This window comes from Chelonia mydas, chromosome 13 (assembly GCF_015237465.2).
Source record: "Chelonia mydas isolate rCheMyd1 chromosome 13, rCheMyd1.pri.v2, whole genome shotgun sequence".
Taxonomy (NCBI): Eukaryota; Metazoa; Chordata; order Testudines; family Cheloniidae; genus Chelonia; species Chelonia mydas.
The window spans coordinates 19,316,175-19,458,556 of record NC_051253.2 but is presented as its reverse complement, the minus strand read 5'-3'; the positions used below and the strand labels follow the sequence as shown (position 1 = coordinate 19,458,556).

Sequence of the window (142,382 nt, the reverse complement as noted above, 5' to 3'; positions counted from 1 at the left end):
GCAGGTATTCGACCGGCCTGGATGGGTTTTTTTTATGAATCTGCCAGTTGCCGGTAAGGATTTGCATTATTATCACAATACACTGGGAGAGCGAATGTTCAAAGAGTCTGTGGCCAGCAAAAGATGCTGCCGTGGCCCCACTTCTGCCGTTTAAGAAAATGACCTTATCGGTCTTGTCTCTGGTCTCTCTCCAGATACTCGCCGCGGCTGCTGGGGTTGGGTACAGTGGCCCTGTGGTGGGGCTGGCCGGCTTGCCTTGAGGGGAGGCTGAGGCCTGATGCCCCGGGAGGCGGTTGGCGGTTGCCATAGCAGTTGGTGGGAGGGGGAGAGGAGCCGCCAATGGCCCCGCCCACGGGGTGGAAGATATCGGGGACCTTGAACGGCCTCGGGCCTTTCCTGTCACCTTCCACCCAGCTGACTAAGTGCCCCCATAGGCCGGCTCGAACACGGGTACCACCCACTTGGTCTCTTCAGCCAATGACTGCCTCGCTGCGCAAAACGTCACCGATCACCGCTGTGGAGGCTGCCACCTCAGCCCGCCCTCCAAGGGGCTCTCTGTCTTCTCATTGGCTGATCTGCCTCCTCCCCTCCCCTCTCCTAACGGATCGTTCCATGCGTCCACACTTCAGGACGTGACCAATGACGCTAGGCTGCGGGGCGGGTGCACTGTGATGACGCAGGTGGCGTCGCTGCAGGGGGGGAAGAAGAAGAAATCGGAAGCGGCAAGGGAGCTTGAAGCAGCCGCTGCGTTACCATGGGGGCCGTGCTGGGGGTCTGTTCGCTGGCCAGCTGGGTGAGTGGCGGGGTGGCCTCCCCTGAAGGGCGCTGACGGCGGGGTGCGAGTTCCGCCCATCGCGGGAGCCCGGTGTGATCCGCGCAGAGGCAATGCTGCTCCTCCCTCCGCCCCACCACCGGGGGATGGGGCTGTGAGGCCTGGTCGCCCGGGGGTGGGTGTTGTTACTGCCGTTAACGCTCGTCTCCAGGCCCGGAGGACCCCCCCCCCCCGCCGCCCTGAGCTCTGGGTCCTAGTGTCGCTGGCTGCCAGCGGGCCTCTGCTGTGTCTGGCGCTGAGCCCTGTATCGCGGCTGTTCGGGGGGCGCCTTCAGGCAGTGGCCGAGTTTAGAGACCTTGTGCACGGCGCTGTACGGTCACATAGCGAGAGGCAGGCCCAGCCCCCAGGAGCTGCTAGGCTCGAGCTGGATAGGCAGGCGGTGGGGGGAAGGGTTGACATTGATAAGTGGTACTTGGTAAATGTCCCGAGGGACCCAGGGGATTTCTTGCCGTAGCTCAGGGGTTTCCTGCCTCATTTTGAATACTATAGACATTCTCTTTGTTTATTTGTGGGAAGTCCCTCCTCGTGTTTGTAACTTCGGGAAGCGTAACACAGGAAGTAATCATTGCGTCATCAACAACACACAAATTGCTCTGAGAACATAGCACAGGCTCATTTGGGTTATTGTAGGGCAAAGTCCACAAACCCCGGGGGGGTGAGGCAGCGAAGCTTTTAAAAAATGCTGGTTACTTAGTCTGTTATAACAAAGAATCTTAAACATCTAGTGACACCACTTATGTTGTCTTTTGTTGTTACTACTTTTATTTCATTAACCTTAAAACAATGAAAATGTATTTGCTACCTTCACTTTCTAGTTCTCTTGCATTAGTCCAGTGCTAAGATTGCAAATACTGCAATGGTATGTCTAAGTTTAAACAAGAACTGTTCTCTTATAAATTATTTAATTCAGTTTTTTATGTTGTTTTTGGGTGTAAATTACTGACAATGACCTTTGAAACACTTTTAAGATGTAGCTAAATAGTTGTAAAACTGTTAGTACTGTATGTTCTATGTACTGCCATAAAACACTGGAACCGATTAGGCTGGGTTTTTTCCTAAGCTTGATGCTCTTGAAATCACTTTCTAAATAAGAAATTGAGAAACTTGTTTTAAATACTTGTTTCCATAATTGATAAATGCTGATAGCAGTAGAAAGAAATGAACACACTCAACCTTTCATAAATAACATCTCCTAAAGCTTCTCTGTAATCAAGAACTTCAAATTTGAGCATGCACAATTCATGAGGAATAGAATTCCTGACAACATCAAATCATTCATTGCTGCCCCAGTATAACTTTATGCACATTATGAATTATAGACATTTTTTTTCTAAAAAGGGGAGTGGTGTTGCTTGTGAAATCTGCCCCCTGTGTTTTTTCCTTCCTATTAGTGGGTCCCTACAGCCTGGTAGCCATTTGTAATAAGTAGAAGGCAAAATAAGTCTTGCATGTTCATGCTGAGAAGTGCAGAACTACTTGTCCTAATGTAATTACAGGGCTTGTGACTGTTAAGTGAGAATAATTAAACATGAAGCAGTTATGCCAGCCGAACCAAAGTCAGGCCAATAAAGGTTGCTGGGAAAGTCCCTGAACGAGATAAGTAGAATGAAAAAATACTTGTTTAAGTTGCTCGGAGTGACATAAGGGGAGACCTGCATTTTTGTACCAGATGTTCTGAGAACGGTTTGTTTAGATAAGGAGACACACTGTCTCCACTCCATGTTCCTGTTCTATGTCTGTTCTTAACTCCTCGTCTCCTGTTTGACAACCATAGTGATAAAGTTTGGTGAGGCATTAGGACTTGCTAAAAGCTATATACAATAGGGGTATAGGTATACATGCATAATAGAGAAAGAGAACTTTAACTAAGGGGTGGGGTGGGCTGCTTAATGAATAATCTGTGATGCACGGAACTGTCTATGTAAAAAGAAAAGGAGTACTTGTGGCACCTTAGAGACTAACCAATTTATTTGAGCATAAGCTTTCGTGAGCTACAGCTCACTTCATCGGATGCAGCTGTAGCTCACGAAAGCTTATGCTCAAATAAATTGGTTAGTCTCTAAGGTGCCACAAGTACTCCTTTTCTTTTTGCGAATACAGACTAACACGGCTGCTACTCTGGAACTGTCTATAAAAACCTACTAGTTTTACCTAAGAGGCAGCTGGTTCTCCTTGGAGACGGGCCGCTCTTTATTGTTGTGTGCAGTCCTCAATAAAGAGCTTGTGTTTGGACCTTGCTGGTGTTGTCTGTCTCTCTGCGGTCAGACAACGAACCGTGCCGTCTGGGGTTCGAGTCCTTGACATGACCATGCCATATTTCTTTAATCTTCTGATTTGTAAACTAAACTGTATTGTACATGCATAATTTTATGCCTTGGAGTACTGTTATAAAACTAAAAATATAATCATGTGTAAAAGGGAGTGCCATCACTTGAGACACTTTTTAAATTAAGACGATAGAGCAATAAAGAATTTATTGTGGGGGAAAAATGCCATCAAGGTGAATCTTGATGTCTAAATTGATCCCTTTGGTCTCTAATTTTTGTGATAACTTCTGCAGGAAGTGAGTGACTGGGGCTATTAATTTCCAGGGAAGCAGTATTTGGCTGAGTAGGGGACTGTGGTTAATGATAATGTTTAGCCCTTTTGAAAGTGAGGTCTGTATAGAGAAATACCCTTACTGTTCCCATGTTGGTTCTCCAGATTCCATGTCTGTGCAGTGGTGCCTCATGTTTGCTGTGCCGATGTTGTCCAAACAGCAAGAATTCCACAGTGACACGTCTTATCTATGCCTTCCTCCTTCTTCTCAGTACGCTTGTTGCCTGTATCATGCTAGCACCAGGAATGGAAGAGCAGCTGAAAAAGGTGTGTATATATAAGACATTTGTGATCTTTTTGTAACAAAGCCATGACCTTATTATTCGCTGTGGACTACCTCACACACACGTGCCCAAATAAATTGGAGATGTTGAAAGGGGGGAAATTCTCAGAATAGAAGAAAAATAAACTGTGTTGTAAATCTTTGGATTGCTAGAGCGTCGCCCATGTACATAATTGAAATGTAAACTAAATCAATTATGTTTTTTCTTTTAAATTCACATTGTCTTCAGCACAGCACTGCTCAGAGTGTCTGTCACTGTCCTGCAAATTCTCTCTGTAGAGCAGTTCATTCAGGTTTTACGTTGCTGGGGAAGAGATTTATGTTACACCACTAATTCAGATGCTCCTGCTGTGTTGATTTAAATCCTTGAATAGGAAGAAAGGATCCTGTTAGGGTGGTGGTTGGAAAAGAGGATTCCAAGACCTGGAGCAACAAAAATATTAACTGACCAGTGTGGCCTGAGTTCTGCCAAAAAGTCCAGTTGTCTGTTCAGAAGTGAGGTGCCACTGAGGCTGCCAGGCAGGAGTAGGCAAAGGAATATAATGGAGACTTGCCACAATATATATATGGAATGGTTTTCTGTTTGGCTCCTAGTTTGAAATATTGATTTCATGTTTGACACTTGGACACCTCAAGCCTAGAGAATGAGGATACCAAATTCACATCCTTGCTCTAAGCCTTACACCCTGATACTTTTCCTTTTGGATAAATTAGTTACTCTCTCTGTCTTGGTTATGCAGTGAAATGGGGAGGAAAAGGTGACACTAGGAACAAATCTGATCTCTGCCTGTGGACCAGATGCAAAGCCTTTTCTCACAATGGCTACCAGAGGGAAGCTAGCTGAGACCCTTGTGTTATTTGTGTATTCCACATATTTGTGACTGCAGTCTTAGAACTGCAAGTTACAAGTCCTCTTTTTATCCAGGTGCCTGGATTTTGTGATGAGGGGCTTCATACCAAGCTACCACACATGAATGGCTTTGTCAACTGCGATGTGCTGGTTGGATACAGGGCAGTCTATCGAATCAGCTTTGCCATGGCAGTGTTCTTCTTCATTTTCTCTCTTCTTATGATACAAGTGAAAACGAGTAACGATCCGAGAGCCTCAGTGCACAATGGGTATGTAGGCATGGTATTGACTTGCCTGTTAACTTGCTTCATCTGTCTCTTAACAGTTTCTTTCCCAGATAGTGACAGATTCCTTAGGTATATTTGGATGAACAGCCTGGACTGAGTCCTTTAGTTCCTTTGCTGATTGCTAGAGAGCACTGCTTCTGAAAGTGTGTGGGTAACCAAGATCCCTAGGAAGCCTCCTACTTGCACTGCATTTCTAAAGTACTGATGATCAGATGTTGAAACATTATGCCTTGAAATCAGATAACTCACCTGTTCTGTCATTTTCCCAAACACTTATCATTCTCTGGAGTTTGGCGTTCATTTAAAACTGCCGCCATCTTTTTAAAAAAGGGAGATAAAGATGGAGTGGAAAGGGAGACTCTTGACAAATATATTTTTAGGATACTTTAATTAAAAGAAACCTTTTAAAATAACAGCCTTTGTTAAATGTCTTATTTAACATTCTCTCTCCAGGCTAAAGCACTGAACAGTGTTTTCACACTATTCAGTTGTGAAATGTTATAGGTATTATTTCATCACCAAGAACCCATTTGGGTGTATAACTACCTTGTCTGAGCATGTGCAGGTATCAAAAGACTACTCTTATTTGGCAGTCTCCTGTGTGAAAAGACCATCTCAGAGCATCCCCAAATAGACGTATACAATTCTGTTCTGTCATTATTAGACAATCATGTCTGTTAATCAGCCATATTTTGTTCACTTAAAACGGGGTTCGTTGTACAGATAGAGGACCAACACTGTCAAACATGTTTGTCTTTTTATTTTAAAAAGGTTCTGGTTCTTCAAAATAGCTGCCATAGTTGGTATCATGGTTGGAGCCTTTTACATTCCTGAAGGGCCTTTCACAAGAGGTAAAGTTAATATATAGTCGTGGAATCGCTTTTGAAAATACGAACTTTTTCACAAATTACCAGAGGCTATAGTTGGTGCATTCCAAGTTATGGTTATTGTAGAATACATACAGTGCAACCCTATTGCCCTGGAATGTTCTGGTAATTAGGGAAGTAACGAGGTAAGCAGTACATGTCCTGGGGCATAGCTGCAGTGTTTCAGATAAACGGGGCCGAGCTCCATATTTATAGTTAAATACCTTAATTATTTCAAGTGTTCGTATGACTGACAAAATCTTCATTTCTCTTCTGTCACTGTTGATATTAGCAGATGTCGGGAAAGACTTTGTTTGCCAAGGCATTTTAGGGATCTTCTGCAAAGACCTTTAAGAAGTTCTATTCTCTTCAGTCAGCTATGCTAAGGAAGTGTTTACCTATGACTAGTACTGTTTGCACCCATTTTGTAGGATTGTTGGGGAGTTAAATCACCTTTCATAAACTTCGATGGTCACTTACGTACATGAAAATAGTGTCTTAAATTAAATCTTGAATTCTTCTCTCTGAAAACACTCTGGGCCCAATCTTGCAAATACTTAGCACGTGCTTAATTTGAGTCACATTGAAGTAAGTGAAACTACTTGCATGCTGTAGAGCCAAGTACATGTGTAAGTATTTGCAGGATCGATGCCATAGAGTATTAGGGGACTGAGTTTCCAGGCTATATTTTCACTATTCCTCTTAAAAGCTGATAAGCCAGTTTATAGGTTAATCTGAGGCTAGTTTTTCTACCTAGTAAAATACAAATGATGAGAAATAACTCTAACTTTAAATCCCTTTAATGTCTTTTCTAGCATGGTTTATTATTGGCATTCTTGGAGCCTTTTGCTTTATCCTCATCCAGCTGGTGCTGCTTGTGGACTTTGCTCACTCCTGGAACGAGTCCTGGGTTGAACGAATGGAGGAAGGAAATTCTAGGTGTTGGTATGTGGGTAGGTATCTAAATCGGAGAATGCAGAACCTAACTAGAAGAAACAAACCATGCGTACATAGTGTAAGTACAAAAATAAGATGTAGCCTCTTACAGCCCTGCCACTGTGTACATGCTGTACTCTGATCTGCATCCTACAGCTGAAGCTCCATAGGTATCTGAGGAGGTAGAAGCTGCAGTGTTGCTCCACTATAGCTCTATGTACACGTTGGTTCTAGTCACATTAATTAAAATGGGAAGTAGACCTGTCAGTCACTGTCCAGTTTGATGGTCATAAGAAATAAAATTTAAATGTTGTTGTGCCCAGCTACATAGAGAGGTATGGTCTGAATACAGGGCTACAGCCATTGACTCCCTTAATGTCCTCAGGCAAGTCAGCTCAGCTCTTTTTAGTCACCCTGTCTGTATAATGGTGATAATGTGGCTTGCACCTCATGCTTGTAGGCTGTTGATGTGATTTTTTTTTTTTTTTTTTTTAAATGGCTCCAGCAACAAAACCATAACAATTAGCAATTTAACTTAACTCTTTTAGCTGAGAACACTAACCTCTGTGGCTCCTTAGATTATAAATAACTTGAAAGAAGAGCACTATAAAGGCACCCAGTCTGTGTGGGGTAGAGAAAATCTTGCCTCTAAAATTCAGGGCTGATAAGTGCTCCAGTGGGGAGCCCGCAGAAGTATTTTGTTTCTACCCTGTGTTGAGTTAACTTGTCTTTCTTTTTCAGCTTTATTTTCTTGTACGAGCCTGACCTACATCTTGTCAATAATTTCTGTTGTGCTCTTCTATGTATTCTACACTAAACCTGATGGTTGTACCGAGAACAAGTTCTTCATCAGCTTTAATATGATCTTGTGCATTATTGTTTCCATCATTTCTATCCTTCCAAAAGTTCAGGTACTACATTTTCTATTTTTGGTTAAATCCTTTTGTACACAGATAGCAATAACTTCAAAGGAGATTTAAAGAATACATTTGCTGTTTTTATAATACACATTCAGAAAAAATTGTCACAGGATGAGACCATGCTAATGATTGTGTGGGATAACTAGAAATAAGCAGAAAACTGAGCCTAACGCAATAGTTCCTGAACTGTGGACATTTAGAACATTTTACTGACCATCTGCAGAAAGCTGGCATGTCACATGATGCTGATTTCTAGCTGTCATTGTATTAGACACATCCGAAATACAATGCACCAAATTATTTCTTGGTGCACTTAGTGAAAGCAGTTGCTGTGGTTGCCTCAGAGATACTACAGCTATCCTGGATCAGAGGGGAGGCATCCAAGAGTTGCTGGGTAAAACTTTCAGCATACCTAAATGACATCAATTGGATTTAAGTTCTTAAGTCATTAAGATGCTTTTGAAAACTTTCATGAGATATGGTGCGCTATGAAAATTTCTAAGAACCCTTGGCCTAGTTTGCAAACAGTGAATGATGATAGATTAGTCTTCCTTTGCTCTGATTGTCTGTGTTGCTGTTGTAAGAAACCAAGTTGCCCTTTATGATAACTCTGCAACCCTTCTTATCTAATGCAGGTTTCCACATGGGTAAATTGAGGGTTGACTTTGGATGGTTGTATTTTGGGTGACTGTAACAGGGAGATACTTTGATGACCTGTTTAGATGTCTGTTAAACAAAATAGTTCTGCATCAGGTAGAATACACGTGCTTCACCTGGTTAAACACCCTTTGAAGAATACTGGGCATATCTGCTAAAGATAGGTCTTGGGTTCTAAAGCTGCTTCTCCCCCCGCAAAAATCTCTTTTGAGTCATCACCTCTGCTAATATGCCACAGAGGATTACTAGATGTTGCTCAGAAGTTATATGCTAGACTCGTATTTTGCAAACCTGCTACAGTCAGTCTTGTCAAGCAAGAGCTTCTGATCAAAGATGGTGTGCGCAGTGCATGTATTTGGGTCAAGAGGGATGAATATGTGTCTCTGGCTTCCCACAGCCGCCGTTGGCCTGGCACAGCGAACTTCGGCCAGTGGGAGCTGTGATCAGCTGAATCTTGCAGGTAAACCGGCCTGGCCCACCAGCGGATTTTCCTGGCGGCCCACATGCCAAAGGTTGCCGATCCCTGTACTAGATGTTAGGCAAATCTGCAGCAATTAGGATTAAATGCAGCTGTATCTGAAATGCCATTTTTGACTCTGGAGAGCATTTTGTCTTTAAACAGGAACATCAACCTCACTCTGGCCTCCTCCAGTCCTCTGTTATTAGTCTCTACACAATGTATCTCACTTGGTCAGCTATGTCTAATGAGCCTGGTAAGCATCTATCTGCCTTGGTAGTAAGGTATTCCATTTTTAAAACAAACGTGTCAGTGGAGCTTACTGTTATCAGAAGCCATTGTGCTGGGATTGATGATCAAATGATGCATTTGAGAATCCCTGCAACGTGTGCTTACTCAGGTATAGAATTGCTACATAGTCAGGTGGTCCTATTCAGCTTCTCAGTGGCTTTCTTTTGTGTGGTGCATATTGCAGCAATCTATTCTGGAGGTCCCGAAGACCTGGTTGATAAGGTCTGGACTGAAGTTAATTCTCTAGTCCAGGCTTATCTGTTGCATTTTGTGAAATCCTTCCTAGTGAAACACAGAACTAAATATTTTGAGAATCAGTGTGGGGATGGGCATGTGGGAAGGATGGTATCTGTGCAAAGATCTAAGAAAGGGCTTGATTGGAGTACACTAATCTAGTCAAGTGCATGTGGGAAGACTTCTTGCCACTGATGCTACTAGGGAATCCAAGAACAATTGGAAGTCCAGCAGAAACTCTAGACTACAAACCTGGCTGACAGAAGATGACAGGGATGAGTTTTACTAAACTTTTTTTTTTCTGTAAACCTCTTTCAGATAGAAGCTGCAACCCAAGTTTGTTGAACATCATCACACAGATAACTGCACCCACAATAACTCCAGCTAATGCAACTGTTGTACCTGCTACTCAGGCTCCACCAAAGTCCTTGCAGTGGTGGGATGCACAGAGTATTGTTGGACTTGGTATCTTTGTTCTTTGTCTCCTGTATTCTAGGTAAGATCTGAGTCACTCAAAGCAGAAACAGCACTTGCCTTCCTTTTGTGAAAACTGGGTGCGTTTATGAATGAAATCTACCTGCCTTGCACACAAGGCTCTGTCTAGCTTGATGTGGGCAAATAAAAATATGGAAGACTAGTAAAACTGTGAGGAGGGTAGAGGCTTCACCAGTTGAAGTCTTAAGCTAAAATAGGCCATAATAGCATGAAGTGGGGAGGGGAATGTTACTTAAGTCAGAGGTAAATAGTAGGAGAGGAGTTTCTGAACTGACCTCCAATCACAATAAACACATTGGGGTAAGGTGTTTGCTTGGACTGGAAGTTCAGAAGTAGCACACTGCTTCCACTGATAGCAACTGGAATCATTTAGTCTTGAGTTTCCAGCTCTAGCAGGGGCTAGGAGTTAACTTGCTGGTGTGATGCTGCCACCTGCAGTGATATCCCTCTCCAGAGGCACCTGACGCTGCTCTGGATATGTTCCTATTCCAGAGATTTGGGTCTCCGATATGTAACATGAATGGAAATGGATCTCCTAAGGAGCGTTCCTTGTTTACCCTTTTGGAAAAATGTCAGTCAATCGCAACACATTTTGGGGGATGTAAAAGATTTGACTAGTTATAGTCACTAGTGAAACCCACCCCTGTGTTCTCTAGGGTGGATTTTTAACTTTTGTTTTTTGGGTCACTTTGCAGCATCCGCTCTTCTAGTAATAGCCAGGTGAACAAGCTGACTTTGTCTGGGAGTGACAGTGCCATGCTGGATGACCCTGTGGGAATGGATGGTGGATCTGTGGAAGATGGAGAAGTTCGTCGGGTCATGGACAATGAGAAAGGGGCAGTTCAGTACAGCTACGCTTTCTTTCACTTCATGTTGCTCCTTGCCTCTCTCTACATCATGATGACGCTCACTAACTGGTACAGGTAGGAACAAAATGGGTTTAACTTTTTAAACATCAAATATATTTACGAAGGTAGGTGAAAGATGCACCTGCTACCTCAACTCTGGGTGGCTGATCTGACTATCTGTGCAGCTTTAATTCCTGCTGGGAGAGGAATTCTTATGCCCCATTCCCCTTGATATCCAGTGAGTTCACTGGTAGCTTAGGGATTGGAAGTCTGAAGGCTACTCCTAAATCTGGGATATCTGTGGTTTCAGATCTTTCCTTCATGATAGTTGCATCAAAGTTGTGGTGACTAGCTTTTTTTTATTGAGGCATTGACAGAAGGGGGCGGGGCGGCCTGCATAAAGGATTGTCCAAATTTGCAAGGGCAAAAGATACCAGACTCACTAGATTTTTCTTCAGATTCCTGTGGTTGTGTCTCTTTCCTCCTCTTGGCATAATGAGTTAGTCAGGGACTCTGTCCTTCGAAAAGTTTGGTTTTGCCCAGCTTGAGATTGAGAAGACAAACAGGAGAAGGAATGTTGGCAGCTACAGACATGGAAGCCACTTATGTGCTGAGGGTTCCCCCAGAGCTATTGAGACTATCCATCTTGAGGCTGTGCCCCCACCACCTACTTACTGCCTTTTTCTTGTGATTGGCTGACCTACTACATGGGGTGGTCTTGCATTTTCTCATTTAGTGCTGCTGTGAGTGCTGTCTTAAACAAGGAAAGAGTATATGGAAGAACAGCTGCCTGTAATTAAAGAACGGAAGTTGGTTCATAACTGGCTGTGGGGTCAATTGTAAGAATGGTGATGCATAAACATACATAGACTGGCAGGTGGCAGGACACCTCTAAAGTTCTGAAAGGAGGGATTTTGCAGTTTAGGGTCTTCACTTATAAGACAAGGAGCCTTTTTGGAAATGATGGTGGAATGTTCCAAACATGCTGCACCTTCAGGTCAGTAAAAGTGCAGAGACGGTGGCAAGAGGAGGCTTGTCGTTAACAACTCTTTTCCATTGTTACAGCCCTGATGCAGACTTCAAAACCATGACAAGCAAGTGGCCAGCTGTGTGGGTGAAGATCTCCTCAAGCTGGGTCTGCCTCCTTCTCTATGTCTGGACCCTAGTGGCTCCTCTTGTCATTACCAGTCGGGACTTCACTTAAATGATTGTGCTTGTCTGAGATTATGAAAATGCCTGAAGTTCCTCTGCTGAAAGCCAAAACGTCATGTATTGCTTCAGTTATTTCTTGAAATTAAGGCAAATGCATCTGTTCATGTTCCATGCAGGTGGATAGAAACTGCTGGACTGTGTAATGCTTGATGCCGTATCTCAACTACATTAATTTTGATACTATTTTATTTTGACCTATACGTGAGGTTAGCTGTTAGTGCATTTTTGAAATCTATCACCACAACTGTAGTAGTGTTACAGCACAGAAGAAAAACACAATATTGAAGAGAACAATTAAACACAAAGTAATATAAAAGAAGCTGCGTTTTTAGCATAATGCACTAAATGCTTCAGTATGTGGAAGTGTAAGCCATGCTGCATAAGCTTCTACATTCCATTGCAAAAGGTTGTCTAAAAGAGCACCCTCCTGTTTGTGGGCAGAAACTTACACATTCCCTCCAAGACCAATATCCTGAAGATGTGTAGCTGTTAACTGTAATTCCTGTTCCCAGAATAATACTTTTAGGTTTTATGGAAACTATGCTTTGATTTAGTATATTTGCCAAATATTTTAACTTTGATTTAACTCTAAACTCAGATACTTCTGTTTCAAATTTAAAATTATGCTGGAAATTTTTTTATTAATTCTCAATTTGTGCTTGTCTGAGTTAATACACATTGTCAATGTTTGCACTATAAATGCATTTGATTAAAATATAGATTAACTGTTCAAAGCATCTTTCAAACTCTGTTCCAGGTAGGTGCAGGGACTGGTGCAGCAAGTTCATAATCTCCCATGATATTTTGAATTAACTTCAGCAGCTGTATTAGCCTACCACATGACTTAAAGGAAAGTTATGTGGCTCAAATGGTGTGTCATATGACTTAATCTATGCTCTGATTAAACATGGTCATTACACCTTCATTCCAGTCCTCTGATGCTGAATCATATATTGGATGGTGAGTCTGTGATGAGCACACTTACAAAACACATAGCAAAGTGGACTTATCTTTTTACTGCAGACTATTACAATTAGACGACTAACACTGGTTATTTTACCAGAAGGAGGTAGGTATCCAAGCTTACGTCTTTAATTTTTAGCTTTGTATGTGCACTAGGATGCAGTAAAATGTTGGGTTTGAGAGTAGCAGCCGTGTTAGTCTGTATTCGCAAATACAGACTAACACAGCTGCTACTCTGAAACCTGTCATTATGCAAGGCACTGAAGGAAGTGAGCTGTAGTTCACGAAAGCTTATGCTCAAATAAATTTTAGTCTCTAAGATGCCACAAGTACTCCTTTTTCTTTTTAGTAAAATGTTGGTGACAATTCACGCCTAAGAGCATGTTTAAGTTTCTCAGCCATAGCAGGAAGTGGACATGCTAAGGAGTTGTAATTTGGCCAATAAGTGTGTTTATAACAAAGGACACGATACACAACTGTATGCTGGTAAGGAAGGGTGGAAAGATGGAAAAGCTAGACAAGAGGCAAAGCCTACCCACTATCTTCTATCTTACAGCCAACCCTAAAGTACAATTAGCAGTCAGATAACCTTTTAATTTATAGATATTAGGACTCCCTTTTTATTTAATGTAGTTGTAGATACTAGGCAACAGATGTTCATTTCATATTCTATCCTGGATGCTGACTGCATGGTGTACAGCACACTAGCCTACTTGAGTTTTTACCAGTTACCAAATGCTGTCTACTGCTAGATTTATCTCCCATTACAGGTACTTTAACTATGTTTAGTTAATTAGTTGGAATAGACATGTCTTCTTGCATCTCAGCAGATTCAGGTCACATCTTACTTTCACCTATGAAGATTCTCAGACTGTTTGTTTAAAATGGCCAAATGGCATTTCAGTTGAGCCAACTTTAACATTCAAGTTGATAGCACTTCTTGTTTTTGTTCAAACTTCAACCATCTTGCTGGAAGCATTGGCCTCATGTCTATATATTTGATGAATCAAGAGTTTAGTTTGCCTGAGTAGGAGTGAAGCAGCTCATGCTCAGTTTAGTACAACTTAAATACAAATGCAAGAGGGAAATAAGTTTAAAGTTGCATCTTTAGGAGTGATTCCATGACATCTAACCTAACTTGAAAAAGGGTATTGTACATGTACACTTAAAATGAACTAGATTGTTATGATAGAATTGTTTAATACCCAGTCATGCATAATAAAAGTACATACATTGACCACTCCATTTTATAAAATGCAATATAAAAATAAACATTTTATCAAAATAACAGATGTATATTAAACCTAACAACTTTAGGTCCACTTAAACCAAAAAGCAAAATCATTTGAACAATCATGTATATTACTAAACTTGTGCCAAAACACCCTCATTCCCTGAAAAAGACCTCTGTATGTATAACACCTATTTGCCCTCATATAAATTCAAGTATTTTATTTACAGTATGCAATTAACCTTTGTCCTACTTCCCATGAGACAGTCAAGGTTGCCCAAGGCAGTTTGAGTACCTTTCTCTCAGTTAATGCCTAGCCAGAATTGTTACTTCTAACATTGTCCTCACTCAGCTAGCTTCACATGGAACTGATTTTTAGAAAAGTTTAGTTGAAACAGCCAGATAATTCTAATACTGAAAGGGATTTTTTGAGTTAACTCCATTGCTCTTCCTTCCCTTCTACTTTAAAGATAAGAAGTCACTAGAAGTGTGGGCTTGTTGTCAACTACACTACCTATTTAGCTTCATAATTCCATCCACCTCTGAGACACAAGGGCTGCCTGTCATTAAAGGGCTTGACAGCTCAACTTTTCTACAATTTTTTTTTTAAATATTATTTTGGTACCCAAAGCACTAACAGTGTCTAGATGTTAAGCTTAGTTCCTTTTGTGAGAGTCCACACTTTCTCTGGGAAGACAAGCAAAGCATCTGCTCCCATGAGGGAATTAGGAAAAGTTACAGCTGATAGTAATGGATAATGTACTGGCTTTGTTTACATATGCTGTATTACTGATGACAGAGCTAGCATGAATTTAAAAGCTAGATTCCAAAGAGTCTAACAACTCCAAAACAAAAGTTCTGAGAAGAAAACTTAAGTCTCCATCTACAAGTAAGATGACCAAAGAAGGTCATCCTTATTTTGTTTAAGGATAAAGTACTACAAACTGTCAATTTGTCTTCCAAAGAAGACCTTGGTTTGAGGCTACAAATGAAATCTAGTTTGGTTGCCATAGTTTAAGGCATGCCAGAGTGAAAAAGCACTGAAAAAATCAGGTATTGCCCTGGTTGCTGGAGACTTTCCCCCCTACAAATCCTTTTTAAGGAGGAAGTTAAGTTTTCTAACATGGAGCTTTCCCTCTTCACTAGTTGACAGCAGCTCCTCTTAGGCTATGTCTACACTGCACCCTAGTGGCATGCAGGGCAGAGGTAGCTACATGTCACAGTGAAAAGCAGGCAGCATCCACACTGGTGTGTAGCTACACATGCCAAGGAAAGGCTCTGGGGCAGGAGAGCTCTGGTGGCTCCTCAGTGCCAGAACCTTTCACTGCTTTGGGGAAAGACTCTAGCAGCAGGACACTATGCTGCTAAAAATAGCAGTGAGTGGGGAGGCACTATGGGGGCAAGTAGGATACATATGCACCAGCTTTAGGCATGGCTTTCCTCTACTCACCTAAGGAGTACTTTATCATCTGTGCTGCTTTTTATACTAGTGCTAGGGAGAAATGCAGTGTGTGTATGCTACATGCCACCAAAAGGGGCATGCAGTGTAGATGTAGTCTTAGAGGGGAAACCACCCAACCAGGAAAGAGGAAGAATAAAGCCTGCCATGCACCCACTTCAAAGACAAATGCTGCATCCTGGAGTGTTTTTTTTTTTAATTTTTCATGTTGGACAGAGGGAAATTAATAGTCAGCATTCACTTAAACCATCCAAGACACCCCAACACATTTTTGGCAGTTAATTTAGTTAGATTGCTTAAAACCATAATTGTCAACCTAAGCTATGCCACATTCTGCTTATTTTGCTAGGTGGAAGAAGAGCTGGATTTATCTCCACAATAACGGCAAGCAACGTGAAGGTTAAGCACTGCACAGTAGATCTGAGAGGAAAGTTTTGCTCAAATGAAGGGACACTAGCCAGCCCTGCATTTCTGCCAGGTCTGCACAAAAGTTGGGGGCTGACTGATTGTTAATGACGGGAATGCTATTTCTCACCTGAAATGCTTTCCCCCATGAAAATTAAGACTAGTATAGAAAGGGGCAGGGGCTGTCATGCATTGATGTTAGAGGCAGGCTCCTATTATCTTTCATACCTAAAAAGGGGAAGGAAAGAAGAAAGCTATATTCTCTCTCTCAATAGACGCTTGCCAGCATCCTACACAACAGTAAAAGTGTTCTGTTAAAGTCTTTCTGTTCAAGTGACAGGATATGGACTTCTTGTCCCCACTGGAGCTATGAACTGCTAATTGGAAAAAGCTTTATACTTTTTAGTCCTTTCAAAACCCAATCCCATGCTTCTATTGCTTGAATAAAAGAGCTAGCATTTTACCAAGTCAGGGAGCTGTGATTTCCCTAATCTATTCCTTCCCAAACTCTTTTTGGCAACAAAGTTATGCTATGGTGTAATCTAGGAAGAGACATTCAAACAAGCACAGTTTGGCACTCAGAGAAAAGGATGGTCCAACTCCTTGAGACCATACTTTCATATTTACAGTAAGATAACCGGTCCCTGTTTCCCGCTCGGCACTCAGTAAAAAGATTTACCTTCCCTATCCCCCCAAAGAAATTCCAGCCATTTAAAAAGTGCTATAAAGATGAGGTGTTTGGTTATAATCAGTGTTCTTGTCCACTGACAAACCCTTTTAAATAACGCAGTGTGCTTTCCTGGCTGTAATGAGGTTTCACCTTTGCACTATTTATATAGTGCATGACGTGCAAAGATAATGTGCTCAGAGTTCATTTAAAATTCAATACCATGACACAGAATGAACTTGGGGAATAGCCTACACAGATGCAGAACGTGTTAACCTCATTTGACATTAGAACTAAGGATCTGAAGTACTGGAACACATAACCTAAGCTTAAGCCCTACAGAACTGACCAAAGTCTACACTTTACAAAAGAAGCTACCATCCAAAGACAAGGGGATGACAAATAGCAACAGTGTTACTTAAATCAGGACAAACATGAACAGAGAACAACTGCAATACAACAAATCTGAACATTCTTTAAAAATATCTGTCTGCATTTGGTTTACGAAGACTCAGATTCAAAATTCTATCCAAAGTAATGTAGTTCAAGAACTACCGTGCTTTCTCTTACTTAATATTGCCTTCTATAGATGCTACCTGCTACAAAATCTTTCCACATAGATTCTATTTAAGTTACTTAGGGAAGTTGAAAAGTAAGGCAGGGCATCAAAGTGATCAGCTGAAGGAAAGAGCAACTGATTATATCTGAGTGAATGACCTCACTTCTTCTCAGGTTGTCTATATTGTTGTAAATATTCAAAGTTGCATCTTATTGGAAAAAAGCTATGCAATACATGATCTGAAAGGCTCGATTTTCTGGAAGTGGAATTTGTGTCTGATTTACACTATGCTTTGAAATAACTAGTCACAATGTTTACAAAATTACGGTAACTTTCTCCTTTCAAATCCAAAGGGCAAATCTGTTAGGAATTCTACACACACAGAGTGTGCAAAATATCAGGGAGAAGCTCCAGTACACATTCTGATACTCCTGGAACATACTAGTACACAGACAGGACCAGGTAATTAGGTCCAGGACTGTGACTTGGACATTTTTGACAATCTACACTGACAGAGCTTCACTTTGCAGGGTGCAGTGATGATGCTGTTTTCTGATGATTGCCAAACTAGCAAGTCTTTTCTGCCTTTTACCCTGAGAGACACACTTATGAGATTCACTCTAATGAGATATTTTTTCTCTCACTACTATTAAGAGGAATTTGCTAGACCGCATCTTTCACACTGAGATTAACAATCCTTAACACTTGAGGTGGCTTGGGAATTGTGTGACCTGCCTAGATTCCAAAGAGAACTCTGCCTTGCCCCCCCCATCTCACCCACTTTAACTTGCTTTGGTTCCACAGCGTAAAATGCCTCTACTCACAAACTGGAGGTTTGGGGTAAGGAGAGTTCATAACCCCACTATGTTCTTACTCCTTTCAGAACAGGACAGGGCATCTAGACTGACTGTGCAAGGAAAAACTTCCTTTAACTGACTTGTTAATAACAGTAGTAGAGTTGAGGTTTCATGCCTCGCAGAGGCTCTTCATTCTGCTTCTCCTCAGCATCCCCACTCATTACAGCTTCAGTTGGTGAGTTGTCACGTGGAAGAACCAGCTGAGAGAAGTCATGCAAAAAATCCTCTTCCGAGGCGAGCAGCAACTCATTCCAGGCAGCGACGTCCAGCTTCCCTGATGTGCCACCATATTCTTCAGGAAGGATCCTTTGTGGAAGGTTTTGATGAAGAGAATTCAAATCAGGGCCATGAAGAAAAAACTAAGGAAGAAAATCCCAAAATATATTTTATTAAAGTATCAGACACCTTTTCAGCTTGTAATTAAGCATTTTAAAACTCCAGCGAGACCAGCACATGACAAGTAGGGAGAGTCTATTTTGCTCTTTAAATAATTCTAAGGGGGCATATTTCAACTGGCTCTGCATGCACAATTGCAAGCAACATCATTTTCTTTTTGCAAAGGACAGTGCACAACATTGTGCATGCAAGAGCAGAAGCCAGTTCGATACCTTTTTGAAAGTCTCGCCTTATAGGCGATCCAGCTAGTAAATCTTAATCACAATAACTACGTTTCCAGTTCAGTTTGAGTCTAAACTCATTCACAAGGATTGGGAGTGCAGAGAAGGCAGCGCTCAGCCTTGTGGAGAGAGGCATCCTCTTCTGCATGTGAAAGAGAAGAATCAACGAACTGCAGGGGGAACTGCATCCAACCTGTTTAGCTGATGAGAAAGTTACAACAACACAGGACCTTTGAGAAAGGAAGGGGAAGAATAAAGAGGAGTGAGAGAAAGGACAACTCAGGAGATTTCCTCCAACAAACATAACATTAATGCATAGGATGCTGTTGGCTCAATAATCCCAACTCCAGAGGAAAGTTACTATACTGATTACATAATATAGGTCCTAAAAATGTGCATTTAATCAGGTAAAATGCCAAGTTGTATTTATCAAAGAAAGCCAATCACTTCTGTCATTCTTCTGAGAAATCCTACTGACCAGTCTCCCTAACCCTCGGCATGTTCAAAGTGATACAGTTATGACAGAGCCAGACAAAAGCCAGGAAGCAAAGGATGACATAGTTACAGGCAGACTGAGTAAAGGACACTGCCATTTCCAACTTTTATCTGTTTCAATATTCATTACATTTCATGTCCAGCAAAGAGCCTGTCATTAAGTCCAATATTAAAAGGCACAATCACTTACCCGGTTTGCTATTTTTTCCTTCAGAAAAGGCTTGATGATGGCAAAAATTCCTTTGAATATGCGAGGCTCATTTATAATATTGACGGCTTTGATTCGAATGGGAAAACCATCCTGGGGGAGGAGGAGATTTTTACAGCGGTTTAGAAACACTGGACAGCTTTTTCTATTTAACCTTCCTGACACTGACTGCCCACACAGTCCCAAGATTCTATTTGCTCCCAAGATTCTATTTGCAGTTCAAATGTAAATTGATGCAGTGAAGTAGAGTATATGGGTGCAAGAATTGGACAAAAACCAGAGTGTCTGGCACTCACATAGAGCCTGACAGCACTCTTGGATCAGGAGATGTACCGCCAATAGTACATTTCATTTACTATATCTCTACTTTTGCCCCAGCCTTCTTTTGAAAAAATATGTTTTTAATTAAGGCAGGAGCAGCTCCTATATAAAAATTACGCAAAATGAATGACCCTGGATTCTGAGGGTCGGATTCCCTGTACTACTGGGGAATCAAAAGCACTGACTGGCCAGAAAGAAGCCCATGTTTTAAACAAAGCATTTTAAATGATTAAAGGTCAGAGCCCATGTTATTTGGGAAAACTTTCATGTATTTGCACAGAAGGAGAAAACCTATTGCTACTATTCAACTGGAAATCTGACCAGTTGGTCAAATTGACTGCAAAAGATAAAGGGGCCCTACACTGGTGGACACCACATCAGCACATGGAGCAGAGGGAGGTTAGAAGGCTGTCTCAGCTGCCAGTGGAACACAGGGCTCTGCAGTATAAATTGCAATTAAAAAATAAGGTTAGTCATGGTGCTTTCACTGGGAGGCTTTCAGTAGGAAGAATCACTAAAGGGAAAAGGTGTTTTTAAGGATTATGGTCTCATCATTGAGTTACTGACGCTTCCCTCTTCCAATAACCAACTCTGGCCGTACAGAGAACGCATTCATTGCTTGGACTGAAGAGTGGACACTTGCACTGCACAAATGTTTTCCCTCTGTAAAATGTTTAATGAAGCTGGGGGCTCTTGGGAGCGAGAGATTGATAACTCTTGCAAAAGCAAGGTAGTGTGGTCAGAATCTGGGCAAGCTTCTTTGCATGCGTCAGCCAAGTTACCCCAAATCTAGCTAGCAAAAACTCCGATTATTCAAGCCCTGGGGCCATCTCCTCTCACCACAGGCTTTCAAGTGTGCCAAATAGCATCTGCTATAAAATAAGAACTAGTGCACTCATCTCACATGTGACTTACACCATATTTCAACTGGGGTCTTCAATGGCAAGTTAAATAAGTATTAGTCCCTCACCCAAACTTCTGTGTAATTATTTTATTATATCTGTATTTATCAATTGAAATTTATCACCCATTTTACTTGTGTAAGTTAATTGTGGATTCAGACAATTTGCAAAACAATCATGTTCAGATTGTGGAACTTCTGTAAGAATGGTGAGAAGTATTAGCCAGCGTGCAATTAAGTGTCTATTCTAGTCTCCACAGAACTCTCCCCATTCTCCCTGCAGGGATCCAGCAAAAAAGCATGCACAGCTCAGACTAGACTAAAGCTCACGGGAAGAAGAAAAAGTCATTCAAGAGGAGCTTGCCCACAGTTACATTACCATGCTCCCCTCTAGACCAGAGGGGGGCAAACTACAGCCCGTGGGCCACATCCGGCCTGCGGGCCACATCCGGCCTGCGGGACCATCCTGCCTGGCCTGGGAGGCTAGCCCCCTCCCCCGCAGCCTTAGCTCACCATGCTGCCGGCGCAATGCTCTAGGCGGCGGGGCTGTGAGATCTTGCTGGGCACCGCAGCTGCAGAGCCGCAGCCTGACCTGGTGCTCTGTGCTGCACGGTGGCGTGGATGGCTCCAGCCGGGCGGCATGGCTGCCTGTCCTAGTGCTCTGGACCGTGCGGCTGTAACACTGCCAGCCACCAGTGCTCCAGGCAGCGTGGTAAGGGTGTGTGTGTGTGTGTTGGATAGAGGGCAGGGGAGTTCGGAGCGGGGATCAGGTGGCTGGGGTGTGGATAGGGGTTGGGGCGGTCACAGGGCAGGGAACAGGGGGGTTGAATGGGGGTAGGGGTCCTGGGAGGGGGGCAGTCAGCAAGGAGGGAGGGGTTGGATGAGGCAGCAGGGGGCAGTGAGGGCAGGAGTTCCAGGGGCGGTCAGGGAGAAGGGGTGGTTGGATGGGGCAGGGGTCCTAACTGGCCCTCCATACAATTTCGGAAACCCGATGTGGCCCTCAGGCCAAAAAGTTTGTCCGCCCCTGCTCTAGACCACAGAAAATGCTACAACTAAAATTATGTTCCTCTCCTGCCACTCAGACAAAGTAACCTGTGTCTGCTTTGCACTTCCTTCTATGCTGCCCCCCTAGGCTTGGAGCAGCCTCTCTCTTCTCAACCTCTTTCCTCTTAGAAATCTTTCCTCAAAACACAACTTTCAGGGAAGACTTTCAAAAGTCAACTCTGCAAAATTCCTGCAGCACCACTTGAAATTTGCGCAATCACCCAAGGCTCAGTGTGTGAATGATTCTATGTCCCATCTAGATTGGAAGCTCCTTTAGCAAAGACCATTTGTACAGCAGAGCATATTATCAACACTCAAAGATCAGCAAGGGGGTCTCTTCTTCCTAGTCTTACTTCATGTATCCTCCCCCTACCAGATGGCAAGCGGGCTCAACAACTCAAACTGCAAGTTACCAAAGTAGCAGCAGACTTGGGAGGCTCGGAGTATAAAGTCAGACCCATTAGCAGCCAGCATCAACCAATTAAGAGCTGGCAGAAGGCAGAAACGCATTTTTAAAAGCATTCAGGTAAAAGCCAACATATGAATATCTTTGTTAGCATTAGCAGAACTCTAGACATAGAAGCAGTAGTTTACAGTGTACGAGGCAGGCCTTACCTGAAGAATTCCAATCACTTTTTTGGCTACAAAAGGACCAAAATGAGATGCCTTAGATAAACTGACTCCGTTGTAGTCTGCAAGGATTACAATTCCATTCACTTGGGTCTCTTCAGACTGAATGAGTTTTTCTAATGTTAAGTATATGGCACGAATGTTCTCAGTAATTGGATAATTACTTGGTGTCCATCTGTCTAAGGTTACAAAACGTATGGTTATTTGGAAAGTAAATATAAAATGACTATATATATATGCCAAAAAATCATGATTTATTTTCCAGAACTCCAAAGTTATTCTTTAACACCCACACTCCTAGTTCACAGTAACATTTCTCAAGAAAGATGCCATATTTACTTCAAGGAGCAAAGGCCGTGGTCTTAAGAACCCCCTACATTCCCCAGCACAGATTACTAGAAGAGAAATCATTTCATCTCAGAAAGAAAGCAGGTAGACGGGAAAGCAAAGTATGAAAACAGTTTACAGCAAACCTGGCAGCACTGAAAGCAGATTTGGGATGTCAGAGGCTCTTTGCCCCACCTTGAACCCCCAGCTTGTTGTCGAAGAGGCTTATTATAAACGTGCATCTAGAAGACAGCAGACTTATTGCTATCTCAGGCTGATTGCACATTCATATTTTTCTCAAATCATCAGGCAACCACATTAACCCACTTTGTATTTTTGGTTTTAGTCAACTGCAGCTATTGCTAAAATTGGAAAAAAGTGATCTAAATTGGGCAAACAACAGACATTAATCCTTTCACAAGTAACTTTTCAGATTTCAAAAGGAAGCAATACCATGTAATCTGCAAGAGTCACCAGTGTCTGCAAGGGAGCAAGAAACAGACTTTGGCACAGTCAGAGATACCTCAAAGACACAAAGAATCTTGTTCCAACCAGGGAATTCAGGCATTACAATACCTGGACGAATGCAGACAACGTGGCGTCCCTCAGTGTCCAAGTGAGGCAGCACAGTGACAAAGCCAGATGCTAGGACAGCCTTAATTGCAGATGGTTTCAAGTTATTGAAGACCTCAGGCCAGCTCCTCCTGCAGCTGTGATAGTTCACCAGAAGCTGTAGCGCTCGGTCATAATCAAATTTCCTGGCTCTAAGGAACCTTAGCAAGAAAGCATCGTCCAGACACGTGCCCAGAGTAGGGTAATCCTTACACACCATGTCTCGGAGGGCTTGCACATCACGAAGCCTCCATTCAGGTTTCTCCTGCAGCTCTTCACGAGCCTTGGCAATAAGATCAGGAGACAGTGAGCACACATACCTTGGCCGATCTGGCAGGAACTCATTATCCGATGGAGACCCCACGGATGGGCTTGTTCGGGTACAATCACTGTCTCCTGACATTAGTTAGCAGGAAGTCTGTCCAAAACAACACACACAACAAATAATCCCCATACTATCAGTCATAATGCTTAGTATTTACATAATATGTATTATCCCTAATAAACAGGTGGGAAAATTATGGCACAGAGAGGCTAAGTGGCTCAATCACAGGCACAATGGGAATTGGTATTAGAGCCAGAATTAGCGTTCAGGAGTTCCTGTGTCCCTGTCCTAGAATCAGATTACTAGACCATGTCATTGTTTTATGCCCCAAAACGGTATAAAATAATATTAGAAGAAGCTTTTGCACATAAGTCAGCTGATGACGACAGAGCTATGGAGCTATGCCACCAATAAACTGCGAACAGTAAATCAAAGAGAAATAAGTTTGTATTAGCATTTCATTTACTTTCAGTTTTTATTTGGATATAAATTATCCTGATTGGGATTTTTAGGGTCTCTTACACAAACAGATCTGTATCAATACAGCTGACTGAAGTTTTCTAAGTCTCTGCATAAGGCATTGGTCAAGTCACAATCACTACCCTAAGAAACTCTTCTATCGGCTTGCAGCAGGAAGTTTTCATTGAGATCCCCTACAAAGTGGTGTGTAACTGCCAATGAGCATTTATGACATTTATGTCATTTTGGCAATTAGATACTTTATAGTCAGATGTGTAGCATTCCAGAAGTACCTGTCTTAATTATATTGGAAAGTACTGCAGTGCACAGACTGGAGAAGTGTAGTGGATACAGAAACAAATTCTTATTGCAACAGTTCCTCAAATATATAGTAGATTAAACAGCAGATACCTTCAAACTGGAAATATGAATTATGTTGCAGAGTCCTTTATTGCCTAAACACAAGAACGGCCATACTGGGTCAGACCAAAGGTCCATCTAGCCCAGTATCCTGTCTTCCAACAGTGGCCAATGCCAGGTGCCCCAGAGGGAATGAACAGAACAGGTCATCATCAAGCGATCCATTCCCTGTTGCTCATTCCCAGCTTCTGGCAAACAGGGGTTAGGGACATATGGTGAGTGGACAAGGGAGAGGGGAAGAGAATAAAGGATGAAATACTATATTTGAGTTATTTCTTGGAGCTTGATTTGGGACTGGCACTAGGAAAAAATAGTATTAAATTTGTGGCTACTGTGATTCCCATTCACCTGCACAGAGCCCTTCTGAAAGAGGTGTTGGGCGAGGGGAAGGCTGTGCCTTCCCCTAGAGTACTGAGTAGGGATCATCTGTATAAACATCGCACAGGATCAACTCCCTGATGCAACGGCATAAATTGATCCTTTCATCTTTTACAGCAGATCCTAGGGCCTCGGTGCGAGGGAGCAGGATGGGCGTTTGGGTTATTTCCTGGGACATGTCTCCTCTCGTCACACCCCAGGGAGGCTAGGTAGTAGTCTGGATACCAGCAGCAAGGGCTAAGCATCACCCCCATCTGTTCGCAGCCGGGGCTGTCAGCCCTTTAGGCACCACAGCTGGCGCCCATGCGCGATTGGGAGGGGGCCGATTTCCCTGAACACCTGCCCCCGGGCAGGGGACCCTGCTCAGTCGGGCACAGTGGCCAGGTCCCGGCCACTGCGCCAGGGGCAAGACTGGCAGCCTCCCAGGCCGTGTATCAATGTCACAGACCCTCCCCCCCCGCGGCAGCACCGAGCCCCCCAATCCGGGGGGGGGCGCCCCCGGCCCCTCCACGCGCTCGGTCCCACGGCAAGAGAGGCCGCCCCTCCCCCACTGTCTCTCTCCTCACGCCGGCCCGCCACGCCCCATCGCCCGGGCCCGGGCCTTCCCCAGGCAAATTACCGGAGCGCCGGCTCCGAGCAGAACGAACCGTTCCGGGGGACCAGACACCGTGACCCCGGAACCACAGCGCCCACAGCCCGCCGGAAGTGACGCAAAGGCGGCGGCAGAGCTCACGCGCTGAACGCCAGGGCTGCGGCGGGGGGGAGGGGGCGCATTAGTTCCCCCGCTCCCCGGTACCTTCCGTGGGGGTCAGGGTGTGTGTCCCCCCCCGCCGTTGTGGTACCTTCCGGGGGGGGGTGAGGATCTGCTCCCCCACGTGTTGTAGGGCCTTCTGGGGGTGCGGGGTGGCCGGATGGGTCGTTACCCCTCAACACGTTGTGGTACCTTCCAGGGGAGGGAGGCTGTCCCCCCCACCCCCATACACATTGCTATACTTTCTGGGGTGTGAGGCTGCGCCCCACTGGTATACCTGAATGGGGAGGGGGTCAAGGTGTGCCATGTCTCCCCACCCCACATGTTATGGTACCTTCGGGGGAGGGGAGTGAGGATGTCTCCCCCCCACACACGTAGTGGTACCTTCCAGGTGCGTGTGTTCTTGTGCACTCCACATCTTGGTACCTTCACCCTCGTGGGGCTGGGGAAGCAGCTCCAGGTCCTGCCAGCAGAGCAGGGTCTGCATATCACAGTGCAACCCCCTGCAGAGACCACAGTCCCCAGCCCGCACTGGGGCTGCCTGCAGGATCACTGGTCCCAGCGGGGCCCTGCTTCTTGGTACAACAAACCCATCCGTGTCAGAGCATCCATAGTCAATGATTATTTCCCTATTGACAACTGTTTTTTGAGATCTGCTTGTTAGCTAGGTTTCGAGTAGCAGCCGTGTTAGTCTGTATTCGCAAAAAGAAAAGGAGTACTTGTGGCACCTTAGAGACTAACCAATTTATTTGAGCATAAGCTTTCCTGAGCTACATCCAATGCATCTGATGAAGTGAGCTGTAGCTCACGAAAGCTTGTGTTCAAATAAATGTGTTAGTCTCTAAGGTGCCACAAGTACTCCTTTTCTTTCTGCTTGTTAGCTAGTTTGCAATACATATAGTGTGTGCTTTATGGATATTGCATAGTGCCTTTTTTAAATCAAAAAGTTGTGTGGTACTGAGTCAAACACCATATAAAAGTCTAAGGACATTATATCTACATGGTTACCCTTATCAAACAAATTTATAATCTCATCAAAGAATGAAATTGGATTTATTGACAAGACCTATTTTCTATAATACCATGTTGACTGGCATTAATTATATTCCTATCCTTTAATTCTTTATCAGTTGAATTCCATATCAGCTTGTCATTAGTTTGCCTACATTGACGTCAGTCAAACTGGCACATAGGTACCTGTGTCATCCCACTTGTCCTTCTTTGACTATTGCCCAATATTAGCACCCTTCTGGAATTTTCCTAGTATTCCAAGATTTTATTAAAAATTAACATCAGTGGACCAGAGATCTCCTCAATCAACTCTTTTAGGACTCTTGGGTGCAAGTTATCTCGCACTGCTGATTTAAAAATGTTCATCACTCGATGCAGATGTCTAACATCCTTTTCAGTTATTAGTGGACTAGACAGCACTTTGTCATTCTCCTGTGATATGCGTACTTCATCCTACTTTTTCCATATAGAGAAAAGAACTATTTATTGAACACTTCTACCTTTTCTGTATCATTATTAATAATTTTACCATATTCATCTAACCTATACCATTGCTAGAATTTCTTTTGTTCCTAGTATATTTGAAAAAACTTCTTATCCTTATCCCTGGCAGCTATGGGTTTTTTTCAGGTGTCTTTAGCTTCCCTCATCAATTTTCTGCATTTAATAAATTCTAATATATGCAGATTGCTATCTAGTCCTTATTAATTTGTTATATGTATATTAAATATTTATTTATTTTTACTTGTTGCCTTCATTTCGCTGCTGAACCAGGATGGGCTTTTAGCCAAAGCTGTTCTGTTTTTTTGCTAGTAGAATGATGGCTTTTTAGCCATATAATAAACTATTCTTAAAGAATTCTCAATTTTTATTCACATTTTTCTGTCTAAATTTGTCTTCCCAATCAATTTTGCTCACAGTTTTCCTCAGATTTGGGAAATTAGCCCTTTTGAAGATATTACTAGTTATGACTGTCCTGTTGTTTTCCGATATTGAATGTAGTCAGGTCATGATCACTAGTCCCTAGGCAACCACCAACTTCCAGTCCAGTATTTAATTCATCTTTATCTATCATAATGAGATTCAGAATAAATTTACATTGAGCTAGGGGCAATAACTTTTGCGTTAAAGCAAATCACACTTAAACAAGGAGATTCAGCTAGGAAACACACACCTGAAAGAGCCAAGAAAAAATAATTTAGGCAGCTCAGTGACAGGGAGAAACCTAAGAAGCAGAAATGCTGAAAGAGACCTAGTTGAGAGAGGCATTGTTTTATTTTATTTGATTTATTATGCATATAGCACCCTCTTGGTGCTGTGCACTTTGCAAGCAAGTATGAAGACAAAGTTCCTGAAGTTTACAATCATTTAGTGGACACAGCTGACAACAAATTAAATGCATTTGCAGTGTGAAATGGCCACAGAAAAGGCCCGTGGAATTTTGAGGCTACACTTCTAAGGTGTCCTGGAGCAGAGAGTTTATTATCGCTCTCTATATGGGTCAGATGTGGCTGTGCCTGGAATATTTTGTTCAGTTTTGGGCACCTTAGTTCCAGAAGGGTATTGACACAAATTGGAGTGAGTTGCGTGAAGAGCAACAAAATTGATCAGGGTGCTTGAGAGTCTGGCAGCATCTAAAGGGTGTGAACCCTAAGAAGGGAAAGGAATTATTAGTGGGTGTATATGAAAGTGGGGGCTCCACTGGGAGAAATAGGATGGCATTACAAAAATGTTAGCTCAGTATCAGGAAAATCTAGATGGAGAGGTATCAGGGTATGGGATAGTCTCTAAGGAAAGCAGTGGAAGCCCTCATGCTTGGGGTTTTTAAAACTCATTGGACAAAACACTAGTAAATATATAATAAATTACAACCCTTCTCTGGGTGACATCCAGGAAAACTAATAGGTCTTTCTAATCTCTAGTATCTCTGATTCAGCCACTTAAGGGAATTTGAAATATTAAATCCCATTGTCCTAGGGATGAATGCTTCTTACCCTATTTTGTAGTTATATTCCTCAAAGGTGTTTCCTCCAGCTGCACATTAAAGTTGCTAGACGCATCATATTTTTAGCTAGAAACTGATCTGGAATTGATCTTCAGGGACTTGTAGAGTATCAGATACCAGAAGTGGGGTGTAAGAGCATGGGCTGTCCTCACATGCCCCCCTGTGGCCTAGCATGGCACAGCAGGTGTGACCTCCTTAATTTCTCTCTATTGGATGAAAGTTCAGCTTTAACAGATCTGGGCAAGGAGAAGTGAGCCAACACATACTCACAGAATAGTATGTGCTCTTCAATGGAGTTTCAGGAAAGGAGCAATTACAATGATCAGTTCATAAGGTGCTCACTCAGGACCCTGTCCAGAGCTCCCAAACTTAAAGTCTCTGAGTTAGGACAAGCTAATCACCTGAAGCCTGAGAGAGAAACCACCATCAGCTGCAGCCTGAACAGTTTCTACTCCCCACTTTATAAAGCACAGGTGCCTTACCGTAAGCCCAGTGGGGCCGCAGGTAATCAGTCGCAGGTGTGCTGGAGCCTGCTGACTCTGAAAGGGGCTGGTCACATTATGACCTGGGGTGGAGAGAACACTTTGTTTTAGTCAGATCATGTTTTAGGAGGGGTGCTCCTCATAGAACTAGTGTGACTCAGCTATGACACCTTCCAGAGCAAGCATGGGTATCTAAATAGGCCAGGCCATGTCACATCTTTGGGTCATGAACTCTGATGAAAAAATATCAACAGGCAACTGGAGTGCCAAACTAGGAAACTGGGGTCACAGCTCCACTGCAGGGCCTGAGAGACATTGGCTCTCTCATAAAAGAACTAACCTTAAAGTGCACTGAACCTGGGAGCTGCACCTCAATCATCCAGTCAAAGGCAAAGGATGCCCCAGAGCAACAAAATTATTTCTCTAGGGATTACTGCATGCTCTAGGGAAGCCTATCTAGCCTTTCCTGGCAAGATGTAGAATCCAAGAGACTTAGTTAGCTTGTCCTTTTCTGTTGACTGTCTTCATGTGAGGAACTTCAGGTGCTTAACTAATCCTCCACTGAGGTGGGAAAGGGACAGCCCATTTGTAGAGATCATTTAATCCACTACTGTAATGTAGCTACCTGTGAGGTGGAGCATGGTAGCTGTTTAACAACATGCAGCACAGCTACACAGCAGTTCAAGAGAGGGAGTGAAGAAGTGTGGTTCTAGGTTCATTGTCAGGACAGAAGACTTGGACCTGCGTGAAGTTTCAGGGGGAATATAGGTCAGCAGACTGCGATCATCTGAGCTAGAATTTGGCCAGGCCTCTGGATTGACCAACCTTTAGTTTTACCGGACAATAGCATGGGGTCTTTCATGACCTTATGTATTCAGGAATGTCATTTTCATGGCTCACCTCAAAACGTGGTACCTCCATAGCACAGTGCTTCTTACTACTCTGCTAGGGGTGTTGTTTCTGCCCTGACTCAGGCTATGTCTAGACTTGGAGCTTGGGGTGTGAGTCCCATCTTGCACTGACACACCTGGGCTAGCTCTCATGAGCTCGCGGGCTAACAATAGAAACGTAGCCAGGGTAGCACAGGCAGCAGTGAGTGGCGGCACTAGCTAGCTGCCTTGAGTACAAACCCGCCTGGACCCCGGGGGTACGTCCTCTGGATGGCTTGCCGCCGGAGCTGCTGCAGCCAGGACGCTACCTTTAGTGCACTAGCTCAGCGAGAGCTAGCCCAAGTATACCAACACAAGTTGGGAATCGCACCCCTCGCTCACACAGGAGGTGTAGGCTCAAAGAGAAGAGCACCCTCTACTGAGCCACCATTGCCAATTTCTGCAGCACTTAGGCGTGGTCGTCCATCGAGCAATGACTCATCCAGAGAATTACAGACACTTCAGGGATTATGACTGACACCATGTGAGTCACAGATAGTGGCTAAAACTGAACACAGGCTCCAGTTACAATGAAACAAGCACAGGTGCTTAATAAGCAACAGTCAGCTACTTCCTTATAATACAGACTCGTTTAGGGTTTAACCTGTAAATATGATTTTATGATCTTTTATTTGGAGGGAGGAAACATAGTTTTTTCCCTGAGGGAAGAGAGCCTGTGTCCTTTCCTTATATAAAGAGGCTACAGTATTTTTCAGCAAGATTCCTACACCTCAGAGCCCCCAACAGTGTCATGACGTGGGATGGGGCATTTGGGTGGGTTAGTTTATTCCTGAGGATTATTTTGGATCAGTCAGGAGCTGTCACCTTTAAGACCATCTGATTTCTTCTCGCTCATGGTTCATCGTAGTGTCTGAACATTCCTTCTTACCTAGACTGTGACCTCTTTGGGGCAGGGACTGTTTTTTGTTTTGCGTTTGTCCAGCACCTAGAACAGTTGGGTCCTGGTCCATGATTGGGGCTCTGAGGTGCTATAGGAACACAAATAATAAATAATAATAAGTAACATATGTTCAGTCTCCAGACCTGCCAGAGTTCGAAAGCTACAAATAGGAGCATTTGGGGGAGGAGACATGCCCTTCTGTTGCATTGCAATACAGGGGACAAGGAGAAGTCTCCAAAGGGACAAAGCACAAAAGCATTGAATACTTATCTAAAATACCAGGGATGTCCCTGCTACTGCCAATCAAGATAGCTGGCACGTAAATAAATTAGGGTCATTTCTGCTGGGCTTTGCTGTACTCCTTCAGGGCATTACACACCTGCAGCCAGCAGAGGGAGTCAAAGGCTGTTTGACAAATACTGTAGCAGGAAGCCTTCTATGGAGGAAGGGGTTAGTTTCCCTTAGAATCAGTTTCTCTGGTTCAATTTAATTTTATTTCAGTTCAAGATTTTATCATTCCAAAATACTGTTTACTATTCCATTAAATGACACACTAGGGTTGCCAATTTTGGTTGAACGTATTCCTGGAGGTTTCATCACACGATATAATCTTTAATTAAAAATTAATCTTTAATTCCTGGGGACTCCAGGACAACCCTGGAGAGTTGGCAGCCCAATGACACACTGCCCTGCAAATCACATGCCTGCAAAATGATGCACACATGGTAGGCTGGCTGCAACTTTCAAGTCCCCCAGAAGTTTACCGGCAAAGAGAAGTTCCAAAGCCTGTGTGGCCAGAGCAGCTAATCCCATAGTTCACTAAGCAGAGAGTCTGTTTCTTCAGACTGACAGTCTCTCTGTTTGCCAAGGGTCTTTGTGCTGTGGACTTTTCTGAAGGGTTTGTGTTGTGTGTAGAGCTGGGCAACAATTTTCAGCTGAAACGTCTTTGGAGAAGGATGTAGCTTCAGTGGCTTTTTGAAAATTGATGTAGATTTTGCCAAAATGTTTGTCCCCTCCCACCCCCCCAAAAGCTAAAAGATTTCAGAAAAAGTTGAAATCTTTCATTCTAACATTTTCAGAACAAAGTCTTTTGATATTTTTTGGTCCAAAATAACTTTTTCTTTTTGAAATATCCTTTAATTTATTTTAATAAAATCAAAACCCCTTTAAAATGGTCAAAACTGAAACAAAATATATAATTGGACCCAAAACAATTTTTTGTCAATATTCAGTTCACCCAAGATTCCAAACCATTTTTTTCCGGGTCAACACAAACCAATTTTTTAAAATTGCCAGTGAACCAAAAAATTGGTTATTCACACAGTTCTAATTTTGTGTGGATTTCCATCGTATTTCCCCCCCTCCAGCTGCTACATTGGCTCTTTGCAGGCTTTCCCTATCATACATCCTTATTTGCAAACTCTCAAGGTCTCCCTGATATAAGGATCTTTGGTTGTTAGGGCCTAAATCAACTCCTGTCAATGGAAAGATTCCTCTTCAGTGAGAGCTGGATCAGTCCCTTATGCAGGGCTTTGGAGTGGAGCCTGAGGAGCAGCTCCGGAGCAGTGGAGCTGCAGGGTTTTGCCTGGAGCTGGAGCGGAGCCGGAGCACAGCTCCAAAGCCCTGCCCTTATGTCAATCATATTAACAGCCGATTAAAACTTAGCTTTAATGGGAATTGGGAAATTTTCCCAAGACACATTTCTCCATATATCTGGCACTTACTGCGTGGGGGGAAGCAAACCTCTCAGACATTTCTTACCTCAGTGAGTGCAATTGGCCTAGTAGTCAGCCTAGATTTCAGAACGCTCCATTGGCCTATAAAACTAATATCCCTTGTTTATCCAAGAGCAAAAATAGTCACCAGCCGGCTGACTTGTGGAAATAAGAAAGATATGTCTGGCTTGTGGAGGACTAGCTGGCTTAGTGGGTATGGAAACACTAATCTATAGGCCATTAAGGTCTGACTCTGATGCAGGAACTGAAAGTCCTCCCCACCATGATTAGCAATCTTGATGGCACTCTCAGCCTAGAGGACAAGGATGGGTCATGGAGACTGAGCTCCTATCTAAGTTCCTCCAGGCCAGGGTTTTATGTGTATTGGCGGCTCAGCTGTGGGGGTGTTTGCACTGCTGCTGCCCATGCTGTGTTTGTTCTTGGGCTAAATAATAGAGCACTTCAGTCTACAGGCATGTCAATTCCAGGGTGAAGCGGAGGGGCCAAGCAGAGCTTGCTAAACTGACTACACCATAAAAGAACTATACTGCTCACTGCTGTTTCTTAATGGGGGGAAGGGGTGCTCCTAAAAGCAAGAATGCTGTTATGTTCACCTTTCCCCTCCTTCTTCTCTTGGGCGCATGGCTTGGCTTGACTTGCATCTGCACAGGAGGACCAAAGGTTTAAAGAGGCTCAAGCCAGCCTCCAATTTTTTACTGAGGATTTTATGTGATTAATGGCATCCAGAAGTGATAGCTTCCCACTCAGCTAAATACACCCAAAATTGCTCACCAGAAAAACCGGGGCCAATGTTAAGCCCGGAGTCAAGTTTGGCTTTTTTGGTATTTGGATCCATTTTTATATACTTTTAACCACACAGTTACCCCCATTATAATCCTTGTGCACTTTTGGCATTCTTCCTGTACAGCACCCTGAATCTAAGTTACACCCCCCTAAATCTCTTTGGAATTGGATTATGATCATTTCCCAAGTGTTGGTCTGGGAGGTGTTGTGGCAAAGAGGGTGGATTGTGAGTTCTGGAAGGGCTTCACTGCAGTCCCTTAGCCACATGTGTGAACCACATTGGGACCAGTTAGCAGAATATGGGATGCTGGTGTTCTGGGGGTGGGGATCCTCTGTGCCTGTTCTCCTGATGTTTCCGGGGAGAAATGTACATGACGGTGTTTTTCCAGTCACATATTGTTTTGCTAACCTCCTGAGTCAGAGGCCCGACCCAGTCTGGGGTGACACAAGGTGTCCTTGCACTGCTATGACACTGCCCTGGAAACCAGACAGGATTCCAAATCCTTCCAAAGCATGACAGCAGCACACTGCAGTTCAGACTCATTGACTGACCACAAGGTTAATCAAAAACAGCAAAGATCCAGGATCTGATCTGATAGCAACCCCCCTAAATAGGCCTGAACTGCCTTTTGTTGTTGGTGGTTTTTTTTTTACACTTGTACAGTCGATGTAATTATTAAGACTTTCTCTCAGATTGCAAGAAAATTGTCCCTTGCCCCCTTTCAGAAAGCACGGGTTAGGAACAAAGTCAGCTTTTAAAAAGGACCTCAGAAGCTTTTGTAAACACATTCAAGCTCTTCACTTTTTGCACAGCTCTGTGACCACATGCTGTACTCCAGCAATAATAACCGATAAAAAAAAGAAATATTGCAAGCCAGCAACAAAGAATCCATGGTGCTGAAAACATTACTGAAAATGCTTTTAAAAGAAGAAGAATTTGAATGTCAGCTCCTTCTCTTCTCCTTGGTCAAGCCCTGAGTTCAGGATTCGGTGTCTTCCCAGCAGGGAGTGGTGACACCTTAAGGAATGCGGGGAGGCTACCATGGAGCTATGCTGATTTATGGAAGCTGAGGATCTGGCCCTACTTATCAGCTAGAAGGCAGAGATCTGAATTCAGGACATGGCACGTGTGCGGGAAGCTTGCACTGCTACTACCTGTGCTGTAGCTGCTCTGGATTTCAGTCTCCAGCGCTGTCAAGCCAGCAGCTTTCACCAGCACCGTTCTTGCTGACGATTCTTTTGAAAAGCAACTTTAAAATAATAAAAAGAAAAGGAGGACTTGTGGCACCTTATTATTGCAGACAGAATGCACAGGATACCTTTGTAGGTTGCTACCTATGAAAATAACAACTACTTTAACAGCTGTCATACTAGGAAATCTTACAAACAAATAAAATACAATTCTAGGAATCCCGGCACAGGGACACACACATTTCAGCAACAGAATGGAGGGTGCTGCCATTTGGAGACGTGCAGAGTTAATGCAATTGCAAGACATCACTGTAAAGCAAGAAAGGGAAGACCCAATTCGCTGACCTCCCAGATTTTCTTATGAGGCACTGGGGTGCTAACAGAGATTGTCTGCACTGTCTGTTCTGGGTTGTTTCAGTGAATGGGGCTCTTTTAATGTACTATGTGTCTTGCTCTCTTATACCAAGCATAACAGGCCCTAAAATATCAAATAAATAAATGGATATGGATATTTCCTCCCAAATAGTTTGTGGATTAGGCTTGTTTAATGCAGCTGGCAAAAATAACTTGTTTTAAAGAGATGGACCAAAGCTGGTTCCTTGAATCCAAAACATTTTGAATGCCGTGGGAGGAGTATTTCAAATCCCTTGATCTGAACACACTCTTGTGACTGGTTCTAGGTCACCTCTCAGCCTGGAAAGAGAGTGTACTCTCCACCTCTAGTTCAGATAGGGCCGAAAGCTGTCAAGGACAGCCTCGAGGGCTGAAATACCACAAGGGCTGCATGAGATTTACACCAAGATGGCAGACAGCTGACAAGAGCAGCTCATGAGATTTGGGGGCTGTTGCATAAGAACCCAAATTCTAGCCCTGGTTTTGCCTTTCTCCAGATTCCCAAACCCCAGGCTAAGCCTCAGCTGGATCTGAATACTGTTCTCCAGTTCAGCTCAGAATTTCCCCCCCTAATCTGGATACATACCGGCAGCACTTAATTTTATTCTTCTGTGTCTGTGTCTGTGTCAAAACATCTAACCTTGGGGCTAGCAGTGACTGCTCACTGTTTGCCGTCACAGATTGTGGATAGCGAGGCAGTATATTTGCAAATTAGGGTTTGAAAAGCAGTTTTGTTAGTCCCAAGCATTCAACAATCATGAGGCGAGGCTTGCACAATCATGAAATTGGCTTTAAAATCATGAAATTTAAAAAAGAGGAAGAAGAAGAACCCAACATTTGGTTGCTTTCTGAGCCTTATAGAAGCATTCGGGTCACCTTTCCAAGCATTTCTCTGCAACAGCGAGGCCTAGACTGTGACATTTTATTTTTTCTTTGAAATGAAAGCGGTGTGACTCACACAGAAACAGATGAAATGTCACAAGACAGGATAATACTGTGAGAGATGGCAACGCTGAGAAAGGGCCAGCTTGGATGGTCTCTGCATTTCATACACCGCTCCCCCAAATGTTTCATGATGTATGAAAATGTTTGGTAAATTTCAAAATATGAATTGCCCTGCACCTCAGCACTGCCTGGTTTCTTGTTGTTATTTATTCTTTATGTTGCAGTAGCACTGAGAGAGATCTTAAGCAGGTCGAAGCCCCATTGTGCTAGGAAGCCCCAGGATGCCAAAATTTCTGCTCCCATGATATTTCCAGTTTGAATTTAAATAGTAAGTAGCAGAAATCTCCCAAGGAGATCTGTTTTCCTGAGCTTTCCAGACTGATTTCTAAACCTACGAGGCACAGATGAGCCTAGACTCAGAGGACTAGATTCACGCCAGCTGGGAGATGCAAACTTCATTCTAATTGTTCCTATTCCCATCCTCCCTCTGGGTTTGTGCCAAGAAAGGGCAGCTTTCTACCCTCGCCCTCTCCCCCACTGAGGTCTCCAGGGGAGCCCCATCTGAAGAAGCTGCTGAAGGGATGGACACCCACTTTTCCAACTACGCTGCCCCCTGCAGGTCCCTAAGGGGAGAGAGGTAGCTGCTGCCTTCTGTGGCCACTTTCTCCTTGCAGAATATCCACTGCCAGGTGCCCTGTGCCCAGATGGACAGTGGCATAAGCCACACAGCCCCCAAGTGAAGCTCACCCAGAGTCATGTGAGACAGGGCTACCCAAGCTTCATGATACCATCTGAGAAACACCTTTTGCAACTTGCCTGGAGCTTAAGGACTGTGACTAATTTGCATATAGAATTTGCATGACTGTTTCTCTTGAATATAAGTGTGCCCAATCAGGATTGTCTTCCTGTGCAGACGGACGAGAACTGCCTGCTCTCCTAGCTCCCAAGCAATTAAATCCTGTCGCTAAATGGCTTTGTCCCCGCCTTGTGCTTCTGGGGGTGTGTGAGAGAGAGTGCTCAGGGCTGCATTTTATGACTCCGGAGGCCACACATTGTGTCTGCTTGTGTATCTGACCCATCTCATGGTCCTCTGCCATAACTGTACCTTACAGTTCATGCTTTTCTCAGTTCTGCAGCCCCTGGCTTCTCCCCAGCCCTAGGATATTTGTTGTCGTTGTGTTGTAACTGAATGGCTGTTGGGGCTGGTTTATATTTAATGGGTTCATGTAATGAGCTTCACAAATTGACTTATCCAAGCAATCTGAATGCCCAGCCTGGGAAAGTTATCTTGGCTTCTTTAAGTTTGCCACCATTAGCAATAAACATTTTACAGTCCTGGTGGGATGGGTGATTTGTATGAAGCCAAAAATAGATCACAACTTCAAACAGCAGAGCTAGAGGAGAAAGCTTTAAACTGATGTTTAATCACTAAACTGAGCAAACATAACAGTCCGGTAATAAAGATAACCTACGTGCAGTGCCTAGCACATGAGAGCCTGGCAAAGGTTCCCAGGGTATGTAGGCTGAGCCTTGGGGGCCTACAAATGATACAAGCACCATGAATTTGCTCAGTATTTGAGTAGGGAGTTGCCCATCCTGAAATTCTTGGCTTTGCCTGTCAACCTGCAAAGCCAGGTCGCAAGAAGCAGAGCCCGGAATGTAGTTTGGGTAGGAAACCCCTGTGCGCAACATGGGCCTGATTCTCAGGTATTCCTGGGCGCATTTACACCACTTTGGCAATGTAAAGAGTCCTTAAAGTAGGTGGAAACAGATCCTGATCATTCCCACAACGCAGAGGGCCTCCTCTTGGTGTAAACCTGGCTCTGCTCAGAGCCTATGGCATAGGGGATGGATAAGGGCATGGCTGCAGTGCATCCCACTGCATCTGTTCTCTGCTTACCAGGGTTCATAGGGGGCCCTGGAAAGCGGAGCATAAATCAGTGAGGGCAAGGGAGACCCATGCACTGCCCCAGAATACAGGAAGCACAGAGGGAACTTAGTCATCTTTTCCCCCTAGCCCTTACATCCATGACCCCATATATAGTTTTGGCCTGTAGGATACTTTTATAAAAGTAAGGGGACTGTTGTCCCCTTACTAAGACTCAGTGGGGGTGTTTTGGTTGGCTAGCTCCCAGTACCAAAACAACTGGGAAGGGTCGATGGGAAATCAGGACACTGAGACTGATAGTCCCCAGGAACAATGGGGAGAAGCCAATGCTCCAGATCAGCCTGATTGACAGGGCGGGCAGGCTAATCAGGGAGTCAGGAGGCCAGCGTGGGTCCAGTCCTCCTTGTGAGCTGGAATTGCCTGGGTCAGACAGAGTGGGGCTGAGCTAAGGAGAAAGCAGGGGCGCGAGCTGAGCTGGGGAGCAGAGCCGTGCCAGCCAGCAGGGCCAGAAAAGCAGCCCAGAGAGAGCAGATCCTGTGCCGGGAGCAGGGCTGCAGCCACAGAGCCAGAGGGGCCAGAGAAGCAGCCCAGGGGGCTGGAGGCAAAGTAGCAGCATCAGGGCTGAGGCAGAGTGGAGCTGGGGCTGGGGCTGGAGCTGGAGCCAGGTGTGGTGAGCAACGGGGGCCAGCCAAGGGGGGACCCTGGGCAAAGGGTCCAGCGCAGAAAGACACCCTCAGCCAAGGGTCCTTGCAGGCCAGACTGGGAGGGGGATCTTAACCTGACGGGGGGCTGATGCTGGGAAGAAGGGTCCCACCACCCAAAGCCCAGAGGCATGTGGCCACCACCAGAGCAAGTGTCCAACCTGCAGCACCCCTGCAGCTCAGCCAGGGCCTGAGAAGGAGGCCTGGGACCTACAAGGAGCAGACTGACGTTCCAGAGACACTGTTTGTGATATTCCCTGCCACAGGGCGGGGTGATGTGTTTTCCTTTAACCTTTCCCATTTTTCCTTATTATTTTTTTAATTAATTGTTGATTAAATAACTTGCATTTGCTTTAAATTGTATGAAATGATCAGTGGGTCAGGGAAGTGCCCAGTGCAGAGAGAGTACCCCGGAGCAGGGACACCCTAACCCCTGTCCTTGGTGACTGCAGCAAGGTTGGGGGTTGAGCCCCCCAGGAATCCTGGGCCCAGCCTTGTTGGGGTTACGAGGACTCTGCCAGACAGGAGAGTGGAAGGGGAGTCCTCAAGGGCAGGGAGGCCTTTGGATAAAGGAAGTGGGAGCGAGGACACAGATCCTTTCGCTAGCCCACCCCACTGGGGTAGTGCAGAAGCCAGGAAAGTTCCCCACAATAGTGGGACCATTCCCCCACTTACATAAAGATGACAACTTTAACTCTGAGAAGGCATGTAAACATTCTGCTCACAAACATATAAACCTATGCAAATACGTAGTTCAGTTCACGAACGTGTAAACATGCAAACGGTTACAGTCAGCAACTACACACAGTACAGTGCAAATTCAACACCAACAGCCATTCATTTACAGCACAATGGCAACAAATATACCAACACATACAAATATGCAAACCTACGCAAACACACACAAACACACAAATCTGCTAACTTACACAAGGAGGCAATTGTATGCACACATACACAAACCTGCCCAAACACACCCACTCATGCCAACATGCAAACAGGAAACTGTAAACAAGCACACAGTCAAGTATGTAAGCATACACAAATACAACGTAAGCAAACGTGATACACAACTGCACAACGCAACACAGCCCTGCAAACGTATGCAAAGGGTAGTGTATTACATGAAAAAATTCATCATCCCTCCTTTTCCCCCAGCGTCTAGGTCTGCAAAAATGCCTGCATTTTGCAAGAATTAGGTTGAGAATAGACTATAAGTGGAGTGGGGGTGGGAGAATCCAAAACACCTTAAATATTACAGGATTCCGGTAGTCTTATTTACTCTTCTTTAAGACTTAGTCTTTCCCAACACTCCAGCACCCTGGAATGAAAGCAAAGCTAGCTGCACGGTTTTGTGGATCCTTTGGCAGATTAGTGATCTTGGGGGCAGTGACTAGGCTGTTCAGGAATCTGTGCCTCTTGCCAGTACCTTGATGGCAGCCTCAGCAAAGAGGCCCAGGATATTATAGAAACAGAGTTTGCTCTGTTTTGACTCTTAGAGGAGAGCGTTCCAGTAAGAGGGGCAGAGTAGGGGGAAGCTTGCCCTACTGATGCCCATACAGTAGCTGCGGGTTTGAAAAAGAGAGGCTTGAGGCTGTCAATCTGGCAGCTTTCACCAGCCCAAATTTCACTGGAAAGGAAAGGAGCAGCAGAGCCCTGCGAGAAACTTGCTGGGCTCTTTGTCATCTCAGCTAATTAATATCCCGGCCTGTTGCCTCAGCTCGGCAAACGGTCCGTGTTTCTCAGCGCCAAGAGAGAAGCCAACACTGGAATGAAGATCTCCCCTCTCGCATGGCCTCAGGATTGCGGAATGCTCTGCCTATGGGCTCCGCAGTACTGAGAGCTTTGGGGCAAAGAGCTGCATTTCATACAGGAAATAATCACACTCGAATGCAAACCTGTAGCAGATGCCCAGCCCTCCTCCAGGCCTGGAGCCTCTGGGAATGCAGTGGACTACAATCCCAAGGGACTAAGAGTATCAGACTCACATACATCTGACTCCAGGGGTAATTCCTAAGTGACAGCTGAGGGTGATTTTTGTGGAGTGATGAGAACGGTATGGAACTGAGGGGCTCAAATAGGATGACCAGTTGTCCCAATTTTATAGGGACAGTCCTGATATTTGGGGCTTTTTCTTATATAGGCACCTATTACCCCCAAGCCCCATGCCCCGATTTTTCACACTTGCTCTCTGGTCACCCTAGGCTCAAATGCCCCTATTTATGTCTTGACACTCTCCAGAGAGAGAACATTATCTAATGGTTAGAGCAGGGCATGGTGTCCTGACTCTGCTGCCAACAAGCAGCAGTACCCTTAGGGCACAGCCTCAGATTGTGCATCTGTGATGGCAGCCATTTTAGACAACACCCCAGGGAGTGAACCCAGGAGCTCCAGAAGGAAAAGCAGGAGCTGCGGCAGCTTGAGCTAAAGAGTAACGGAGTGGGCAGGCAAACCCTGGAAGTTCAGTTCCCAACTTGCCTTCATTTCCAAGCTCAGAAGAGGCTTCTTTCAGAGCCAGATCCTCAGCTGGTGTAAACTGACTTCAATGGGCCTGTAGTGCTTTACCCCAGCTGAGGAGCTGGCCTTGCTGAGTTAAAGGAAGTGAATGTGAAGCCTGACAGCACGGTGCTCGTCTGTTTATTCTGTACCTGCCAAGGCTGACAGAGTAATGGTGTTTTATTGGTGATTTGCAGCTCTCTCACTGTGTTTACTACTGACAGGGTCCCACCTTTGCAGGCAGTTTATCATTAGGAACTGGGAGGCGGATTTGGAATGTCCGCGCACTAGCCTCCGGCCACAAGTGCCATCTCTTTGAATGGAAAGGGTCTTCGTGGTGCAGAACAGAGGAGCTCGAAATCGAGCTGCAATTCTTGCCATCAGCCTTGAAGGGACTGTACAGCCTGGCACAGGGAAATGCCTGTCTCAGCAGTGCCACGTTGTCCCTGTAAGCTCCTGCTTTTATGGCTACCAGTGCTGTGTGTATACTTGAGGGTTTAATAGCAGCAATAGTTACTTTTGTCAGGTGTGATCTATGGGCTGTAAAACTCAAGTTACCATTCCTATGTTCCACTGAGAGATGAAAGCATTTGGAAAAGGGAAAAGTTCCGAGGCCCATTAGCTATTTCAGAGCCGGCTGACATAAGGAATGAATGAGATCCCATTTTACAGCACAACTAAAAATCCCACTTTCTCACAACGTGGCTTGGCTGTCAGGGTAAACCCTCACTGCTGGAGATAATGCTGCTACTGTCCAGAAAATGCTTAAAATCCAAGGGCCAGTAAAGGGGAACAAAGCACACTCCTGGTCAGAGATAGTGTAAGAAAATGATCTTAGAGAGAACAAAATGAACCATGGCCATGGGAGCCATTTAGTGGCAAGAGCCTTAGAAAGGGTAAAACATTGTTCTGCTGGGCCTGGGACAGCCTGAAGCTTCCCTGGTTGTGTCTTGTTGAGGGTGAAAGAGGAGGGAGTGTTGTAACAGTGGAGTTGACTTGAGGCCAGAGTTGTTTCTGAGAGAGGTTGTGGTTTTTTTCCAGCACAAACTGAAGGTAGCAAGGTAGGGACTACGCTGATTTAAAATAGATTAACTAGGCAAAGGGTAACCTCAGTGGAGCAATTTGTGGGCAGCAGTCCAGGAGAATTTATTGCTTCACAGATTTGATGTTGTCTATGGATTTACTGAACACATACCAAGGTAAAACAACGGCACCATTACACATTTGCTGGGCCAGATTGAGCGAGGCCTGGGCTTAGCTGCACATTATTAGAGGAAAGAAGCTGACCCCATTTGCTTGGACCAAAGCAGGCTAACCGCACAGGTGCCTGACTGGGAGATGGGAACTTGCCCTGCTACTTCCTTTGCTGAACCTGTTCAGTAACTGAACAGTGGAGTTCAGGTTCCAGGACTGTCTATTTTCCAGCTAAAGAAAAGCTTTGAAGATGTGACATGAACAACCCTAAAGTATGGGGAAGCTAGCTCTGAATTTGGGTCCTGGACTCATTCCTGCTGTCAACTTTCCACCTAAAACAGAATCAGGTTTCCAGGTGGCCTTACAACAGAAGTAGCTCCAGAGGTGAGGTGAGTGCCTGTCCCCATTGGGAAATAGACTGAGAATCTCCCAGCTCATTTCACATAGGCCACTGAGCAGCCCTTTGTTGGGAATGGCTTGTGGTGACTATCTGAGGGAGCCTACAACTGAAAGCCTCAGTCACCCCTCACCAATGCATGATTGTCTTTCCTTTGGCAAAGTCTCAGTTATTACAGAAATCTAGGCCTCAATCTCTCAACCTCTATTATCTTGCCAAACCTCCCAACAGGGGCTTGCCAGACCTCCCGGATTTGGCCTCAATCTCCTGGTTGCTATTGAAAGCAATCTGGGAGATTTTAATAGGCCAAAAGTCTGGTTGAAGAGGGCAGTGCAGCGGGCCTAAGGCAGGCTCCCTACCTGCCCTGGCTCCTCACAGCTCCTGGAAGCGGCAGCATGTCCCTGCGGCTCCTAGGTGCAGGCAGGAACGGCCACCTCTGTGCGCTACCTCCACCTTGAGCGCCGACACTGCAGCTCCCATTGGCTGGGAACTGTGGGGGCGTTGCCTTCTGCACCCTAACCCCCTGTCCTAGTCCTGAGCCCCCTCCTGTACCTAAACTCCCTCACAGAGCCCGCACCCCCACCTCCACTCCAAACCTCTGCCCCAGACTGGTGAAAGTGAGTGAGGGTGGGGGAGAGTGAGCGACGGAGGGAGGGGGATGGAGTGAGTGGGGGCGCGGCCTCAGAGAAGGGGCAGGGCCTCGGGGCAGGGCAAGGGTGTTTGGGTTTGTGCAATTAGACAGATGGCAACCCTAGCCCTGGGTTTCAAAGGACTGCTCCACTTTGCTCCCCCAAACCGCCTGGTCTGGTTGAGTGGCTCCTGTTCTGTGGGGCTGGTTGGGCTCAGCTCCCCACGTCAGGCATTTTGAGCTGGCCCCAGGAGCATGGGGTTGCAGTACCACTCAGGTTTGGCTCAGCCCCTCTGATGTTGCGACTTGGGGCATGCGGTTGCAGTGCCACTCACTCAAATTTGGCCCAGTCACACCCCATCAGAGGGGCCAGGCCAACCTGAGCATTGCTGCAACCCCATGAGTCTGGGCCCAAGTCATAATGCTCGAACCAGGGAGCTGAGCCCAGCCTGCTCTATGGGACTGGAGCTGCAGGAGCTGCTGCTGCAGGGTGAGTGCAGAGGGGGCTCACTCTACAACTTCCCCCACCTCCAAGGGGCAGCATCTGATCCCCCCCAACCCCACGAACTGGGAGCAGGACTCATCCTACTTTAGCCACCGGAAATGTTGGGATGTATGTCTTACGGTGCACACTATGGCTGAGATTAAACTCATCTGATCAGAAGGGCAGGTCATTAACTGCCTTCCCTAATTGTCAGTGTATTTCTTCACCTTCACAACCATAGAATCACAGGACTGGAAGGGACCTCGAGAGGTCATCTAGTCCAGTCCCCTGCATGCATGACAGGACTAAGTATTATCTAGACCATCCCTGACAGGTGTTTGTCCAACCTCCAATGATGGAGATTCCACAACCTCCCTAGGCAATTTATTGCAGTGCTCAACCACCCTGACAGTTAGGAAGTTTTTCCTTATGTCCAGCCTAAACCTCCCTTGCTGCAATTTAAGTCCATTGCTTCTTGTCCTATCCTCAGTGGTTAAGAAGAACAATTTTTCTTCCCCATCCTTGTAACAGCCTTTTATGTACTTGAAAACTGTGATCATGTCCCCTCTCAGTCTTCTCTTCTCCAGACTAAACAAACCCAATTTTTTCAATCTTCCTTCATAGGTCATGTTTTCTAAACATGTGGCAGATTAATTCACTTTGTCGTCCTTTTGGGCATTGTAGGCCCAATTCTGCCTTCATTTACACCCCCCTGGAACTAGTGGGCGTGGGGTATAGAACTAAAGCAGCATTGCCTCCTCGAAACAGTCAAAAATCATGAGTCAACCCCCCCAAGAATCATGTGATTTCCTTTAAAAAATCCTGGGATTTAAGAGAAATAGATTTTGGCTTCTTTTCCTGTACTCTCTGGTTTCTGAGCCTTCACTGCGTAATTTTTAACTTACATGTGTTCAAGCTTTTCTCTACAACCACGATGTCTAGAAAGTTACTTTTTCAAATGAAATTCTCGTGCAATCGTATGCTTCCAGCACCTGGGGCTTTAAGAAAAATACCAAATATTGAGAGACTTGTGATAAAATGAGAGTTGGCAACACTGTTGAAGACCCATTTGGTTTATGGGTCAAATTCAGCCCTGGTGTAATTGGGAAAACAAAGGTATGCACGCTCCCTTTTGCCAGAGTTAACTAGGGCCTGGGGGTTTAGAACTATGCTCCCAGAAGAAGAAAAAAATCCATCCGTCCAGGAAAAGTTAGAAAATATTTTTGCATTTATTTCTTTTCTTATTAATACAAACTCTAGTGAAGAAATATTCCTCTATTTCCATTGGAAGGCAGTAACCAGCAAAAAATTAGTGTACTGTACTGGGGATGTCTGATGCGAATGAAATGTGCACTGAGACATATTCCCCACACACTATCTCTACATACAGTTGGAAAAAGATGGTCTTGTTATTAAGTTGTTTGCATTTAATTTCCTGATCATAAATAATCAATGTGATTTACAAAATAATGTATAGAAAATGATTAGATTCATCATTGCAATAAATTACTCAGCAAAATGCTATCGGGTCTGACAGACAATACAATACTTTGATACCCGCAAACAGGGGCGGGGTGTTGGTTTTTGCATTTGAAATCCAGGGGCCATATCCGCAGCAGGCGTAAATCAGAGGAGCTTTCATTTACACTAGCTGGGGATTTGTCCCAAGAGCTTCTGGCAGTTGTGACTCCACCACTTCTTGATGTTCCCACAAGGCCAAGACCTCGCAGAAATACAGTGTGTGGTCAGGAAAAGCTAGTATTTCCCCAGGAGGTGATTTCAGTTCTTAGGGAGAGAGAAATCGCTAGCTTCATGGCCTTCTTTCCCTGTGGTGGGGGGAGCTGCAGGGAATAGCACCAATAGGCTTCAGTGAGCAAAAGAAAAACACAAGCAAAGTAAAACCCAGGAGCTTCTATGGCGAGGGTACAGGCCATGGGCTAGATGGGACATAATAAAACAGCAGAGTTTGAGGTTCCCTGGTTTTCTAATCGTCTTCATGCTTTGACAGTCTGTATCTTTTGGACTGTCACGACTAATCTCTGTCATGATATAAAACCCTATAAATCTGTGATCAACCAGTTGTACTGTTCTGTAGGAGAAGTCCACATGGCACCAGCCATGGCTCTAATTCATCATTTGGGATTAAAGATGGGCCTGGACCAAGCCGCTGGGTCCAGCTACTCCCAAGCCTTGAGGAACATGAGGTTCTGGTCTAACCTTTGTGTCTTGGGTCCATCTCTCATCTCTCTACCTCTGAATCCTCCCCACTCCCCTTCATGCCTCCTCCCACAATAATCTCCCATAAACAGGCTGCAGATAAGCTTTTGCTTATAGTTAACCTGTGTGAGTACCACTAGGAGGCACAGACATGCACAGGATCCCAGCAATCATCCTAGTGAGATCTGTGCAGTATTTCAGGGTGCTGAGCAAATATCGTCCCACCCCTCCCCCCATCTCTGTACTTCCCAAGCCCATTAGCTGAATCCCACAACTCCACCATCATTCCATTGCAATTAGCAAAGATGCCGTGGTAGCGTAGTAGAAGAATTTGCTGTCTTTGCCTCCTTCAGTTTCTGCCATGGGGAGGGAATAATGGTGCTGGGATAAGGAACCCCAGCAGCACCCCAACATACGGAAAGTCTGAAATGGCAGGGAATCCAGAAGCACCAGTGATTTCCCAGCCCAACTCACTCACCATGTGGACCAGACTTTGCCTAAATATTATCACAAGGGGTTATGATATCCCCGCCCCCGGAATGATGCTTTCCAGAGAATTTCTAGATCCATTAACATTGGCTGAAACTTGGGACTATTCTGAGAAGCGTTAAAGACAGCAGCAGACATCTCCGCCCTTCCTTCAAATGCAACGTCTGTATTGGACAAGTCCTTTCTTTTCAGTAGTGTCTGGTTTGCTTTGAACCCACTCCGAGGCAGTAAAGAAATGGCCAGGCGCAACCTCACAGCCAGTCAATGCAAATCTCAAAAGAGTCACCAGCCGGCATGAGTTTCGGTTCTGGCCCTTCGTATTAGGACTAATGATTTCACTATGTTTAACTCCCAGATATGTAACTCTCAGCTGGACCATGGCATGTGCTCTCCCTAGCTGCACCAAGACAGCCTTTGGTTTTGTTCCAATAAACAAGCTGATGCATTTGTGCCTGTGAATCCACCGATAGCGTCCATCTTCACTGGGACAGTCAGTCTGTTTTCCCCTATATAGTCTTTCTAAAACAGGCTGGTTTCCTTCTGGGAGATGCTAGATGACTTCTTGTTTTGTGATGGTGGGTTGTGGGATTGAGGCTGGCTGTTTTGCTACAGTAGCGATGGCCCCAGGGAGTAGTTTGTATTGCTCAGATCCTGAGCCTGCAGGGGGGGAAGGCTGAGGCGTTTCCGGAGTGGCTGCAGAAAGAAACACTATGTTACAAAGGCAGAAGGAGCAGACGCTACCGGGCTATGAGGATTCAAGATGCAACATTCAGATCTGGATCCCAATTCCATATACCCCAGAGTTTGGGGGAAGGCTAAGGATCTGGGTATGGCTGGATCCTTCTAGTCCTGGCACAAGGGTTACAGATGCAAAAGAGAGGCCAGCTGCTCTTCAATGAAAACATGGTTTCCAGTGGGCTCTACACATGCTGCTGCTTAGGCTGCACTATAGTCTCCAGTGCAGACAGCCGCAAGAAGCACAGGATCAGGGGTTCTGTGCCTGCCTTTTACTCTGTACTGAAGATTCACCTGGTAGGTAGGGTTGCCAACCCTCCTGGTTTCACTGGGAGTCTCCCGGAATAACGCTCTATCTCCTGGAGTCTACTGCAGCCAAACCGGGAGATTTTAGCTGTTAAAGGTCCAGCGCGGCAGTGGGGCTAAGGCAGGTTCCCTGCCTACTGCGGCCCTGGCCCTGTGCCGCTCCCGGAAGTGGTTGGCACTGTCCCTGTGGCTCCTGGGGGAGGCAGGTGGGGCTCCGCACGCTGCCCCCGCCCTGAGCAGTGATTCCACAGCTCCCATTGGCTGGGAACTGTGGCCAATGGGAGCTGTGGGGGCGGTGCCTGTGGGCGGGGCAGCGTGCGGGGACCCCCTGGCCACCCCCCACCTAGAAGCCGCTGTTGGAGGGATGTGCCAGTCGCTTTCGGGAGTCGCCCGAGGTAAGCGCTGAGCCCCTGACCACTTCCTGCACCCCAACCCTCTGCCCCAGCCCAGAGTCCGCACCCAAACTGCCTCCCAGAGCCCGACCCCTCACCCTCTCCTGCACCCAAGCGCCCTCCCAGAGCCCACACCCCCTCCTGCACCCAAACTCTCTTCTAGAGCCCCTGCACCCCAACCCCCTGCCCCAGGCTCAGCCTAGAGTCCCCTCCCGCATCCAAACTCCCTCCCAGAGTCCGCACCCCCTCCTGCACCCCAACCCCCTGCCTGAGGCTCAGCCTGTAGCCACCTCCTACACTCTTAACCCCTTGGCCCCACCCTCCCAGCCCAGAGGCTGCACCCCCTCCTGCATCTCAACCCCCTGCCCCACCCCGGTGAAAGTGAGGGAGGGTGGGGGAGGGATGGGGGATGGAGTGAGTGGGGGCGGGGCCTCAGAGAAGGGGCAGGGCAGGGGTGGGGCCTTGGGGAAGGGGTGGGGAACAGGGCGGGGCAAGGATGTTTGGATTTGTGCCATTCGACAGCTGGCAATCCGACTGGTAGGTTGCGTTTGAATGTCATCTCCGATATCTAGCTTTGTGCTGTGGCCAAGCGTGATACCCTAGTGTTCAACCCCCTCATGCTGGGTTCTTTGGACAGAAAGACAATGGGGAGGCCAAGACAGGGAAAACATTAACAGAAGTTTTACTGGTTTTCCCCCAGACATACCAGGCTAGTCTTTCGGGGCCTGATCTAATCAGCACTCAGGAGTCATGCATTGGATTGGAGCATTTGTCCCCAAATTAGAGCTACTGTAAAAACTACAATCTGCTAGGGAGTGTTCAGTTGAATCAAGCATTCAATCTAATCTACTCTAACCTCCCCGCCCCTCTGTGTGTCTTTCTGCAGAGGAATTTCTAGCACCATAATACCCATCTTGCATCACTGTGGCTTTGCAGTATAGAATATGCTGGGGTGGCCCTTGAGGCTCAGGGATGTCACTGGAATGCCAGCCTGATTCTTACACTTCTTACTCATTTCATTTAGCTTTACTCCAAACAAACAAGGTCTGTTTTGGCAGCTGTCAGTCCTGCTAGGGATACTTACACATCTGCCCATTGTGCATCTGAGCGGGCATCGTGTTCGCTACTATGACATTCGTCCCCAGATTCTCCTGGATCAGATGCGGGTGCAGAGGGTGGTGAGCATGAGGCGTTTCACTTGACGAGCCTAGAACCATTTCAGTGTCAGTCATCATGAGCAGGACGGAAGGGGAAAGCACTCGACAGTCCAAAAGAGTATAGCCCGGGAGGGCCAAATGTTCACAGCCAGGCCAGGAGTTCCAGGTGCACTATTGTGCAAATGATCAGGACACGCTCCCTCCCTGTCTTCCACTGAGACCACACCTCTGCCACAGCAACACTGGCTGCAGTGTCGCTCTCCTCTCCTCTTGGGCTTCAGGGGAAGAGCTAAGTGCAGGAGCAGCACAGGGGCAAACTGCTGCTCCACTGCATACATCACATGAGGTTATCTGAGCTTTCAGCAGCTAGTGGTAAAGCTGGGCCATGCTTTACCAAACCTTTCCATTGCCCTTTAGTGCACGTATTGCTCCCGTGACTCTCTTGGGGGAAACAGGACATGGGTAAGTAGCTGACTCTGTCTTTTGGGAGATGCATCCTCTCAATGTGCATGGGGGTGATGTAAGGACAGAGGGGCAGCTTGTCATCCCTTCAGCAGCTGCTTCAGTTGGGAAGCAGCACCTTCGCACCATGTAGCAACCTGCATGGAACCGGTCCTGGGGCCGGTTTTGTTTAATATCTTCATAAATGATCTGGAGGATGGTGTGGATTGCACTCTCAGCAAATTTGCAGATGATACTAAACTGGGAGGAGTGGTAGATACGCTGGACGGCAGGGATAGGATACAGAGGGACCTAGACAAATTGGAGGATTGGGCCAAAAGAAACCTGATGCGGTTCAATAAGGATAAGTGCAGGGTCCTGCACTTAGGACGGAAGAACCCAATGCACAGCTACAGACTAGGGACCGAATGGCTAGGCAGCAGTTCTGCGGAAAAGGACCTAGGGGTTACAGTGGACGAAAAGCTGGATATGAGTCAGCAGTGTGCCCTTGTTGCCAAGAAGGCCAATGGCATTTTGGGATGTATAAGTAGGGGCATAGCGAGCAGATCGAGGGACGTGATCGTTCCCCTCTATTCGACATTGGTGAGGCCTCATCTGGAGTACTGTGTCCAGTTTTGGGCCCCACACTACAAGAAGGACGTGGATAAATTGGAGAGAGTCCAGCGAAGGGCAACAAAAATGATTAGGCGTCTGGAACACATGACTTATGAGGAGAGGCTGAGGGAACTGGGCTTGTTTAGTCTGCGGAAGAGAAGAATGAGGGGGGATTTGATAGCTGCTTTCAACTACCTGAGAGGTGGTTCCAGAGAGGATGGTTCTAGACTATTCTCAGTGGTAGAAGAGGACAGGACAAGGAGTAATGGTCTCAAGTTGCAGTGGGGGAGGTTTAGGTTGGATATTAGGAAAAACTTTTTCACTAAGAGGGTGGTGAAACACTGGAATGCGTTACCTAGGGAGGTGGTAGAATCTCCTTCCTTGGAAGTTTTTAAGGTCAGGCTTGACAAAGCCTTGGCTGGGATGATTTGATTGGGGATTGGTCCTGCTTTGAGCAGGGGGTTGGACTAGATGACCTCCTGAGGTCCCTTCCAACCCTGATATTCTATGATTCTATGAACCTGGGAGGAGCACAGGTTGCAGGAGGGAAGGGTTTGGAGGAGGCACAAGGAAGTCAGTCTGTGTGCTCATGGCTAGGAATACTAACCTGAAGCTCTGTAAATAGTTGCATAAACCAGAGACGCCAACTTACTGGTTTCCCCGGGGATGCTTGATCCCTGCTCCGCCCCAGGCCCCGCCCCCACTCCACCCTTTCCCCTAAGGCTCCACCCCCTCCCCTGAGCATGCCCCACCCTTGCTCTGCCTCTTCCTGCCCCCCGCTCCTCCTGCACACCACTAAACAGCTGATCACCGGTGGGCGGGAGGCACTGGGGCGAGGGAGAAGAGCTGGTCAGTGGGGCCGCCGGGTGGTGCTCAGCACCCACTACTTTTTTCCCGTGGATTCTCCAGCCCCGGAGTACCCACGGAATCGGCGCCTATGGCAGAAACAGCCAGTTTTGTGTAATTAGAGCACAGTGCTCTCCTGTTATTACCCAGCACATGGTACACGAAACAAAATGCAAGCTGCAGGGGGAGGGAATTAATTACATCTCTCACAAGCTGCAGCTTCTGAATGAAGATAGATGGTCTCCTTGGGTTGATGTGCTCAGCTCCCTGCATCAGGAGGTCTGAGCACAGGACTGGGAATCAAGGACACTCCCCATTCTGATCCCAGCTCTTTCCCACCCAGTGACGAGAGGGTGATGGGGTTGTGCTGAGGATTAGGGTTACAGAGGCTGAGCACAGATACTCACCCCCTAGCAGCATCTCCTGCAGCAGGTTGTCAATCTTGGCCATGCCAAAGAGTTTGACAAACTGAATCTGCTCAATCATCTGCCAGGTGATGCTCTGCAGGGTGGGCAGCAGGAGCAGCAGCTCGCCAAAGCGGCCCCGCGAGTCATACTGCCGGTCATTGATGTAATCCTCCAGGCTGACCTGCACCTGGTACCGCATCCGCTTGATCTTGGTGGGGTCGCTCAGCCCTTTGGCGTCTGAAACAAACCACGGAACATAAAATGGAGGGCTGTTTCCCAAGGGAGAGCCCCTCTCCAGTGCCATGAGCTGTGGGCTCAGCCTGGCCTGGGTTGTCTTTCTGGCTCCCTGCAATCTGGTTTTATAGACATTCGTGGTTCTTTTTCTAGGGCTGAGTTCTCCCCTGCATCCAAACTTGGCTTGGCACAGAGGCGGGAGCCATCCATAAGCCAGTTATGCCTCCGTTGTTCTGCACCAACCTTGCCCCAGCATCCATAGGCGCTGCCTAAGGACTGTGCTAACTAACACCACTGGTGTAAGGTCCCTAATGCACATATCATCAGCAGAGGTTCAGTGTAGCACAGCTCTATTCTGTCACCTCCAGGCCTTCCTTGACATGTCCCCTTCCTTACCTGGCAGGCTCCTGCCATGAATGAGGAGGGGGTGAGCTGGCATAAGAGCCCCATTCTCCAGGTTTAGATGAGAAAGGAGGTCCCTTCCACAAGGGGAATTCTCTGCTGACTATTTAAGGCCAGGATCTAGTCTCTTTGTGCCACCTGAGCAGCACAAAGTGATCATACCATCCTGGAGAATCATAGAATCATAGGCCTGGAAGGGACCTCCAGAGGTCATCTAGTCCAGTCCTCTGCATTCATGGCAGGACTAAGTATTATCTAGACCAGGGGTCTCAAACACGCAGCCCACGGGCTGCATAGGCGCCGACTCCACCATCAGCCAGGAATTCGCTTCACCAGTACACATTGCATTTTGCACCAAGAAGCCCCGTGTAGTAAAAGTCTACAAATGAAGGAAGTTAGGGATGTAGTCTGGCCATTGACCCCACAGGAACACTGTGGAACCAGCACCTTCCCAGAGTTCCAAGCTCTGCTAGTAACAATCCCATTGTCTTGCCCGGCAGGGCTGCTGCCTTTTTAACTGTATTCAGGGGGTCAAATTCCTCTGTCATAATAGGCCCAGCACTATCTCACTGTATCCAAATGCCAGCACCCTGCAAGGAGACACAGGGTCCCAGAAGGGATTTGGGGACCTGAAGGGGCTCTGAAATCACTGAGGAAACCACCTTGAGAAAACCAGCTCCATCCCACCAACACTGTACCAAATTGCTGGGGCACTGGCTAGTGTGAGAGCAGGGCGAAGCTCTTGTGTGGTTGCTACTCTGGGTTTTGTAAGAACAGATCTTTTCCGGTGATTAATTGTTGAAGGTTTGGGCCTACCTGGGTCAAAAAAGATGATGGCTTTCAAGCAGGCATATTCATTGTCATCAATCTGCAGCTCCTGGAATGGCAGGACCAGCTCATCGAGGATTCGGATGGCCACACGGATCACCTCCACCAGCTCAGGGCAGTTCCGGGGGATTATGTGGTCATTTCCTTTAGGAACACAATAGAACTATATCACCAGCTGCTCATGATCAAACCAGGAACAAAGAGGCACCTGAGCGCCTCAGACTTTATTACATTCACCAAGACTTACAATGCTGACCAGGGGTTCACACATTCACTCCTCACCTCACATGACCAAGACTGGAATTAAGTGTGGTATGTGGGTGTGAGTGTAAGCGGAGACACATGACTCTGGCCTCCTGAATCAACAAGCACGCAGGATCGTTTGTAGACTTCAAGGACATCACAAAGCTGCTCCCCACGAGTGGGCCATGCATGGGACAGGTATCATTACTTTGGGACAGGATGCTGCAACATGCTAGTGGTTTCCTAATGAGCACAACAGGCCTGGGCTTTAGCAACTGGGCTTTTTTCTATCTCAGAACAGGAGTAAACCTACCTGGGACAAGTGAAGTTTCCTCTTCCACTCATCCCCGAGCAGCAAATGGGCCTGTCTCTATATACATCCACTGCCTTCCTCTCCTGTAGCAGAAGGGATGTGCTGGCCATAAATGCTGACCTATGTTACTCAAGCAGCCTCTTCTCACTCTATTACTGGGCAAAGGAAGATCATTGCAACAAGGAAAAGCTGAATGAAGATGGAGGCTTTGCTTCTCACTTACACTAAGGCCTCTTTTCACCTCTCTGGCAGCGTGATGGGATCTTAATGGGGGGCGTCAATGACCTGTAGGCCCCTCTACCCTGCTGGAGCACTGTAATGGAGCTTTATGGTGGAAATGTGAACCAAGCCCTTAGATCTGAAACACCAACCAAACCCCAGGGCAATGCTGGGTTCCCTGGATACATGAGAATTCCGACCCAACGCGCCATTCAGCAAAAATGACACAGGACAAAACATAATGCCCATCCCCTTCCAATACACAAATAGGATGCTCCTGTGTGAGTGTATCTGCTTTACTAGAGGAAGCAGCAGCATCCTGGCATAGAGGAGAAGTGGTTTACCTAATAGCAAGATGTCTTTGAACACCATGGACCTCTTAGCAGCTCCCAGGAGCAGGTGTTCTCCTGCGTGTGCCCTCAGCAGTGCCACCTGCAAGGACAGAGACGTATTATCCGGGTGACTGGGAAAAGGGGGGCAAGTGCTTTGATTCCATATAAGTAGAATGTAGAGGAAGTGCCCACTCCTGCATTGAGCATTCTGCATCAGGGCAGAGGAGTGGGATCCTCACTCCTGTATATGTGAGGGTTCAAACACAATGTACTCCTCCATCTCACTGCTCCTCAGGTGTAGCACCTCCAACCCCTTGGCCAGGGAGCCAACAATCTAAACCAAAAGATGCTCAAGATACTAGCCCAGCACCTGAAACACCCAATTACGAGCCACTGGGAAGAACAAATCAAAGCGAGCAGCAAGCTGGACTGGTCCAGATCCCTGCACAGAATTCTCACCCACCTCACTGCACTGGCATGTGCAGCACTAAGGCCGACTCTCACAACTGCTGATCACACCCGAGAGGTGGAAATCGGGAGGCACAAAGCCCAGTCTGAGAAGCAACTGTGCACCCAGCATGGCAGCAGAGACTGAGAGAGACACATACACTTCCTGCTCCAGTGTCCCAAGTATAAGGAAGGGCAAGAAGTGATTAGGAGAAACTGTGACTGACCCTGGGAGAAAAGAGAGAGATGGCATCATCCCACAGAGCAGCCAGCCACTGGCTCAGGAACGGACAGTCGTGACAAGCAGGGATCAAACCCCAACGAGTCTGTGACCCAGCCTGGTGGGGGGCTTCCTGCCTCTGACAGATACCTGAGATGTCTGTCTTTTTCTCACAGAACCTGTCACACCAATAATATCACATTGACTGGAAAAGAATTGGACACTCACACCAGAGAGGCAGAGTGACTCCTGCATGATACGTGCCCTGCTAGAGAGCTGGGGGAGCAGGGGTCACTCCTGCATAATGCATTCATGCCAGGGGAGAGGGCGGTCTCCATCTCACATTCTACATCATGACAATGAGTAGGATCATTTCCATGTCCCCCGTTTGTCCCAGCACTGAGAGGGGTCACAATCTCACACGCTACATCCCACCAGGAGTGGGGTCACCATCTCATGCCTTACATCCCACCAAGAGGGCGGTCACCGTGTCTCGCACTACATCCCACCAGCGGGTGGGGTCACCATGCCATGTGCTATGTCCCACCAGCGGGTGGGGTCATCTTCTGGTCATTTGCTCCCCCAGTGGCAATGGACCGTTTAGACCAATGAAGGCACAGAGATGTTTTTCTGCCCTGACGTTAATAATTGACGTTCTTCATGTTACACCCCTCAGTGGTTCCTGAGAATGTCCCGGATCTTTCGCCCCACTTCTGTTAACAATTTCAAAGCTTTGGTAGAAATAAAGGTTAACTATTGGACAGTGTGGCCAAGCTGCTTCTTAATAGCTAGCCAGGGATGTTGGCCGAAGAAAACAACTATTAAACATTAATGGAGAGACTTGGAAAAGTGTGTCCTAATGAGGATGGTCCAGCCTATGTTCTATGTGTTGAACAAACAGAGGGAGAAAAGGAGAATGAAGCAACGGAGCAGGAACATATCAGTTTTCCAGGGTGTTATCTTTCACTACCAGATGAAGCCAGGGAAAACCTCACTCTACCATAAGTGTCAAGAGAATGCAAATGGGCTAGAACAAAGCTCTGATTAGAAAAGATGCTGACACTTGAGGGGACAAAGGTATTATGCAAATAAATAGAACAGGGACTTCTGCAAAAAGGGTGAATGCTTCAAGGTGTTGTGAAATCCCCATTTGTGCAACACAACGTGAAGTGCATGTGCAGATGGCCAGATGTGTGCAGTCGCCCAGTTTGTTGTGTAACTACAGCTATCTGTGTGTACTGGAGCTGATCAAAACTGGAACCTGTCATTCCTCAGGGAATTCTGAACTTAAAAAATAAATAGTTCTGAATCAGAACGAAAAGCTGAAGTTTCACAGTTTCCTGTGAAATGAAAATGCCAAAATGTTTTGAGTCACAACTGTTGAAACATTTTGTTTCAATAACTTTGAATTATGTTGTTAATGTTGAAATGTTTTGTTTTGATATTGTTGATTCATTGTGACTTTACATTTGATTAAAATATTATATATAACATATACCAATGTACTATTAAGATTAATATTTTAATTGAATATAAAAGTCTAAACAAAATGAATCAAAAATGAGAAAGCTGAAATGAAGTATTTTACCTTATCAGAACAAAGTGTTTCAACATTCATTTGTTTTGACATCTTTCTGTGGCAAGTTTCACTGAAACTGACGTTTTCACAATACATTTTGATTTCCACAAAACTGCATTTTCTGATGGAAAACTTCTCTAGTGTCTCCCATGCAGCCGGCTCAGGGACTCACACACATTTTTGCTGCCATGTTTTTCTAGTTGTGGCTGCCACACTGTCATGTGGTTCATCTTCTTTTGAAAATGTGGGTCTAATTATGGGTTTGTTTTTTAATGTGCATTTCAGAAAAAAAAATCTAATGTTTTCCTCCTGGATTCTTCCCTGCAATATTGGGCCAGACTGTGAGCCCCTTACTCACACTGACGAGCAATTACTCAGACCAGGAGTCACACTGGGGCAGGGGGCATGTGAAAAACCTCTCTTCAGTGTGGCAGGCAATCTGCTCCTTGGTTATTTCCTTTCTAAAAAATTCCCGTGACTGAGCCAAAGACACTTGGTGAGGACGGTCCATGTGCAAACTGCTGTAGATCCTACAAAGCATTAACTGGGTTTTACAACATCCATTCCAAGTGGCAGTGAAAGACTTCATAGAACAATAGCTGCATCTAGTCCTCTATATGCTGCAGCCTGTTTGCTAGGTAAATATAATTTGCCGTTGGACACCATTTTTTTTTGTGATTTCTAAGTGTATTTGCTTTAGGAATTTAGCATGCTGTTTATCACTGTAAATAATTCAAAGCTAGCACCCAAATGGACAGAGATGGGAGCATTCCTAAAGGCTGTAAAATATGCAGACTTCCCAGTGATCTGCATTGTGAGATGACTGTGGGTTTTCTTGACTAGCTGGGCACTCTCACTTTCTAAATATCCTAATCTTCTTATTCGGTAAAAACTACCTCCCGATCCGGAGGTCATTGGACTGGTCCCTGATCCTGGATGAAAATGACCCTTTTTAAGTTTGTGAACAAAAAACAATTAACTTGGAAACATCCTCCTGCCCCATCACAGGCACTGTGAGCCCTCCGCAGAAATGGACTCTCACTAGTTTTCTTACATACCCCCACTTTCATGTGTGTGAATTTTGAGGAAGAGTACCTTTACCCTGCACATACATTTGTGCATTTTCACCACTTCAGCAGTTGCACACAACTTTAAAATGTAGCCCTTAACACTGAGCATTTCCTTGTGCCACTGAGGCTGCTTTAGGGCATGTCTAAAGTATGATTGCAGCTTGTGTAGACATGCCAAAGATAGCTTCAATCTAGCTAGTGGGGGGACCAATAGCAGTATGCAAGCCTTCTTGGAACCCTGCATTCTTACTTGGGTGGCCGGCCTGTGCTGAAGCCCGGGCTGCCATGGACCTGAGCTAGCTAGATTAAAGCTAGCGAGGGTATGTCTGAAATCATACTCTGCCGGCAGGGTAGACATACCCTTAGATCTTATGGTTCAGTTCTTAAAAAGGGAATGCACAGCCCTCTATCCTGGTCTTGGTAAGTAAGCTACTTTAATATCTTGCTTTAAATACAAATATATTTGCAACTTTTCTGTCTGCAGAGATGCTGCTGTTGGTTTGGGAGCTTAGACGCGTTTTTATTATAATTTATAAATCACTATCAATAACAGTTACCACTGACACCATGAAACCACAGGCCCGGTGAATGAATTAAAGATAGATTTTTTTAATCTTAGGCAACAGAAAGGCCTTCAAAAGTTAGGCCAATATACAGTACCTAATCAGTCTAATTATCCTGAGCATTTGTATAGTGCTTTAGGTTTTCAAAGTGCTGCAGTAGCATTAACCAATGATTCATCAACCATCTGCCCATGCAAAATTTTGTTTGCAAAATGTGTGCACGATTATTTGTCTAGCTGAGCACATTGTTACAGCCATTGTGCAAACAGTCTGCTTAAGTGCACATGCAAATGGCCAGTGCTAGTATTGTATGCATGCAGTTATCTGATCTGCTTGTGCAGTCATGATAATTGCATAAACAATGTGCAACTTCTTTGCAGATCGGGCCATTCCTCTTGGCCACAGATTAATTTCCACTGGAAAGAGCCAGGGGAAGTCAAATGGCAGCACTAACCTGATCATCCAAGGGAAGCTCACAGAAGGCCGGGATGTACTTGGCCCACTCCACCAGCACCAGCAACTGCTGCTTCATGGATTCACACACATCTGTTATGTTCGCAATCTTCTTCCCTCGGATGTCTCCGTTGATCACAGAAATTGGGGATGATATCTGCAAGGATGAGAAGGGACCCATGTAGGATCGTCATATTTCAGAGCTGCAAGAGCCAGAGATATGAAAGTCCCAGAAGCTGGGAAGACCCATGAAAGGTGGGGGCAGCATCTTTTCTGCCTTCTCTGATACTCCATGTAGGTTTGTGGCTCTACAGAGATTAATCAAAGAACAGATCAAAAGGCAGGCAGATATCAATGGAGTCAGGAGCTTTTTTCTCCTGTATAGCTGAGACGTCAGGAATGATGCTCCGTACTAGCAACTGATCTATCTCTAAGACAGGCCTGAACGGGGAGCTTGGATCAGTACATATGCCCCCCTGAAACTTAGGAGTTGGATCGAGATTTGCTTTCTTTCTTTATCGCAGGAGGAAGGGAATGACAACCAGAGGCAAAGCCCAGATACCCCCATTATCAAAATGTCGTTCCCTGACCAGACTTGAGTGGCCTGTAAAGCATGTGAGAAACACGTCCAGTGTCAAGAGTTCTTCCTCCCATTGAGTAAGTCAGGTTTCGATGGATTTACACCAGAGCCCAATGTGGCCTATACACGAAGCTGTCATTCCTTCTTTCTCTAGCACGGTCACTGATAAAACCCAGTTTCCCTTCAGCAGAGGCTCATCAAGGCTAGTGCTGGTGCTAGAGAAAAAACTTCTCCCCACCAGCGAGGGTTCAGAGAACTACCCTACCTGCCATGCCAGCCATACCCTGCTCCCAACCAAACAGAGCCATCACTGCCTTTGCCGAGGTTTTTTCATTAATGTATTGAACATAGCACCTGATTCTCCTCTCACTCATGCTGAAATAAATCAGGAGTCTCTCCACTGAGGTCAGTTACCCAGCGGTAAAGCTGGCTTAAGTGAGATCAGAACATTTAAATTTAAAATCCCCATCTGAAATACTGAAGCCCCAGTTTAAAGTCAGAAACATTTTGCCAAACTGTACATGTGCAAATATGCCCACGAAAATACACTGTGTGTTCAATTTGCATGCAGAATTACTGTTAATGCAAAGGCAAATGGTGCCATTTCACTTGCAAGTGTCTGATCTGGCACTTCTTCATGTGCTGGGACCCCATTTGCATGCAAAGGTGCAGCAAACTTCCATGCCAATCAGATGCGCAAGTGCGTGCACATGTTGCATGCACAGTTGCATACTCAGCTTGTTTCAAAATCTGGCTTTAATCACCAGTTTTCCCTTATGACTTTGTGAGTGATTAACCAGACCCACCACTCTCTTCCTTCTGCCCTCTGGAATCCCGGACAGCATCAGCGCTTCCTGTCCTGTGCATTCCAGCACTTTCACCTCAGACCTGGCTCCCTCTTTCACGGCCTCACTGGTTTGAAAGGCACCAGCATTTTCCCCAGGTTGCATTTCTTGGAACCTCTCCAGCTCTAGAGCTGTTATTGAATAAATAAGATTGTAAAAATCTCACCAAGTATTACCCTAATCAGGGAGCTGGGAAGGCTTAGCAAATAAACACAGACCTCTGGGTGAGTGACCTGAGATCCCAGAGAAAGCGGCTCCTCAGCAGTATCTTGTTCTAATTAGCCAGGCATATATAAGTTACCGATTAGCACGCTAGGGTCCCCAGTGTTTAATGAGTCTGCATGTGCTCTGCTGGAATGGAACAGCCTCGATGAGTTTCTTCAGGGCTGCTGGCTTTATCGGCAGACCTGACTCAACAGAGGATCATGCTGCTTCAGAACATCCAGTCTCATTGTAAAATGCTCTTCCCTTGCAAGCCTCGTGGCAAGAGGACCCTTATCTCACCTTGCAGCACAGTGCGATGTTATCTTTACAGGGCCCATAAATGTGCTAGGAGCCTCGCAGAATGAGCTAAGACGTGGGCCAAGATTTTCAGAAATGACTCATGATTTGGGGAGCATTGGTTTTATGCTGAGAAAAATCAATTGGGCACCCGACTCTGAAAATCGTCTCCTGTTGGGCACCCGGAAGCTGAGACAGAGACACCCCAAATCACTAGTGGCTTTAGAAAATCTTCGCCAGACATTCTACCCAATGCACTGCTGAGAGTAGCACCAGACAGGAGGTGGTGGAAGGGGAAAGGAAGGACAAGGGGGACAATTAAAAAGATCACATGGTTACCCACTAGGCCTCGATCCTGTAGGCTACTGAGCACTCGTTTGGGATCCTGAATGCCCTCAACTCCCTTTGAAGACAGGAATGCTCAGCACTTCTCAGGATCAAGCCCTAGAGCTTGGACATGGAGCTGTGTAAATTAATGTGATTTTTCCGGTTTGCTGGCCGTTCCGAAAAGCAAAACAAAACACTGTTTCACACTGTTCTGAAACAAAAAGTTTTCAAAATTTGTGGTAACCCAAAAAGTAAGGAAAAAAATAGTTTCAGGTCAAATTAAACATTTTGTTAATTTTAAAGCTTTTACAAAGTTTTTATATGTGTTTTAAATGAAATTGAAATACATTTCAAAATAAAAAGTCATTTCAAATTTTAAAAATTGAAATAAAATTTCAATTTTTTCAGAATTTTTTTTTTTTGGCAGGATTGGTTTTGTTTGTTGGTTTGACTGAAACCATATGGCAAATTTGACACAAATGTATGAAATATTTCAATACCCCAAATCTGCATTTATCAGCAAAAAAAGCTTTGGACAAAAATTGTCACCCTGCTGTGCTTGGAAATGCCTTAATGCTTCTGTTAACTTCCCTCTTTCTCCTTTCTTACCTATCCTCCCTCCGGCCCTTCTTAGGAGAGATTTGAATGAGGTGAGGGAGGTGGTTTGGCTTGGAGATTTGGGAAGATCATTTCAAGTATAAGCAGCAACATGGCACAAGACGTGGTGATGCCTATCAAAGGAGATAAAGACCCTGGAGGAATTGAGGTTGGCATCATGGGCAGAGCAGAGAGGGCAGGAAGTGGGCTTAAGGCAAACAGGTCTGAAATGGGCTGGGTGATGCATGGTCTTGCAAGATGACCTTTCTTGCATTGTAGTGGTCATGGTTTGAATGACTTTCTTGCATTATGTCACTGGATTTAAGGCTGCACAGCTGGATATTGCCAGTGCTTTAGATTCAGGTTGTCTGATGGCGAGGAGATTGTTTGAAATGCTTTCTGACCTGGAGGCCTGATAAGAACATCCCTAGTGTTTGCCTTTCTTGGAATTCTGGGGCTCAGTTCTTCCCAGACAAAGTCAATTTTTTTAAGCCTGTGGCTATTCATTCAAATTCTTAAACAAATTTGCTTCCTCTTCCTGGGCCCCTTTCTGTGAATATTCTAGCAAATGAGTGTCCTGACAGGAATGTTTACAGAAACAGAGAATTTTAAGCAAACATTGGCAAAAATATTTGCATAAAGTAAACCTTGAATTCATAAATCACAACTATTTGCACCGGAAGCCTGATTCCAAGAGTTATTCTTGTCTAAACAGGGAATAGAAACATACCATATGACCTACAGGCCAGATGGTGTAAGAATATAAGAATGGCCATACTGGGTCAGACCATCTAACCCAGTAGTCTGTGTCTGACAGTGGCCAGATACTTCAGAGGGCATGAACAGAATAGGGCAGTTTTGAATGATCCTTCCCCTTTTGTCCAGTCCTAGCTTCTCGCAGTTGGAGGTATGGACAGTTGAGCATGGGGTTGCATCCCTGACAATCTTGACTAATAGCCACTGATGGAGCTATCTTCCATGAACTTCTCTAATTGTTTTTTGAACTCAGTTATATTTTTGGCTTGCACAACATCCCCTGGCAACGAGTTCCACAGGTTGATGGTGCATTGTGTGAAGTGCTACCTTCTATTTATTTTAAATCTGCTGCCTATGAATCTGATTGAGTGTAAGTCAGCATTGGTTCCATTGACTTCAGTGACGCTACAGCAGCTCACATCAGCTGAAGATGTGGCCTTTTGTGTCCGGTCAAAATAGCTGAAATGTCAAGTAGTTGCAGCAGCCTATTCACAAATCAGCTTCAGACCAACCATTATACCGCGAATGGTTTCAAATAACAACCACATCTGAGAACCATGGTGTTCAGTCTGCAGCTAAGTAACAACCTCCCACCCTGCCCCCGATGGTAACCCTAGAAAGAGTGATGGGTTATTCACCTGGCGCTGCTGAACGTTTGGCACTGATGCTTTAGCAGTAGGCTAACAGGAAGTAAGGGGTACCTGTTGTGCAAGGACTTCTGCCTGCAGTAAGACGTTGATGGAAGGCAAGCTGCTGTCTTCATAACTGGATCGCCGGGTGCTGATTCGATCACGTTCATTTTGTACAGCTGCAAGGAAGTATTTTTGCTCAGCCAAAGCTCAGTCAGGAATGTGTTTACCAAACGCCCTCACACTCTGTTGGTGTTACCTTTACACACTAAATCCTCAGCTTTCTTTAGCCAAGGTTTCACAGCTATTCAGTGTGGGAGGCAGGTCAGTATGAGGCTGAATCAAGTTTTAAACACAGGGAGCCTGATTTTCACACATTGGTGACCAAAATGTAGTGCAAAATTCAACATTTGGGCTCTCCTTGGTGCCTAAAACATCTTGGTACTGAGCTATATCAGAGTGCAAGGGCTTGCTTGAACCAATGCTCATTGAGGTCAATGGAAAGCCCCCCCATGACCTCAGTGGGTAGTGGACCTGCTCCCAAGTGCAGAAATGGGTGTCTTCACTTGGCCCCATGCTATAGTGCCAGTTTTTTAAAGGAACCTCTTAAGCCATGCATGAAAAATGTCCATGTACCTCGTTAACACTCACAGCCCCCGCTCCCAGTGACTTGTGACAACAGGCTGTCATACACACAGCTATTCACTCTGTACACACAAAAGCTGGTGCAAATAGATTTTGTGGACATAATTTTGGAAGCCCTCAAAAATGTGGCCAGTACGGCTTTGCCTTCATGCAGCATAGAGATGTACAATAGTGCTGTGGGGAACCACCTGTATGCGTGAATGATAAAGGAAACAATGACGGTGTTACTGCAAATAGTTACTGTGCAGCTGAGCAGTGTATCTAAGCTCTCGGTTAGGTATGACACAGAATATCTGAGACTAAAGAGAGTCACAGTGACAGGTATGTTTCTCTCTCCTATATTTCCCCGGTTGGTTTGTTCCTCTGAAGGGCTTAGGCTGTGAGTCTAAGGGGTGTCGGCAGGCTGCTGTTGGAGCAATAATGCTGAAGGGGTTAATTCCAGTATCTGTTGAAAGGCACTTGTGCCGATTGTGACCCATGGTAGGCAAACCACGCTGGAAGAGATACAGTCATCCGAGCAATCTGCTGGAAGAGGCTATCGATCTACTGTATCATGAAAATCTCTGCACAATGCTTGTGGCTCCCTGGATTTATATTTTCTGAATGTATAATTCAGCCTGATAAAAAGCAATAACTAGGCTAGGCTGAAATAAAAGCCCTGCAGTCAGCAGCTGTAAATAGGAGCTCTCAAGGTTACGCTGCTCATTATCAGTGGCCGGGCCCTGGGTTCAGTCACACCAAGATGTTTTCTAAATGTTTGCTCAGTATTAGCTGGTCATGGACCTAATGTAACTTCTATTGAATATTAACAGACACAAGCACAGCTTTGAGCACAAGATGAGTAGGCTCTAAAAAGAGAGGATTCCTCTGTCCTTCAGGCAAACTTAAGGCAAGCTCTTAGCAATGCCTAGTCCCTATTAGTGTGGAGAGAAGTGTTCCTCATGGAAGGCAGGGTTAGGGTGTTCTCAAAGGGCCCATGTTTTGGCTGCAGGAGCTTGAGGAGGCTGTTATCTTGGGAGGTCGCTTTATTCTACGGGCTGAGGGCAGAGAGGACACAGCTGGAATCAGGAGAACTCTGGGTTTTAAGTTGTGCATTTGCAGAACCAAATTCATCTCTGATGTTACGCCACTGACCGGCCCATCGTGTCTGTGTTACAGATGCAGGAAACACTGCAGAGGTCCCAAAGGTAGCTGTGCAGGGAGTGTGTGGAGCGAAGCAAAGCCGTGGTGAGTAGCCACACCTGACAGTGGATATTTTGATGACCATTCACACATTTTACTCACGGTGAATTATAGGCACTTTCCACCAGGGTCTTTCTTGAAGGTGGAAATGCACCATTTTGAAGTGGACATTTTGCCATTGCCTGTGTATAGGGCAACACTGATCTCTGTGCAGAAGGCCAGCATGAGGTCTATGCACCACTTGGGATTAAGTGGGAGTTAAGTGGTACATGGGCCTTTTGCTGGGTCCCTCAGAATGCCCCACACTGTGGATAATTCTCTGGATACTAATGAAAATTTTGAGCAAAAATGAATAAAGTTTTGCTTTTTGGTAAACTTGTGAAAAGGCATTTCTTTGTGTGTGTAAAATGTCCCTGGTTATTTGTTCCGTATATAAAAGCCACCAGCAATTCCTCAGGATCAAAAAATATAGCAGGCAATTCATTCAAAAATGCTCTTTATTGAAAATAGCCCTTTGCACCAATCCCTATTCAGGGCAGGAGGATCAAGAATTTTCTAACTTTGCCATGACATAAAAAATTGTTGGCCAGTGTTTTGAAACACAAAAATGTCTGCCTCCTCCAAATGGAGACCCTCACGTTCCCTCATCAGCAGAATAAGTTCAATGCCAAAGAGCAAGGCCTAGTGACTCATCCCAGAAAGAAGCAGATACAAAACACTACTGAGCTCTTGTCTACACGGGAAAGTTTTACTGATTATACAGCTACACAAGTATAACTCCCTTTGTGGATACTTTATTCCACTACAGACGTACTCTTTTTCGGTTTAGCTTCCCAAGTGACATAAGCTAAATCAAAGACGACCCCCTTACACTGGAATAAGAGTGTCCACACAGGGATTTAGAGTAGTATAACTATATTGATTTAAAGTCACACCTTAGGTTTGGTTTAAACTTAAAACTTATATTGGCATAACTGTCAGTCAGGGGTGTGAAAAAAACCATACCCCCAAGAAACAAAACTCCTTCTGTTGGTGTACACTGTGTCTACACTAGGTGGTTATGCCGGTATAGGCTCTGTAGTGTTCTACTGAAACAATTCTCCATTGCAGAGAAGGCCTTAAGTAGTTGGAAATCAACTAGGTAACCTATCCTCTAGTTTAGGGCACAGGCCAAATGAGGAAAGGCCAAAAAGTCTGCTGGGCCCTGTGGGACACACTGGTGGCTACTCAATTCCCAGTGACTAATCACCGGACTCCAGAATGATCAGATACTCCAGAGAACTTGCAGCCAACCCCAACCCCCTCAAAAATAATTAATATAAAGTGAGAGACACCTCATTTCACACTGAACAGACCTGACGTGCTTCATGCACTCAGGGTCTTAATTACGTGACGATCTTCTTGGTATCCAGACTAACTGGGGCTCTGAAGCTTGGTGCTTTTGCCAACATTATGAAGCTTTAAATGGTTCCGCGATGCTGGTCCTATACATATGTAGACAGCTACACTGGGTGTGTAAGTGCAAGGTATGTGTGTGTGTCTGAGGGAGGGAGGGAGGGAGGGAGGGAGTGCCTGCCTGTAAATATTTTATATGTCTGTAAGTGTAAGTAGATGTTGGTGCGCAGGTGGGAGTTTGTAGCATCTTGGCGTTTCTCTGGAAGTGTACATAATTGGGTTGGTATGTATTTGTGTGAAATTGTATGTAGGTGTCTGTGGTTGGCAGGGTAGAGGCAACCAAACCAGCTGTGTAATTAGTGTTACACAGCTGTGTAATTGGTAATTGGCCAGCGGCTGGCATTAGAACAGACAGAGCACACGGTGACCTACCTTCTTTCTTCATCCCTGCTCGAAAGCACTTCTTTAGCCTGCAGTATCGACACTGGTTTCTTTTGTCCTTATCTACAACACACTGCCTGTTAAACCTGGGGAGGAGAAAGGGGGATGAGCAGCAGCAACAGCCTAGAGCCTAAGGAGAGATCCTTGTGGTCTGAGACATAAAACCAGAGCAGAGTCCCCGATCCTGAGGAAAGAACACTGACACTTGGCCTTTCCAGGGCTGCTTTAATATGAGGCTCTCAATTAACCTACAATTCCCCCAGGAATGGAGGAAGAATTATCGCAGGTAAGGCAGCGCAGGGAAATTCAGGAATTTGGACACACAACTCCCATTCATTTCTATGGGAGCCAAGAAACCTGCCTAAGGTTGCAGAGCAAGGTAATGGCAGAGGTGGGAATACGAGCCAGGAGTCCTGACTTCTAGCCTTTTGCTCTAACCACTAGACAAAGGTTGATCAAGATGGGGGTCACAGCCCCCAGCAGGGTCACACACAGGTGAGTCAGAACCAACCTGCCCCCCTGTACTGCTAAATGAGTGGGAGGTCCCCAGCAGAACACAGCTAGATAGGAGAGAGATCCTGGAGGATGGGTGCTCTGGTATGGAATATGTTGAGAATCACTGCACTACACCACAGTCCCTCCCAGAGCTGGGCTTAGAATCCAGGCATCCTGACCCCCAGGTTCCCGCTCTTTATCACCACACAACACTGCACTAAAGCCTGAACAGACCCATTTCCCAGTAAAACAACAAGGAGTCCGGTGGCACCTTAAAGACTAACAGACTTATTTGGGCATAAGCTTTTGTGGGTAAAAATCCACTTTTTCAGATGCCTGGAGTGAAAATTACAGATGCAGGCATTATATACTGAAGCAGCTTTGCCTCTCCTGGAATTGACACCTCCTCATCAATTATTGGGAGTGGACTACATCCACCCTGATCGAATTGGCGCTGTCAGCACTGGTTCTCCACTTGTGAGGTAAATCCCTTCTCTTCATGTGTCAGTATATAATGCCTGCATCTGTAATTTTCACTCCATGCATCTGAAGAAGTGGTGTTTACCCACAAAAGCTTATGCCCAAAGAAATCTGTTAGTCTGTATCCACAAAAACAACAAGGAGTCCAGTGGCACCTTAAAGACTAACACGGCTACCCCCTGATACTTGATACCATCTCCCAGTATAACCCCCAAACTTTACTGATCAGAACCAAAGCAACTTCTTCCTTCCCCACTGCTATATCCAGATCCATGACACTCCCTTGTTTATAGCTCTAGTGTGTAGCACAATGTCAACAGCCGTTTGCAGTACAGATTTTATTGTCACGTCTCATGCTCGCTATATAGTTTTCAGCTGGCTGATCACGTCAGGTTACTAAACCTGTGAGTATGGCGTGTAGGGTGACCCAAGGGACAAAGGGCCCCCGCCATGTCAATTGTTTAGCTTTTGAGAGTGCAGGTTTCGTTGTGCTCTATTAAAGCCCATAGCCAATATTTTCCAGGATAGGTGCCTAGCAGTAGCCTTCTAAGTCCATGTTTAGGCACCTAAATAAGTGGCCTTGTTTTCCAAACTACTGAGTGCGTCACTGTGACCACTGGAGTCAGTCACAGCTGCTGGATGCTCATCCCTTTGGAAAATCAGGCCACTTATTCAGGCGTCTAAGTATGGATGCAGGAGTCTAACATTAGGCACCCAGTTTTGAAAAGCTTAGCCCTAGGCTCCAAGCTACACTTCAGATTACATCTCTGTCACACATCTGGGGCTCCTCTCTGGTCCTCGGGTGCTGCATTCACACCGCCATGCACATTCCCCAGCCAGCTTCCCCGTGGTCTAGGGTACCGTTTTCAAAAGCAGCTCAGTCTCATTTTCAAAAGGGACTTTGAGGCCTCATTGTCTTTCAGTGAAACTTAGGCACCCAATGGCCAGATTTGTAAAAGGATTTAGGTGCCTCCAGTCGCCACGGGGGCACCGCTGACATTTTCAAAGCTGCCAGTCAGGTGGTGCCTAAACCCCCACGGTGTCTACGTTTCTCCCTGTCGGCATTTTCAAGGTAGCCTAGTGCTGCTGTTGCCCCACAGCTAACAAGCTGCTCAGAGCCCCAGCTCAAACGGAAACCCCAGAGGCCCCAAAGCAGGATTCTCAAACTCGGTGCCCCATCCCATAGACATGCTCTGAGCATGCCTAAGACCTGATGCCTGCTACCCCTAAAGCAGGAGGGCTGGCTGCAGATGGTGAGGGAAGCTCAGCACCTGCTCACGAGACAGCCAGGGTCACAGATATACGCTGGGCGAGAGTGAGTGAGGTACTGAACGTGAACAGGAGCCAGAGCGAGGTGGTTCTGGCTGCTAGGCCATGGGCTATCTAGGCTTAGGTGCATAACTCCAGGAGAGGGTTTACAGCTGGGATTCCCAGGCGGAAGGAGGTGTTTATCTCTGGCCCATCAGCCAGGTGCACCAGCTCAGCCACTTAGGCCCCTAAGTCCTGCTCCTCTCTCCAGCATTTCATTTCTGGCTTGGTTAGGCAGCTCCCTGCTCAGCAGGCCAACTTCTGCTTTCTTAGCTGCTCGACTATCCCCTCGTACTCTATAGGGAGCCTAGGCGGCATGGAGCTACCTCACTCCAGGCTGAAAATTCCACCAGGAAGAGGGCTGCCGAGAGTTTAAGCGTAGTTCTGCTCAGCTGACGTCCCTTTAAAAATCTGGACCCCCCCTCCCCAAGTGCCTAAGTCACTTTTGAAAATGGGCTTTAGGCTTCTAAAATTATTTCAGTACTTTTAGAAATTTTACCCCAGACCAGACTGCTGGGATCGATGCAGGAGTAATATCCCAATGGCCTGTTGCACTGCCCCGCACGGAGGGATGGGAGTTCAGCACCACACCTGCCCCTCAGACTAGGAGTGTGGTGGAGGCAAGGTGCTCAGCCCTCAGCAGTAGGAACCATCCTACCTTGCTTTGCCGTCATTCCCTATTATTCTCAAGTGACCCCTGGCTTGAGGCTGGTGAGGAGCTCTGCTGGGAGATGTGTCCAGCCCTCCTCAGCTGGAGGGACAGGCCAGTACTGTGAGATTTGGGGTAAAGGGAGACAACAGGGAATAGTGACCCCAAGTTCTGGGGGATTCTCAGCGCAGTTCCTGGTAGACTCGTTCCCCCTTTTGTCTATGGCACACGCCCTGCTGCAGCTGGAGCCTCGCACAGCACGATGCCCTGGAGCCCTCAGTTCATACCTGCAAGAGTACATGTGGTTCTTCCTGACGCTCCTCCTGAAGAAGCCTTTGCAGCCATCACAGCTGGAGGCCCCATAGTGCTTCCCCGTGGCACGGTCCCCGCAGATGGAGCACAGCGCGCTCACCCCAATGCTATTGGCGGCGTTGAGGTTTGTCGCGTCTGATGGAGACGTGTCTACATCGGGAAGAACAAAGAGAAGGAAACAATGAAGAGTCAGAGAAGCCGCTCTTTACCCAAGGAGGCAGGAGGTAACCAGGGGGACCCTGTTGCATGCACATACACACACGCAGGGATGCTGGAACAATTTGTATCGTGTGGGTGCTGAGAGCCATTGAACCAAACTGTAAACCCTGTATATGATGGAAACCTCTTCAAGCCAGGGGATGCAGCAGCACCCCTAGTTCCAGTACCTATGCACGCACACACATGCATGTACTTCAATATCTTGCTATGGATGTACCTAGCTGGGGGTGCTTGGCTCCTTGGAAAATCTGGCCCCAGGGTCAAAATGTTCCAGCTTGGATTCCTAAAGTTAGGCACCCAAATAAGTGGCCTGAGTTTCTGAGGAGCAGGACACTTACAGCTCCCATGGACTTCAGTTAGGGGGTTGAGTGCTCAGAACCCCTTAAAATCAGGCCACCCAATGGCTCAGTTTAAGGGGGATAGTAAATACTTCATGTGTGCAAAGAGTATCGAGACCCTCTGGTGAGAGTCACTGTACACACACCGTGTGATTAGCATCCAAACAGTCTGGAATCCAGACACAGCCTCAAACTTTGTGGCAGCACAGCTCACAGCTAGCACTGCACAGAGCCGTTATTCATTGGGTATTTTCACATTTCAGTTTCTGTTTTGCGGTGCTGAGCACAACGCCTTGAATTGCCCCTGGAAGCAGACAGCTAGTCAGGGCAGTGCTTCGAGCATAGGTGTCACGTGCTCAGTGTAGGCCACCCAATTTAATAGGGAGGCAGCTGCATTCTGCACTAGTTGTAGCCTTCAAAGAGCCCAGACTAGCCCTAAGTAGAATGTATTAGAGGAGTGTGGTGACAAACACAGGGATAGTTATTGTGAGGTTTGCATGACAGTCTTTTGGCCAACTGCTGATGGAAAAATACCTTATGGGTCACTGTTTCCAACTGGCAATCCAGGAGCAGCAATTAATCCAAAAGGTCTCTGAGGGCATCAACCATCTTGGTGGAAAGTGTGGACAAACTCCCTCAAATGCAGCCTGAGCCCACTGCTCTAAATGCTTCTTCCTGTCAACAGGCACCACACCTGGGTTGTCAGGATAGGCCGCAGACAGTTCATTTTCATGACGATCCCTAGCACAGTCAGATACAGATTGGGCTGTCCTTACTGAGGTGAGGGAGCCCTTCCCCACATGATGAGCCCCATTGACTTGTGTGAGTCAGTGCTCCCCCCATCTGAGCAAGGGTTGCACAATCCAGCCCAGAAAGAGAGGGGTGAGACCGCAGAACTTGGGAGACATAGATCCGGGCATCCTCGAGTCTCTGAGAACATTACACTCCAAGCCACCATCTGGGAATAAGGACAACCCAGGGAATTACAGACCAGTCACCTTAGCTTCTGTACCCAGAAAGATAACAGAGCAAATAATCAAACAATCAATTTGTAAGCACCTAGAAGATAATAAGGTGATAAGTAACAGTCAACATGGGTTTGTCAAACCAACCTGATATCCTTCTTTGACAGGGTAACAAGCCCTGTGCACAGGGGGGAAGCAGTAGATGTGATATATCTCGACTTTCGATACTATCTTACATGACCTTCTCATAAACAAACTAGGAAGATATAACCTAGACAAACCTACTATAAAGTCAGTGCTTAACTGGTTGGAAAACCGTATTCAGAGAGTATCTATCACTGGTTCATAGTCAAGCTGAAAGGGCATATTGAGTGGGGTTATGCTGGGAACTGTCCTGGATCTGGTTCTATTCAATATCATTCTAAATGGTTTGGATGGTAATATAGAGAGTACACTTAAAAAGTTTACAGATGATACCAAGCTGGGAGGGTTTGCAAGTGCTTTGGAGGACAGGATTAGAATTCAAAATGATCTTGACAAATTGGGGAAATTGTCTGAAATAAACAGAATGAAATACAATAAGGACAAATGCAAAGTACTCCACTTAGGAAGGAACAATCAATTGCACACATACAAAATAGGAAATGACTGCCTAGGAAAAGGTATTGCAGAAAAGGATCTGGGGCATTATAATGGATCACATACTAAATATGTGTCAACAATGTAACACTGTTGCAAAAAAATCAAACATCATTCTAGGATGTATTAGCAAGAGTGTTGTAAGCAAGACAAAAGAAGTAATTCTTCCACTCTGTTCAGCACTGATAAGACGTCAACTGGAGCACTGTGTCCATGTGTACATGGCACATGGAAGTGTCAGTCATAGTTACAGAGTTAGCAGCATTCGATGCCATCAGCCGTAAGGTTTGGTTGGCTCCCATCCTTCCCAGTCAATGTTTATGCAAAGCCCCCGAGGGAGATGATATCATAGAAATGTCGGACTGGAAGGGACCTTGATAGGTCATCTAGTCCAGTCCCTTGCATTGAGGCAGGACTCAGCATTCTCTAGACCAGCCCTGACTAACCTGTTCACAAAAACTTCCAGTGAAGGAGATTCCACAACTAGAGCCCTGCGTGGATAAAAGTTATATCTGTTATCTGCGGATATAAATCGGTATCCATGGAACTGCAGGGCTCTCCCGGGAACCTCAGCAGCGAAAGGTGCAGAATGTGGGGCCACCGCTCCCAGGAGCCAGCGCTGACAGCTCCTCCCGTGTGGCTGTACTGCCCCCATCACCGCCCCATCCCTTCTATGCAGCTGTCTGCGTGACTGCATCTCTTGTCTGTGGTCCATACAGTCACGCCGCAGGACAGAGCTGGGGGTGGGGTTGGGGGCAGTACAGCCGTGCTGCACAGACACCTTCGCCTTTCCCAATGGAAATTCCAGATTAAAATTTTTTACTGATTCCGGATGGCCATAGAAACAGAGAAATGAGTCTGCTGGTCTTCTGATTTCTGCTGGTACCATCACTGTCCTGCAACTGACACTGATAGAGGCCAGTAGGAATTAGGAGAGACCATGAGAAAACCCTAGAAAGCTACCTGAAGGATTCTAATGGAGACTGCTGGAATTTCTATCGCGGCTCTAGAAGGCCATCATCAACCATCCATGGTGATGCAGTCTCTGTTCCATACCCAGGTGTGAAACTCAAAGCAAAAACTGAGGGAGCGTAAACTAAAATTGAACTGGAATCCTAAAAAAGGTTTGAATGAACCTCTGCCTTGCACACTGCAGACACTGGATCTCATGGGACTTGGGGGGTCAAACCCATCCTTGGGGTAACTCCACTGGCTTCCTTGGGCTTACACTGTGAATGACTCTCTGCCCTAATCCCCACAAAGAATCTGTCTGCTCTGAGAGGAAGAAATCCATTATTCTACCCACCATCGAGGTCTACCCATAATTTCCTTTCCTGTTGTGAAGGGATGTATAGACCTCCCACAGGCTCTGGCAGGAAGAGGGTTAAGACTCCCTCAGGACAGGCCACAGCTGCCTTGGTGCAGAGATCCCTGGGGAAGCAAGGCTGGGCAAATTAGGCCTTTCACCAGCACATGATAAGAGGGCTGTGCACGGAAGGGCTGGGGCTGGCAGCAGGAGCCAAAACCCTGGGGTGGAGAGGAGGGTACGACAATGCTGCTGGCAAAGCTTTGTTGCTGCAGAGTTCATTTAGAGGCCAGGCTGAAGGAGCCTCGTGAGCCCTTTGTCTAAAGCCCTGCTTGTGGGAAGTTTCTTTTGTTTGCCTGTTTGTTTAACCAGGCTCCTGGGAGGCTAGAGAACTGGACTGCTACAGCCGAGGAAATTGTTCCCCTGCCCCACTGCATAGAGATATATGGCACCAAAACTCCCAGCAAAACATCTCCTTGCTTACCTCTGAGTAAGGGCTTGTCTGTGTGAGGAAGTTATATACTGGTATAAGCTGGGGTGTGAATTTAAAGCACTGGAGTTCTACTTCCCAGATGGCCACTCTTATTCTGCTACCAGAGGGCCTTTTTCTGGTTTGCCTTATGTCACTCAAACTCAGCGGAAGCCTACTTCAGAATAAGAGTGTCTGCATGGGGGAGTTATACTGGTATAACCAGAGTGGTTTAGTTATATCACTAATAATTATACTGATATAACTGGGCAAATCTCCCATGCAGACAAGCCCTAAGGCTTTGGGTCTGCTCGATCCATCCCCTGCAGCAGCAGCAGCTGAGGCTGGGTGAGAGGGAGGGTTCTGTCTGGATGTAAGCTTTCTAAGTGGCTGCTTTTGGGGGCTCTGAAATGTTGTCCAGTCCAGCAGGCTGTCTTTGCATCTTGCCAGGAATGAGAGGACCATACTGAATTTACACGGAACATAATAAATTGCAACCCCCCTCATCTCTAGTAGGGAAAGGTGATCATACGGAGCATGCAATGTCCCCTGTCCCCTGGATCAAGGTATATGCGGGGGGCTGTAGTATCAGCCTGCACTGCCATGTTAAATTTGGAGCTGGTATGATCTCTCCTGTGGTGGGCTAAGGAGGGTTATTTTTTACACTCCCTTCCTGTCCTTCCCTGCAGCCTTTGTCCCCTTTACAGGCTTCCATCTCTGATTCTAATTCCAGATCACCCTCTGGATTTTCGATATCATCCATGAACTTGCTCCTTCTCTGAGCTCATATCTACCTGTCCCCATGCATTCTACCCTTCTGAGGTTTGTTCCCTCTCATTGGTACTCTGGATTTTAGGGGTCACTTTCATAGTTGTGCTGCCCCATCTGGCACCTGCCCCCTGAGTGAGTGAGTCCCATCTCGTTAGCTTTCGGCTAGTAGCCTATGTGATGCTTTGCAGGAAGGCTGCGGCCTATAAACATGCCTCCTCTTGGTGTGACAGTTCACAGGGTGAGAGTCTCAGACAGTCAGAGAGAAAATCATGTCAGAAAAATGAGTGTATGTCAATTTCCTCCAAACACATATAACATAAAACGAAGACATGGCAACAGAGAAGAAAAACATCAGAAAGTGCTGCACACAATCACCTCATTATTTATGACATGAATGACGGTAATCCCCAAAGACTCCAATCAGGGATCAGGGCCCCTTTGTGCTGGGCCTGTACCCGCACATAACAAAAAGAAAAAGAGGACTTGTGGCACCTTAGAGACTAACAAATTTATTTGAGCATAAGCTTTCGTGAGCTACAGCTCACTTCATCGGATGCATTCAGTGGAAAATACAGTGGGGAGATTTATGTACATAGAGAACATGAAACAATGGGTGTTACCATACACACTGTAACCAGAGTGATCACTTAAGGTGAGCTATTACCAGCAGGAGAGCGGGGGGGTGGGTGGGGGAGGAAGGGGGAGAAACACAGGACGGGATGAACTTTTGTAGTGATAATCAAGGTGGGCCATTTCCAGCAGTTGACAAGAACATCTGAGGAACGGGCAGGGGGTGGGGGGGTGGGATAGTTTTACTTTGTGTAATGACCCATCCACTCCCAGTCTCTATTCAAGCCTAAGTTAATTGTATCCAGTTTGCAAATTAATTCCAATTCAGCAGTCTCTGGTTGGAGTCTGTTTTTGAAGTTGGAGAACACTTCAATCTCTCTGGTCACTCGATTGCAGACCTAAAAGTGGCAATACTTCAACAAAAAAACTTCAAAAACAGACTCCAAGGAGAGACTGCTGAATTGGAATTAATTTGCAAACTGGATGCAATTATCTTAGGCTTGAATAGAGACTGGGAGTGGATGGGTCATTACACAAAGTAAAACTATTACCCATGTTTATCCCCCCCCCCCCACCCCCCCACCCCCACACACTGTTCCTCAGACGTTCTTGTCAACTGCTGGAAATGGCCCACCTTGATTGTCACTTTAAAAAAGCTCCTTCCCCCCCTCCCCCCGCTCTCCTGCTGGTAATAGCTCACCTTAAGTGATCACTCTGGTTACAGTGTGTATGGTAACACCCATTGTTTCATGTTCTCTTTGTACATAAATCTCCCCACTGTATTTTCCACTGAATGCATCCGATGAAGTGAGCTGTAGCTCACGAAAGCTTATGCTCAAATAAATTTGTTAGTCTCTAAGGTGCCACAAGTACTCCTTTTCTTTTTGCGAATACAGACTAACACAGCTGCTACTCTGAAACGTAACAAAAAGACAGTCTCTACCCCAAAAAGCTTACAGTCTACCGGTCTCCTATTCTTATTGGCTGGAAACGGAAACAGAATTATTTGCTAATGGATAATTTTCAAACTATTATTATTTGTATAGTGTCAGAAACTTAAATGACTGTCCTCTGTCCCTGGCTGTCCCAACAATGCCTGTTTAATGGGAATTAGTCAGAAGTTAGGACAAACAAGATGAAAAAGCTAATTCCCTTTTAAAGCCAGGGAACTAATCAAACTGAAAGTAATCTAACACTTATATAGCAATTATTACCCTGACCAATCCCAAAGCATTTTCCAAAACTAGAAGCATCAAAACCATAAAAGGAGGTATGAACTGCATCCACCATTGAAATGCAGCCACCTCTGGAATAGAACATAATGTCTGTTTAACACCACACAGCAGCACTTCACAGAGACCCCAGTTGTGGTTGCCTGAGTGGGAATTTTGTCAGAATGTGGAGTTAACCCTCATGTCCCCATCCTTTCTAAAGATGTAGACCAGTGGTTCTCAACCAGGGGTACACGTACTCCTGGGGGTGCACAGAGGTCTGCCAAGAGTACATCAACTCATCTAGATATTTGCCTAGTTTTACAGCAGGCTACATAAAAAGCACTAGTGAAGTCAGTGCAAACTAAAATTTCATACAATGACTTATTTATACTGCTCTATAAACTATACACTGAAATGTAAGTACAGTATTTATATTCCAGGTGATTTATTTAATAATTATATCGTAAAAATGAGAAAGTCAGCAATTTTTCAGTAATAGTGTGCTGTATTTTGTATTTTTATGTCTGATTTCATAAGCAAGTAGTTTTTAAATGAGGTGAAATTTGGGGGTACACAACATAACTCAGACTCCTGAAAGGGGTACAGTAGTCTGGAAAGGTTGAGAGCCACTGATGTAGACTTTTACTAAAATCTTCTCCATTATAGCTCAAAGACCCCGAAGTATCACATATCAAGAAGAGGGAAGCTGTTCAGATGAATTGGCTGGGTTACTAGCAGACTGTTTCTAGGGCATTTTTCCTACTGGGCCTGAACACACAAACTTCTTGGAAGAGAAAAGCTGTAGGAAATGAAGCTGATACCCTCTTCCTCTCCCCACAGGGTCTGTGGCATGGTGATCACCTTTGCTACAGCTTATAAAATCAGGGCTATCCCTGTAGAATTTGTCAGCCGTTTCCGCTAAAATGTATTTAAGCAAACTCGGTACAGATAGTGTCTGCTCTGGCCCTACAAAGCTTCAACAGGCTTTCTAGACCTTAGAGGTTGTGATGACTCCGCACAGATGAGAGGGTTCAATACATTAGATAGATGGTACCAGGGCCACATGGGGGGCCTAAGCTTAGTAGTAAAGCTTAGGTCCAGCTGTAAGAATAAATATTGGCATCTCTGCAAGTCAACTGGTTCCATGCAATTCAAGGTGATGGAGTGTGAAGGCAGCTGCCTCTCTGTGCATCCCGCCACCTTGTATCCCCTGAACTCTCCAAGCCAAATTGCTCAGCCTGCCAAGGTGCAAATGTGGGACCAAGACCCAAAACAAGGGCTGGAGGAGTTACAGCAGATGAGGGATGTTTCAGGGCTGTGGAATTAGTTTCCATAGCATAACCCATTATGTTCTCTCTCTCTCACCCATTCTGCCCCTAACTAGCCCCTTGGCAGAGGCTGGAGATTTAATAAGTCTTTCCCACCTCTAGCTGTCAGATTTTCTGACAGCATTCTTAGCCAAGCTGCATGAGACAGCACTGGAGAGGGGAGCTCTGCCTACTGGGACTTGATGCACTGAACAGCCTTGATGCAGTTAATGGTAGTTACAGTCCATGCCCCACTTCAGGCAGATTATACCCACCGCTCAGGTCTGCTCCCTCTGGATTCACATGCTCTGGAGAAGCTGACCCCATGGAGTACTGAGCAGAGGAACAATATACAGGGGGAGCCCAACTCTATATAGATGGTTTATGGCAGAAGAAGTTCTCTCTTGCAGCCACAGTGAGACGAGATCAGTGACAGGATTCGGTAAGTAAAAGCTGTTTGTGTCTTCAGAGCAGGCTCGTGTTCAGGGAGCTGACCAGGGAGCGGGACGTCATTCTGGTAGCCCTGAGAGCTAGTTAGTTGCTTTCTGCAGCATACTTAGCTTAGCGATTAACCCAGTATTTAGAGAGGACTTGGGGGGGACCGAGAGAGGAATTTTCATTGACTGTGTCTCTGAGTGTCTAATAAAAAGAAATCCTCACAAGTTCCAAAATATAATCAGTGGGACAATGCTGCAAATCCTGATAGAACTGTGATTCTCCCCAGGGTGTGTGGGTGAAAGTGCCCCTTTATCACCACTATAAGATACACTGATACTATTTCCAGTTAAAGGACTGAACCTTCTCCTCAGAGCCCCACATGTTTCAATTCATACCACTTATGCCATGCAAAGGGGTTCAAGCTAGCTGCGGTCAGGCTGTTGTAAAGAGAAATGTCATACCACCTGTGCACACGAGCAGCTTGTCTCTATGTGGAGGTATTACAATCTGTATGGTGCGATGCACTTTGAAACCTTCTGGGGCTTTCATTCTACTTCACTGCTAGAGGGGCTGCTCTCTGTCCAGGTTCACTATCCCAACTTTGGGCTTCACAGTATCTCTGTCAAGCCATGGCAAGCTCCTTACTCAGAAGCCCTGCCTAGCAGGGAGGTAAAGAACCACACTTCACTCTGCAGTCTCCTTTCCTTTGGGTTAGGGACTTGTGAGAGACAGTCGCTGTCATCTCGGGCTCGCAGTCCCTCTGCTGTGTCTGCCGGGGCCAGATGTTGAGCAGGAAAATTCTGTTCTATTCAGGTTCTTGTACTACACCCATTGCCTTGGTATCTGAGTTAATGTCATTCGGTCAGTTCAAGTGGCGTGTTAATTAAACAGAAATACTTCTTTACAGAAGCAGGAAAAGTCCCCCTCCGACTTAGTGCTTCAGCTCCCCCTGTGCCCTCTGCACCAGCTACATGCCTGTTGCCAGATGACCTGTGCTCCCGAAGGCACTGGCTGGCTCTACCACCGATCCCACCTTCGACTGGCGAAAGCAAACCCGGAGGCAGACTTACCGTTGCCCATGGCCAGCACCTGCATGTTCTCAAACTCCAGAGTGGTGTAAGCTGGGTCCAAAGCTGCACTATAATCTGCCATCTCCATGTCTATCAGGGCTTTGGAGAGACGCATTATCATCAGCAAACACGGGCCAGATTGCAGCGATTCCCTCGTTGGAGGTTATTGGCCCTTCAGCCTGCCGCTGCCTTCACTGCGTCCCCTATCTGTTGTCTTTTATTTCAAATATTTCTCTGAAAGGATTTGCTGAGCTTCAAGGCCTATACTCCCCAGAGGGGTGGAGGCAAGAGGCGGGGGGGTTAATCTTTAATCATCTCACCCACTGGTGAACGCTAAGCTGGATGGTTGGTTTTTTTTTTTTTTTGGTGGGGCAGCAGTGATTTTGTTGACTGTTTATTATTGAATCTACATGCACTTTGCTGATTTCAGCTTCTGGGCACATGCCGGGGTGGCAGCACTTAGAAAGAGGAGCATTCTCCATGAGTGAAGTACATTTGCTGGGCTATTGATCTTGATGCTTCATTGTTATTATTGGTCTTAATTTTAGCTGAAGTGTAAGAACTTGGAAAAACCCTTCCTGGAGAAAGAAGTTCTTGCCCTGTTCCCTCCCCTTCAATATCCTCCGGCTTTCTCTCCCTCTCGTCCCCCACACCCTTTTCTCTCTCTCGCTTTCCTTTCACAGAAGGTCACTTTAACCGGAATTGCCATTTACACATGGTAACAATGGGGGACTTTCATTTTACTTCCCTATAAACCGAGTTTTACAGGGCCAGAGCTCACTATAAACACCTCTCACTCCACAGCCTTTCCCAACAACTTTCAGGGACAGATTTTCAGAAGAGCCTGGCATGCAAAGGTACGTGTCAAATGTGAGCACGAGTGTGACTCTGTGTGCATTTTGAGCGCACGGTGGATTAGGCATAAAATTGCACTGACATTTTTTTTGTGTGTCTAACATTTTTGAAAAATCTCACCCTGGAAGAGCAGCTCATTTTCCTGTAATTGATTTTCAAGGGCCAATCTGAAAAATCTGCCCTGTGTGTTTGTATTTTAAAAATTCCACCAGGCATTTTACAATGCAACAGAACTTTATTCTGCAGGGTGTCTTTCTTATATACTATAGCACGCAACACATGCTGTAGAGTTAAGTCCTGATCCAAAGCCCATTGAAATCAATGGGAGATTTTCTATTAACTTCCATGGGCTTTGGATCAGACCTTCGAATAATACAGGACAGTAAGAATGTACGTGACAAATGTCAGAAAACAGAGGTGCTCTTTTTCTGAGCTCCTGGCTTCATCTGGGGGTTTTATGAGATGCCAGTTTATCCAGTGTGTGGCAGTGGTTTGCATTGGGAAGGTTTTGTACAATCCACTGTACACTGGTTTTGTACAATCCATTTCCATTGCACAATAACACAAGATCAACAAGTGAAAATCAATTTATCACTTAACAGCATCAGCTGAAATTGCATAGAAGGGCCAGTAATTAACGATTAGTGTCAGCTCTCTGTGTAATCAAAACATCCCAGTTTATTTCTCAATCAATGCAGGGCGATTTAATCTACACACTGCGAGTTAATGGCCCTGAACTAGTTTTAATCACTCTTCACAGGCACACAGGACAGGCTGGGCCACGTTGAGTCAAAAAGACTTGACTGATAGGAATGGCTTCCCTATGACAGCTCAACACTGAAATCCGGGGGCCTCGGATTCCGAAATGGTACATGCCACTGGGCTGTGACATTCGACACATGAACGGAAAATCATGGTGATGTCCTTCACATGGTGTTTTGCAAAGTCTGTGCCCAAAGACACTGACAGTCTATATCTGAAGGCACAGACACCATCCATACCCTGAGGCTACTGCAGTATGCGCCATAGGGTACCTTGCTTCAACTTGGTTGCTGGAGGTATGGGAAAGCCCCACATTCCTTTCTTGGGATTGATGTCTAGTGTTCTTCCCTGGGGTGGTTGCAGAAGGATCATTAAAGATACAAAGGACCCCCCCTCTGAATTCACATGGCTGGTATATCAATTCCCCTTCAGCAAGGAGGATTCTGAGCCAGGAATTCATTTGTTTGAAACAATGTGTGTGAGGTGGGGGTGGTAGAATACAGCCCCTTAACAGCCTCATTCCTGGGACCTCAGTCCCAATCCAGGCTTGGCCAGAGTGATCCCTTTGATTAGATAAATGGTGCAGACACTAAGTCAAATATGTGCAGGATTTGCCATAGTGTCTAGTAAAATATCATAAAAGCATGGCCCATTTTGCTTAGTTCAGCAAAACAAGTCTTTGTTCAGCTAGGCTGCTGACTAAATAAGACCGAAATACTTGCTTGCTCCCATTAGGTCTGGAGGACATATGGCAGGGAGGGTTCAGAATGCTAGGAATAGAAAACGAAGAGATGTATGTGAAAGGGGAATGGGGGAGCTTGAGGAAAATTAGATGGCACAGGAGGCTGGGAACTGTCAACAGGACATAGGAGCCTTTCACCTCTAGGTTGGTGGTGACTGCAATTCACCATTACTGGTATTTTCAGTTCAGTTCCTAGTGTACAAGGCCCAGATCTTCAAAGACACCTATCTCCCATATCACAAAACCCTTATCTCAGCAGAGAGGTCAAAGACTGACTGGGACAAGGAGACTACACACTTCCTGCATCCTAGAGGATGGTCACACCAAAGCAGGGATGGGGTACATGACTGGCAATGCTTGATTTTGCTCCCATCAACAATAGACTATCCTACTCATTAGTCAAGTTACCCAAGCTCCAGTCTAGTATGAGAGGATTCCCCTCTCCCTGAGAGACTGACAACTTCTCTATTGGGAGTTTAGGAGAGACTCCCTTGATGAATCAGTGGTAAATTGGTCCCTGCGTGATGGCATCTTTGAATGACACACCGACCCATCCTGGGCTAAGCACATAGACCAGGACTGGCGAATGGGTGGCCTGAGAGGGGACTCCTTAAAACATTATTTAATGGACAAATCTTCTCTTCCTTTTTAGGCTGATTTGAATTTTTCTGCCCCACTTAGCAGATGTTTCCCTTTTAGTACCAGTCAGAGGGAGGGACAAATTCTGATCTCACTAGTAACAATCCAGAGCAAATCCACTGACTTCAGAGGAGTAAACCCACACTGGGGCTGACAAAATGGCCTTTGAAGTCACAGGAAATATTCTCATCAACTTCAATGGGTCCAAGATCAGGCCCATTGACACCAGTGCAGCTGAGAGGAGAATTTGGCCCAGTTTCAGCAAGTAGCAGCAGCTGGAGAAAGAAGGCAGAAGCTATGGAGGGTTTAAGGGTGGAATCTGGGCTGGACAATGGGTCTCTCCATGATCTGTCCTGGTGATGAGAGTCCCGGTGGATGGCAGCTCCACATGCGCCGAGCAGAGCCCCAGACAGAATCCAGTTGGTTAGGGAAACTTCCTCCTACCACCCCACCAATCTTTCTCCCCACCTGCCTTCCCAGGACTTCATACTACATGAGACAGCTGTAATAGGAAACTGTTAGAATTCCAGGAACCAGAGTACCCTGCATATGGGGCAATCGTTCAATTTTATCAGAGAGCAGTAAATTCTCCTGTGTTTTTCCTCATACAAGGGTGATATGAGACTAATCCTGGCCCATATACAGACTGACAGGCTTGGCAATTTCAGTAAGAGGAAAGGGGATTCCCAGCAAATAAAATACACGCCTCATTAAATGAGCAGGATACAGGGCAATTAATAAACAGGCATGGGAAGGATATCGTCATCCACAACTCCTGTGTGCATAGAGACAGAGAGAGACGCACTCAGAGAGACACAGGAGCGGTCTGTCTGTACTACCTGCACAGAGCCGCTGAAGTTATAACATGGCTGTCTGCTGATCCAGTTACAGTTTATACTGTGAACACGACAAGATTCCAACATAGATGGTGCCTGTCCACGCTGCTGATTGTAACTGGGTCTCTTGGCCTGCTTATATGTGTGGTGTGGCTGAGCCCAAAATCTATAACAGGCATATACTGATAATTTTAGATTGTTAATTCTATTACAAATAAATGTAACAACCCCCTTCTAAATAGCAAGGAAGAATAAATTTGGAAGAAGGGAAAGGGATGCACAACTAGCTTCACAGAGGGTGGAAGTGGCAACCCATTGAATTCGATGGAGCTATACCAGCAGAGAACATGACCCCGGCTGCATAACCCCCACTGCCCTATGACTAAAGTGGGACCCCTTTCTATGTGCAGATATTTAGGGATGTGACCTTTGGCAGCACTTCCATACCTTGTCCTGTCAATGGAGTTATTGAAAGTGGATTGAAAAATCATTGTTGTTCTTTAGGGAGAAAGGAAAACCCCAGTGACTTCTTAAAACACAACCTGTCATGATTCAGAAGCCATAGCCAGATGGGAGGCATGAGAAGCAGTGTTCCTACTGGTGAGAGCAGCAGACTGGGCGTTAGGATTCCCATTCTGCTAGCTTACTCTGTGACTTTGAGCAAGTCACTTCGCCTCTGTGCTTTGATTTATCATCTGTAAAACAGACAAAGGCTGAAGTAATTAATGTTTGTAAAGTCCTTGAGACCACTGGCTGATTGAAGGTATTAGCTGATAGACACTCAAGGCATTTTATTATCCAGTAAGTGCTAGCTGTGACAGCGAAGGATGCAGGGGAAGCAATTCTTCAGGCCTCTCCTTCCATTCAGCCTGGAGACGGCCTTCCTCACATCCAGGAAGCCTGAGGCCTGTAGTAAGCAGAAGCCATTGGAAGCAGAAAATGATATGGCAGAATAATTTTGTGAGGAGTATTGCCTCAAAAGCACTGCATTGAGGCTCCATAATCTGTTGAAAATAGGATTCCAAAGGTGAGCTTTGATTCCCCCAGAACCAAAGACAGATGCTCTGTCCTGCACTCCCTACGGACCCCAATGGCCATCCCAAGGCCCCCTGTTCACTTGCAAGGTTTCCATGCAGAGTCAGATTAGCAGACCAGAAAAAGTGAAGTTTTGCGCTGCTGCAGGAGAGCTAGCTGAAGAGGCATCAGAAGAGGACTAAGGCAAGAGTTACGGCTCTGGGCTGCTGGAAGGAGTGGGAGATGGCAAGATGAGTAGTGAGTGTTTGCATCCCCAGTCCCACAACTGGAGAGGGAGATCGGTGAGCCATGAAAATCAGAATAGGACCAGGGAGCCCTCAGAAAAGTGTGTCCTCAAGTGGTCAGTTGCACTGTTGTCCCTAAAGCAGACCCTCGATCAGAAAGACCTAGAATAAACATTCTTAAGGTCCCTGGTGAACTTTTGCCAAAGCAGCAGGTAGGGCTGCAGCCACATGATTTGGAGTGAGTAGTACCTGGAGCATGGAATCTCAAACACATACAAGTTTACAGTAACCATCCAGGCTTCACCTTCAAGATCTGTTTTTCAGCTGGGCCTCCCCCTAGCCTCTAGTTTTTCATGCACAATGTTGTACCCACAACAAATTTCAAGCCCAAATGGCAATAACTGGATATCGAAGATCCTGCATTACACCTTCAGGCCTAGAGCTAGATGTCCAGTTGCTACAATTCGCAGGAAGAATTCACAGCTGGTGCAAATGTAGAGGCCATTTCTAAACATTTCGGCCTACATTCTCCAGGCCTCCACTGTGACCAAAGTGGCTTTGCCATGAGTGTATGTAAACCAGAGCTGGGTTCAAACCCAAAATACTGGGTCTGAACCCACCCCAAATTTTGGAAAAGTTTTGTACTGGATTCCCAGCTTCACAGCTGGGACGTGTGTTTATTGCCACATTGAATGTCATCAACAAACATCTCTCTCTCTCTGTCTGATCTTTCAGTCTCTCATTCACCAAATAAGCTGAGGGAGAAGCGCAAACCGCCTGAGTTACAAGCTAAAGAACAAAAGTCCTGGGGAAATGACATCAGCATAGTCATCTCCACACCCGGAAAGGTCTCTTCTGCTTTTCTCCCTTTGAAATTTCAAATTCCAGTTTGTGGACAAAGTCCTGTCTATCTGAGAATATAGATCTCCGACCACTGACCAAACTCCATTCCAAGCAACTACCTAGTTATGCTTTTTCCCTGCCTCGCAGTCTCTTCTGTTCACTCGCTGGATCTGCTGGGATCATACTGAAACTCTCACCAGAACGGTCGCGCACATACAAAGTGGATTTCCACATTTTCGTCTTAATCTAACAGCTTCCTTTCGAAGTTGGGAATGGGGAAGAAGATGCTGATCATCTGTAATAACCCAGGTAGGACCCTTATCACCTGCAATTCCTGTGCACAGCCATTATAAACAGAAAAAGAGAAGAGAAAACAAGGGTTCCCATTGTGCTTATACTAGCCATTTTAGGTCATTACTTAAATTTTAAAAAAGGCAATTTAAAAGGGTACAGAAAGCAACAGGCAGAATTAGCTCTTGGAAGCAGAGGCACTTCATGTGGTTAACTGATAACTCCAGCTAGCCTCCTCACTCTCTCATTTCCCCAATTCGGCTGAACTTGCTTGCATGCTAATCATTTCTTGGCCTGTTTATTTTGCATTAAAAAATTAACAGAGAATAGTTTACTGCATGACTTGCTCACACACAAACCCTGCAAGCTAGCAGGCAGGCTTTAAACCCTTATGCAAGACTTTGGGGTCCAGCACTGCATCTGGGCATCTAGAGAGATTATTTTTTTAAAGAACAGTTTTTCTAAAGTCAATATCAATTTCCCCCCCTTCTGTGCCCTGAGTATATTTGCTCTGTGGCTGTTTCCAAATGGGAAAGATAAAGCCAAGGGCTTGTATTTTGTCATACTTTTTGTAAACAGGGATATTTTGGCCACATTGTCAAATCCCATTTGCCTTTTGCCGGAATTTGTCCCATAAACAATTACAGAGCAGAGTTTTCTGTGTGTTAATAAGCAGCTCTGAGGAATTTGACTGGAGTCAGTCTGGGGCGCAGGGAGCTATGGTTCTCTAGCCAATTGAAACAAGCATCAGGTAAAGAGCTGGTGTCGATCAGCTGACATACAGCAGCTGAAGCTCTGGCCCAGTAACACTTCCTGGAAATATTCTTGACAGGTGGGAGAAGCCTCCAGGGAGCAGAAAGCTTCAGCAGAATTAATTAGGGGTCTATTTTCCCCTTGATCTCCACATATAACTCTCACTAGGACATATATGTGGCATCGCGAGGGTGATGAACTGACCCCTAAGGCATAATCCGAAAGCTATATAGTCTGTGAAGTGGTGAAAGTGACGAGTAAGAAGCACAACAGACTCAGACTCCTAGGGTAGACCCAGTATTTAAATTCCTAGGAATTATCTGTACATCTGGTCTTGGCACCTGGGCCAGTTGTTTCTGGGGGCTGGTGTTTAAAGGAGATGATGATGCCATGCCTGCATCGCCTGGGGCTGGCATATAGCACGTTAAGGCAGCCAAGTCAGACTGGTTGCTGGGCCCCAGGGGGGCCCACACACTGTGACAGATATGCCATTACTTGCACATTTTGTAACATGTTGCCTGCTAACCGGAATTTGGGGCTTGATCAGGGCACAACAAACTAAACACACTGCAAGGTGCTTAAATCAACCTCAGGCTAGTTCACCACTGCAGACAAGAGGAGTTCTCTGAAAATGTCCAAGCCCAGGAAAAATCAGTCACTTGTCCATAAAATGTGCTCTGCTGCCAAGGATCCACTGGGAATGGTTTAGGGTATCGAGTATTCCAAAGCACTTGGAACATGTGGAATAAGGCATGCTTGGGAGTAGGGAAAAGATTCCACTAAATCTCCATCCACGCATTTGAACTGGAAGCTGCAAAGGACATTCTCAGAGAGCCTGAGCTAATTAAAGGAACAATAATAAACAGCTGCCATGCAAAAGGGATAGGTAAAGAGAACTGTCAACACTTAGACACTCAGACCGTTTAAACATATCCCATGGTAAGATTAGCCCACACAGCGCCTTTCATCCCAGGATCTCAAAGGGCTTTATTAATGCTGACAAAACCTCTAAACACCCCTAGGAAGTAATTATGGTTACTGCCATTTTTTTGTTTGTTTGGTTGGTTTGGATTTTTTAATAAGACAGTTAACCCAGAGAGCTAAGGCCCAGGTTTTCAGAATTGCATACAACTGCACTCACAGATATGCCAGTGCAATTGCACATCTAATCTGCATGCACAGTCACTGAGTCTGCATTATAGTCATGGTAACTGCATGTGCAAATGGTCAGTTATATGTGTTGGTGCACACAATTCCATGTGTGCCGCTTTGAATATCTGGGCTGAAATGATTCAATCAAGATCATGCAGTGAGTCACTGGCACAGCTGGGAAGAGAACTGAAAAGTTCCGTGTAGTTACTTTTATACAGCGCTCCCACAGCTTGGCTAAAAATTGCAGACTCCATTTCATGTTTTATTTTAATATTGCAAATGGACCTATTTTTGCCCCCAAATGCACCACATGTTTGTGAATAGTTCATTACAAACTTGATTTCAGTGAAAATTAGCCTGTTCTGGAGCAAAGCAAGAGCCAATCTTGAGGGGAAAGGTGGTTTCAAAGGGAAATGTTCAAAATACAGTGTATACATTTTGGCAGATTTTCAGTTTCAAAATGACCATTTCGTGGAAAAGAAAATTCGAGGAGAACAAAAGGGCAAGAATGAAGTGATGCAAGTCTGGAGCCTGTGGGAGATAAATGCCACCCATTCTGACTCAGGGAATCCCTGCAGCTCTGCAATGCAGGGATCCCTGCTCAGCATACAGCTCAGCAGACACAGCGAGCGCCTTGCCACTAGTCCCTGCAGGCCATTTGCAGTTCATTTAGGTTTCATTTGCTTCTACTTCATGTTCATTATACACACATGAAAAAGCTCCTGGATAATTCCAGCCAGTGGAGCGATACCCAGAATCGCTGCTGTCAGAGGAGGAGAATTGCCAAAATCAACAAAGGTTACAAAGCAATTTTTATTTTTTTTGCAAAACAATTCCTCGGAACGACCTGCCTGCCGGAAAGGGCCCTGATTCACTGTTTGTACCATTTGCATCATCCACTGCCAGGACTGGGAAATGGACAAATGGGGCTAATTGCAAGGGACCATAAGAGATGGTAAACTGCTCCGAAGCCCAAATGGATTAGGAGCTGGGGCTGTGTAGGAAAGTAGGGGATCCACTGACCACTATGTCCTGCTGAGAATCTCAGTCCTAGCATAGATAAGGAAAGAGGAGATAAAGTCACTGCTTAGATAGTAGATTTCCCAAAGGACAAAAAGCATCTTCCTGAAACAAAAGCCTTCCTGATGGATGTCCTGCACAGGATAGCATGGCAGACCTCTTCTGGGCATTGGGCTTTTCACTCTAGACCTGTCAAATGGAGTTAATCCATTAATGGAGTCCCTCATCTGGGGCCCAGAAATGCTCTGGATGCATCCTACATGTTCACACACTGAGACTAAAACATGAGACCTCTGTGGTTCATAGGCAGCGGCCGCAGTAGCAGCTCGCCCAGTTGAACTAAACATTAGCCTCTCTCTGTCTGAGCCAACAAGGAGCTGTAATGAATGGTCTCACCTGGAAGAGCCTCTTTGCTCATGCGAGAGTAAGGTTGGTCTTATGGTGGTGGGGGTGGGAGTTCTGGACAGGGATTCAGGAGAGCTAGATTCAATTCCTGGCACTGCATGGCTTCCCGGTGTAACTATGGGAAAGTCACTTCATCTCTCTGTGCCTCGGTTACCCATCTGTAAGACTTCATTTAAAATGCGTGGGGTACTCAGGTACTGCAGGGGTGGGGCCACTCAAAAGGACAGATCGATCTGACGCATTCCACCACATGACTCCATGGGGACACAACCACAAACATCTTTCTTAAACTACAGTTTCTGCCTTGTACTATAATTTATCCTGGTAGTGTAATGCCATGCCCTGGTGGGTTGTTGGCAATGTGGATCAAACCTGTGACTTCTGGGTCATAAGTATGAACTTCTCTGCCTGAGCTAAAAGACCCAGCTCTAGTCCATTGAAGGCCTCCCAGTACTGGGTAATATCTGCCACGTGTTTTTTTTCACGTTGCTACTTGTTTATGTGAGAGAAGGCAAGGTCAAAGAAATGTGCCTTGCGCTTGGAATGGAAGGTAGGGAGGTGTGGGATGGTCCTTAGTTCCTGTGGGAGTTCATTCCACAGTCTGGGACCAGCTCTGAGAAGTTCTGTCTCCCACATAGACGAATTTTCCACTTTTTGAAGAAAGTTCCATTGTGCCAGAGGAGCAAAGTTGTTGACCATGGGTGTCCATCCCACCGTTTTAGACAATCTTTTAGATATACTGGGCCCAGGCCATGGAGCGCCTTGAAGATAGGCACCAAGACCTGGAACTTGATGTGGTATTCTGTGGGAAGCCAGTGTAAGGAGGAGAGAACAGGGAGGTTTTATATGCTGTGGTAGCCTGTGTCTATGATAAGATGTGTACGGCGTTCTGTACTGCTCTTTCTATTATCCAAGATGGTAGCAGGCTCGTCAAACTCTGGCGGTGGCCCAGCCACCTCTAGAGGGGAACAGAGCCCCACACTGAGTGAGCCTACATTACAGTAGCACCATGATACTGAACAATATTTCATCTCTTGACACCGCATCCATCTTCTCCAACCATTCCCAGCAGAAATGACATTGTGCTATTTGCTGTTCAAAGCCTCTTTGTATTAGTTTGACACCAAAAACACCTGAAGATTTCATGTGCAGTTTGGGGCATCCCAATACAAAAAACAGGGATGGGGAAATTGTAAAGGATCCAGAAAAGAGCAAGAAAGGGTCTGATGGGAACTGAGAACTGTTGAGAGATATTTCAAGGGTATCAGTATCAAGGAGGGAGCAGAACTGTGTAGGTGGAGGAATAGATCAACAGAACTAGAGCAAAAGGAAATATCAAGCTGGACATTAAAAAAAAAAGTCTCAAAAGTGAGATTCTGGGATAATCCTGATTTCTGGAGTTGGTCAAAAATAGGCAATGCCCCAGGCACTCGTCCACACAGGCAGATACACTGGATGACCTCATATTCCTGCCCCTAATATTTCTGATTCACTCATTGAAGAAAGATGTCATCTATGTAATGTTAGGGCACAAGAATCACCAGTAACTCCATAGCAGGAGAGGTTTATAATCCAAACAGTCACTTAACAACACAGACATGGATGCTGTAGCGCCATCTGGCTAACTTCCAAGATAACACACGTCACCGCAAATCATTAGTTCCCCTTTAAGCTGAACCCGGAACTCAAAGGCAGAATAACATTATTATTTATCACAATTGGTTCCCCCAGCACCCTGGGCTAATGGCCTCTTCTGTCATAAAAGCTTTAAAATATATTATGACCATAAACTGCATACATTGAGTCAACTAAATGTTTCAAACACCGAAGCCATGAACTTTTCTAAATCAATCATCAACTGATAAAGAATGCAATGATTAACTGGGTATAACTCCCAGTACAAGTGCCCCCAAAGCAGGTTTAATCAAAACATGCTGGCAGAGGATGACTTTATCTAGAGAGATGGCTGACAGGGCATGGACGGGGCTGCTTCTCGGAAGCAGCAGCATGTGTCAGAAGCAGAAACAAGATGGGAACGTTTTACAAAAACACATCCCTCCATAATTTCTTTCTCTCTTGTTTGATTCAAATGGATTTTAGTGCCAGTGAAAAGGGAGAAACTGCTAGCTCTGCAGACGGGAACCCTTTAGCCAAAGGACAGGCGCAAAACTGAACACGAGCTGCAGTTGCAGTGTGGGCAATGCAGGCAACCCTGACCTGAGAGTCTGCTTCTATGGAGAGTGGGGAGTTCAATCTCCATGCCCCATTCAGTCCTTGGCCTCTCTCCTGAGGGGGGCCAACAAACCAGAAATTGCACTGCAGGCTACCAACCCATCTCACAAAAGGTATCAACAAATTGTTCAATGGCAGTGACTACAGAACCAATATCTTTATCAGGTGTTGTGGAGGTCTATCTGTCTATCCTAATCTAAGAACATATACCATGTGCGTTGGCATAGTGTCAGTCTTGGGTTCATGTGCCTTGCGGTCTACAAAATGTCAGAATTAAATTCAGGGATGTTGCTAGGAAGTGTTGTAGGCAGGAGGAGGGCAGAGCCCCAGTCTGGGATTTCCCTAGCACTGTCTGGGGAAATCTAATTTTTCCCTAGTGAGCTATGAGAGAAAACACAGGGAGTCCCAGGCTAGTTAGTTCAGACTTGGCTAGCTAGGATTTTGCATATATGGCACTCACCAGGCTTCCTGACTGTAGGACTGTCCCTGTGAAGCTTGCATAGGGGGTAAGGGCTAGTAAAAAATAATCCCATCATCATCTACTTTGTCTCTGACTTTCAGAAGGGATTTGGCCAGTTTCAGCCTACGAAGTTTGCATCTGGAGAGTCTGATATTCCCGAGACTAGGAGCGCCCTATTCAGTTCCTAAAAAGTCCGTCTCCGCCCCATATGGACAGAGCTAGAGGGGATTTGAGTGCATGTGGTGGTAAGTGGCAGGGCTCAGCAGAGCAGAGAGACCCTGAGAACGTAGCAGCAATTCATACTGACGTCAGAGTGTAGAGAGAGTTAGACACCACCCAGGGACTTGCAGGCGAAGGGTTGAAGCTTTGTCTCTCAGCACATGATGCCAGGCTTCATTAAAGGTACATCAGCCAGGAGAACAGCGCTGGGCTCTGCTGAGGGAGTTTCCCAGTAGCTTCAGTGGGAGTTTGTTTGGGCCCTAAATGAGGACTGAGCCCTAGAGTTCTCCTCTGTCTCGGCTGGAACTGGGTGCCAGCTGCTTTCCATCCTGGGCCTATAGGGGTACGTCTACGCTGCAGCTCAGAGTGAGCCTCCCAGCCCAGGTAGACAGACTCATGCTAGCGAGGCTCGAGGCATCATGCTAAAATTAGTGGATGTTGCAGCTCAGGCTGCAGCTTGGGCTCTCAACCTCCCCAGCTTCCTAGGCTTGGGGGCCCACGTTCCTGCCCAAGTCACAACAGCCACACAGCTATTTTTAGTGAGCTAGCTCAAGCCCTGCTAGCGCGAGTTTATCCATCCAGTGCACATATCATGGGAGACGGGCTAGAGGTAACCCCTTTGACTGCATTTACTTGACCCTCCCCCATAGTCCTGTGGGTTGTTTGCCTTCCTCTGCCCACCAGCTTCTGGGCCTGGCATTCTGCGTAGGGTTTAGCCCAGAGTGAGTGCGGGACCCTGAACGGCAAGGTTCCTGACCCCGAGTCGTCGGCAGACAGGAAGAATGCTCTGGTGACAAGAGGAGGTGTGTAGGTGAGGAGAGCTGAGCAAACGACCGGGAGGATTGCCAAGTCTCAGTTCAAAAGTGAATTTCAACCACATTCCCTTCCTCTTCCCTTTCAGCGAACATCCCAGCCCATGGGCGTTATAGAGGGAGTGTAATGTCACCTCAGGAGTCTCTCAGGCCTTCTGCACCCCCTGATAGAGATGTTCACACCCTAACAACACTCTGCTCAAGGCAAACCCACTGTCTCAGACTGGGCTACCAATAAGACTTAGTCGTTTCGTGGCCTAGAAGGGCCAGGAGGAGATGCTGACCAATCAGGAGCCAGCAGGCCAGTTAAGAAGGCTTGCCTGCTGCCTCTCAGGACAAGCGTGGGGTGAGACTGGGACAGAGGAGGAGCACCCAGTGCTAACCCAGAATGCCAGGGCCAGGTCAGATCCTTGCTTTCAAGCGCTGCAACCAAGCATATGCCTTTGATGTTTGATTGTTGAACGTACAGGCCGCCAAATTCTGTGTTTGTAACTGCACAGAGCCTGACGCTGAAATTACGGCCCAGGCTGCCCTGCTCCGAGCAGGCAGCCACAACTTGTGGGGTAAGGCAGGGAGAGGCTGCAGTACCAGGCCTGGCCCAATGACGCATGCTGTGGAGCAGCCCCACTGTGACAAGGAGCTAGTCCCAGCTCGCAGGTGCATTTTCCACTCAGTGAGCTGGGGTTGAATTCTGCAGCCTCGGGGTGGTTGAAGAGCGAGCAGCTTCCAGTTTACACTGTGTTCCTGCGACTTGTGTGCCCCTCGGGTTGGTCTGAGGCTGTTTTCCCATGCACCCAGGGGAGAAGAGGCCCCTTGTTACTCAAACACCTTCTCCTAACAAAGCCCCACCTTATGTGAGGAGATGCTGTGACTATACGCATCACGGTATGTCACCTTGAAATGATACATGTTCATCTGAAATGGGAGACCCACTTGGCAGGACTTGTGATGTCCAAGCAGAGTCCCTGATTTCCGCTATGCAGAAATGGAATCCTAAGAAGTCCCTTTTGGCTGACCAGAGTGCCTGGTGGTTTGATACCTTTGTATTGCTATTCTAGCAGTCCCATCGTTCCCGAGGAGCAGAGACATCACGGTCACCACAATTCAGGCCATGATCTCACTACACAGTTCACCCTCAAGAAGGCAAAATGCATCGCAGAGTAATCAGGGATTTCTTTGCCTACACTGCAGCTGCCAGTGAATCGCCAAGCCTGGCCAGACAGACTCGCACTAGTGGGGTTTGAGATAGCAGGCTAAAAATAGCTGTGTGTGCAGAAACTTGGGCTAGAGAGCAGAGCTCGAGCCTAGGGGGTCAGGTGGCTAGTCTTAATCACTGCCAGAGTGGTTACAGCCACACAGCTATTCTTAGCATGCTAGCTCGAACCCTGCTAGCATGAGTCTGTCTACATGGGCTGGCAGGTTCGCGCCCAGCTGCAGTGTAGACATACGCTTGCAGGCCTGAGATAGGGTCAGTAACATGGGGGTGAATCCTTTGAGGGTCCTAAACCTATTTTTCAATCACTGTAAATAAGGGAGAATGCATTAGTCCCAGGTACTCCAGACTAGTAGGAAATGCAGACTACTTCTGGCCAGTGGCAGGGGGACCTCCAGGGGACAGACAATTCAATACAGGTTCCAGGCAGTAGCCTAGTGACTGGGATAACAGGACTGTGGCACTAGATTCAGGCCCTGCCCCAGAGACTTCAGGGTAACAGAGAATTCAGTGCTGGCTGCAGAAATTCTGGTCACCCATAAATAGCTGGCAAAATATAAGGGGCAGATGGGGGCTGAGGAGAAATGTTGGTTTGGGAGATTCTTAAACCAGACGAGTGCCATGATGGTTACACACGAGGTACCTCAGAGGCAGGCAGAACCCCCCTGCCTAACCCTGAAGGATCCCTTAATGCACTGACCCCAAGGGATGTTTTCCCAAAGCCACTGCCCAGGAGCTTTCTCGGTGCTCTCCTGTTCTCTCCGGTGGGGGTTTCAGAGCAGTCCGGCATGTGGACAGCAGATGTGGGGGAGGGTCATTAGCACAGCTCTGCTGAATTCATCTGGATGAACTTTCACAACACTTGCTATGAAAATACCATTCTTTCCCCACTAGGCTGACTGTAAAGTTAAAGACCTACTACCAGTACCTGGCATCTCCTGGAGCAAGTTATAGCTGCTGCCATTCATTTTCCAGAGGATCCGTTGGGCCCCAGGAAGAAGCTAGAGCAGTGTCACCCCCAGACAGGGATTTCTACCCAGCAAGTACCACAAGGGCTGTGAACAAGGAGCCATGTTCAGCGCAAGTAACCGGGAAGCCAGCTGGAGTAAGGGCTGCAGGGATAAGCTAATCTCTTAATGCTGGTCACAATGAGATTTGATTGGAAGCCGGAGTTCATACAATGAAGTTACGGCTTTTAAAGAGTTCTGACAAATGCTTGAACATGAATTATAAGGTGGCCCGAGCTCTGCACCCTGCGACCATGCCCCTAGGGGTGCCCTGTGCCTTCTGGGCCACCTTTTCAAAGGGTCCTAACCCTGGCCTCTAATCTGGCACCCACGTATCTGCACACACACAGCTGCAGCTTTTGGGGGTGCACAACTGCGTGTGCAAATGCAGAGGCTGCTTTTGAAAACATGCCATGCTGAGTTTAGCAAAACGACTCGGTGTGAGTCCGTCTCTGCAAGGTAAGGGGGAAGTAAAAGGCCTTTATTTGAAAATGTTTCTGTACAAACATCCGTAATAAAATACCTTGGTACAACAGCCTGCGCTTGAGTCTCCTGTGCTACACAGAGGGGCACATGTTCCACAGTCCCCATTACGAAAGGATAGGGAGTGATGTAATAATCGAATGCACTGGGCTGTTCTCTATATGGGCAGTGTTACTAGCACTATTACTGTCAGTGCATTGGAGCATGCTTGATATGTAGCTTTCCATCTTTGGATGTACCCGTGGGAATAAGCTCACCTTTGGGACCTCCAAAGGTGTGGGCTATACAGCTATCACACCTGGGCTATCCCTGTGGGCTATACAGTCCTGGTCTCGTTATCATGGCAGTGCACTCTATATGGGGCTATTACTGAAAGCTACACAAGCTGCAGCTCAGTGCTGCTAGCCAGATGGGGAATGTTTCGCTGAACGGGTTTCCTCTTGTTCACTCCCAAGTGTCATACGAGGCGCTGATATTGACCTACAAAGCCATACGTGGCTGTGGCTACCTACACTATTGTAACAGGTGAAATCAGCAGGGGCACCTCGGCTAAGAATCCCTGCATCCAAACATCGTGGGGAGGGGGCGGTGTCAGGGAGCTCTTGAGGGGGGTCGCCTTTTGTTCTGGAATTAGCCCTTTGTTTCAGCAGAACCTGCCAGGTGCACAGAATAAGGCTCCTTTATTTACCCAGGCTGCTGGCTGACGGGGTGTATTTATTGTGGGCTAGGACTCTTATCAGGTTGACATTTGTCAGCAAGTTCCGTGCATTGGTTTAACCGCCAGTCCCTTCCCTAGTGAATCTATCAGAGGTGACGGTAGAGCTGAAATCCAGGTCCTTCAACATGCAACACAATCAAGAGCTTTCAGCTGGAGTGATCTCAGGCTGTTCCTGCCCCGGGGGCCCTTTGTGGTGTGGCGTGCAGGAGGGACAGGCATGGTCAGGCCTGGTAGCAAATAAAGGGATTTTTTGGCTGGCAAAGTAGAACGAGACCTTGAGAGAGCCATTGCCAGCCTTATCCCAGGAACTGGGATGCTATGGCCTCTATTGATCTTTCTGTTCCTGTTTGGCGGCAGCGCTGCTACGACCTTTCCATGCTGGCGGCCTGGCGCAGCAGTACAGGGCAGAAAATGCTGAGATCTGACACTTCACCGCCTAAGCTGTTTGTGTGGTGGGGGGATCCTGACCCACTCCTGGAGGAAGGAAAGATGATGCAAGAGAGACAGGCAGCAGGGCAGCTCTTCAGTGAAGTCACCCAGACCCCTGGAGGGCGGGCGAAGGTGTTTCAGGGCAATGGATTTAATGCTCATACCCAAAAGCTGTTGTAATGTCCCTGTATTCAGCATGATCCCGGGGCTGGGGCTGCTGGAAATCTCCCACTCTGGGACAAGCCTAGACCATGCTTCCTTCTCAGGAGGTCTCCAGGGATGCTCCCTTCTACACTTGCTGAACCTGCTAATCTCCTCCTAGTGGTCAGTCACTGAATCTGAGAAGTCACGTTCTTGTGCACGGGGATTTCAGAGCCCAGGTAAAGAGGCTTCCCTGTTACTAGAAACCACTGAAACTCAGTCTGCAGGCTCAGGAGCTCCAAACCTCTCTCTTCTCCACTCAGCCCCCACCCCACGGGAATCTCGCCTGCTCCCCTGGATTTCATCACAAACGCCAAACTAAGAGCAGCTTCCCAGAGAGGATCCCTGAGATTCACAGACCTGGGGCTGTTTGACAGTTCTGTGCCCTGATCAGACAGAATCCACAGTATCAGTGTGAAACCAGATCGATTTTGAGTTGGGCTCTGAGATCTGAAAGGTACAAGAAACACAGGGCAAGGAGGGGCCAACTGTACCCCTCGGGACAGAAGTCAAAGGAAACGCTCGTCGCACCAACCTCTGGGGAGTGACAGACCTACTCTGCTCCTGACACCTGTATTAGGACCAGAAAAGGACCCGGAGTGACCTCACCCCCATGACTATAATATTCCATTATATACAGTCAGAGCAGCAGTAAAGATTCTCTACTTTAAAGCAGCTGGAACAGTCCCCTTGGAGCCAGTCTGTCCCCCAGGATCCCTGGAGCAGTTTGCACTCTTGCTTTACTCCCCTCCTCACCCCAGATCATGACCTGCGCAAAGGAGAGGAGAAGCAGCTGGCATAGAGCTGTCCTGGAGCACCCTTGGGTTTGTCTACCATCTCCCCTATCTCCTGCCTCTGCTTTGTGTTTCCTCATCTTGTCTCTCTGGTTGGACCGAAAGCTGTTTGAGGCAGGGTCCATGGCTTTGTCCAGCTCTGCAATGTCTAGCAGCACTTTGGGATAAATAACAAGGAGCCATGATAAATCCCAGCCCAGCCCTGTGGTCGGTCCCCAGAACTGTTCTCTCCCGCAGCCCCCTACCCCCACCTGAGCCTCTGAGCCCATCCTCTGTGCTGTGTACCCTGAGGGGGCATGGATATGCAGGAGCCCTGCTCGGCTCAGGGACTGATCATGTCACACCCCACTCTGTTACACTCCCTTGTCCTGGTGGGGTGGGATGGACGAATGCATCAGCATTCCTGTATGGCATGGAGGAGGGGCCCAGATGTGAACTCCACTTGACTTTGTGAAAGCGCCCTCCCCCTTGTGTTCTGCACTGAAATGTAGTGCTTTGCCACCTAGATCAAAAGAGAGTTCTCCAGACAGGCTTGAATGCTGCACACCCACAGGCCGATCTCGAGCCAGTGGAACTGCTCCCAGGCGCACAGACAGCGCAGAGCAGGCAGCTGGGAATTATGGGGCTCCACCGAGAGCTTACAGTGACCTCAGAAACGATGAGAGTGGAGCCTGAGGCACCATCTGGAGATGAATTAGAGCCCCATCATTCAGTGTGTGTTGCGGGGTATCTGTGCCCGGGGTTCATGCTGTCACTTCCTCTCCCAGCTTCATCTTCCACTCCTGCCCTGACATTGCCTCTGTCTCCAGCACCCACCGCTCCCCTCCTTGCTCTCACTATGCCACTGATCTTTTCAGGCTGCTCGCTGTTGTTCCTGGGGGGAGGGATAGCTCAGTGGTTTCAGCATTGGCCTGCTAAACTTAGGGTTCAGAGTTCAATCCTTGAGGGGGCCAGTTAGGGATCTGGGCTAAAAATTGGTGATTGGTCCTGCTTTGAGCAGGGGTTGGACTAGATGACCTCTTGAGGTCCCTTCCAACCCTGATATTTTATGATTCTACCCAACCATCACAGAAAGCTCCAGCTGAGGCCTCCTCCACAATCTCTTGCCTGCTGTGGACAGACTTGGATCATCCCCTTGGGGTGGCCTTTCTACTGCTCTGGTGGCTTCTTCTTTACAGCAGACCCAGCTGCACAGAACCCCGAGATCCAGGGCCCCGCTGGTGGGTTTGCTCCTGTTCCCCATCAGCACTGTGGGCCCAGCATCAAGCTGGGTGATTTTACTCTGGGCAGCTGCTTTTTCAGTGTCCACAGCCTATCTGAGAGGTGACTGTTGCCAGCAGCCGACCCAGATCTCCAGTATTAACACTCCTTGCCCCCACTAGCTGAGTGTGGGTAAGTGAAGTTAACCTGAATGGAATCCACTTTCTGGGCTGGGGCATTTATTTCAGGAGGTGGCTGGGATGCATCCCCAGTGATGTTACTGATTTGGGGGCAGAACTCACTCAGCGAGCCGGAAAGCAGGGGCATGACGCTTGCTGTTGGTAACAAGCACTGGCACACCCAATTTCACATGCTATGCTCTGACCACACCTCCCATGACTGGGGGTGGGAGTGGGGGGCAGCACAGGCTGCTTATCAGTGTACTCGGGTTGCAGTGGAACAAACACCCTTTAAAAAAGCTTTAAAGAGCATATGGTGGAGAGGCTGCAGGCTGGTGATTTGAGAGCCACAGTAAAGCAAGATGTAGAGGTAGGTACCTGAGCTCTACAAACTCCACTGAAGACTCCAGGCCTTGAGTCATAAACCTCGGGAAACCCCGGGCGGTAGATGTAGTTTATGTGTCGGCAAATACTCTTAGTGGGCCCAACTATTGATTCTGAACATATAAAACGCTGTCGTGCCACTTGTTCAGGTTTGCACAGGTTTTACAGCTCTTGTTCTGAGAAGTGCCCGTGTGTTTGGTTTTTGCCTTCTTCCTCCAGGCCTTCTGTTGACACTGGCTCTGCTGAGCAGCGTGTCAATGCCATCCCAGGAAGCTGAATGTATGGCTCTCCCAACACCTCCCCCTTGCCTCGAGGCTATAAAATCTGTGACACGCCCATTTTCAGCCACAGGAGGTTTTCTGTGCAGAAGGCAGGTGAAAGGTACCTGCCACCTGCAAGCATGCAGTGTCAGAGAGTTAAGGCTAGAAGGGACCAGCAGATCTGTCTCGTCTAGTCTAGTCTCCTGAATATCACAAGCCAGCACCAACACCCAGCACCCTCACACTTACCCCAACAACGGAAATGAGACCAAAGCATTACAGCCCTCAGGAACTTCAACTGTTATGTGCCATAGGCAGAGAATAGGTGGAGCTGAGCGGTGCCCCAGTGTCCGAGGCCCCCACAATGGCAGGGAAATGAAAAGATCCACCCAGATAATCCTGGCAAGTGACCTGCACCCGCACACTGCAGAGGAAGGTGAAAACCCCTAAGGTCACTGCCCATCTGACCGGGGGGAAAATTCCTTTCATTATACAGCGATCAGTTAGACCCTCAGCATGTAAGCACGAACCAGCCAGCCAAGCACTGCAGGCAGGAACTGCTTGGTGCCACCTCAGAGCCCTGGCCCACCTGGCCAATGTCCCATCTCCAGCTGTGGCCATCCCTGATCAGAGGTGCTGGAACTAGGGGAGCTGGGGGTGCTGTCACACCCCCTGGCTTAAAGTGGTTTCCATTATATACAGGGTCGTACCCCCTGGCTTAAAGTGGTTTCCATTATATACAGGGTTTACAGTTTGGTTCAATGGCTTTCAGCACCCCCCTACTATCAAAATTGTTCCAGGACCTCTGTCCTTGATGCTTCAGAGGAAGGAGATTTTTTTAAAAAAATCTTCCCAGAATACACTTGGGGGGTGGGGAGGGGAATCCCTTCCTGACCCTTGTAGGTAGCCAGCTGAAACGCTGAAGCATGAGCTTTTAGGAACATAAGACATAAACTGGAAGTGAGCCCCAGGGCTGCCGAGCCCTGCCCTTTCCTTTCCTTTTCCCATCCCAAGCAACCTCGTCATGCAATCGCACTTGTAGATTTGTCCAGCTGTCTCTGAAATCTAATTAAGTTGTTTGCCCCCACAACTTTTGGCAAACCTCACCCTCTGATAGTTAGGGTACATCTACACTTCAACCGCTACGGTGGCACAGCTGCGCTGCTGTAGCTCTTCAGTGTAGACGCTACCCAAACTGGTGGGCTGGGTAGCTAGCCTTTGGGGTGAGGATTTACTGTAGCTGCTGAAGCCGTCAGGGTATTTTTACAGACGTGTCAGGTGCGCCCCGGCACGTGCATGATTCTGAACATTTGGGCCTCACGGGCCTCTTGGTTATTTTCCTCCTCCCCCCCACCCCCCACCAGAAGAGAGTCACCTCCTGCTCCTTTGCACTGCTGTTGACACTGTGTTAAAATCACTGGATTACCAAGTGCTATAAAGTGTAAGTCCTTCCTGTGCCATTTGTGTATGTATTTATGGATTAACCTGAAGCAGGTACTATGTAACATTATTTACAGCTGCCACAGGAAAACATCACTTACACAATGCTCAGGTGGGAGGGGAGAAGGACATTTCTAATCCCCATCCCTTTGTGATGTTGGGAGGAGATGCTGTTCAAAACTGCCCCAAGAGCACAGTGGGTCCTTCTGGGAGGTCTGGCTGCTGTGGCTGTGGGGGTGTTGTGTATCAGAATGGAGCCTCTCTCCTCCCTGTCTCTCTGGGATTGTTTTCTACTTCTAGATGTAACCTGACCCACCGTAGCACAGCATGGCTCTTTGTACCCCTCGAATGGCTACACCAATCATAGAAGTTTACTAATCCATCAGAGGCTCATGATTTTAGATACAGAGCTGCTGGGGCCATTCCCTGCAGATGGCCCTTTACATAGCAACTAGCACTAAAAGAAAAGGAGGACTTGTGGCACCTTAGAGACTAACCAATTTATTTGAGCATAAGCTTTCGTGAGCTACAGCTCACTTCATTGGATGCATACTGTGGAAAGTATAGAAGATCTTTTATACACACAAAGCATGAAAAAATGGGTGTTTACCACTACAAAAGGTTTTCTCTCCCCCCACCCCACTCTCCTGTTGGTAATAGCTTATCTAAAGTGATCACTCTCCTTACAATGTGCATGATAATCAAGGTGGGCCATTTCCAGCACAAATCCAGGGTTTAACAAGAACGTCTGGGGGGGGGGGGGGTAGGAAAAAACAAGGGGAAATAGGTTACCTTGCATAATGACTTAGCCATTCCCAGTCTCTATTCAAGCCTAAGTTAATTGTATCCAATTTGCAAATGAATTCCAATTCAACAGTCTCTCACTGGAGTCTGGTTTTGAAGTTTTTTTGTTGTAATATCGCAACTTTCATGTCTGTAATCGCGTGACCAGAGAGATTGGAGTGTTCTCCGACTGGTTTATGAATGTTATAATTCTTGACATCTGATTTGTGTCCATTTATTCTTTTACGTAGAGACTGTCCAGTTTGACCAATGTACATGGTAGAGGGGCATTGCTGGCACATGATGGGGGTGGGGGGAGAGAAAACCTTTTGTAGTGGTAAACACCCATTTTTTCATGCTTTGTGTGTGTAAAAGATCTTCTATACTTTCCACAGTATGCATCTGATGAAGTGAGCTGTAGCTCACGAAAGCTTATGCTCAAACAAATTGGTTAGTCTCTAAGGTGCCACAAGTACTCCCTTTCTTTTTGCGAATACAGACTAACACGGCTGTTACTCTGAAACCTGTCAACTAGCACTAAGTCAGTCATTTTGCATGGAGTCACTTCTCTTAATCTTTGCAAATTATCTAAAAGTAGATCACAGGTTTTTAAAATTTCTTTATTACTGAAGTGGTTTGCTGAATACTTTCTATGGCTAATTCTTGAGCTGAAGCTTGTGCATAAGCAGTTCCCTGAGAAGAGTTGATACTCAAAATTTCAGCTGGTTTGGTTGGACGTGTAGGTGACAGGGTATTGTTCCGAATCAAGTTTCTGGTGCAATCATAAATGTGAAATTTGCCTTCCGTGAATATTCTGCAACATTCACTGTTTCCACAGACATTCCTGCCAGGAAACTTGTTTGCTAGAATATCTAAGGAAAGCAAACACAAAAGGAGCCTGAACAAAAATATTCAGTATTTTTTCCCTAGTATTCGCCCAGTTCTGAGTGTGGCAGCAGTTGACAGAGACATACACTGAGAGGTGCCTATCGGGGTATTCATGGCACCAACACAAAGACAGCGGAGATGTGGCACCAAGGGCACCAAGCAGCACATCCTGGTCCAGCTGGTAAGCTTTATTTACAGACCTGAGACCACAGCTGGGCTGCCAGTAATGCAGCCTGAAGTCCTCTGTCTAGCCACAAAATAAGCAGGGCTAAGCAGCAGCAATGTGAGCTTCCTTTGTGCCACCCTGAGAATGTGCCCCCTTCCAGGACCCACTGGGACCACCAGAGGAGAGTTTTGTCTCCCTGATCATTCAGTCCTTGGCCTTGCAGCAGACTAGCTGCCAGCTAGTGTGACAAATAGGGCCACAAGTGCCGTCACTGGCATTGTTGGTTTTTTTCAGCCGCATGCCCACTAGAGGCAGGACTTGAGCTCCAGGTGACAGCTGATCTCAAACACGCTATTGAATTGACTTTCAATCACTGTCAGCCTTGGCTGGATCAGGACTGATATTGGTGACCTATGGGGGAGAGCTTTGTACCCAATTCCCAATATCCCGAACCACCCAAACTCCCTAATAACTTAGGGGTAACCTTTGCTTACAGAGTGTGATTCTGTTCCCCATTAGTGCCTGGACACATGGAGGCTGAAGGAACTTTCCTGCGTACTGGATACGAGTGCAGACTAGTGACCCATCATTTAAAGGCAGAGGGAAACAGGATAGATGGGTTCCATCCACCCACCCACCAGTGCCAGCAATGATGAGAGTCCCAGAATAGATGAGCTGCTGGCTACTGCCAGCATTTAGCACCATGTTGATAAGCCTGCTCTGAACAGGGTTACATGAAACTGGCAACTGGGGATCCAGCTGTACTAGAGGTCCCAGCATTGCTAACATGAATGGTGCTGAGCCAGTGTCCCCAATGGTGGGGCATTTGTAGAGAAATTCCCTAGTGTAGACAGGGCCTTACAGTCCAATCAAGGCCTATCAGCGGGAGCCAGACAGTCACCAAGGGGATAGAGAAATGCTATTGTTAGGAGGCAAAAATATTTGCAATACAAATTTCTGCTCTGCTGTTGTGCCTTATGCTGTCTTGTGTCCCGGAGGTGGGCTGCATTTCTGTGTATAGATTGTAAAGTGCACCGAGGGACCACCATTCGGGAAGACGCTGAGTGCTATTAAGTTTATATTTAAAGAGCTATTTGACTAGGACTTCCATCAGCATGCCACGTTGTCCACCCACTTAGTGCTGTTGCTTCCAAATGAAACTCACTGAGACTTAGGGCTTGTCTACACTTACCGTGGATCGCTGCGGCGATCAATCTAACAAGGGTTACTTTAGTGGGTCTAGTGAAGACCTGCTAAATCGACTGCAGATCACTCTCCCGTCAACTCCAGTACTCCACCGGAATGAGAAGCACAAGGGTAAGTCGACGGGAGAGTTTCTCCCGTCGACCTAGCATGGTATAGACACAGCAATAAGTCGACCTAAGCTACGTCAACTCCAGCGACATTATTCACATAGCTGGAGTTGTGTAACTTAGGTCGATTTAACCCTGTAGTGCAGCCCTGCCCTTAAAAACAGACACTGCTGGAGTAAAAGATATTTCTTCTGATTCAGGGTGAAATCCTCTTTTGTCTACACTACGTGGGAAAGTTGATCTAAGCGACGCAATTTGAGTTACGTTAGTAGCATAACTTAAGTCAACGTAGCTTAGATCTACTTACTGCGGGGTCAACACTACGTGATGTCAATGGGAGACGCTCTCCTGTCAACTCCCCTTACTCTTCTCCTTCTGGTGGAGTACCGGAGTCGACGGGAGAGTGATTTGCGGTTGATTTAGTGGGTCTTCACTCGACTTGCTAAATCGACCACCGCTGCATTGATCGCCGCAAGTCGAACCCCCAGTAAGTATAGACAAGAAGACCTCAAAGTAGGCCTGAAATGGGACTTTAAATGCTGCACAGGCCTCAGGCTGGCCCTCAGCACAGGGGTAAATGTCATAGTCTATGACTCAGGATACTTTGCTCTCTCACGCCCTTATAAAAATGGCATGGAGTTGTGTAGAACTAGCTCAGAACATGGCAGTATCACTATTGTCAACTGCATTGCTACAAAACTGCACACAACCCACCTTTCATCTCAAGGTCTCCGCGCACCCTACAAATGCAGTTAATGAGTTCTCCTTGTGTCCCTGTACAGAGGCGCTGCATGTTCTCAGCTCCATCGCCCAGGCATTTCCTTATACGGTGTGGATGTTTTCATGAATAAAGAGCCTCTGAGCTCCAAGGGACAGCCCGGTAGCTATGTCCAGGGCAGCTAAAGTGAAGGACTATCCTTTGTTTAGTGTTTAAGTAGCTTTGCTTATTCCTTGACGTAGCAAGACACCTTGCTCAGCTGTTTTCTGGCAGGTAAATCCTGCCCCAGACAGTCACAGATGTAAACCCTGGGGTGCTCATTCCCAGTTTGACAGCTGACTCTTTGGAATGAAAAAAGAAACGGATCGTAAGCAATCTGGGGCAGGAAGCATATCCACCCCTATATTTGTATAGCACCTGATGGTCCACATCTTCATCATGACCTCAGGGCACTACCATAATGTTGCTCATGCACTCAACAATCAATCATAATCAGAGTAGCCATATTTTTTAAAATTTAGATGTTCAACTTCATGTGCAATTGTTTGCCTAATCTGTGTGCACAGTTATTGAGCCAGCACCTGCAAATGGGGTAATTGCCAACATCATTAGCACTTTGTTCTTCCTCTCTCCCCCGTGATACAAGAAAAAGAAAACCCTTGACACAACTATCAATCCTAATAATACTTAGCACGTCTCTAGCACCTCTCACATAAGGGTCTCCCAGCCTTTCACTTAGCATTACACCCAGATTACAGATGGATGTGGCCAAGTTCAGCAGTGGCGATATCAGTAACAGACTCCAGGCCTCCTGACTTCTGTTGCAGATCCCTACTCTAACCACTAGCCCACACTGACTCCCAGGACAGAGAGATGCTGTGATAACAGTTACTGCCATGTGAGGAAAAATGCAAAGAAATGGCCTTGGCTGGACTAGTCTGGCTCCTCCCTCGTCTCCTAGCAATGGAGCACCAGTAAGGACCCCGGCTCCTTTTCGTTGTTCAGAGAATGATGGGCCTTCTGCCCTATCCCTGACCTATACGTTGTCTATAAGGGTAGCCAGCACTCTTCTTAGTCTATCTCTCCATTGCTTACCCTCTCAACAGCCTCCAATTCCTCCTTGTTACCACAAACCTCCAGCAGCGCCAGCAGGATGACACCATGCTGGAGAGGTATTTTCAACACATACCCCTTTCCCCTGAGTTACAGTTAGGAAGGTGCAGGCAGGCCCATCGAGAGAAATATGGGGCCCTGGTACATCATGTTCCCTGGGGCCCAATCCCCTGCCATGTCTCTTTATTTACACAGACAATACAGATATTCTGGGGGGGCCCATTGAGCTCAGGTCCCTGGTACAATTGTTCTGCCCTCCCCTCTCTCATCAGCCCTGCTGGACAAATCCTTCCAACTCTGCATCACCCATTTCTGAGGAATGGCCTATAAAATGGAAGAGTTGGAATGTGGAAAACTAGTGTGCCCTACTCTGTGAAAGATCAGGGGATGCCTTGCCAGCCGCCCACCAAACAGCCCCCAAATAGACGTGCCAAGGCATCATTGGGGTCTTTTAAATAGAGCTGGGCAGAAACTAGATTTTCCATTTTGCGGGAAATTTTCTGATTTCGAATTTTTTGCCATTGCAAAATGGAAAGGAAACAAACAAACAAACCTTCGAATTCTCCTACGAAATGAAATTCTGGGGGGAAAAATAATTTGGGGTTGATTGAAACATTTAGTTTACGTAAAACAAAAACATTTTGTTCCAGTTTTGGCCTTTTAAAACATTTTAAAAAAATGTTTATATAAAAAACTGAATTTTGGTCTGACAGGTGGTTTTGAAATGAAAAATCAAAACGCTCCATTTCGAGAAGATTGAACCAGATGTTTTGATGTTATCGGAACACTTTGCTTTGGGATTTTTCCTCAATTCCATTGCAATTGACAAAAGAAAGGGAGCACAGGGACTGACATGGAGGCTGACCCCACCTCTCTTCCTGCAGGACGTTGCTTCAAGACGTGGGGAGCAATTCGGAGCATATTGGTGCACGTGGCTGCTGCCGGTGCTGCCCCTGTTTGGGGGACAAACGGGATCAAGGCTGTGGGTGAGGCACCTTTCAACAGCCTGAAAATGTCACCAAAAAGATCTCCAGATCTCCACTGCATGCAAACTCCCCTAGGACAACATGGAGGGTGGGCTGCCGGAAAGCTGGCTGTGGCTCCCAGATCCTGCGCCACCCTGATAAGGAACAGCCGCAACTTATGCCACTGGCCAAGTTGCGCCAGCATAGACTCAGTGTAGCGCACTCCGTTCTGCTGCACCCCCTCCAACATGCCCATTTCCTCACCCAACCCCCAGTGCTGGGGACAAGAAGAGGTGGCTGTTCCAGGAGGCACCTATGCCACCTTCACCAGCTTTATAGTGGGAAGGAGTTCCCCTGCCCAGGGGCAATTCTTCAGTGGCTATTTCTGGCCAGTTCCTGTGCACTTTGCACCACTTGAACATTATCTATCTGTCTATCTATCTATCTATCTATCTATCATAAAGGCTAGCCTGAAGCTCCATTTGAAGTGTGTCCATGCAGGACTGAGATTCCAACTTTCGTCTAAAGAATCCTTTTCCCAAACTCCATTTCATGCCAGACACTCCCTGGGTCCCTGCTCTCAGCCAAACCTTCCCCTGCTTGTATTTGGATAACTTTTTAACCTAACGGTGTACGAGGGCTCCCCTTCTTCTGCCAGCATTCATTGGCTCCTCTTGCTGTGGTCTCGGAGGCTCCTTTTTTGTTGTTTTTTCAAGAGCCTCGGACTCAGCTAGACTTGGCAGGTCTTTCCCGTGACAGACTTTCAAACAGCGAGTGTCTGTTGTGAGATCTCCTTTGTTTATCCATGAAACAGATGGGGAGACCAACCCTGCAGGTGGGATGTGGAGCAATTCTTCCTAAGTCTAGCTGATATGGCAGCGTTCTCCTCCCACGTGTGTCCTGCACGCAACCTGCCAGCTCTTCTCGGCCTCTCATTTGCTTTTGATCGGGGCTGGATTCTAGGAGAAAATTAGCTGCAGCAATATTTGACTCAGCTTGATTACAAGTTTCCAGTAAATCTTCTATAAGTTGAGGCTGGCAAACTGCTGCCCATGTTAAAGCCAGATGCAAGGGGACACAGTGACTTTATCAATAAGTGATTTAACAGCTCATTCAGCCGTTTGCAATACTATCAGCCAAGCAGGGATGAAGGCAAAGACCTGCTCATTACGGGGTGGGAGAGAGCTCTGAACCCCAAGTCAAATGTGTGTCATAAACATTTTGAGTGCAGGGAGACCCAAAAAGGGGGTGTCTTGCACCTCCAAGCTTCCTAGCCATGGCCCCATGGGAGAATCACTCTAATCCTTCCTGTTCTGCAGCAAGACATCAGGGTATTGATTGATCCCTGCTGGATAAAACAGATGGGGGGATTCATTCATGAGGAGCAGGTGGCGGGAGAAAATTGCCTGAATCATGGAAAACTAGCCTGGACAAAGCTGCATTGGCAGATGCACCAGGAGAATGATCATGCATTAGCTGGGGGGGTGAGGGTGGGCGATGAGACGGCCATACGTTACGAATTGTTGTTGTTGTTGCACTAGGACCTAGAGGTGGGCGCATAGTAACAGACCTGCCCCTGCCCAAAGGGTTTAAAGAGACAAGACAGACCAAGGATGCGTTATCACCTTGTTTCCTTTGTGCCATCCACCCTCAACTCCTAACTATTCCTTTTGCTTCCTTCAGCTGCTCTCATCTTTGCACCTTTCCCCCATGCTGCCCCTGTGCCTGGAACTCCCTGCTTCTCCCCGGGCACCTCTCTCTCCTGCCTCCTCAAACATACCGGCCATGTCAAGCCTTTCGATGATAACCCCTCTGAGATTCCAGCCCAGGCGCCGGCTTGTGCCATCCCCGTATGGGGCCAGCTCTTCTGCATGTGTCTGAGCCAAGGTGGAAGCTCCTCGGGAGAAAGGGCCATGTCTCCGGAGGTGTTTGGAGGGCACTGAGTGTTCTGTATGCCCAGCAAGAATCATCATGAGCTCGGGCCTGATCCTGCAGGGTGCTCAGTGCCCTCTTCCCCTCTTGAGATCAATAGAATCCTTGCAGGATCAGCCCCTTTGTGCACATTGTTTCCGGAGGTGCCAAGCATTTGTTTGAGCTGCTCACAGAACAGACTGGGTCACTGAACATCCCACGACCCTATCTGCCTATGCAGCGGGACTGGGCACACAAAAGCATGGCTTACCAACAAAATACTGTTCATGCAAAACTGATCACCCAATTTAGAGCTCACTTTTACCCAAGAGATCCTTTCCGTCCTCTGACTTCTACGGCTCTGTGAAATCAGCTGGGCTTTTTACCGATTGAAAACTGCAGCCACGCAGACCAAGGCCCAGACAGGATACTCACAGTCGGACAAGCAGACCAGACCCCCTAAACGTACTTTATGAGATGTCTACCAATCTCACTGAGGGTATTTAACTTATCCTAGCAGCAGTGTAACAATAGGCCAGATCCTCAGCTGACGTAAACTGTCATAGCTCCATGAAGCAAACGGAGTGACACGGATTTGCACCGACTCAGGACCGGGTCCAATAAGAAGGTCCTGGAGAGAGGTCTGTGCATGTCTAAAGAAAACCTATTTGGAGAATATTTAAGTGATCATCTTTGCATCCAGTTCCAGGCTGGTCAAAAGAGTGTGATCAAAATCCCACCCTGATAAATAGCTTCCAGGTGTTTGTTGGCATATGGGCATCTTAAACAACCCCATGCCAGCGTGCACGGGCTCTTTGTTCCTAATAGTGACTATAGGGCAGGCACAAGATGTCAGACTGAACAGCTCTGGAGGCTTCTGTTTTTCCACAGAACAGGGACAGACCGGAGAGCGACAGAGCCAGTGTCCAGCCAGTGCCAGGCCAGAGACCAGCTATTAGTGCCTTACTCCTTGTGTACGCATGCAACCACAAGGAATAAGCAGGATGGCTGGATGGGCAGGCTCAACTGGCAGTCAAACTGGTTGTTTCACCTTCCTTGGCCTGGGCAGCTTTGACAAAGAAACACTGGGTCCCTTAGGCCCTGCTGCAGAATGAATAATGTTAAACCTCGTGGAAGCTGGTGGGTGTAACAGCTGTCTTTTATTCAGGATAAATGTCAAAAAGCAATTAACCTCCTTTGTAGAGAGCTGAGCTAATAGGATCCTCCACCCAAAACAAGGCTTGAGTAAAAGCTGAACCATGTGGCCCGAGGGGTTGCCTCAAAAAAGAAAATTTAGCAAACACAGGGTATTGATTGGTAGTGCTATGAGTGTCTCTATGTGTGAGAGAGGCAGCAAGAAAAACCAGGGAAGCTGAGAGAAGGAGCTGAAAGCCAAAACCACAGCCAATCAGCCACAGAAGCCCTGGGAGCGGGATCCTGAGAAACAGCTAAGAGAGAGAAGAGCTTTTGGGCAGAGTGCGGGCTTGGACCTGAGGCTTGGAACTGTGAGTAAAGAAACTGTCCTCTGTTGTTTGGCTCCTGCTGTGTTCAAGGTAACAGAATGTTCTACATTCTTTGTAAATAAACAGGTCTGCACTGAAGAAATACCTGACTCTGTCATCAATTTCTTCTCCTAATGGAAACAATCGACAGGACTCTGAATTTTAGCTACATTGCTTGGGTCAAAAAGGGGTAGTAATAATAATAATGATACCAGCATCCAAAGGAGGAAAGTGACCATCACCCTCTATTTACAGTGAAGCTCCTGGCATTTAGCATCTGGCAAAGCAAAACAGTCTCCTGGTGCTGGGGATAGTGTGGAATTGCTCATTCCTAACTGTTTTGTGTGCACAAGTAGGGTCACACCCTCACGGCCATGCAGGGCCTTCTTGGCTCCTCCTATGGAACCCAGGTGTTCCTAACCAATAACACACCTCCTGGTGTGTGCCTCGTTCATGCCATTTTCTCCTTGTGGGCTAAGCCCGCAGCCTATAATCCTCTCACTAGGCAATACTAACAAACCAGCCCCTCTCAATGGTCAGCCGTCTCTGCCTGTTATTGGGGAAACCAGGCCTTGTTGTGACGAAAGCCTGCATTGTTACTGACCTGCCGCACGCCACCCAAGTGCTGCCCGACGCACAGCAGGGCCCGGCTTTCATTTTGATTTGTTCTCCCACTGGTGCAATGAACATGGCACATCAACGGGGCCCGCAGACAGAAACCCAGGCCCTGTCCCGAGCACGCTGACGTTTTGTGAGGGAGGGGACACCTCCGGCTGGACTGCGCTGCTCCGAGCGCGACAATAGCACAGATTCCTCCTGCCTCACGCAAAGCAGAGGGAAGAGACTTCCAGAAAGAACCCTGCTTCTCTTCTCCATGCCGGTTTCCAGGCTCGGAGACCTTCCCCCTACCCCCTAAATCCTTGTCCATAAAGGCCCAAATCCTGGGGGTCCTCACTCAGGCAAAACTCCTCTTCAAGTCAGTGGGAGTTTGCCTGAGCAGGGCCCTAAGGATCGGGCCCCAGAAGTGTAACTGCCACACACACTGCCAGCCCATAGCCTCCTACCTTCCCTGACATTTGTTCCCACGAGCAACGACTGCCCGGAGCCAAGAGTCGCAGCAAGGAAGATGGTAACCCACATACTCACCGTACAAAGCCTCCATCTTAGCGCTTAGCTGGGCGATTACATTGACCATGTCTCGTCGACTAATTCTATAGGAACCACGGGCCAGAAAACAGAATGCGTAAAATAATAAATATATGTACAAGGAGTGAGGTGAAGGCAGGAGGGGTTGTGGAGAGGGAGGGCGAGGAAACCTGCCTCTCCTGTTATCTTATTGATTCACTTAATCAGGGCTAATGTGGGTGGAGATGTTAAATAGTAACCAAGCTCTTATGGAAACCAATCTGCAAGGTGCTGCTGTTGTAGCTATAGTAACTGCTGCCAAGCTAGAAACTCAAACATGGCTTTTATTGCTCACTTTTGGGGCTCCCACTCACACCAGGCTGAGCCCAGGGCCAGGGGCCGTTCTCTCATTACTCTCCCCGGTAGTGGTGGAAAAGTGGGCTGATGGCAGAGCCCTGCTGGCTGGGAGCGCTGAAAGGGGAAGGGAGGGGAGAACCAACCCAGCCTCTGAGATACAGCCCTTTTTATTGCCATTGCCAAACAAACAGAGAAAACAAAGGCTCTGTGTCTGTGTACATGGGTGAGACTGGTGCACACCACACGCATGTGTGCCCAGGGACACATCCCTAGGCATGTGTGTGTGGGGGCAGGGGGTGCATATGCAATGTGTGTGTAAATGTGTGTTTGCATTTGTGCCGGGGTGAATGTGCATATGCACATAAGTGCATTTATGGGAGGGGGTGCAAGACGTGTGTCCTATGTGTGTCCTGTGTATGAGGGTGTGTTTAAACATGGCTGTGTTTATAGGCAGGTGTGTGCAAATCAAATCACATCTACCACAGAACTATCCCATTAGCCGGTTACCTCAGGGCAGGGAAATGTACAACTCTAAGTCAGACTCTCCCCAAATACAGAATCAGTGACCACCAATTAGAGCTGGAAACTGAAGGTAAAAATCCCAGTTCAACCCCAGAGAGGAGAGATTGTGCGCTCAGTGTGACAGAGGGACACTCTCTACTGATCACCATCCCTGTATGGGGTGGTTCTAGATAAGGTAAGCCCGCCTTGTGGCTTTTACACAACTTTGGGGGTTCCTCCATGGGCTCTGTGTTGGCGCCCGTGGGTATTCACCTCCGTCCCTTCCCCCCAGACAAGCCACCTTCCCTTTCCTTGCCTCCTGCTCCCAGCTTCAAGGCTCAGACTTTCTGCTGGGCGGGCAGTGGGTACATTCCTGCAGGGACCAGGAAGTTCACCCAGCTTGCAGCAGTTTGTAGTTCTCACTGCTGCTGCTGAAGCACACTGGACCTTGGGCCACACCTTGTAACCAGTTGCTGGGCGCCTTGTGTCCAGTTGCTGGGCACCTTGTGTCACCTGGCTTGTGTGCAGTATCTGTGGGTTCCTAGCAGACTTGTTGGGATACATTCCACATACAGCCTCACTTTGCACCTGGGAAGGTGCAGTTGAGTGTTCTGCACCCAAGTTATCTTGCATGGATGCATCACCCTGGCAGGGCTGTGTTCGCTGCACAAATACACCCAGGCTTGGTGCTGCTGCATAGTAGATGCTGGTGGCAGTGGTGAGATGATGGGGAGATAGGGAGGTCAGGCTTGGGTTAAGAAAGCAATCAGCTTGCAAGTAAAGGGTTGAGTCCATAACCACCCAAGTCTCCAAGGGTCAAATGGCAGGCCAGAATAACAAGTGCTTCCCCGCAGAAAACAACAGCATGATCTCTGATCTGTACCTACCGCCAGCATCTTTCTGCTCATCTGTGCATCCCCTGCAGTCCAGTGTGCTACAGCCCCACAGCTGCCCCGTGCCAGGAGCCAGGCACCAAGAGTCACCATGGGATTCGTTTCCTGCTCCTAGGCTTTGGTAGCCACACCTCTGAGCTGGCCGATGGTGATGACCTGGAGAGTTCTGCAGGGGGCCACAAGACGAGGAGGGGCCAGAGAAGGGAAACTCAGGCTGTTCACTTTCTGAGCGTAGTCACATCCAGCGCCAGCTCATTGGGAGGGGAATGACAGAAGGGGCTGAGCAGCCTAGGGCAAGGTGTGGGAGAGGGGCAGACACCGCCAGTTTGGGGGATGGTGTGTCTGAGGTGGGGGCAGGATAGAGGGGCCTCTGAGTTTGAGGCAGGAATGTCTGATACTGATGGGCCCTGTTTGGGGCAGGGATGTGTGTCATGTGGAGGCCGGTGCAGGCAGGGGTGGGTGATGTGAAGTGGCTCCATCTATTGGGAGAGAGGGTTCTACCCAGACCCTCTGGGCTGGGCAGGGATAGAGCATCTCCAGCAGCTTGGGGCTGGGCTGTGTGATGTGCAGGCCCCCACAATATGGGGTTAGGGGTGTGATATGGAGGATGTGGGGCTGCAGTTTAGGGGGATGGGGTTGATACAACGACTCTGAGTTCTTTTACCTTCTTTGCTTTGCATTATTGTCCCCCTTCCCTTTCTTCAGGATGGCAGCAAGGGGAGGGGGATGGGAGTGGGGGCTGGTGGCCCAAAATGCTCCTGCTGGGCTTCCCCAGTCCAGTGGAAAGACGGGAAAACCAGATGCTCTGCTCCTTTCTGGCTTGTCTGTCTTTCACCAGAGAGCTGAGATAGGAGGGTTTCCCCACAGCCTCCTGAGTAAGCCAGACTGAATGCTGGGCTGAACCCTCCCATTGTCAGTGCAGATAAGAGAGGCACTGCCCTTTGTTTGCTGCTTAGCAGGGGGAATCAGCATTATCTGCCCTTCAGTGGCCACTGCCCAGACACTTTTCCTTAGGCCTGAAGTAGTTGTGCAGCAACTCGAGGAGAGTCACTCACCACCAGCGGTGTGTCTTCGCAGAGGAGAGGTCTTGATCTGAGCTGGCTGAGACCCACCACACTCATGTCACTGATGACCTAGGATTTGCCCTCACATTGCCAGGTGGATAAGCCAGGGGGTTCATGCAATGTGCCACTGGATTCCCTCCTACCATTGCCCTGCCGTGTCCTCCATGCTGCACAGCACACCTCCGTGTGTCCAGATCTCAGATGTTTGAGCCCATTCTTGCTCCCAGGTCAAGGGAACTATTCCAGCTAACCTCACCCCCACCCATAGAATCACAGAAATGCAGGGCTGGAAGGGACCTTGAGCAATCAGCAAGTCCAGCCTCCTGTGCTGAGGCAGGACCAAGTAAACCTAGACCATCCCTGATAGGCGTTTGTCCACCCTGTTCTTAAAAACCTCCAGTGATGGGGATTCGACAACCTCCCTTGGAAGCCTGTTCCAGAGCTTAAATAACTTGAATAGTTAGAAAGTTTTTGCTAATACCTAACCTAAACCTCCCTTGCTGCAGATTACTTCTTGTCCTACCTTCAGCAGCCACAGAGAACAATTGATCACTGTCCTCTTTATAACAGCCCTTAACATATCTGAAGATTGTTATCAAGTCCCCACTCAATCTAAGTACGCCCTCAAGACTAAACATACCCAGTTTTTTTAACCTTTCCTCAAAGGTCAGGTTTTTTAAACCTTTTTATCACTTTCGTTGCTCTCCTATGGACTCTCTCCAATTTGTCCGTATCTTTCCTAAAGTGCGGCACTCAGAACTGGACACCGCGCTCCAGCTGAGATCTCACCACTGCCGAGTAGAGAGGGACAATTACCTCCCAGGTCTTACATACGGCACGCCTATTAATACACCCCGAGAATGGTGTTCGCCTTTTCAGCTACAGCAGCACAGAGTTGGCTCATATTCAGTATGTGATCCACTGTAACCCCCAGCTCCTTCTCAGCAGTGCTGCCACCTGCCCAGTTGTCCCCCAGTTTGTAGTTGTGCAGTTGATGTTTCCTTCCTAACTGCAGCACTTTGCACGTGTCTTTATTAAATTTCATCTTGTTGATTTCCGACCAATTCTCCGATTTGTCAAGGTCGTTTTGAATTCCAATCCTGTCCCCCAAAGTGCTTGCAGCCCCTCCCAGCACCCCCTGCTGCTGTGCTTGAGTCCCACCTGAAGACCAAGGAAACCTCCCTAGGTGCCGACTTCCCCTCTTTGCCATGGATGCTTGACGCCCCTCCCTGCTCCCGCCCCCCACTCCACCCCTTCCATGAGGCTCCGCCCCTTCCCCGCCCCTTTCCACCCCCACTCCAATTCCTTCCCCAAATCCGCGCCCCAGTCCCGCCTCTTCCCCTGAGCGCGCCACGTTTCTGCTCCTCCTCCTCCCTCCCGGAGCATGCTAACGCTGCCAAACAGATGTTTGGTGGCGGCCAGGCGGGAAACGCTGGGAGGTAGGCGGAGGAGCGGGGACATGGCGTGCTCAGGGGAGGGGGAGGAGGAGGAAGAGGAGGAGGAGGTGGGACAGGGGTAAAAGGAGCTTGGATGCCAGTGGGCGCAGAGCGCCCACTAATTTTTCCCCGTGGTGCTCCAGCCCTGGAGAATCCACAGCGTCGGTGCCTATGCCTCCCTGAGCCAACCAAATGGGCAAATTGGCCAATTCATGCATTTGGGCCTTTGGGTCAGATAAATTCACGGGCAGGGCAGAGGGAGATATGCCAGCCGGCAAGAAACTATGCCTACGTTGTGTGGACTTCCTGGGCTCTCTTCCCAGCAAAGCAGCCCCTTATCCTCTCCCCCATCTAGCTGTAGTAGCCCAATGAGAGACTTCAGGAAAGAATCTCACTTTTGATGCACGGGTGATTTGACCTCACTGCAATACCCTCCTTCCCCCACAAGGTAGAGCAAATTACGCAAGCATTTCCACATGGGAGCTGCAACAGCCACCTTTGGCAATAGAGCTGGTGGGGGTTAGCAAAAGGAAATGCCCCAGCTGCAGGTTTGTGGCTGGCTTCCCCGCATGTGTGTGGCTGGAGATACTCTGCCCCTGGACCCCCCAGCCCTCCCTTCATGGAAGAACAGCTGTATCTCTGCCAGGGCTGCCAGCACCATCTGTGCTACGATAAATGGCGTCTCGCTCCAAAGAGGAAAACGAAGCCTAGGGGGTTTGCTCTGTGTTGCAAGGGCGCGTTCTCTGGTGACGGGCCAGCAGCAGAGACAGGCACAAACACCTTGGGCCCAAGGCTTTTATTGTAAAGTTCTGAGAAAGAGGCTTATTGTTGGCGGGGGGAATGAATGTGGAGCCACTGACAAGGGAGGCCGTGGGTGCGCAGTGTCCTCCCCACTGCTTGCTCAGCCCCGAGTCCCAGCTCTTCCCTGGACCCTCAGTTATGGGGGACGCTCAGAGGAAAGCCTGAGCATTATTTACAACAATCATCTGTCTTACTCGTGAGCTGGGGGAAGGGGGCACCACAGAGCTGGGAAAAGGACAGACATCCCACTACGACTGCTACCCTGGGAACCTACCCGCACCTACTGCCCTCAGAGGAACACCACCCCACGCGCTCCCTCGGGAGCTGTGTAGCACAGAGACAAAGTGACAGCACAGCCATTCCCTCCACAGCATTAGAGGAACGGGCTACAGCCGGGATAGAATAGAATAACCATAGGGAAAGATACTGCCAGCTCTTCAGAGCCGTTACTGACTAAAGCTTCCTAAATGCAGCTGAGGGGTTCAGGGGAAGCAGCCTGGAATGTCACTGTTATAAATAATTCTCCTAGTTTACACAACATTGTACACGGCATTTCCCACGCTCTTCTGTCGCCAGCTGCAGCTCCGCTTCTCCAGCCGCCGGGAAGAGCTCGCGGAGCCTCAGAACCAGCTCACTTTGTTGGATTTGAGTCCTGTGAAGCACATGTTGTTGCTGCAGACGCCACCGTAACTGGGTGGGCAGGCCGAGCACGGTCTCCCCACCTTGTAAGGAGCTTCTCCTATCCAGTTGCCCCTGGAAAGGAAGGCATGGCATGGGAGTCGCAGCACTCTTTGGATTGTGCTTGTTTGTGCTCAGAGAACGTGTGTGTGTGTGCATGCGTGCACACAGGCCATACTGCCCCCTACTGGATAAATTCACGTCTGTTCAACAGTGTCTGACCATGTTGCCCTCTAGTGCTGTAGACTGCAGGTGCGATGAACTGTAATATCATTGCAGCCCAGGGAGATTTCTTTACCTCAAAATGGGAGAGGTCTGTACTTTTGAAGCAGAAGAATCCTGGGCTCTGTATCCCCAGTGAGCAGCCAGGAAGTCTGTTCAGCTAGCGATGCATGTGATAAAACCAGTGACTGCAAATAGCACTTGTTATGATAGATAACTTCCCAGTTGGGGGCGCTACAGTCTGATCGAACGTTTGTCTGGAGGGTAACTCCATTTTCAGGGAGTGCTTGATGGGAGAGGACAATACACATGGAGGAAGGAATAAAGCCAGAATGTTGCACTGTCTTGGCTCTCTCTGTAATAGAGTCCTAAACAAGCATCACAATGCCCTGTGCACGTGCAATCTGGTCAGTGTGTCTCTGTGTCTGTTTGCACGTGCGTGCATGCAACAGTGTGAGTGTGCATCTGTTTACTGACATGGGGGGGTGAAGGAGTTTCAACTCTGGATCATTGGGCTAAGGTGAAGCTGGACACACACTGCGTCTAACTCACGCTCAAATTGCTAAGGTACCTCCACTGTCCCAGCAGCATACCAGTGTAGGATGGCTCATGTCCAGCCCCGCTGGTGCCCAGGGAGTCACAGCTGCATAGGGAAAAAGTTACCTGAGGCTGATTAGCAAGAATGTTTTGCATCATGGTCAGTGCTTGCAGCTCTGGCTTTCCCCAGAGGGACTCTGTATGCATGTATTTCCTAAGCCCCTTTGAGGCAAAAGAAAACACTCTCAAGGGCTAATCCAGGCACCAGAGGAGAGCCCAGACTGAGCAAAGGCTGAGAGCAATAAGGGTGTGGGTTACGCTATCTCCTGGCTGGGCTGGGGCAACTCATTTGCTGCCGAGCCAGGATGTTCAACACATGGTGGGGCACTGTGTTTGTGAGCACACCAGTAAGGCTGAGAGAATTCCCAGCTCCCATTTTGCCTCCCCTCCTGCAGGGGTCCCTCAGGCAAACCAAGAGCAGGTTGAGATGGAACCTGATCCACAGGGCAAGTTCGTTATGTGAACGGCAAAATCAGGCAGGTGTGTTGGGAGAGGGGAGGCAGCGCTCACTAACCCCCAGCTCCCATCCTCTCTCTGAAGTTGCCTGTGGTCAGGGAGAACCTTTCCTTAGCTCACTTACTTGATGGCATAGTTGCACACTAAATACACCGCCTGCCGCCACGTGGTGCCCCACACGTTCATGTTGGTGCAGGTGTTGATGGCACAGCCAATTCTGTTGGAGGAGGCCCACACCATCTGCATCAGAGACAGTCAAACAGAAGCTATCAGGATTGTGCGGCCTACACCAAAGCAGAAGCATCAGAGGTGGAGAACCATGGAGCCTGCCAAGCAGAGGCAAATGGACCTCTGTTTACTCTACAGAGAATAAAAACACCCCCACTTGATTGTCTTGGTGGATGCCTACTGCTGTATCTGCCTTGTGCTTTGTAAGGCACAATTTTCCAGTCAAATGGTTGTAAGGCCAGTTTTCCAGCCAAATGACTTCCCTTCTGTGGGCACAATTCATGCCTGCAATATTGACACCTGCCTTGTCACACCTTAGGTTGAAATGAGCTGCTCAAATCTGAGTATTTGCTTCCCTAATTACAGGTACACATCAAACAGAAGAGCAAGGACTAGGCAATGCCCACACTGCAGGATTGTACCCACAAAAAAGGGGTACAGCCTCAGCCCTTTTGAGTATGCATCCCGTTGGGAGAGCCTTGTGCATGGACGTCTTCACACACTGATCAGAACTAGGAAAACCATCCAACTTGCTCAGGTCATTGAATTGAACTCTTCATAAAAAGCAGTTGTTATTTTTCGAGTTCACTCCCAGATTCCCTAAAGCCACTATCCAGACGGTGCTTAAGTCACAACAATAACAACAGCTGCAAGGGGACTGAGACATATTCAAGCTCTCAGACAAGTCAGGAGGAAAGGGGATGAAAAGTCTATGTAAGTGGCAGACACCCATGGAAATACTGGCCTGGGGATTGCCAGGGGCCAAGCAGACTGAGAAGAGCTGTGGAGCCATACAGCGCACTGTTAATTAAAGGGTAGAAATGCTTTGCCACAAACCATGGAAGTAAAGGAACATTTTCCACCTTGTGCTGGCGGCACTCCTCCTGGATGTGCTCTGGGGGATGAGGGAGCCGTATTTCATGAGCAGCCAGACATTTCCGCACACTAAATAGCCGCTCTGTTGTGAAGGAGCTGATTCATGATCAGCAAGGCAGGAAGGGGCTCCCCCCCCCCTTTTGGAGACTTCGAGGTGCTACTGGTGTAAAGAGGGGAAGCTGAGGCCAAATCAAAAAGGAGCATTCCAGCCGATTGGCCAAAATCTCCTGTCTGTGCTCCAGAACGTGGCGAGAAACCTCTCTGCAGATACAGCCACAGCTCTTTGATGTAAACAAACTGATCCACCTCAAAGCAATGTGTGTGTCACAGGGCAGCAGTGCTGGGCGTACAACGCCGTGAATAGCTGCCTCTCATGCTGGCAAATGCTCTGCAAGGTATCCCAGGACAATACTGCTGAGGGCAGGCAGCCGGTCAGGAATGCTAACTCCTGCCTTCCTTTGGCCTTGTCTTTATGATTTAAACCAGACAGCCTCCTGGAGTTGGTCCTCCTCCTTCCATCCAGCTAGCTCAGCCGCGACAGACAACATCTCCCCGGCCAGCAGACGGAGCAGTGGAAAATGCAGGCACTGCTGCTAGGAAAAGAGCTGGTGTTTAGACGGTGCTTTTTTAATGTGCTTGTTTGCAATGAATGTAGTGCTAGCAAAGGGGGCCAGACTGACAGCCCTGGCAAGGGACAGATCAAGGGGCTCTGCTGGTTTCTTTAGGTGATATGGCTCATTGCTCTAAGAAGCTGCAGCAGCAGGATAATGCCACTGATGCTCACTGAGTCCCCGTCCAGATGTGTTACAGAAGGCTCAGCAATGCCTGAACCTGCCTTCCTCAGGCCTCTCATCCTCTGCCACAAAACACAAACCTTGGTCAGTCAAAAGGACTGGCTTCCCAGGAAGTCTGCTGGGATTTTTTGCTAAATTGTAGCGGCTAGGAGTCCTCGTCGTGGGCCAGGACCCCATTGTGTCAGGCGCCGTACAAACACAGAGTTGCAGGGCATTCTATCCCGCCAACACAAAAGAGGATTGCCCAGACCTCCCACAGTGCAACGGAAAGCAATCTGATCCTGGTACATTACCATCTAGCTCCTCGTTTGGGCATGTCAGCATACTTAGTAATACCACTACCCTGCCCCACATGACTCTGGCTTCGTACCTGGGTGTAATGGCTGCAGACAGAACCACTGCATTTGGAGGGACAGCTGGGGTTGCATTCACGAGGGTAGGGGAAGGAGTAATGCTGTTTCTCATAATACCAAGATTTCACAAGATCCACAACTGACCGGTACCTGTGGAAGATCACACATGTTATCCCCTGTTATTCCTCCATGCTACCCAGGCCAAGGAAGCAAACCCCAAGGAGACCTGCCAGGGCAGGCCTGTCAGAGACTTGCCCCTAGGTGCACTCATGTATGTTTTCTAGAGAGGTGCTTTGCCTTAGCTGTGTTGGAGCCATGCGAGCAGGTGCTCACCTGGCTCCCTCAAGGACCAAGAATGGAACTGAGTTCCCAAGGGGCTGGGAGGTGACATCAGAGAGTGGAGGAGGAGGAGGCCCCTTTGTGCTCATAGTGAGTGAAATGGGGAACAGAGCAAGAGGGATAGGGTTTGAAATGTGAGTGCAAGTTTCCCCGGGTCTCTCCAGGTGCTAAGGACTCTGGGGCAACATAATTTTGCTCTCCTGCATTGTGAGCTGTGTGTGTGCATGCCAGGGGCATGTACAACAGTGACTCTAAAAATCTGGCCCTCTCTGGCTGCATTAAATCACTCCTTACTCCCATTAAACCCCCCTGCGTGTTGTCAGTGCAAAAAAAAAGGGGACTTTAACCAGCAAGGAGAAAACTTCTCAACTGATCCAACTCACACATTGACTCATTTATCTCCGGATGCTTTCATCTCCATTTCTTGCCACATTCGTTAATTTACCCAAAGTGTTTTGTTTTTGAACCAGAGCTTTTCTCCTTCACAGCCCATCCCCTGCTCAAGTTGCATCCTGCAGAGGCTCTAAATACAAATCTCTTCACTAACGCCAACAGGAACATGGCTCTGGTCCAGTGGGTTTCTCTGAATATCAATGGACTCTTTCTGCTACCGACAGCTGAGTGGCTCAAGGTCTGCAGATCAAGCTGAGACGTGCCCTTCAGATTCCATTCTGTGGTAAGTCACACTCCTCCCCAAACAAAGGTGGAGCGTTTTCTCTAGGCTGTGACTCAGACTCAGATTCATGGATTCAGCTGCACCTCCTGAGAGCAACAGTGAACTTGGCCCAGACTCGTTTTGTCTGTCCTGGGCTTGTCCCTTGCTCCCTTGGAACTGCACCTCACTCCCCCTGGTGCTTTCTTTCATTTAGCTCTCAGTGGAGCAAGGTGCTACTGAGTGTGAATTAGGGGTGACAACCGGGTCCTAAATAACAAAGCTGCTAATAATGATGTCCATAGAAATAGATCAAATTTTGTTCTAGGCAGGGTTCTAACAAGACTCCCCAGTTCCTTCTGTGTCTGCAGAGAATGAGGACTTTGACCTCATTTGATGCAACATGCATGATCAGAGCACGGCTGTGGATCACTTACCTGCCAGAGTGAATGGAGAGGTTCTGACCAATGTATCTCATCAGCTGTGGCGGCCCATGGTCCCATATGCACTGTACGGCCCAGGCTTCAGCAGACTTGGCTAGTCTCTCGTCCCACACCTAAGTGAGGGAAAAAAGAAATGGTGCAACAACATATGTCATTAGGCTACGGCCCAGAGCAGGAAAGAGTGACTCATTCCTTGAAAAATGAAAGAGAACCATTTAACCATGACATGTGTACAGGGGAACCACCTTAGAATCCAAGAAAGCTGGCTTGGAAAGGACCCTTAGGTTACTGCATTATGCAGGGCACTTCCCTCCATCATTCCTACTCGTGTTTGTACTCGTTCGGAGAGGAGCAGTGGGCTTGCGGCTAAAGCCCAGGACTAGGCATCAGGAGGCCTGTCCTCTGTCCTCTGCTCTGCCATTGACACACCGGGTGACACTGAGTGAGTCACTTCCTACTCTGTGCCTCACTTGCTTTATCTGTTGAATGGGTCTGGAGATACTGAGCAGGGCAACTGTGAGACTAAACTCCCTGGTGTTTGGAAGTTGCCTTGAGATCCTCAAATGGATGTCACTATAGAAAGGCAAAGAATTATCTTTATATTTTTATCATCACCATCTCTCCCGGCGTTGCTGCTTCAGCCACCTCCTTTATTGTCTCTCCTAAGGCCTAATCACTCTCACAGATTGAAAATGTTTCCTAGCATCCATCACAAAGTGTCAGGTACCCCGTCTTATCTGAGAGCATGAAATACAGCCTAAGCAGTGTCTGCGTCAGGCCTGATGTGGAGGTCTGGTGACCCTTTAGTTCTGCCGGGCTCTGTGGCATATGTGTTAGGAGGCCAGGTCCCCTCCCCTTGATTGAGCTTTGGGATTGAAGCCCCTGAATTTCACCTGGGTTTCTAAATAATGGGCCTGGTCTGTGGTACTTTCCAGCAAACGCTGCCTGATGTTCAGCTTTGGGCAAAACCAAAGAATGGAGGTTTTCTCAAAACCAGCTGGTCAGAGAGTCATACGGTGTGTCTACACTGCAATGTAAGGCCAGGGTTCAAACTCAGGCTCAAACCCAACCCCCTTCTGTCTACACACAAATCTCACTAACCCAGGTCTCAGATCAGGGTCCTGGGACCCCCCACCCGTGGAGGGTCCGAGCATTAGTCAAGCCAGGACCTAGGGTTCAATTCCCATTGCTTTGCAGTGAAGACGCAGCCGCACTGGACTCATGCGCTGGAAGCCGGCCGATCATATTCCACACTCCCGCTGGCTGACTTTCTTTGTCCTCTGGACAGTCAAGTTTTCCCACATTACACCATGAGCAAAGGGCTAGAACGGTCTTATTTTGGGAGGCACTTGGAAGTCTGGGATGTGGGTGGTTGGACTTGGGCCCAGGTTGGGACCCAGAATTCAACAGTTCCTAACCTGGGGTTACAAATGAGTGTAGATCAAGGGTCGGCAACCTATGGCAGGCTGCCAAAGATGGCACGCAAGCCGATTTTTAATGGCATGCTGCTGCCTGCCAGGTCCCAGCCGCCGGCCCGGCTCAGCCTGCTGCTGAACCCAGGCCGGCAGCGGGCTGAGCGGGGCTGGCAGCCGGGACCTCGGCAGTCAACAGCGTGTCATTAAAAATCCTGCCTGCCCCCCCCCCAATGGGGGCAGGGTGAAGAAGCTTGGTTCTGCCGGCTGCTGCTGCAGGGCAGGCAGGTTCCCCCTCCCCTGCCTCTTCCCGCAGCATGCTGGGTTCCTGCCCCTCCTCCTCTCCCTCCCTGCCGCCCATCAGCTGATGGCCCTTGCGAGGCAGGGGGAGAAGCGGAGCCGCAGCGCGCTCACTGCTCCGGGGAGAAGGCGGAGAGGAGGTGGGGACAGGGCCTTGGGGAGTGGGAGTGGAATCAGGGCATATCCCCTCCAGCCCCCTGCTGTGAGTCGCTCTGTGAGCACCCCCACAACCCTAGCCCACCCCCCCAGCCCTCTGCCCTGACCCCCGCACCCCCCTCACACACACCCAGCCCTCTGCCCTGATCCCTGCAGCCCCCACACACCCCAGCCCCCTGCCCTGACCCCTGCACCCCCCACGACTGCAGCCCTGACTCCAGCATCCCCCACACATACCCAGCCCCCCCCACCCCATGCCCTGACTCCTGCACCCTCCTCACATGCCCCTAGCCCCCTGCCCTGACTCCTGCACCCCCCACACACCCGCAGCCCCCACATGCCCCATACCCTAACTCTTGCACCCCCCACATTCCCACCCCCACCCTGAGCACCAAACGGGAGCTCCTACACCCCCACCCCACATTCCCACCTGCACCCCTCGCACCAAATGGGAGCAGCCCAGGTAATCACTCCACACCCAAACCTCCTGCCCCAACCCTGAGCCCCCTCCCTCATTCTAGCTCCTGGCCAGACCCTACACCCCACCCCCAGCCTGCTCCTTCACCCCCAGTCCTGTACTCAGTGCACTCCCACCCTCATCCCAGTGCAGAGAGAGAGGAAGAGAATGGGCTAGAACCAGGGAGACGGTAGGTACCCACTCTATGTGGGCAGGGCCGGGATCCCAGACTGGCAGCGGGCTGAGTGGGGCCGGCAGCTGGGACCTTGGCTGGCAGGAGCCGGCGGATGGAATCCCAGACCAGCAACGGGCTGAGTGGCAGCGGGCTGAGCCGCTCAGCCCACTGCCGGTCTGGGGTCCCGGCTGACGGCCCCGCTCAGCCCACTGCTGGTCTGGGGTCCCGGCTGACGGCCCCGCTCAGCCCACTGCCGGTCTGGGGTCCCAGCTGCCAGGCCCTTGCCAGCCGGGGTCCCGGCCACAGGCCCCACTCAGCCCGCTGCCAGCCTAGGTGAACGGAACCCCAGACCAGCAGTGGGCTGAGCAGGCTGGCCGCGTAAGATCAGCATTTTAATTTAGTTTTAAATGAAGCTTCTTAAACATTTTGAAAAACCTTGTTTACTTTACATACGACAATAGTTTAGTTATATAATATATAGACTTATAGAGAGAGATCTTCTAAAAAACGTTAAAATGTATTACTGGCATGCGAAACCTTAAATTAAAGTGAATAAATGAAGACTTGGCACACCACTTCTGAAAAGTTGCCGACCCCTGGTGTAGATGCTCAAGAACTTGGTTAACAAACCCAGGGTCTGTTACCTCAAGTTGTATTTACTCGGGGTTACACTGCAGTGTAGACATACCCGGAGACTCCAGCCAGCTGGTATATAGCTCATGTAGTCTTTCTCATGGGTTCTGCCCTATAGACCGTTTTCCAGTGCCTTGTCCAGCCAACTTTTAAGAGTACCAGGGAGACGTGCCACAGCCCAATACATCTCACACTTGTAGTTTGGACCAGGGGAAATTCAGCTGGTTTCTAACACCATTACGAACATTTCACTAATTCAGAGGCAATAAGCCCATGAAAGCTCCCCTCCCCCATTGCAGTGACATGCATGGCCATTTGCTGGGTGGGCACTGAACGGAGACTCAGAGATTTTAACAGCTGAACCCCTGCTCTCCTCTCTGCTCTGCGATGCAGGCTGCAGCAATGGTTCCAGCTTCATTTTCTGTCATTGCCTCCATAACACGTGTGGACAGCTGAAAATCCAGGACCCAGTGCAGGGGGCTTACAAGTTAGGGCACATGGTTCCTCCTGCCCGGAAGCAGGAAGCCAACCCCAAAGGGAGAAAAGATGGGAGTGACAGGAAATACTGAACTTGTAGCTTGTGGTAGACAACAGAAGGGAAGGCTCCTGTATCACCCATTGTCCTCAGACATCTCAGAATCACCATCAGGATCACAGGGCAGAGGCTACAGAGTGAGCCAATTTTGGCCACCACTGGGCAACAGATTCCCAATAGGCCAATTCTGGATTTCACTGGGTAGGGGATACCGTGGGTTGATTCTGGGTGTCACTAGGTGGGTGACACACAAAGGGTCAGCTCTCAGTGCCAGTGGGTAAAGGACATAAGTTGGCTCCAACAGGAAGGGTGCATTATGGGTGGCCTCTAGATGTTGATACATAAGGGATACACGATAGTTCTGCTTGTGTGGTTCTCAGATTGGATCAAACTTGCCTATGTGGGGGTCTGTGCTTCACACATGCTTGGCCTAAACTAGTAGCTTCCAAAATCAGACCCGTGCCTTTCCTTTTCTCTCCCAGGCATGACTGGGGCTTGTCTCCAAAGCAGCTCAAGGTGAGTGAGGACAAAGGAAACAGCTGCTCTAAGCCGTTAATAACGAAGGGACTGTGGCTGTGGTACTGGTACTTAGCTGATGGATGCTGTTGCACACCTACAGCAGGAAGCTCTAGCTCTGGAGCTGGGTGTGAGGTGCCTTTTATCTCTGTAACTCTGACTCCTATTGCACCTTCAGAAAATGGGGCCTAGTTCTCAGCAGTGCTGATATCAATGGGAGCTGGAGGTGCTTCAGCACCTTTGCAAATTAGGCCTCTAGCTATCTCCAGGCATCACTTGCTGGGTCAGACCTGTATGGATGGTGTGTGAATTAGACTGCAAGCCCCTGGAGGCTGAGGACAGGTCTTCTTCTGTGTATGTACAGCACCAATCATGCTGTTAGCACTTAACAAACATTAACAATAGCAAAGCCGAGCAGGAGTAGAAATGACCAACAATCGCTTTGCCAGGCCCCCGGGGAAAGGATGGTACATTTCCACAGGGGGCAGATAACCCCAGCAGATAGCGTTGTTGTTTGGGCAGCACTGGTGGAAGTGGCCTGGGGCAGATCTCCCAAGGTGCACACAAACAGGGCTTCTCTTTGCATTTTAGGGGGGATGTCTGTTCCTGGTTTGCAGCAGACGACGTTTGGTTTTGCCAGGATTCTAGAGTGGAACCAAGCACAGGCCTGGTCATGAGAGGTGCTGACTCCCACTGACTTCAGAGGGTTAAAGATGCCAGCGCTCTGCAGAATCAGGCCCATAGGAGGTCTCTTTTCTGTCTGTTGTTGACGATTTTCCAGCAGATCCCCAGTGCCCATCTCCAGAGCATTGAATGGAACCTAGAGCTTGGTGCTTTCCCTACAGAGTATCTGTCAGCAGCTGGAGTTTCTCAAGCAAACACAGCTGCACTTTTCTCCTCAAGGGCCTAATCCAAAGCCCGCTGAAGTCAGTGGACAGACACCCACTGGACAGACTTCAATGGGCTTTGGATCAGAACCCTGGTTATTTTTTATTCATGCTTTTTAGTTACTGCAGGTTTCTCCTCTGACCTTTTTTGGACACATGAGTAAGAAAAGAAAAGGCACAAAACCAACAGACTCAGCGGTTAGCATTAGCTACTGAGTTAGCAATCAGTGTGCCAGGAATTGCATAAGGAAAGCAAGCCAGGGCTTCCCGGAAGATGCTGTGAAATATCAGTTACCTTCATTGGACTCACCACCTCCCCGGCCCCAACCGCTGCACTCGGAGCTGCTAGCTGGGGAAGTCAATGTGATGTGGCAGCCTTTCATCTTCTCTGCTGACAGCAAAAAGCAGCTACTACAATTATCATGAACAAAGAGCTCACTGAGTTCAGAAAGGCTGTCTCCACAGGGCCCTGCAGGCTGCATGGTACCGGCTGATGCAGCGCTCAGCCACTCACATAAGGATCCCTCCCTTAGCTCTTCACTTTTTCCTTTGTGAAATAAGCTCTATACCAAGTGGGCCCCTCCCTGTCTGCAGGTCTAGCCCCCCCGCCCCCTTCCAGGTGCCCACAGTCTGTGGAAACAGCTGACTAATTAGGGCTTGTCTAACACAGAGGTTGCATTGGTTTAACTAAAAGGAGGATGCTGACCTGGCATAACTCTGCGTGAACCTGGCCTGTGTTGGTTTGATTTGTACCTGTTACCTTACAGACATAAGCTGAACTGATATAAGCCAATGTCATAGTGTTTACACACAGAGCTGCGTCGCTTTAGCATCACACCCTTAGTTAAGTGGGTGCAACATTGTGTGTAGACCAGAGGGAGAAATATACCAAGAGCTGGAGCTTCGATTAACAAACTGATCCAGAGGGCACTGCTAGTCCTGGGGGCTAATGCTGGCATACACTGTACTGAACCGATGGGCACTGCTTGGCTGGGCGTAACATGTGACAGGCAAGCTCTGTACTCATTAAAGAGCTTTAGATTCCCCTTCCCTTTCCTCATTCAGGTCCCTCCTAGATACTCTGCTGTCTCACAAGAAGTAATCGTAGAAAACAAAAGAAGCCCAACTTAATAGCACCCAGTGTGGGTTTAACTTCCCTGCACCCTCTCCCCTCCCCACACCTGGTTAGGCTCTTTATGACCCTTGCTTGTGTCAGGTTTGACTTTGGGTAGGAAGCGCATTGGGACCGGGGCTGTGACTCTGCACGCTGCTGTGCAGTGCTTAGCACACAGCTTGTTGCTGAGAAATAACAGATCACAATAATACCATTGCCAGTGCCTGAGCATGGCATCCGCTGTGCTGGTGTAACGGGCTCCATTCTGCAGCTCTGCAGTTTTTGCTTTGTACCCACTTCCTCAGCAGATGGTGCTAAGGCATTAAACCTGCCCTTGACCCCACTATCATTCCTTCTCCCTTCAGGAAGCATGGCAAAAACTCACCATATACTCCATGTTGGCAGCTGATGGAGACACCTGTGCCCGCACTTGGTTGTGGTAGTCCAAAAGAGCGCTCATGTCCTGCAGAGAGATGTATCGCTTTCGGCGACTCCTTGGCACCCCGAGGCCAGACACCAAGCCAGCCTGTGTGTGGCTGGAGGGGTACAGGAGCTCGGTGGCATTGGGCAGCACAAAAGAGCTCGATTTTGGTATAATCCAGAAGACCAAGCCAGTGAAATACAGGTGCATGTGCAATAAAGTCATTTTAGGTTGTTGTTGTTTTTTTTTTTTTTTGCAACTGTCTACTGTCAAATGAAACAAAACAAAAAGAAATGAAAAAATAAGGCAAATCTTCTTCTTTTTGATTGTGTATCTAAAAAAGGAGACAATAGAGGCACCGTTTACTTTTGCATTTCACATGAAAATTCCACCTCCCCAAAGATCATGGAAATAGTTTTTCCAGGTTGAAAAACAAAACAAAAATAAAACACTGACAGATGCTTTTCCACAAGCAAACTACATTTAAAAAGAAAGTCTCTTTCATAAGCTGGATTTCCTGCTCATATATAAGAGCGAATTCCCTGGGACCAGCTGTGAAATCTGCAGAAAGTTGTTGGTTTTTTTTTTTTTAATTTGAGTGAAAAAACTTCCCCAAATTTTTCGCTTTTCACAAACCCAGGCTAATGAATTACATGATGCTACGTTAGCTTAAGGTTCCAGCCCCTCTGATTTCACAGGCTTTTGGTACGTTGAACAAATCCCTCAAAAAACCTGAAATCTTACTCAGACAAAGAAACAAACGGCAAGTTCTAAAAGGATCAGTGAGAGAGTCTAAATAATCTTTTTCTTTGGGGAAGCAAAATCAACCACTTCAAAACCAAGATTTAAAAAAATCTCTTTCTTTTTTTTAGTCAATGCACCTTCTACCATCAGTGAAAGACATTCCCCAAAAGAGCTGAGAGGACATTTCCCAGACTACATACCTTGAGGACTGAGCCAAGAACAGCTGAGAAATGTTCGCTGCTGCAGCAACAGACTGGGAGCTTGACCTTTGCAAACAACCTGCTCAGGCACATGTGGCAGAGAGATTTAACCTAGCCAAGTTCTAGGAGCCTTTGATAGCATCTGACGCAAAATCTACTTCTTAACTCTTCCTCTGGGGAATGTCCTACAGTTTGAAAAGTGCTCTGCTAGGCAATTTATGGCCTTTTCCCTGTGTACACACAGCCCAGCTCTGCCGAGTTCTCTGCTTGTTGTGAGTGGTGTGTATTATGAACCCGGTAAGGCAGCAAACAGTATAAAATTAATATCCTGGGGCCTATTTTATCAGAGTCAAACACGGCTTCTCTTTAGCTGCAATATGCATGTGGGGCCCTTGTACTGTGCTTGTGAGACATCTAATAATAGACATTTCCAGAGACCTCACCTCCCTCCAAAGGACTATGCTAGTAAATTTGCCTTAATTTTGAAAGGGGTAGAGGGGCACATATTTTGCCCTGGTGAGTCAACCCTGTTGGCAGCTCTCTGGGAATCTGAGGGCTCCCCGTAACTGGTGTGAAATAGAGCAGAATGCAGCATTCTGTCCTCACTCCTGTGGAAGGGTGCCCAGAAGAGACCATGAGTTCCAGCCTGCAGCACTCTATCTTGAATTGAGCAAATGGGCATTCCAATCTGCCACCTTGGCAAACCGCCTCTCCCTATGAGTGACAGGGCCATGTTGGAAAGCACTTTTCCTGGGCTGTTCTCTGGCCACCCTGGTGTTCAGAGCAGCTGCTTCCTAGGTACTGATCAGAGTGTTTATAGATTTGAGGTAGGATGGAAATGAATCCATGCCAGTGATAATGGCCTAATCACGGTGTCCCAGGTGGAAGGGAAAGGGCTTTTTTCTGCAGAGCGCTGACATTCATCCAGCTTAACAGAAGTTTAGATCTCCATCTCAGTTAGATGAAACCACTGTATAAATCAGGCCTGAGAGCCTCACACATGCTTTCCTATAACAGAGTGAATAGTAACAGTTCCCTGGGACTGAATGAATTACTACAGGCCAGGAAAGTTTGACATGCTTTCTTCCTCTTCTCTTTATACAGAATCAGGCTGTATTTTTTGAACTGTGTTGAGATTTGTTGCTATTATTTCACACAGCGTTAGCTTTATCAGACAGTGCAGTACATACTGTATGGGGACTCCATGTTCAGCCAGCTTTGCACATAGTTGAATAGGCCCACCGAACTAGACACACAGCCCGTTTTATTGCATAACCTTGGCATTTGCACAGCTATGACGTGCACACACTTACAGGTCTGTGCACACAAACAGGACAGGAGGGAGTGCCCAGATTTGCAGGTGCATATGCAGACATGGGTGTGCAAAACAGAAGCTGGGCCTGAAAATTTGGCCCATTCTGTGCAGGGGGAAATGGGATCTGTAGAAGCTCTGTTGCTTGAGACATTGAAGAATGGACTCAGGCGTGCCCATGAGAGCATACTGTCCCCTGGGATAGGCTAGATGGACCCCAATAATGCTTCCTCGGGGGGGCATGGATCAGTGTTCACGTCACACTCCATCAGTACCTGGCCCAAGCTGGGGAAGCTAATGATTCAACCAGTGGACCAGGGGTGCATTGCATAAATTAACAATGCTTCAAAATCTCATAGAAGGAGCTACATCCTCCCCTTCCTCCAATCAGCCAGAATCACAATGACTTGAGAAGGGAACAGGTATAGGTGGATATTGGTGCAGAGGTTTCAGAAACCCATTTAAGCAAAGGCACACACAGAAAGCTGGCTGTCGCCCTATAGATGGCACCAGGTCTCTAGCAGCAGAAGTGAATCTCACTGCAGTGGGCCATCCAAGGAAGCTGTCTCCAGCCCCCAGAGTTGATCTCGAAGGCTATGCAATATCACATACCTCCAAGTCATGGGTACTAATACAGGCCTTTCAATATGGCAGGGGTAGCTGAAGTGCAACCTGCAACTACATGTGTCCCACAGAACTTTACAATGCACCTCGCACGCTTGGCTTCTCCATGGAAGATGGGGCCCATGTAGCCCACATTTCCCAGCATCACTACTCTATCTTGATCTCACCTGTAGCCTTTGATGGCCCGCATCGCAGAACGAAAGATGAGGGCAGCTTCATTCTGCACATGTTGGGTTCCGGGTAAGAGACCATTGGGTGCAACCAGACACTGGGCAAAGTTGAAGTACCCCGGCAGTATAGGATGATCTGAGCCGACCAGAATCAGTGATGACATCTCTGCTTGGACTGGAGCCAGCTAGTCTAGAGGAAGATGGTGGTAAATGGCTGAGATTGGACTGGAGTGAGAATAGCAACAGAAATTAAGTGGGGAAGGGGGCCCCTAACAAACCCAGAGCCCCACTTAAGTTAAACAGCAGCCAGGAGGAAGGGGCATGGGACACGGAGCCTAATGATGCCCCAAAAGTGGGTCTGATGTGTGAAGGAAATGCAGTCCTCCTTTCCAGCCCCCCAAATCCTCCTGTGTGACTCTGTCTAATGAAATCGTCCCCTGAGACTTTTCCTGGCATCTGCTCTGGTGAAAAAGTGAATCCAGCTGCCTGGCGCTCCTGAGGGTGGATGGAGAACACCACTGATGTGTGGTGGATGGGCCACCGACACCACACACTCCTGTTTGCCTCTTGCACAGTGGATGGAATAAAGAGGTAGCCAGTGAGGCAGCAGAAAAACCTTCCCCCATGAGCTTCTCCTCGGGACTAATGTCATATTTCAAATGCATCCTCCAAATCAGCTCCAGACACAAAGGAAATGGCTCTGGAAACCTCCTTGCAGTTGAGTTTAGTATCTAGACCAGGAGAGTTCAGCGTGTGGCCAGAGAGGCAAACACAGCCCACAAGCCCTGTATAATGCAGCCTGAAGCACTCAGTCGCTGCAAACACCGGGTGAGATTAAGCCGAATCGGCTGCAGGCTTTTCCTTGCTGGTGATCTCATGCAGCAGGAAGATGCAAGTCCCAGCAAAGACTGTGCTTGGCATATTTACTTTTGATGATAAATGGGTATGTAAACACACAGTCGCAATTAAGCCTTAGCCCCCAGCCAATGTTTGGGCACGACTCCTGCTCTCCTTTGAAATCCCACGTGGATGAGAGCTGTGAGCAGGGAAACAATGCTGCATCCAGCTTGATTAGAACCATCTTGATGACAGGAGGAGAGGGTGGCCTGTCTGTGCACACTCTAGGAACAGGAATTGCAGTGACTATTTTGCTTCAGTATGGCCAGCTCTAGATTGGAGCTGCCTGTTTGGTAATATGAAATAGCCAGCGCCATCCTTGGGCATTGGTGGTGCTGCTGTTTGTTGGTGAGACCATATTTTTCAGCCCCCGGTTTCTGAAATGAGGGACAGTGACCCCTCAACATGAGCAACAGTGAGGCAAGAAGTGAACAGATTGGAGGCATGAATTGGGCAAGCCGGGGACATGGACTGGGCAGACTGGCAGAAGCAGCCACCAGAGTATTCGTAAGTAGCTTCGGCATACAGAGAAAATACTGATACATAGTTGAGTGGGGGTATTAGTGTTTTCTTTAAAAAGCTCCCCCTCCCCCCACCTAGGGAGCAAACACCCATCTAACACTGTGAAAGGCAAACTTCTGCATTTGAGAAAATAGTTTTGTGTCTCCCAGTTTGACATTTGACAGATTGAATGGGTTGGAGAGAGTGGACCAGCTGCAGCTCCCACTACCATAAAGTGAGCTAACGGTGAAAGAATCTTATGCTCAGAGACTGTTACAGGTTTTTTCTTGGGTGCAGATTGAAAGTGCTGCTTAATCAGCACTCTGATAGACAATTTAAATTCCAGGAACTGGTAGGGTTTTGTGTCTCTGCCAGGCGTAATATCCTGCAGCCTACACTGTCCTGTCTGCCAAAGCATACGGTATCTGCAGAGAGGACCTCACGGAGAGCCAAAAGGCACATGCATTCAACTGGATTCAGCAGCCAGGCCAATGAATTCTCAGTTTAATGAGCATGGAGGGAAAGAAAGAGAGGAGATAAATCACCGGGTTAACAGCATTGTCTCAGACAAGATGTGCACCAATGGTTTAAATGCTGACACACATAGCAACTCGCTACATAATAATACACAATGGAGTCTGAAGATTTTCTCTCTCTCTTTCTTTCTCTCTCCATCCAGTTGTCTAATGACTTTATGAGCCACTGATCCCCATGCTACTACATGGCACTGTGCATAGCTTATCCTTGCTCTGTGGGATTGCCAGGGAGGCTCTGTCTTGGGCATCCTCGTAGATCAAAACTGCCCTGGTGTAAGAGGATGAGGTCAGTGGAATTGATCTGCCCACACCAGTGCTTAATTTGGCCCTTCTCCTCAAAGTGAAGTGCTGCCAGTGAAAGGCACCGGTGCCAGTTCTAGAAAATGTATATCTCCAAAGCATGTAAAACCTCAGCCACAGCACCTCCAGCTTCCCCCACTAATGTGCCCCTAGGGCAATGGAGGGAACTTGGGCTCCAAGGCCATTCACTTCATAGCTCTGCTCTGCCAACACGAGTACAGAGGAGTTCTGAGTTCTGAGATGTTGCTTCCTGTCTCACGAGGAACCAGATGATGGAGACTCACCCACTCATTTCAGGCAGGTCACTAAGCAACCATCAGGTCAGAGCATCTTCCAGTCACTACCATTCTGGACTAGGCTTGTTCCTCCAGAATTTCTGGGGTACGTCTTCTAAGTGGGCAGTTCCATGCACATTTGTTTAAGTGCTGCCCTGTGGCAGCTGGAAAGCTCGAGAGACCATTACTGGGAACCTGATCTAACGCCCAATCAAATCAATGGAAATTATTATTATTCTTTGTTTGGATTATGGTATCACTGAAGAACACCAATCAAGGAACCAGGTCCCATGGTGCTAGGCACTGCACAGACAAATAACAAAGGCAACAGTACCTGACCTCGAGAGCTCACAATCTGCATGTCAGACAGGATACAACTGGCGGCTGAGACAAAACTCCCATTGGAGTAGATGAGATGGACTTCTATTTAATTCAATGGGCTTTGGATCAGATCCTGGAGCAGCCTTACCTACGTAATGTCTCTGACATGTTTCCTTTTCACTCTCACATCTCAGGCTCCCCTTTGTCACTTCTACACCATTGCTCCTAGTTCTGCTGATTTCAGACCTTCATGAGAAGCCCCAGTGACAGGAAAGAAGAGATTTCAGTAATCAGCAGATGTCTTCTGTTTATTGTGAGACAAAGGGGAGAGGTGAGGGAGAGGGAATATTTCTTTCTGGTTGGGTAAAACAATATACCCTTTCTTTATTAGACCTCTTTGTCCAGAAAGTGTTAAAATTCTGTGTCTCTATAAAAATCCTGCCAACTGGAAAAATGGTTCATTTTGATGTGAATGCTGATATTAACTCCAGCTCCTGTGAAATGAAGGAAGGAAAAAAAGGGTTTATTTGATTCTGAAGAGTTTTTTTCCGTCTAGAACCCTCCAGTGGTCTAAAATTTCAAAAGCAATGGATTAAAGCAGGGTTCTTTTCTCAGAACACCAGGGATGTTTTCTGACAGTGGGGCAAAATCTCTGTAAATGCCAGCAATTACCAGAGTTCTGTAATGTGAGGTCACTTAGATTTAACTAATTTAAAGTTAAGTTTGAACAGTTCTGGAGTAAAACACACACAGTTATATTGAAATCCAGCGAGCTCCTATGTGTAATCACCTGTCTTAAGTGGCTCCTTTAAAGTACCCCCAAAGTTTGTTCAACATTTGGCTAAAATGCAGTTTCCATTAGGTGACCTTCTTTTGCAGGTGTGGCCCTGGATACATCTCACTGTACATATTTCACCCCAAATCACTGAAATTAGAAATGGAAAACATTGGGTACTGCTGACTACGGGTAACACCTAGGGTGAAACCCAGCTGTAATTAAGTCAATTGCAAAACTCCAATTTACTTTGGCAGAGCCAGGATTTTACCCTTAATGATTCAAGGATATAACACAGGACACAGGAATTGCTAGACAGGAACAGACCCCAGATCCATCTATTCCTGTGTCCTGTCTAATGATAGTGGCCAGCACCGGATGCTTCAGAAGAATGGTTAAGAACCCCCATAGACATGGGTAAGGGATGATCTGGCTCCCCTGTTAGGTCTCATCCTGCTCTCCAATGATTAGAGATTGTGTTAGGCCCTGAAGCTTGAGGTTAAATAGCCCTTCCAAACTTGTTAATTTGGAAAACTCTGAATATTCTTGATATCCCTGTCAATGCCCAATCCCTTTTTCCAATCTTGGTCTAAAGGAAGTGGTGTAAAAAACCCAGGCCAAAGCTTATGCTGGATAGGCAACAGCCAATAATGTTTTAAGCAAAGTATGAAATCACACACTGGTATGATACAGTGATATTTCCCTCTGAAACTGAGTCTATATATTTTACACATACAGAAATACATATTGATTCATGTAAATGGTTATTTGCATGTCTAGCTGCTTGCTTTACATGTGGAAATTTGGCATGTGCAAACAAGTGACTATTCAGATTTTAGATGCTGGTTTGAAATTTTGCCTAAAATATTAAAAATAAGTAATACATGTTTGTTAATTCTGCTTCCAAATCTACCATTCTCAGATTTCATTGGCTAACTTTGTATATAGTTATAACACTTATTATTATTACCACAGAATCATCAATGTGTGCAGTATAGGGCAATAGGTAAAACATGCCATACAGATACAAGAGTCCCTGCCTTGAAGTGCTTATGAGCTATAGAAAAAACTGGCTCAGACTAACGAGTAAGCGATCTTGTATCTTGTTGTCCCCTAAAGTTTCTTATGGGGTCATCATTTGATGCCCTGTCCTGTTTATGTGGATTTTTCTTTTAAAAACATTTCCTCCTTAGTTTCCAAGAGTTTTCTGTGAAATACCTTTGAGTAAAATCAAATCACTTCAATCCTTTCACACATAAATAAATGTCCTGGGGATGCAGGCTGGTGGGACAAATTGTTAAAGTACAAACGAAGGTCTCACAGACTGAGGCCTGTCTCTCCTGCAACAATTGGTGACTGTGTCATAAATTGAGACACTCCAGACTTTCCTGGAGCCTTTGGAGTGAGTGTGAGCCAAGATGTCCTGAGCTGGTTTGCCAGAGCTTGCAGGATTATTTATTCAGGATTCATTTATTGATTTGCACTGAATTTTCGGACCCCTCACCACATTCCACAGCCTGTTAGTGGTCACTGCCTCCTCACCCATTCGGACAGGAATTATGTCTCCTGGCTGACGTTTCTGCTGCTCATAGCCAGCTGGCAGAGACCGATGAGGGTCTGGTTGTGTGCTACCAGACCGTTGGGGAGTGAACATTTCACCTCTGCGGTGTCTGTAACTCCTGGAGGTTGGGGAGCGAAGAATGTCAGAGCTTGGCCAGGCTAGTGAGGAAGGTTTATGGGACATATGCTATACTGTCAGAGAGAATCAAGTCTGGGACACCACGTTCCAGACAAAGGGGCTACCACACCAAACTAAGCCATATATCACGCAAGCCACAGCATGGTGCCCAACGCCAGCCATAGATTTTGAGAAAGCCCCTCCTAGATTCACGGTCCGACTCAGAGAAGGGAAGGCAGGGCTATCACTAGGTTATTCTATTTAGCACCGTGCCCAGGCAGTCACTAGACAGAAGAGAAAGGTTTGCAGTAAATAGGGCAAACTGGCTGGGTCGCAGGTCACAGATGCATGTCTTCTCCCAGTACAGAGTCCCTGCTCCCTGTCTCTCAGGCACCTGTCCCCCCACCCCCCAGATCATGCCCCAACTCACTCCATTCCCCCCTCCCTCCATCACTCACTCTCCCCCACTCTTGCTCACTCCCTCATTTTCACCAGGCTGGGGCAGGGGGTTGGGTGCGGGAGGGAGAGAAGGCTCCAGCTGGGGGTGCAGGCTCTGGGGTGGGGCCAGGAATGAGGGGTTTGGGGTGAAGGAGAGGGCTCCGGGCTGGGGCAGGGAGTTGGGGTGTGGGAGGGGTTTTGGGGTGCAGGCTCTGGGCGATGCTTACCTCAGGTGACTCGTGGGAAGCTGCCGGCATCTCCCTCTGGCTCCTAGGTGGAGGCACGACCACATGGCTCTGCACACTGCCTGCAGGCACCTCCCCCTCAGCTCTCATTAGCTGCAGTTCCTGGCCAATGGGAGCTGCTGAGCTGGCGCTGGGGGCGGGGGCAGTGTGCAGAGCCCCCGTGGCCATCCCTCTGCCTAGAAGCCGAAGGGACATGCTGGCAGCTTCCCAGGAGTCGCACAGAGCTGGGTAGGGAGCCTGCCTACGCTCCCAACCAGACTTTTAATGGCCCAGTCAGCAGTACTGACTGGAGCCGCCAGGGTCCCTTTTCAACCGAGCGTTCTGGTCGAAAACCAGACACCTGGCAACCCTATGGCCTCCCCATATTACAGCTCTAAGAAAGCCTCTCTACAGCTGTGTCACACTGTCTGGAGTGGCTCATGACCGTGAATGCCTACCGATGAAGTGAGCTGTAGCTCACGAAAGCTTATGCTCAAATAAATTGGTTAGTCTCTAAGGTGCCACAAGTACTCCTTTTCTTTTTGCGAATACAGACTAACACGGCAGCTACTCTGATACCTCAGGGCAGGCTGCCAAAAGCAGGGCAGACACCCCAAGCTGGTGGTGTGTTCTATAATTAGCTTGCACCAAGCCAGTGACAAATGTGAACTCCTGGATCACTGTAATCGTCTTATCATGGAGTCACAGACAGTCCCCTTAGGCTCTAAAATGTATCTTGCCGCCCAGACAAGCTGGACTTAGTGACAAATGGTCACTTATACCAAAAAAACCCACAAAATATTCAGGTTGCTTCCAGTCCCAAGAGACCAGTCACTTACCCCAGATCAATTGTTACCCTGGATTTTACACCAAAGACAACATGTGTAGCAAGTCTTGTAATAAACTGTCTATGGGTTTATTAACTAGGAAAAAGACATGAGAGTTATTTACAGGTTAAAGCAAGCAGCTATATACACACAAATGAGTTACCATCTATGATTTCTAAAGAAGACAGAGATGTGGGAATCTGTCAATTCAAGATGTCTTTCAGAGCAGACCCAGGGGTAATCCCTGGAGATCTCTGCCTCAATTTAGAATCTCTGACCCTATGCAAGTTCAGAGAGCAAAGAGATGACATATTTTCCTGTGTCTTTGTTTTTATTTCCTTCAGTCAGCCTCCAAGTCTATAGGACCATCTATCTTGCACATAGCATTTCCAAAGTGTGACAGGGTCGTTCACCAATCCTTTGTATTGGGTCTGTGATGTTCCTTTGAAGGCCCATCTGATTTTGATAGTTCTTCTGAATGCGGGGGAGGGTGTAGGAGGGGGACACCAACAATATGAGTTCACAAGTTTAGAGCAAACATTTTTCAAGTTATAAAGCAAAACTTACATATTTCCTTACAGCATGGAATACAGACATTACAACTAAGATTAATGCAGGCAGAAACTTACAAACATTCTGTAGAGCCTAAACATTAACTACATTCTTATAAGACTAATACCTATTTTGAGCAACAGTAACATAAGAGAAATGGCCTGGTCTCCAGCTATGAGTTTGTCAGTTCTCAGCTAATGCCTGCAGCCCTGGCAAGAGCTGGCACTTTGTTTACCAGTGTCATGGGCAGCGTGTGAACCGCCAGCTCGGGGAGACTAGCCCCCAGCCCCGCCCCTTCCGCCTGAGGCCCTGCTCCTTCGACCTCCCCACCGCAGTCCCTCCAGCCCTGGAAAGCCGTGAGGGAGGGCAGCACTGCCCCTAGCCCCAGAGTGCCATGAGGGCAGCCGGCGTCACCCCAGACCCTGAAGCCAGGCTGCAGAGCAGAAGCAAGAGGTTTGGGGGTGGCATGTGGGCAGAGCCATGCCTGGCTGTTTGGGGAGGCACAGCCCTCCCCAGCCTATGATACTCTCCATTCATGACCAGCATCAGCTTTCCCTATGAGGGAACGATAGAGGCCTGCCTGGGAAATGGCCTGTATTCTTTTTTTTCTGTATTTTTTTCAGGCTCTCAGGCACCCTCTGAGTGGACCCTGGAACCAAGTAAAAAGAAGGGTGGGTCCAGTGTTTAGGGCACTAATCTAGGACTTGGAAGACCCACGGTCAGCTCTGTGCTATACCACAGACTTCCGGTGGGACCTCAGGGGAGTCACTTAGGCCCAGCTTTTTACAGGAATTAAGGTGTCGCAGCACTCAGTATTGCAAGGCCTAACTGATTTAGAAGCCTAAATCTCATTGTCAAAAGGGATTTAGGCTCTTAGGAACCAAGTCCCCACTGACAGTTAATGTGATTTAGGCTCCTAAGTGCTTACATTTCTTTTGGCAATGAGATTTAGGTTCCTGAATCAGGGTCATTCCCATCTGTTACTTGTATGATTTTCTGAGAAACTTGGCGCTAATTTTTCTTTCCACATCAATTGGATTCTTTTCCATTTGGTAATTTCCCCTGAGGTTTTAATAACACTTCTTCCAAAGGGCTCCTATTTGTTTATCTCCTTGTTAGTGCACCGCCCCTGAGATGCCAGCAGCAGTGGACACAATTCTGGAAACAGTATTTGAAACTGAGCTGCAAAGACCCAGGGACTGTCTTGTGGGTCTGTGGCTGTACAGTTGTTGTACAGTGCGTAGCACAATGGGCTCCTGGTTCATGACAGACGTTCCTGGGTGCTATGATCATACAAATAAATGATAATAATACTAATAAACAGGCTCCTATCAGCTTTTAATTAATTAATATTATGTCTAGGGCATCTCCTGACCTTCACATGTCTAGAAGGCTCATAGCACCACCTCAATGGCTAGTTCGTTAGAAAAAAAATTGGGGGCACCTCCCCAAAAGTCACTCGGAGGGGAAAAAATCTAAGAGCTCTTTCTGCCATCTGAGCCCACTCTTGGCTCCAGCACTGAAAGCAGAGATCGATTTGAAATCCCCTCCTATATGGTCATGCTCTTCCCAACTCTGTCTGCTTCCTGGTACCATTTTATGCACTGGAGGCAGTCAGTAATTCATGCTCGCCGGGAGACACATTGTTGACCTTGCTGCCAAGTGCGGTAGTTCAGTTACACTGCTGAATTCCAGGTGTCCTGGCACAGAATGAGGGCATCTGCCCTGAAAGTGCTTATTATCCTTTATTCTCTACCCAAGCCAATTCCATGGAGGGTGTTTATTTTGGTGTACAGCATTTACTTATTTCCCTGAATGCTTCTCACTGGACCAAATAGGCGTTGAAGAATGTGTGTGTGTTATAGTGAGTGGTGTGATCTATTCAGGCACATTCGGCACCAAGGTTTCACCCACCTCTGTGGGATATACTCAGAGGGGTGTAGAAACAGAGTGGCTTTCAGAATAAAGGATTCCTTCAGAATCAAGGAAAACAGCTGAGATACTGACTAACCGGGAGCACAGGGACTTGAACAGGCAGCAAAAGAGAGGATAGCCTTGAGCTTGGTCTAGACTTGTCTAGGAGGTGCCTAGGCTTTAATGGAACCAGTTTAACACATTAAAAGTACACTGCCTTGTCTCCACTAGGCTGTTAACACATGTTAGTTAACACATGCTAGCTAGCACCTTCCAAAACCTAGTTTAGATAAGGCCTTGGCTAATGTGTTCCTCAAACCTCAAGGGGTTTTGTTAAATGAAGAAAGGATCAGGTGTATCTAGTAACTGAGGGTAATTACGTAAATAAATGAATAATACTTTGCTATTTTCTGCTGTCTCTTCATCTAAGGGTTTGAAAGCATTTACTAATGTTTCCAAGCTAAGACTCTCCACACCTAATGCAATTAATGATGTTACCATATCAAAAGCCCAGGCCATAGCTGTTACCATAAAAACAGATACCAGAGCTGTGCATTGTTGCCAGTGCCAGAGGCAGGATATTGGACTGGAGGGACCAAATGGTCTGATCTTGTGCGGCAAATCCTACATTGTTAGAGCCATTTTTACATGTCTTTGGAGTAGCTCAGGAGACTGCTATTGCCTCTAAGATCAGGTAAAACGTTTTCCTGTACCCATGTCATTTCTGCTCACATATTTGCTAGAGCATGAGAAAACCTCAAAATAAATGTGAGAAAGTCCTTTTCTGGTTTATAGTTAGTGCTGCCATTGAGGACTGTGCAGTGAGTCTGTGTGTGTGTTTATGGCCACCTGAGGTGGGCTTGATGAGAACTTCACAAAGGGGTTTTGGAGCTCTCTTGTGTTTGCACAAAGCGTGGCTACTAAAGCCGTTCTCAAAGGCAGAGCTGGCACCCAAGTACTGAAAATGTTTCCTTCTGTTCCTTTGGTCTTGTGCAGTAGACCAGCTCCTGGCTTGGGTTCTGGCCTGTAAAGGGATGAGTACTCTCAACTGCCACTGAGCTCAGTGGAACTTCAGCTGAGGGTGCTCAGCACCTTGCAGGATTGGGGCCTTGGTGGAATAAAGCAACAACCACTGAGTTTGGGATCCTTACTGCAGCAGAAGTGCCCACACATTGCGGATCTCAGGGCAACACTCCCAATCTGCCAGAATACCCAGGGATGCATCTGCTTTACGTAATGTTTGTAAGTTTCTGCCTGCATTAATCTTAGTTGTAATGTCTGTATTAGAAGTGACTTTAATACAGGAGCTAGTCTGTGGAAACAGCAGGTTCCACACAATGTTCTGGCTCTGGGCAATGTGGATCAGATCAAGAGGAAGCACAGTGTGCTGGGTATCGTAGTCTCCATAAGCCATATTTTGATATTAAGGAGGCTGTGGAGCACATTGTATCCACCCAGGCACTAAGATATAATTGGAAGCTTTGAAGAGTGAGAAATTTTTCTGAGGTTTCAAGAAATAAATGTCTGTGAGGGTGGAATGTCGTGGACTGTAATTTCTTCAAAGATATTTTTTATGATAACAAGACTACATTTAGGAATTCATTTCATAAATAACCTGGGAGCTACTCACAACACAAGTCATAAGAGTCAATTGTCCATTTACTGTTTGCTAACAATTTACTTTTTTAGCCCAGTGACTTTGATTTGTGATGATCTCAGTGCATTCGGCCAACATAAGAAGAATCTAACAGGTACACGAAAACAAGAATCCACCAGGCCATAAATCACTCTAGAAAACAGAGAGAACTCACTCGTAACCCATCCCTCTCCCCTACCAGCACACACACCAGACACCTATAAACCACTCATATCTGTGATTTACATACACCACACTCCAATGACTAGTGCACACATACTTATAGAACACAACCACAGCACGCAGCTATACAGAGTCCTCATTATACCCCCCAAAAAATAATAACAAACCCAAAAGCCACACATAGACACATGCTCACACACCCCTTCCTCAAGTTTTATGAAAAATGTAAACCTCAAAAACAGAGCGTGTCAGTCTATCTATGTCTATGCATTTTTAGCATGCTCATCCTATAGCATCTAAGTCAGTGGTTCTCAACCCGCGGCCTGGGGGCTGCTTGTGGCCCAATCAGCACACACCTGCGGTCCATGTGACATCCTCAGGACCATACAGGG

At 47.2% G+C, this 142,382-nt stretch overlaps 4 protein-coding genes and 1 long non-coding RNA gene across 9 annotated transcripts; 2 read left to right on the top strand and 3 right to left on the bottom strand.

Annotated features, from left to right (window-relative positions):
• The first annotated feature begins 505 nt into the window (after positions 1 to 505).
• Positions 506 to 12,496, top strand: SERINC3 (serine incorporator 3). Of its 2 annotated transcripts, none has more exons than XM_037915227.2 (10): positions 506 to 793; positions 3,536 to 3,697; positions 4,639 to 4,832; positions 5,622 to 5,701; positions 6,532 to 6,669; positions 7,394 to 7,563; positions 8,852 to 8,942; positions 9,530 to 9,707; positions 10,402 to 10,629; positions 11,620 to 12,496. In XM_037915227.2, exons 1-10 carry the CDS (start codon positions 755 to 757, stop codon positions 11,756 to 11,758), a joined length of 1,419 nt encoding a protein of 472 aa, XP_037771155.1. In that variant the 5' UTR covers positions 506 to 754; the 3' UTR covers positions 11,759 to 12,496. The 2 variants fall into 2 exon arrangements, with proteins under 2 accessions (XP_037771155.1, XP_037771156.1); XM_037915228.2 differs by lacking the exon at positions 506 to 793 and adding an exon at positions 801 to 947.
• A 1,416-nt stretch (positions 12,497 to 13,912) lies between these two features.
• Positions 13,913 to 25,415, bottom strand: TTPAL (alpha tocopherol transfer protein like). 4 transcript variants are annotated; one of them, XR_005227807.2, is made up of 6 exons: positions 25,264 to 25,415; positions 23,027 to 23,480; positions 22,109 to 22,302; positions 19,210 to 19,320; positions 18,516 to 18,754; positions 18,134 to 18,266 (listed from the first exon to the last, which is right to left on the bottom strand). XR_005227807.2 is itself a non-coding variant. In XM_027829522.3 (5 exons), the coding sequence occupies exons 2-5, from the start codon at positions 23,463 to 23,465 to the stop codon at positions 18,722 to 18,724; spliced, it is 777 nt and encodes a 258-aa protein (XP_027685323.1). In that variant the 5' UTR covers positions 23,466 to 23,480; positions 25,264 to 25,415; the 3' UTR covers positions 13,913 to 18,721. The 4 variants fall into 4 exon arrangements, 3 of the variants coding, with proteins under 3 accessions (XP_027685323.1, XP_007067354.2, XP_043382525.1); XM_027829522.3 differs by having other exon boundaries at positions 13,913 to 18,754; XM_007067292.4 differs by lacking the exon at positions 18,516 to 18,754 and having other exon boundaries at positions 13,913 to 18,266.
• Positions 25,416 to 44,769: 19,354 nt separating this feature from the next.
• HNF4A (hepatocyte nuclear factor 4 alpha) lies at positions 44,770 to 78,784 on the bottom strand. The gene is made up of 10 exons (XM_007067291.3): positions 78,516 to 78,784; positions 69,185 to 69,359; positions 65,957 to 66,051; positions 62,375 to 62,481; positions 58,069 to 58,224; positions 53,748 to 53,835; positions 52,617 to 52,772; positions 51,165 to 51,401; positions 48,783 to 48,905; positions 44,770 to 46,958 (listed from the first exon to the last, which is right to left on the bottom strand). Exons 1-10 carry the CDS (start codon positions 78,634 to 78,636, stop codon positions 46,816 to 46,818), a joined length of 1,401 nt encoding a protein of 466 aa, XP_007067353.1. The 5' UTR covers positions 78,637 to 78,784; the 3' UTR covers positions 44,770 to 46,815.
• Positions 78,785 to 84,350: 5,566 nt separating this feature from the next.
• Positions 84,351 to 94,550, top strand: LOC122462774. Its single transcript, XR_006285528.1, has 2 exons — positions 84,351 to 84,760; positions 93,903 to 94,550. It is a non-coding gene; the product is annotated as an uncharacterized LOC122462774 (long non-coding RNA).
• Positions 94,551 to 115,664: 21,114 nt separating this feature from the next.
• On the bottom strand, positions 115,665 to 128,222 carry R3HDML (R3H domain containing like). Its single transcript, XM_007067288.4, has 5 exons — positions 127,848 to 128,222; positions 121,272 to 121,390; positions 119,861 to 119,993; positions 117,717 to 117,832; positions 115,665 to 116,392 (listed from the first exon to the last, which is right to left on the bottom strand). Exons 1-5 carry the CDS (start codon positions 128,106 to 128,108, stop codon positions 116,260 to 116,262), a joined length of 762 nt encoding a protein of 253 aa, XP_007067350.2. The 5' UTR covers positions 128,109 to 128,222; the 3' UTR covers positions 115,665 to 116,259.
• Between the last annotated feature and the right edge of the window lie 14,160 nt (positions 128,223 to 142,382).

Excerpts from the sequence above, each read along its gene's own strand:
- SERINC3 (XM_037915227.2), top strand. The coding sequence starts at position 755 with ATGGGGGCCGTGCTGGGGGTCTGTTCGCTGGCCAGCTGG. Across the intron at positions 6,670-7,393 it reads TTCTAGGTGTTGGTATGTGG|CTTTATTTTCTTGTACGAGC; the intron begins GTAGGTATCTAA and ends TTTCTTTTTCAG. Across the intron at positions 8,943-9,529 it reads AGCTATGTCTAATGAGCCTG|ATAGAAGCTGCAACCCAAGT; the intron begins GTAAGCATCTAT and ends AACCTCTTTCAG.
- TTPAL (XM_007067292.4), bottom strand. The coding sequence starts at position 23,465 with ATGTCAGGAGACAGTGATTGTACCCGAACAAGCCCATCCGTGGGGTCT. Across the intron at positions 19,321-22,108 it reads AAGTGATTGGAATTCTTCAG|GATGGTTTTCCCATTCGAAT; the intron begins GTAAGGCCTGCC and ends CTCCTCCCCCAG. Across the intron at positions 18,267-19,209 it reads AGGAAAAAATAGCAAACCGG|TTTTTTCTTCATGGCCCTGA; the intron begins GTAAGTGATTGT and ends TTTCTTCCTTAG.
- HNF4A (XM_007067291.3), bottom strand. The coding sequence starts at position 78,636 with ATGATAATGCGTCTCTCCAAAGCCCTGATAGACATGGAGATGGCAGAT. Across the intron at positions 69,360-78,515 it reads GGTGCTGGCCATGGGCAACG|ACACGTCTCCATCAGACGCG; the intron begins GTAAGTCTGCCT and ends TTCCCGATGTAG. Across the intron at positions 48,906-51,164 it reads GCAGGAGATGCTGCTAGGGG|GCTCGTCAAGTGAAACGCCT; the intron begins GTGAGTATCTGT and ends AAATGGTTCTAG.
- R3HDML (XM_007067288.4), bottom strand. The coding sequence starts at position 128,108 with ATGACTTTATTGCACATGCACCTGTATTTCACTGGCTTGGTCTTCTGG. Across the intron at positions 121,391-127,847 it reads CTGCCAACATGGAGTATATG|GTGTGGGACGAGAGACTAGC; the intron begins GTGAGTTTTTGC and ends TCCCTCACTTAG. Across the intron at positions 116,393-117,716 it reads GTGTGCAACTATGCCATCAA|GGGCAACTGGATAGGAGAAG; the intron begins GTAAGTGAGCTA and ends CTTCCTTTCCAG.